Consider the following 144,179-nt stretch of genomic DNA (forward strand, 5'->3'; position numbering starts at 1 on the left):
ATGTTTTCCGGAAGTGACTTTTCCAAAGAGTGCGGAGACGAAATGGACTGTTCCCCAAGCTCCACGGGCTCAGAGAAATTCTCCGACACACTCACAGTGCTGTTTGCTACTCCAGGATCAGAGATTGTAGCATCAGCGAGGGGTTCTGCTTCTTCTGTAACGTGCGGCGTCGGGTGAGGAAGTTTCTTGACATGCGTCGCGTGGATCCAATGTTTTTTTCCAGCCACCCGCACTGCTGTCTGAGTGACCAACAGCACCTGGTAGGGTCCCCTCCAGCGAGGAGCGAGACAGGAAGACCTTTCGTAGGCCTTCACTAGGACCCAACTTCCAGGCTGAATATCGTGTCCTGGGCCCGTAAACCATACAGGTAAAGCTGATTGGACCTGATGATAAATGAGATACAGATTTTTAGTCAACTGGTTACAGTAGTCTACAAGCAATACATGTTCTACCTCCCTCAATGCTTTAGGCTTCGGAAGACCCCAAATGTTAGCAGGTCTCCCCATCACTACCTCAAATGGAGAAAGCCCAGTCTTAGTTTGAGGTTTGGTACGCATAGCTAACAAAACAATAGGTAAGGCATCTGGCCATTTCAATTTGGCACCAACCCAGCACTTTGAGGATGTCTAGCTGAGTGAAATCGTTTTTCAATGTGTAACGCTGTGCATATCTGCAAGATTACTGCTGCAACAAAATGGGGACCATTGTCCGACCAAATAACCCTTGGAAGCCCAAATCGTGGAAAGAATTATTTTACCATAGTCTTTGCAGTGGTCATGGCAGTAGCATCCTTAACGGGGAAAGCCTCGACCCATTTACTAAAAGCACAAATAATCACAAGAACATATTTTAGATTGTTACACCGTTCCATCTCAATAAAATCAAAGTGAATGACCTTGAAGGGGACAGAAGGGGGCCCAAAACTACCCCTTGGAGTTACCGTCCCCTTCCCCACATTGTGCTGTAAGCAAATCATACAATTCTGAACATGTTGCTGTGCAATCTTCGAAATTTTATCATTCACCCAGACTTGTTCTAGCATTTTCGTGATCTGTTGAGCCATGTGCCATCGTAACCATTGCCGGCACATATGAATCAGGGAGCAACCATTTTCCTTCAGATGTATCCACCCAACACCCATCATCATCCAGACCCGATACCTTCATCCATTACATAGGCATCTTTTGTTTCCCTTAGAGCAAACATGTCTGCGCTAAGGTCTGTGGCCGTTTGCCTGGCTATCTGGTCAGCAAAGGCGTTCCCTTTTCCCACATCATCTATAACCTTACGATGTGCTGCACATTTCATGATCGCTAACTGCCTAGGGAGTGAGAGTGCCGAGAGCAATTGCACTATCAGGGGACCGTGCTGAATCTTGGTCCCATGTGAGGTTAGGAACCCTCTTTCCGACCAGAGCCTCCCAAAGTTGTGAGCCACCCCAAAGGCATACTGGCTATCAGTATATATGTTTACTGTATGCTCTTCGGAGAGTTCACAAGCTCGGGGCAACGCTATAATCTCTGCGGCCTGCGCAGAGTTATGTGGAATTCTCTTAGTTTCAACAACCGTACTCAACGTAGTAACTGCGTAAGCAGCTGTAGATGTACCATCTGGAAGTTTGAAGCAGGAGCCATCACAAAACTGCTCCCCTTCTGCATTGTCCAAAGGAGTATCTATAAGGTCTATCCTGCCCTTCGTTTCCTGTTCAGTGGTATACAGGCAGTCATGTAATTCTTCGTCACCGCAAACAGTATTTTGCGGGAAAGGTAGAAGTTCAGCCGGATTAAGAACACAACACCTCTTAATTTGAATGTGAGGGGCAAACAGAATTAATTCATACCTTGTCAGCCGGGCAGAGGTGAGGTGTTGCGTTTGAGTCTTATTCAATAGGACATCTACAGAGTGAGGTACCATCAAAATTAAATCATGGCCTAGGACCATTCCCTCACTCTGTTTTACAGACGCGGCAGCAGCAGCGACAGCTCGCAAACATCTTGGCAAAGCGCATGCGACAGGATCAAGGGCGGAGGAGTAGTAGCCGCACGGCCTATTCTTCCCTCCGTGTTCCTGTGTTAACACAGCCAAAGCACATCCATCACATTCATGCACAAACAACACAAAGGCCTTGTCATAATTTGGAGTACCCAGAACCGGTGCAGAGCATAACGCGGTTTTGAGAAGCTCAAATGATCGTTGATGTTCCGATTTCCATGGCAGCGGCAAAGAAATGCCCTTCTTCGTCAAAGCCAAATTTGGTTTTATCACTAGTGAAAAGTTCGGGATCCACAACCTACAGTAAGAAGCCATACCTATTAAGGCTCTGACTTCCTTCTGTGTATTTGGAACAGACATGCCAGAAATGTGTTTTATTTTTTCAGGTGTCAATCTTCTCCCCTCTTTTGACAGGAGGTAGCCTAAATAGGCGACCTCCTGACAACAATATTGAAATTTTTTGAGCAAGCTTTATGACCGTTTTTAGCTAGATGAACAAGCAACAGTACAGTGCCTTCTTTACAAGCACTTTCAGAATCTGCGGCCAAAAGCAAGTCATCGACATACTGGAGCAGTGTACAAGTAGGCGGCAATTCAAGGGTATCAAGCTGCTCTTTCAAAGCTCTACTATAAATGCTTGCACTTTCAGTATACCCTTGAGGTCCACGAGTAAATGTGAATGAACGTCCCCCCAAGGTGAACGCGAACAAATATCTACTCTCCTTGTGTATCGGAATACTAAAGAAAGCATTCTTTAGATCCACAACATTAAAGTGCGTAGCTGTAGCAGGGATCTTTGTTAGTATCGTTGTTACATCAGGCACAATTGGAAATTGTGGGGCGACAACTTTGTTAATAGCACGAAGATCAATTATGAAACGGTATGGGATTGCATTGTCGCCTTTCTTGTATACAGGCAAAATCGGGCTGTTACATAAACTACCTGCAATCTCTTCAATCACCCCTCGATGCACAAAATCGGAGACAATGCACTTCAAAGCACGCTCGCCCTCCAATGATATTTTATATTGCGGAATGCGTGGTAGTTCAACTCCATGCTTCAAAACTATTTTAACGGGATCAATCTGTAGCACCCCGACATCATTGTCGTCAATCGCCCACAAACATTCTGGAACAACGCTAAACTCAGGAGGCAATGGTCGAATCAGAAACTGAGAATTGGGAAGTTGCTGTGGTGAAACCGTCAGTCGTACTCCATCGGAGGAACAATGAATTACTGCATTCAGTTTCTTCAACAAATTTAACCCCAGGAAATTCTCTCCACAGTTCGAAGTCAGGAGGAAGGGACAATGGTCCGTGAAGGGACCCAACGAAACAGGCACCGGCGAAGAAACCGGGCAAGCAATCGGTATGCCAGAAAACCCTACAGAAACATTTGTTTGCCCTGACAGTGGAATGTTTGGAACCCGGGAATGATCAATGGAGCACTTCTGTGCTCCAGTGTCTATCAAAAACTGATGTTTCCTATTCCCCACTAACAATTCAACGTAGGGACCTTTCTGATTAACGGGAATAGGTGAAGGTTCCAAACCCTGCTTCGGGCAGTCCTAACGAAATAAAATGTCGTCGGAAGGAAGCTCTTCAGAAAGGTAGGCAGCAGAAGGGTGATCAAATATGTTTCTTGTATCCACACTTGAAGTCTGATTTTCCCGTGTAAAAGGTTGCTGAGGATCTTGCAAGAACTGACCTCTATCAGGGCCCCCTGCTCCAGGGCGACCTCTAGGTCGTCTACCCATACTCCCAAATGCATTGTTTGACCTTTGTCGAAGGACGGGGCACTGTGCTCGCCAATGACCTTCCTGGCGGCAATAGGCACATTGATTAATATTCACAGGACCCAAAGAAGCGTTTCCTTTTGGGACTTACTGACCTCTGATCTGTGAAGTACCTCCTCTGGGATTTCTAACAATTTGTTGTAACAATACTTTAGTCTTCAAATCTCCTTTCCTGTTTTCTATTTTCTCTTTTTCATTATTAACACGGTTCTCATAATACTGAGCCATATGCAAAACTTCAGATTGGGATTTCGCCTGCCAAGCGCTCTCAGAGGACATAATCTGTGACTGGATGTCGGGCAACAATCCACGTACAAATTTGTCCACAAACAATCTTTTCCCAGACTCTGTGCCCAAGTCCTGTCCACTGAAGTCAGAGAATACCTGTTCGAATCTATTAAAGAATTCAGTGGCACCTTCAGTTTTTCCTTGAACACAGGCCGTAAGCTTGTCCCAAATAATTCTTTTCTCTGGAATTATAGTTTTCAATTTTGCGACAATTCTATCAGGCAAAGTAAGTATTACCTGAGGTGGTTTCTCACCAGCTGGTCTTTCCCCATCAAACCTAGTCATGTTAGCCCACGTATCTCCCAACCCTGGCACATCGTCTATTGTCCGAACCTGCTTCCATAAATCTACGGGCAGGAGTACAGGGAATAGCAAGTCAATATCACTTAAGGTGAACACAGAGGACTGCAAAACGGACTCTATCTCTTTGTAAAACCCTGTCGGGTTTTTCCTGATATCGGGAATTGATTGTCTAATAGTGTTCACTTCCTGTCGTGAAAACGGGACGTGAACAAATTGTGATACATAATGTGCAGGGATATCCACAGTGGGTGCACCAGTCCCAGCCTTAGCGGGAATCTGAACCTTTGGGACAAATGTCGGAGGAACCTCTCTCATAGGCAACTGAGATATAGGTAACTCTGACCGCTCACTAAGCAACAGAGCCAGGTCGAGCGCTAAGGCAGTCGAAGAAGTGTCGGGCGAAAAAGCCCTTTTACAAATTCCCAATAACTCTATAGGACAACTAACCTTCTTCCTTACACATTCATCCTGCAGGTACTGTACCATTACCTGAATCACCTTCCTTTGCATTTCTACTGTATACTGACTATACGTGTCATATACTTCATCTGGCGGTATCGATGAATCCGAGATCCATCGAATCGCATCTTTGGTACAAATTCGTACTTCCTCAGGTGCCGATCTACGACACGGAAGGAACCGTTTCTGCACATACATACTGTCGTCTTCATCATCCTCATCCCGCAATTTCTCAAAGTCCCTCCTATACTCAAACAATCTCTCAACATGACCATGTACTTTCTCCTCTGTATCCCTCGAAAGTGCTAAAGTATTTAGATCCCTTACCCCTTGTGCAGTTATAAATGCCTCCATCATGATCTTGAGAAGTGATTTTATCTATAGTGTTGTGTGTTGACATTACTCTGTTCCGTCCTGTATTTTTGTGTTCCCTCCTGAGAGGTGTGCCTTTATTACTCAGCCAGCTCTACCAAATGATTTTCCAAGAGAAGTCTCTGGTGCCCCTATCCTGCCTACATCAGATACCTACACTTAGGGTCCAGGGAGAACCTTTCACTCTTCATCAGGGACAAGGCCATGAGATCTTTCTTACCCTCCCCCAATGCATTTTGATGAATTTACATCCCTGAATTGTTGTGTTTGTTTGCTTAGGATATGGACAAACGTCATGACATAAGTAATGTGATTGGGGCCAGGGGATGGTGGGGGTCGAAGGACTCAACATAATAGAATGTCTCTATAATTCATAATTTAAAATACATAGTTTAAGGATGGCATGTCCAATGATATGTTAAAACCATAGTTGTGTTTTGTTACTAAAGTAGTATTTATACTGAATGTCATCATGTTTGTGCAGTGTAATAGTTCTAAAACATAAGATTAAATATTACTACCACTACTACTACTAATATGTATTAAGAGCTATTATTACAGAAAGTAACACAATAAACATATTTCATTGATCCTCTCGGGCTCGCCTTGGAAGCAAGATGACAGGAATAACACAGGTTCGATCCCAGGGTCCGCGCTTAGAAACCTCTGGGTATTAAGCCATTATAAATAACCTATCATATTATATTATAGTGGCGTTCATGCGCTCTGCTTGTGTTCTGTATATTATTTGAAATATACTTCATTCTGTAATATGGTTATACTTTTTTGTAAAAACGAACATACAAAACAATAGTTATGACTATACTAGAGTGCACACTACTGTCTCCATAGGACAAAGGCTTCCCTCAATTGACTGCAGAGATTTCTTCACAGTCAGGACCTGTGTGCGTCACTGAAAAAGAAGAGGGACGGGCGTGTTTAGTTTAGCAGCAGATGGTTCTCATAACCGTACTGTCGGATAAGCTGTAAAAGGGAACTCATTCCCGGAAATATGCCTGTATTGTTTAGTTTCATTTCAAGTATCTTTGGAGTCGTCTCATAAGGTTTGCTAGACCCTGGCATCTGATGACAATTATATTTTCTGTTTTAAGAATGTTGGTCAAGAATATTTGCTTTAGGTGACTCAATATTTTCAGACTTCAGTGTGTTTCGTCATTCTAATTTGTACATAGCTGTAAAGTCGTGCCTTGTCATGTCTGACACAATGAGCTAGTTCAGACTCTTCAGCCAACAGCACTTAACATTCTGGGAGTTGTAGTTTTGTTTTTCCAACTATAAGGCTTGGCCTGCAATTAACGTCATAAAGAGCCCTGCTGGATAAAAATCCAGGACACGATGGAGGTGTGCCACATCGCATGGAGCTGTTCATTTATGTGTATTGATATTTACTGACCATTCAGGATGTCACACGCTCAGAAATGCTATACATAGAAGTCAATGCAGATAGGAGAGGCAGACTTTGCCTAGGGTGTCTTTACAAGAGGAGATTGATGTCTGATTGAGCGACCACCAGAAGTTGGCATAAGAGGCATGGGTCAGAGAGCCTTCTCGCGCATTATTACACCAATGAGGGGGGCATAATCTGGGATGGGGAGCTAGGATCAGACAAAAACATAGATTGATATTTAAAGGCATGGAGGGCTAAAGCAGGAGCAAATGAAATAAAGTTTATGGCACCCAACACAATCAAACATTCACAAACACCCAATACAGAACACAGGGGCCAACAAACAATGATATCCCAGCCAACATACACGAATGCCTACAAGCAGAAAACCTAACATGGAACACATGCACCCAATCAGATTAGCTAATGTAGAAATGGTCACTTTTTAAGGCCAAAATGAATTGTTATGTCTGGCCATCTACATTAGGTACAGAGGGAAAGAAAAGTTTATATTGCCCAACAAATGTAAACATCCACAAACAACACTCAAAATGGAATCGATGCTCAGTAGGACTGGCAAGACAAAACAAATTAAGTTTGTACCGCCCAACACACACAAACATTTGCAATCATCTCACCCAACATGGAAAGTGTGTGCTGTAAGGTCGGAGGAGAAAAATACATTCTGGAATACACTGCGAAAAGCCTCAAATCCTCTGTAGCATCCAACCCACAGCCACCCCCTCCGCCACACCCCCGCCCCCCCCACACACACACACACTTGGCACAAGCAAGTGACGGAATTGTGGCATAAACTTTAATACGCACAATAACACGTTAGCAGGGCACACACCAAAATGCTACTCGCTTCCCATGACATGAAAATACGATGGGCAATTACACATGCAGAATCTTGCTTAAACCCACCCCCGTGTACCCGTGCTACTTATGAAGTCACAAACAAATTGAACACTGGCCCCACTGTGAGGTTGTCGATCGTTCTGTCTATAGAAGACAAGACAAAATAATGGAAATGATCCACAACAGCCATAAGGCATATGTAGGTTTGCCGTCCGGAGCAACCTAACACTTATACATACACACTCCAGCCCACTCATACATGCAACATTCAGAAACTGACCATTTAAATGGACTGTTTTCATGGTAACATACAGAGCCTGATCCCCGATTAAAGCAGTGACTTCAGTTAGTTGAGCATGCTTGTCCAGGCGTACAACCAGAGGTAGACTGGGAAAGGGGGCAAGGAGGCAATTGCCCTCAGGCTGACTGGGCTGTTGCTCCCAGGGACAGAGCTGCAAAATGCAAAAGAAAATCATTGGAAAAAGTAAGATCCTTAGCCTGCCTGAAGGAACCAAGGGAAGAAAGGCCTGCTCAGCTTCTGTTAAGCTGGGGTGAGAAACCTTTTTGATTTCAGCACTGTTAAAGATGGGCATGGGATGCCTCCACAGTAGGCACAGGGGCATGTCCATAACGCCAAGCGGCAATGTACACATTTAAATGGCAGATTCCGTGATCCTGGCTTGTACTGCTGGCACCACTGCTGCCGCCCATACCAAATTGGTCTGTAACAACACTTAGCAGGTTATCATGACGCCTACTTCCCAAGGAAGTAAGGGTCATATCTTATCTGAGTTTGTCCTGGGTTTCATTCCTACGTTCTTGTGAGTTTCTTTATCTCTCGTTTGTTCATTACAAAAAGAGTTTAAAAGCACCTTGAATAGCACCCATGGATGCTAGTGCACAGTGCTTATAAAAAAGGCTGTTAGCGTGTTTGCGTCACTCACTTTTGGGCACAGTTGAAAAAATATACACCGAAAGATGTACGATTCGGGTGCTAATTATTAGTAGACTACAAACTAAGTGGATCATTCAGAGTTGGGCGGATTATACTGCTGGAGAAAGTTACTGCTTCCATCAGGGGGATTCCGGAATATTGCTCCATTGGAGTTTTGCACCAACAGAGGCGGTATTTTTGGAATACCTCCCGAGGTATTTTAGAAATACCACCTCAGCTGGTGGTAATGTAAAAAGGTGTGTTTAAAAACATTTCTTCAGCCATTTCCACCTTCAATATGAAGGTGGAAATAAATGATGTGCAATAGTGGCTCATAAGACTTTTTTTGCCAAATACCACTGATTTTTCCATTTCCATTCAACTCTGAAAGTTCCCTACGTTTTTTCATGTGTTGTCTTGTTAAAAACACTCTTATCTGATCAAGGGAAGATGATCGAGACAAATGTTAAGGGAAAGTGCAAAAGGGGAATGGAAGTCTAAAAGTTAATTGTAAGGAAGAGGACAGAAAGGACAGAAAGGTCTGGAGGATGTGAAGCGAGTAATGGGTAAGGAAAAACGGCTAAATGAGACAGAGGTAGAAATCTGGAAAGATAGGTCAGCTGTTTGGGTGCCCGTTGCTGAGATTTGTGATTAATCTTCATGCCACTGCACCTGATCGTGAGACTGGTTCAACTCTTTCCTTTTTTCGGACAAAGTGATGCATACTTGCTTAATGAGCATGTTTCAATTAAGACTTCGCTTATACTTTGTCACGTTAATTTATCATGAGACTTGATGCTTTGGAAGCCAGAATTATTGAACAGTGTGCTAGTTTAGCCCTTGAATAACAACTTTGTGGAAGGTGATTTGTTCTATTATAGCTTTATAGACCTGCAGCGAGGTGAGTATTGGGCATTATAGGCCCTGAAGACCAAGTTAACGGCCCGAGCGAAGCAAGGGCCTTTAACGAGGTATGAGGGACCATAACGTCTGGTAATGCCCGAGCTGCAGGTCTATAAAGCAATTAGAAAACCCTCAGTGTTTAATCAAAGTAGAATAAATGTGACATGTTTAATTGAAGTACAAAAATAGCAAAATGGTAAATATTGCAGACATTTACCATTTTGCAATTTTTTGTACTTCAATTAAGCATGTCTCATTTTCTTTTTATACGGTGGTGGGAGGAGCATGCTATTAAACAGAAATCGGGTGTGGGTATGCCTGCCCAGTGTTTCACTTAAGGTAATTTCAGTTTTTTTCCCCCTACACAAACTTACGCTTCCAATTACTGCACACTACACTACAGTAACCAAACTTTAGCTAGGTCACACTGCATATAACTTAACTTGTTGTGCTATCAACTTGCATACACGAGGCGGTGAGGGCAAGGTTCCTCTGCGGCGAAAAAAGAAACATGCCACGTTCCGTAATAAAGACAAATGTAGTTTTTCTTTCTCAACAGTTTCACTTTTAATTAAATGCTTTCCTTATGAAGGGAACGTGTTTCTTCCGGCTTCAAATGAGTGGGTGGGCCTGCGTTTCACACGTTGGTCTTGCAACGTGTAATTCGAGTGAAAAGTTAACTCTTTCCATTCTGACATTACACTGAGACCAACGCAGCAACTTTATAGGCTTACGTGGGCACCAGCAGCTGAAACAGGTAAGTAATTAAAACAGTACTTGCGGACTGTATTCAATCTGCAGGCTATACCAGTTTGTATAGCCTGCAGATTGACCAATCACAATTGTGTTCTAAGTTTTTAAATGTCTTTATTGGCATTTGTGAATAAACTTGTACAAGAGTAAGATTCTGAAAGCAGTTACATTTAGAATGCAATAACTGGCGTAAATGTGATATAATGATCAGCTTATAACCAACAACAAAACTATTAATAAGGAGCAAAACAAACTAAGGAAGAAAGGGAAAAGAAGAGAAAAGAAATAACAATAACAGTAACAGTGACTGTCCCAACTCTCGGTGTGGTTTCTTAATCAATGTCGCCAGGTTCGGGGTGTGGGTCCGGAGGCGGATATCAGCTTTGCTCCCTCAGTACAGTTGGTGGGTGGAGCCCTTGGGTGTGGTGGGCTAATCCGTAGTGTCTGTTGCTTTCTAGGATGCAAGGGGGATGGGTTCAAGGAGGTTTGTAGCTCGTTGCAAAGACCATGTCTCTAAGGAGGGCTTTCCAGGCATCCAGCACATTGCTCACATCGTCGCCGCCACATCTGTTTCCCTCCTCCCAGGCTACAGTCTCAGCCGTAGTCCATCTTTCCATTTCCCTGATCCAGGGGTCATACCTGGGGCCCGCTGGGGCCTTCCAGGCCATGGCAATTGTTCTCTTAACTAGAAGGCAGGCCATATCCATAAGCTTCGTCAAGTGTTTGATTTTACCAAGTCTCGGGTAGGTGCCCAGTAGGCACTCCTTGGGTGCCCACTCGTAAGTTTCTAGGCCAGCATTCCTGCAGGTCCGTTCAGCGGCCTGCCAGAGTTTCTGAGATTTGGAACAGGTCCAAAACATGTGAATCATGTCCGCCAGGTCTGAGGAGCACCAGGGGCACCTTGAGTCCGCTTTGTTGTTGAACGTGGATATCCGGTGAGGGGTCATATACGTTCTGTAGAGTACGTTCAGTTGGATCAGTCTGAACCTGGCGTTTCTGGATACCTCCTTTGGATATATTAGGGCTCTCGCCCATTTGGCCTCTGTGATTTCAGTCCGGAGGTCTGCCTCCCATTTTACCTTCAGCCGGGCGCTCTTTGGATTGGGTCGATTGTTCAATTGAGTGTACAACCTGGACGTCGGTCTCCATCCGTCACCAACGTCGTACATTTCTCTCAGGAGGGGGTGAGTTTCTGGTTCCTCAGGCCATGCGACCCAGTTCTTTCTGGCCACATGTCTCACCCTTTGGTACCAGAGGAAATGGCCCAGTGGCAGTCCCTCTCCTTCTCGAAGCGACTCAAAGTCCCTGAAGAGGCCATCATGAAACATGTCCCCCCATGTGTAGAGACCATGGTTCTCCCATCTCCTCATAGTTGCCAGGTCGGTGGAGGTTTTGCAGACATCCGTCATCATGGGGGTGTCGGGTGTGTAAGAGCGTTGCAGGCCCGCCATGGATCTCACCTTGTTCCATACCCGCCTTCCAACCTCTAGTATAGTGGGTGGGTTGGGGGGTCCAAGTCGAGGGTTCCAGAGTAGCTCCTTGGGATACAGCGGAGAAGAGGAGTGGGATAGAAGTTCTAGCTCAGCTGAAGGTTCATCTGAGAGCCATTTTGCCAGGTGTGTCGACTGAGCCGCCAGAAAGTATCTCTGGAAGTCGGGGAGCTGATGCCGCCCTCTGCGTAAGGGAGTGTGAGGGTATTCAGTGTGAGTCGGTGCCGGGCTCGTCCCCAGAGGAAGTCCCTGATCAGAGAGTCGAGTGTCCTGAAGAAGGGTGGGGGAATGTAATACACCACGTTGGTGAAATAGTAGAGGAACCTGGGGAGGATTATCATTTTAGCTATCGCCGCCCTCCCCATCATGGAGAGCGGGAGCTTTGACCAGAACTGTATGGATCTCCGCACTCCGCCCATTGCGGCCTCCGTGTTGACTTTGTGGGTGGATATTGGTGAATGTGTGATGTTGAGGCCTAGGTATCGAAAAGTGTCCACCTGCCAACGGATCCCGATCTCAGGAAGCTCCTCCTCAGGCTTATTTTTCAGTCTTGCTAGTGGGAACGCGCAAGACTTCTGCCTGCTAAATCTTATCCCCGAGTATCTTGCAAAGTTGTCCAGAACATCCAATACAATCGGGGCATTCTCCAAGGGGTCGCGCAGGTATAGGAGGACGTCGTCGGCATATAACGAGATGATGTTGTCTGATCCTCCAATGTTAATGCCAGCGTCAAAGAACTGCTTCCTAAAGTATATTGCCACCGGCTCCAGGCCTAGAATGTACAGCATTGGAGACAGTGGGCATCCCTGTCTGGTACCCCTCTGGATGGGCCAGGCCCTCGATATCATGACACCCGTTTTAACTCTTGCCACTGGGTCGCTGTACAGGACCTCTATCCAGCGGATGAAGTGTTCGCCAAGTCCGAACTCCCTCAGGGTTTCGATCAGCCACTCCCAGTAAATAGAGTCAAAGGCTTTTATGGCATCCAGTGAGAGTACTGCTAGATCTTCCTCGCTTTCGGACGTCTGTGAAATGATATGCTGGAGCCTCCTGAGGTTGGCGGAGGTGTTACGCCCCGGAACGAAGCCATTCTGGTCCTCATGTACCAGGGAACCGATCACCCTCGAGAGCCTTTTGGCCAATATGGTCGTCAATATCTTGCCGTCGTAGTTTAGGAGTGCCAGTGGGCGATATGAGTCACATCTATCGGCTGGTTTGCCTGGTTTGAGCATCGGGACGATGAGGGTTTCTCTCATAGTGTTAGGGAGAGTGCCCGACTCATATGCCTCCGTATATACTGCGTGTAGTATAGGAGAGATGATCCCCTCGTAGGCCTTGTAGAATTCTGGGATGAGGCCATCTGTGCCAGGAGCCTTGCCTGTGGAGAGGGATCTGATTGCATCTGTGATGTCCTCCACCGTGATAGGCTCCCCAAGTTTGTCCTGTTGTTCCTGGCTCAGCCTAGGCAATCCCACCTCAGCCAGCGTATCCTTTATATCTGCTATGGGGACCTTCGTCTCATGAGTGTATAGGTCATTGTAGAATTCCGTAAAGGTATCATTGATCTCTTGTCGTGTTCTGCAGGTCTTTTCATTCGTATCTTTGATCTCCTTGAGGGCCTGTCTCGGGTGCTCTTTCCTGCATAGCCATGCAAGTATTCTGCCCGGTTTGTCAGCTTCCCCGTGGGCCTTCGAGGTGCGCACAGAGAAGTCAAACTTCGAGAGTCTTTCCCATGCCTCCCTGCAATCCTCTCTGATCAGTTTCAGTTCAGCCTCCCTTTCGGTGGTTGGTGGGACGCCATTTTCAAGTCGCTTTATTCTCTCCTCCACAACCTCCAGTTCTCTCCTCAGTTGTCGCCTGATCCCGCCCGCCTCGGCGATTATCTCCCCCCTTGTCACTACTTTCAGCGCCTCCCAAAGCGTGCTCCACTTCTCGACCGAACCCTCGTTTATCGCTAAGTATTCTTCCAGCTTTTCTCTTAGGGTTTCCTTGAATGATGGGTCGGTCAAGGCATCTGATGGCATGCGCCACGTCGGGATGGGGTGGCGGGGGCCCTTGAGGGAGAGCTGCAACAACAAGGGGGAGTGATCAGATATTGTTCTGCCCATGTATTCTGCCAATTCAACTTGCGGGGTTAGTTCGTTGGCGATGAAAAAGTAGTCCAGTCTCGTGTGGAGGCTATGGGGAGCCGAGTAGAATGAATATGATCTATCCGAGGGGTGGAGGTCTCTCCAAATGTCCGTCAGGTGTAGGTCTGCCACCATCCTGGGGAGGGCCCCAGGAGAGGCGCTATGGGGCATGCGTGGAGCTGTCGATCTGTCCAGTTCCGGGTTCATAATAGAGTTGAAGTCCCCCCCCCATATGAACGTATACTCTCGGTAGTGCAGCAATTTAGCGCATAGGTACTTGATGTGTGAGGGTATGTTGTGCTGGGGAAAATACGAGTTTACTATACACAGGGGAGTGTTCTCAAGCATGCCCCACACTATGACATACCTGCCCTCTTTATCCAGCTCCGTTCCCATTTGTTGAAATGGTGTGTCCGGGCTCACCCATGTATAGACTCCTCTTGCGTACTTTGAGAAGGATGCGCCGCTGCCCTGGCCTCCCCAGTATTTCAGGATTTTGTCTGTGGCCTCCAAGGTGAGGTGTGTTTCTTGCAGGAGGGCCAATGATATTTTTTTCCTCTTTAGATAAGAAAAGATCCGGTTTCTTCTTATGTATGTTCCCATCCCTCTAACGTTCCATGTAATTAGCTTGAGTCTTGCTGCCATTGCATGAGTGGGATCCTCGATGAGGGGTGTACCACCCCTTCTCCCATTGTTGCATGAGCCGTATTGTAGGATGGGTGATGAGCCATTTGTGTGGGGTGGGTAGGCCCATCCAGGCCCAGGAAATCTTTATTCATCCGGGTTGGGACAGTCATAACAATAACAACTTGAAACAAGTAACTAAAACTAATGCACCCAGCTTCAGCCACCGGGGTGGAGTGCTCGGGGGCCCTCGCGCCGTCCGACCTGGTCCAGGTCTCTGGCGCGAGTGGTTGTGTGCAGGAAAGAGGTCTGCACTGGTCAATGGTGGGTCCGTGGTCCGTGTCCATGGGCGGGAGGTCGAGTGAGCCCGCAGTCATTTAGCGTTCTAATGTGGTAGTTTTGCTTCCGTATTGGTATAGCCTCGGTTCGGTTTGGAGTATAATAAAGAAATGGGTGCTCCAGCCGCGTTAGTATGCGGTCAGCTTTTTGGGCGTGCTAAGTGCGTTCCTCTAGCGTGGTTTCTTTGGGAGCCTCAGCAAGGTTATTATGTTCCATCCACATAGTGGCCGCTTCTGGTGATTCCAAGAATATTGCCCGCCCATTGTGGATTACTTTTAGTCGTGATGGATAGAGCAGCATGTATTTCATGTTCAGTGTCCTCAGCTGGGCCTTGATGGGGACGAAGGAATTCCTTGCTCTCTGCACCGATTGGGTATAGTCGGGGTAAATGGTAATCTTCGAGTCACCCCGCTCGATTATACCTCCTTCCCTCGAGAATTTCAGGATCACCTCTCGGTCGCGGAAATTGAGGACCTTGGCAATGATGGGGCGGGGGTAGGATCCAGGCGGGGGGCGCTTCTGGAGGGATCTATGAGCTCTTTCAATGGCGAATCCCTGCGAGAGTTTCGTCACCCCTACTTCCTGCTGTATCAGGGATTCCACATAAGCCGTCGGATCCATGGTCTCCGACCCCTCCGGTACGCCCAGGATCCTGATATTGTTCCATCTGGCCCGACCCTCTGCTTCTTCGGATCTCGCCTCCAAGAAGTGCACTTTCCGTTTGAGGTCCGCTACCTCTTTCTGTAGAGACGTCGTCTCATCTGAGATGTCCTTCTGGGAGGATTCGACTATGGTGACGCGCTCCGTTAAGTTGCGGGCATCTTGCCTGATGAGTTGTATGTCCGTCTTAACCTCCCCGATTTTCGTATCGATGAATGTCCTCAGGGCCGCGATCGCCTCAAGCACTTGGTTATGTCTGGTCTCATCCCCAGGGGCATCTTGTGCTGGTGAGGTCTTCGGTGTGGATTGAGCAGCAGGCTTGGATGTTACAAAGGGGTCCAGAGTGGCGTGCTTGGCTTTGTTCCTCGCGGCAGCCATCTTGCCTCCTTGATGCCGTCGCCACCCTCTCCCCCGTGTCTATCGGCCGCGTAGCGATCTTCCTTCTGGCCTTTCTTGGCTGCTGCACCGGGTCCTAACGGTGCCCTCGAGAGGCCCGAGCCGGGGTGCACTCGACTGCAGGGTGGGACTGCTCGTGTCAGCGAGTCGCTGGCTCCCGGATCCAGTGCGAGCCGCTGGGTTATCAGCGCTAGGCGGCCGCCATCTTGTGTGCCTCGCCCGGGAAGAAGGGGGAGCCAGCGCCGGGTCGCGGTAGAAGCTTCTCAGGTCCCGATTTTCGTCGGGGTTGGGTGGAAGACAAGGTCTCCCGCTTCGGCCGCCGGTGGATCTCCTCGGATGCGGTGTCTGAAGGCTGAATCACCTAGAAAAGGATCGGACTGCTGCGGCCCAGACGGAGCTCAGGGAACTCGCGTCCTCACTTCGTGGACATCAGGCCACGCCCCCCACAATTGTGTTCTAATATTGACTATGGCATTGGAGAATATGAAGTCTCATCTGCTGTCTACATTTGAAAACATGAAGGTAGGACTTAAATCCCCACCTCCCACAGTTGAAATCCTGAGCAAACAACGTTTCTTCACTGTGCCTTGTTTTCCTTAACTGTCTGTAGGAAAAGTCTTACTCATATGGCTTTATAATCTATAGTGTTACTCCATAAATATATATTAACCATTTATATATTGCATACTAGTTGGGTCCTAGGTTGTGGGGACCGGGTGGGTAGACAGGGTGCCGATTATGGCTTTTGTTGTGCAGTGGAGAGGCAGGAAACTGAATGTGGATCTTTTTCAATGTCAGCACGTGTATGGCTCTTAGTGCAAAACCAGACTCCCCCGACTCAACTCTACCAACTAATTCTCTAGCTTCCCCACCTCTTTCCATTGGTCCAAAACTAAGATGGGATGGGATAGAATGAGATGGGAGGAGATAGAGCCTGATGTTCAACTGCAAACTGGAACACAAGGAAACCTGCCTTCAAATCCTAGCGTTCGCATCTCACCAAATTATAATATCCTGGTGAAAACATTTAACTGTGTTTGCTATGTGGGGGAGGTTTCCTGGGACCCTGATCTGTGAGAAATGGCATAATTGAACAATATGTTGCATAAAAGGAAAGTATTATCAGTAATGTCTACTATGTGTGCTGTAGAATGTGCAGATGTGGGACAGGTTTGGATTAAGTTTGGTTGTTCTTGTCTTCGCTCATCTGCCTCCAACACCCTCAGGGTCAGCCACTTCTCCAAGCAACGAGTTGGGGGTAGATCTCTCTCCGCGGCAGGGGCCTCCCTCTGGAACAGCCTTCCTGCCTCCCTGAAACTTGAGGAGAACCATCTCCGGTTCCGGAACCACCTCAAAACCTTCCTCTTTGTTTCTGCTTTCTCTCCCCCTCTCCCCTGCTAAATTCCTGACTGAAACTGCACTGAATCTGCAACTGGGCCACTCTCACCCATCTCGGTCCTTGGCCCAGCCACTCTCCCCTTGCACTGCCTCCCTGGCAACCCCTGCACTGCGGGACTGTCTCTGAATCCCTACAGCCCCCCTTCCCAGCACTTGTCTGCACTTACCTTGCACTTGCCACCAGCTGGCCCTTATTATTTATCTTGTTATTCTACTACCCCTGTACTGCACTTTCCCCTCTCCCTTTCCCCTTGCACTTTTCCCTTCCCCTCTGCCCATGCACTTGCGCGATCTGAATGACACCTGGCCTAGTAGGATCGTTGTCTGTCTTCCTTTTGTTCCCCCCTTCCTGCCTTGTCGCGCCTTGAAACACTTGTGTATATGCGCGTTACAAATGCCATATCATATCATATCATATCATTCTTAAAGTTGGGGCTGCTTCATTGTAGGTTTGGGCCACTGCATAATGGGCCAGAAAATTGTACTTGCCCCCAGGCTCAAAGTTGTCCGTCCTCCCCTGCCTACAACTCCACTGTCAAAATATCATGCACACGCCTTATCATGAACAGATAGCAATTTAAAAAGTACTTGTGCCAAAGACCACGCCTATTATACTCCCACGAGATCACATTCACCCCAACCCACTCCTGATTACACACCATCAACAGAATACAGGATGACATCACAAATGCACCACCTTACCAATAAATGAAATAAACATACTTATTTTCACAGTGTTTTTGAAACAAGCTGATGCATCTTTAGAGGCACCCCACAAGCATCAACCCCCACCACGCCCAAACACAACCTACTATAACTAAATTGAATTTAAGCATGTGCCATTTTAAAGACCGCAGCATATTCCCACGGTGTATCAAAAACACATTCAAACAATTCACACACATTACCTATTGTGCAATTACAAAAGACACATGTCGCAGTCCCAGAGTGTAATAAAAAACACACAGAAGCATCAAGCACAACAATTACATTTCACAGTTGAACATCAATGCCAATACTACACAGCCTACGCAATTACAGATGCAGCTTCTAGGAATCATTTTACAACTCAAGAATGCTGAAAAATCAGACCCTCGTTGCTTAATGTAGATCAGTCCTAGTTTTATGACAGTCGGGATTCAATTCATGGCATGGAACAGAGTAGTATGCATCATCCTTCTTGAGAAAAGAAAAATGAAAACTACTACTTCCATAATTCCCTCCAAATATTGAGTATGTCCTCCTGGCCAATCCCTGCCCTTGAGTGCCTATAATAGTCTTTGTTTAGTCCATAGTCTTTTTCCACTGTGAACCTGTTCAATCAATCAGCGACTCATTTTGGTAGCAAGGGAAGGCATTCCAAAATGGACCAAAACCAATGAGAAAAACCGGAATAGCCATTCCAAATCTCAGAAGAACATTTGACCAGAGTTGAATCCATCCATTGTGGTAACAGAAATAAAATAATGAGGGAAGATTATGCTTGCCCCTGTGCCATTAAAAGAATACTGTTTCTGTGTCGCCAAGCTAGGACCTATCCACATTCTATGGCATGGAATAGAGGCTTCTGATTATGCATGTTCAAAGCCCATCCAGGACATACTGAGAAGAGTGCAAAATGGGCTTGCAACAAAACCTATGAAAAGAACTGTTTTTGGACAACCTAAGAATGTCCTCCAGCCTGGTGCTCGAAGAAAATTCTTGGACGCTATAGCCCTCCTAACAGAATGTGCACCAAAGAGGGAAACGCCAGCCCTCATCTGAACCATAACCATGATAACCCAATCAACCCCTTACAGAGTAGGATGGTAGACAGGAAGAAAAGGATTGTGAAAGGAAATGATTTTGTCTGTGGATTTGCGTAGATCAACCCTCTGTGCTGCACCTTCTGGGAAACAGTGACCTACACAAACCATAGGGAAATCTGCAAAGCAAGAAAACATAATAATGGTAGAGCCTGTGTTAGTCCTTTGATGAACATGAAACCTGCTACCCTTGTGAGAGAAGAATCTACCCAACATGTCCAAGTCCCTACCATCCACCACCTTCTGAAGGAAACCAAACACATCAATGTTCTGGCCAATTGAGGGCCACAGTTGACATCCTCAAGACGGGAGTACCTACGAGCAGGACGATGGTGAGGAATCGGTATGCCTCTGAGCAACCTGCTAAAAAGAGAATGTTCTCCCAGAAGAAACCAAAGCATGCCTGGAAGAAATCACTGAGCTGTATGTGTTGATATTTTGATAAGACGATCTTGTGACCCATTCTGCTAAACTGTGTACTACCTGTTACTCTGGCATTAAAGGCATCCAAAGTCCTCTGTATGCAGCAGCGAGCACACACTTTCCAGGCCACTACAAATACTTTAACAGTACTGAGCGACCAGGTCTGCTTGTTGAGAGGCAAAGTCCTGTGGGGCCAGCATTACCCAAAACCAAACATGCTATTAAACATATGGACCCATCAAGGACCAAGGGGTGAGGCTGATGAACGGCAAATCTAACTACAAATCGAAACACAAACCTCTGAGTACTGGGAGCAGATTTGGGGTTTCTATGGTAATTTCCAAAACCAACAGGCACCATGGTTGAGCCGCCCAATAAAGGCATCATGAGTGCCAGCGTTGTGCTCCGCAACTGAGACTGAAGGAGTGTGCTCTCTATGATGAAGAAAGGGGGAATCTCAGAGTGTCTCACCGGCCCCTACATCTGAAAGAAGGCAGCTGGTGCCCTGATGAAGGGTCTGATTTCCAGCTGAAAAATGCTGGAAGTTGAGTGTTTAAGTGGAATGTGAAGGGATCGAACTGAAAAACACCCAACTGCCCTTGTTGTCTGGAGAATATCAACAGAATCAGTCTCCAGTTACTAGATCCAAGTGGCTGTCAGATTCAAGGAGCCCAGCAAATACTCTGCCTGGATCTTGATGCGAAGGAGAAGATAACATTCACAAATTTGTCTTGCCAGGTCCACCAGGGACAGCTTGTACTTGTCTCCATGAAAAGGCCCACCATACAGTGAGGGACCAGTCCGAGAAACATTTAAAGACAAAAGAGCTTCAAATAATGTATCTGCCAACACAAGTCCTAAGAAGAACATAGCCTTTGAGTCAAGGTTGTAAAAAAATATGGCCCCCATCCCCTCAGACCTGTGTCTGATTTTAATTGAAGATTGGGTGAGGAAGCGTGTGTGGCTCTTTCATTCCACACCTCTACGTGAGATGCCCACCAGAGAAACCTGTCTCTTGCTTCTGTGCAAAGCAGGCCCAGTTTGAATAACTGAAATCCTGATGAGGAGCCTCCAAAATCCTGGATCTCCTAGCCTTATTGTGTCCTTTCACTAGGCCAGATGGCCCTCTGAGTGCCCATAGCAGTTTTGTCATGAACGTCCCAAATACCATCGTAGGCCTAGGGCTTCCCGAATGTGGAAGACCACCACAGGGGTCCTCAGCCTCTTCCTGGTGTTCCTCTTTCAATGAACTTTCTTGTTTGTGGACCTTAACCCCATATCACCTCTTCCTGCCTCAGGGTCCTGACTAGTGCTGATACTATAGTTCCGATTCCCTGAGGCCAACTCATGCTTGATCTGTCTCGTGTCACAAAATGAGAAGGGCATCTACCAGTCCGTCCAGGGCCTCATCTACAGCTTGGTAGATAAGGAAGAGACACTCCCAGGCTTCCTTCTCTGGCTGTGATGCATCTACCTCTGCACCGTTATCATCCAACAGTTTCCCTTCAGGAAAGCCCTCATCGTACCTGGTGTAAGAAAAAGAGGGACCAAAGTAACCCCCTGCCTGTGGTCATGAACCTCTGACTGCTTTTCAATGAAATGAGAGCATCCCTCGTGCTAACGGGAAGCGAGAACAAGGCACAAAGGCATGTGCTCTTACCCTGCCCAGGGTGTCCCACATCGCCCATATTAAAAGGAAAAGAGAGCTGTGTAACATGAGCAAATCCATACGCTTTGCTAATGGGTGGCATCCTGGGCAGTGTTGTCTGCAAGAACACTTAGCAAGCGGCAGTACACACCCCCCAGAAGATATCTGCTGTATATGCAGATCTAGGAGAGAGATGGCGGGCAGTGCACACAGTGAAAGAGAACAACGCCATGCTCCTCTCCGAGCAGCTTGTGGCGCGCTGCAGCACAGGAATGAACAGCACGCTCCCCTTGAAATAAACCCCACAATGCCACTGTCAAAGCCCCCGAGTAGCGAAAACCTGCAAAGTTGTCTACTCATTAGCAATCCCCACTGGGATCTCGGAATTCTATGGGATAAACCGGAGCAGTAAGAAAAGAGGAACACAGAGTATTATAGGCACTCATGGGCAAGAATTGGCGAAGAGGGTATTCACAATATACAGAGGACCATGGTAGCAATCATTTGCATTTCTTTTCTTACTGCTATAAAGAAAAGAAGATGCCTAATAGCAAGCCTCTGCGCCAGCCATGCCCCAGAATATTTATTTAAAAAGATATTGAAAATATACTGTACCCTCAAAGCCGTTAGCCAAATTACTCATCAAAAACAACTCCATCTGTAAACTAATGACAGGGAATGCTCTGTGCCACCTTCCCAGTTCTTACTAACATACCAGCCAAACAGAACATTGCATATCCGACAATGCATCAACAAATGTGCAGTTTCCATGGCTTGAACGTATTAAGAAATTCACTGAACCATCAACACTAACGAAATTTAAATTTCGACTGCGCCTTTTTTTTTAAAGGACTCATGAACTCATGTTAGCTAATGTCACATTTTCACATATGGTTATAGCAGTTTCAAAGTAAGAGGTGTGATATGATATGATATGGGATTTATAACGCCAACTTTAAAGTTAAATAATGTATTAAAACCACACTGCAACATCCCACACCTTCAACCTAATGCAAATAGAGCTTATATGTAGACACTGAAAATGAAGAAACCCTAACTACTTAACACGTTTGAATGCCTACAATTTCACAGGTTTTACCAAACTACGATGGTAAAAGAAAATTAGAATATTGCTATTTCAAGTCAATCAGGTTTATCTACAAAACATTAACAATATGACCATGCAAATAACAAGATGCAAATATCTCCTTCAAGGCCCACCATCATAAGCGCCCGATAGTGCTTGCAGCAGAGAAAAGGTCCATGCCCTCTCTGTGCCAAGCATCCAGAGGGCTGCAGTTAAGGCCACATCCTCAGTAGCTAGTGTGTCTGATTAGCAACATGTATGATTCCAATACAGGCATAGAAATAAAAGCAAATAATACAACCTGAAAATCAACACATACCTACAGCTTACGTCTTCCAGGTATACCGGTACCTGGAACTGCTGGAGGGCCAGGTCACCAACACACCCCTCCATTCCACATCCATAAAAACATAAACTTCAAGCCACCAGCAGCAGACACACATACAATTCCATCAACAATGACATTAATATGACACCAAACACACTTCAACCACTAAAATAGGCATGTCCCTACACTGCCCTATAGGCCCACAAAACACGCTGAGACAACCTGTACATGTAAAGTGCAACTAAAGAAAGATTCAAAATCTCACAATGGAAACTCCAATACATACATCAATTAGAAAGACATGCACACAATTGTCCCAACTTGTATGGGCAAGCCATTACCCCTACTAAAGGCGCAGTACAGAATACAACGAAAATGCAGGAGTAGGCATATATTGCCTGAGCTGTGGTTGAGATGAAAGCAAGTCACAGTTAAAATGAATAGGACGACTATTAAGGAGTAAGACTCGCAGGGAATGGCCTATGGACTACCCAATTATGTAAAGCATGCGCGTCCTTGGATACATTAATATATACCTAGAAACCTCTTACCTTGGTATCAATCTTTTCTTGAATCATTTTGATTTTGTTCATGGAGAACATATCAAAAGCATTAGCTTGCTCTTTTGATGATTCACTGGTTAAAGATAGGCAGCTTGGAAGAAGAAAATTGGAGATAACTGAAAAAAGTTCCCTCAGTGTATTGTTCACTGACTGAATTATGTTTTGAAGAAATTCGGTTTTAAGTTTCAAAATTCCAATCTTGTAATCATTTAAAGTTATTTTTGCATGTTCTGTGCTTCCTCCAGATTCTTTCTGTCTGCCGGTATTTATTTCTTAATAGGAGTAAGGTTGCAGAGTACCATGGATTGGAGTTTTTTTTTTAACAGTCTGAGATAGAAGTGCTGCATATTCTGAACAAATGGAGCTCATGGTTGAAGCTCCCTGTGTAAAGAGCGCATCACAGTCCAGCGGCTGGTCCATAGAATCCAAGGCGCACTGCAATTTAGGGCCAGCGATTCCCAGTAGATCTTTAAACTTACAGCACTCAACCTTTGTTTTGTTATTGGATGTTTGTTGTGTCTCCATATTCTGGTAAAGGGTAAGTAAGTATTCTAACCAAATGATGTTACCAGGAAACTGGTACAGTTTTAATCATGGCTGACTTAAAACGGGATCATACCAATAAAAAGATGAAAAAAACAATATCTTAGACTGGTAAGGCCAAAATACAGAATTTCGATAGCTCCATTTTACCCTACATATATGTGGGGCGTGGGTTAAGGTAATAAAAAACGTGGAGCGGTATTGGTGGGTCTCAGGGGAGTCTGCAAAATAGGGTAAAAAACACCCACAAAAAAATCAGTATTTTGGGATTCGAAATATTATTTTCGAAATAATCACATAGATCTGTTAGAACAACAGGTAATAATGGGGTCTAAACAATGGACCTGTTGATGAGGGGGTGTTACATCTAGCAGCCTTAAATCATGACTATTCATTATATCCCATAACTGCGTCGAATCTGGCTCGGATAATTCATCCTGCCAAATGTTAAAATCCCCCATACATACCATTTCTTGCTCCTTAATTCCTGTATCAGAAACGAATGCGTCAACATTTTCCAGAAAAGATTTTGCTGATCTAGGTGGTCTGTAGCCCATGATTATTTTGATTGAGGTGATAGGTGAAAACCATAGCGTCGTAAAGCCTATCTCCAACAAGTCATCCCAATTTAGGGGTTCAAGATGCAACACTTTCAGGTTGGATTTGTAAATAGCAGCAACCCCTCCTCGTGTTTCGATTGATGGCCTGGATAAGGTAACCTGTGGGGAAAAATGCATGATACATTGCATGAGATGAATCATTAAACCATGTTTCAGAAATAAAACAAATGTTTAACCTGTATTATACAATGAAATCATGTGATTAACATATGTGAAGTACCGCTGAACTGGCATTTACCGATGCCACCTTAAGTGTAGCACGGGTAAGACAGCCTGCTCACTAGTAGTATTACTATTAAGATTCTCTATTCCCTGAATCTAAATTTTGTTTAAAGTCTACAGAGACAACCAACATGGTTCATTTCTCAATTCTAGCAGTGAAGCTTGATCATAGCTGATTCTACCCATGTGCACAAAATGTGCAATGTGCCTCCCAAAAAATAAGACACCTACTTACCTAGTTCTCATGTAAGGAACTCATGGTGGCAACAGTAAAGACAGACACAAGTGATCATAGATCAAGGGTGTTTAATAAACTGTTAATGCAGGGTGAAAGAAATCCTAAGCTAAACCTAAATCTAAGATGGGAGCAAGTGTCGACCATCAAATGAAAAATAAGGCAGTCCTTGTGACATTGTGTCAAAATAAAAAAGCCCATACTAAAAAACCTATTGCCAATTCCTTAAAGCTAATTACAGAAAGAGTGTGGGATAGGGTTTCAATAAAGAAAGAAGTGTTCACAAATAATAAGTCAGGATTTGTTTGGCGGGGTTCTCCCTTCCGCATGTTTTCAGCACAAGACAAGGTGGATCTCCTGAACACAGCACACACTCCAGCTTTCCCAGAACGAGCCGACATTTCTGCATCAGCTATCAGGTTCTTCGATGGTTACGTTTCTTTTAACAAAAGTCTCTTGCCTTCAAGGGCCTGATGTTTTCAACAAACTAACATAAAGTTCTGTTCCATGTATACTTTAGGTGATGGATTCACCGCTGGGTCCCCCTCTTCCGGGCGTAGACTTCTCACAAGTCGTATTCAACAAATCAACTAAACAGTTCCTTTCTCAATGAACTTTGGGTGATGACTTTTCACCCCTGATTGCCCCTCGGTCGGGCTCGGTCCTCAAATGACAAGGGGGACAGTTCACTTCTCCTTGTCATGCAATACTCCTTTTTTCACTCATCTTAATGTCTTTTCAAACAATTCTGTGTGGACATCCTTCGATTGGGTTCACTCTTCCCAACCTTTGCAACACACTGTTCATACGCTCACTTCACCAAGCGGGATTCATTTCCCTTAGCTTCCCAATCATCTGTTCGTCAAAGACTTTCGATGGTACAGAGGATTTCACAAGACCCTTGTATGACCACTTTGACCTCTTCTGCCTTTTCCCAAGGCCTTCTGGTTTTGGTAGTCTCTACCATCGGGTAATCACCCAGAGTTTCCTGCATGAGCACCCACATGGTGCCGGACTTCTCTGTTGTTGGTTTTCCCCCTCTTTCCTCAATAATGTATTTATGCTTTTAAAAGTTCAATTTAGCCATTGGCTACTGTTCATTTAACACAGTTCTGTTTCTTATCGATACTCCCCTCAACTAACTCACTGGCTGTGATGAACCGCTTTGCTTTCTTTCTTCTTGGAGTCACGATTGGTACTGCAGAGACAAGCTTCTCTCCCCGGCTTAGTAATCAGCGGCAGAGGGTCTTGTGTCCCGTTGACATCTTTTGCAGCACACGCTGACTATTGTTTGCAGATTTATGATTCCTTTTGCAGAGGTTTCACAGGCCTTAGTCGGAAAGGGCAAGGTCGCTTCTTTCCTTGTCACCCTCTCGGTCTGCACCGTCTTTCTCTACCTCTTGAATTGCCGTGCTGAGATAGCTCTCATGTCGTGCGGTCTGCCTTGCTCATCCTGTGCTCTTGTGCTCCACCTTTTATCCTTGTGGGGAAGGGAAAGGGCAGTCAGGTGTGTGCGATTCGGGTCAATTGCCTGACTTTGCCCGACCCTTGTATTGGGGCATGTCAGGTAAACGGCTCTGGTGTTAGTCCGTTGTCTTTTGTGTTGTGCAAAAGTGTTCATGTGGGAAAAGGGGGGCAGTGTTTTGGAATATGCTACATTGTAGAATGTGGAAAAGGTGTTGAAAGAAGGGGGATACTGCGTCTCTCCCATCGGTTTCCCACTTCCACTCTCACTCCCCAAGGACTCCCCATCCAGGTGATCCTCCCTTACTGGTCCACCCCCAGGAACTGGATCCAATAGCAATGGCCGTGTCCAGGCCACCTGGATGAGAGATCCCCAGAGACTAGCTACGGAGACAACTTCAGGTTTCTCACACTCACCTATCAACAGTGAGACAAAAGAACATGCACAGCGTCCTTCACCGCCAAGCAGAGTACCCAGCTGAATGCAGGCATGGCCGAAACAGGCCTAACCAGGCTTCGCATCAGCACTTTGCATTGACGCAGGCCAAATAAAGCCTATGAACCTTATTACTGATGCCGCCATATTGCGCATCACCAGTAACAATGGGACTTGGAGTACAAAGCTCTGTTCAATAATAGCTTCCTTCAGCCTAATCTCACTTCACGGGCACGTTGTTGTTCAAATCACAGCAAATTGCACATGCAGTAAAACCATTCAAACAGTAAGATTTCCTGAACAAAAATACACCTAAAAGCAACCCTTATTAAAATATCTAAGGAGTGTTAAAAAGATGTTTAAAATGCTTTAAAATTCAGACAGTGCTAGTGAAATATATCAAAACAAGTCAATGCAGTTCCTAATGTAATTAGAGCAAAACAATATGAGGCTAAGCCCAGCAAGGAATCACCATATGGGTCAACCCTGCAGACTTGTTCTCCACTTACAAGTCCACCAAAATGAGCTGAACCCAATATGTAGCTCACATTTAGATCCATTTCCTTAAAATAAGGTATTTTCCCTGGCTCATATCAGTGTCTATTTAATTATTTTAATGGCTTAATCAATGAGTTATGTTATATAGAAAGCCGACACTTGCATTCCTTGTCCAAAGAGAGCTGAGCCCTGCATAAACACACATTTGAAGGCTAACCAGACTTCAAACTAAGTTGAACATTTTGAGGTTGCATGTAAAAAGAAAACATTTTCTTTGTGTAATGTTTACTGGCAATGATAATTTAATAAAGTGTAGGCCTAGCAACAAATGTATCTCAATATATCAAATAACTTGTAAAACACATTTTGTCTATCATCTTCTTGCAGAATACTAATATATAATTTGTACACATGTGCATGTTCTTTATGAAACATGGTTGCATAAACACATAAACTCATTTGCTTTAGCTAATTTTGTTTTGAAAGACAACACTTACACTTGTTGCAAGTAATATTAGCTAACATTATATAAAGAGATAAAGTCATTCAAAATGCCCATTATTTAATTAAAGAGTTACATTTTGGTAAAAAACATTTGGCAAGTGCACTAATCGTCTCACAGTCTTCAATTTAAGATATTCAATAAAAGAATATTTGCGGACAGTCTGACAAACTCTGACTCTACTCTTCATCCGCTCTGAGAAAAGAGTCTTTATTCAAGCCTGCATCTCTGTGGCATCAAACAACACAGCCAAACTTTTCGAAGTCTACAAGGAACTGCCCAATCCTGGAGCAGCCTCCTCTTCTGTCACACCCACCCAGGACATATGCTCGGCACTGGCTGCACGCTTCATCACAAAAACCCAAGACATCCTTTCCTTGCTCTATTCACTCCACAGCTTACACCAACACCAGAGCCTCCCTTGGCCCACCCTCCTCTTACCCTCTCCCCTCTCTCACCCGTCACACCTGATGAGGTCACCAGAAAAGTCCGGTCTATGAAAGCTTCATCCAAACAGATGAACACCTACTCCTCTAAAACCTTTAAGGACAATATTGACTACCTCCCCCCAGCCTTGGCAGATCTCTGCAATCTCTCCTTTCCCACTGGAGTTTTCCCAACTGCCCTTAAGCACTCCCTTGTGTACCCTGAGCTCAAGAAACCCTCTGCCGTCCCCTCCATTCTGGCAAACTACCATCCTATCTCCATCACTCCTTTTCTGGGCAAACTCCTGGAGAAGTTGTCTATCACTCAGCTGACCCTCCACACTGAATCTATTGGTTGCTTTCATGACCATCAGACTGGCTTTAGAGCATTCAGAGGCACAGAAACTGTTCTTCTGAACACCTGTGAAAACCTGCTCTCAAATTTTGACACTAACACACCCTCTGTCCCCATTCTCCTTGACCTCTCCTCTGCCTTTGACAGGTTTAACAACAACATCCTGATCGCACATCTTCGTAACACCCTGGGATTCACAGGTCAGGCTCTGGCATGGTTAATCTCCTTTCTGTCCGACCGCCCATCCCAGGTGGAACTCAGATCCTTTCTCTCAACCTGTGGTGTTCCCCAAGGATCTAACCTCTCCCCCTGGTTTTTCAGCATCTTTATGGCTGCCTTGGCACATGTGATTACCACTTTCACCCCTAACTTCCAGCGTTACGCGGATGAGACTCAACTATCTATCAGGCTACCCTCAGCCTCCTCCTCGCTCATATCTGACTGTCTGTCCGCTATTCAGTCATGGTGTGCTGCAAACTACCTCAATGCCAGTAATACTGAGATTGTTCACATTGGGACCCCTTCTCCCGCTTTCCCACTTTCACTCTGGCTGGCCTCCCTTGGCCCTGCGCCTGCACCTGCCTGTGAGGCAAAAAAACTCCGGATCATCTTCGACTCCACTCTCTACTTATCCTCTCACATCTCTGACATCTCTAAAAAGTCTAACTATCAGCTACACCTCCTCAGAGGTACTCTACATTTCCTCACTTTCCCTCAGTGGCTCAATGTCTTCAGAGCCTTGGTTCTCTCTAGGCTGGACTATTGCAACATTCTCTTTCTAAACCTCCTCTCCTCTGCCCTGCGCCCTCTGAAACTCCTTCAGAACAGAACTGCAAGACTTATCCTTGGCCTCAAGCCAAGGGACCGCATCTCTCCGGCGCTGAAATCCCTTCACTGGCTCCCCATGGCTGCAAGGATCAGGTTTAAGACACTCTACATTGTCCACAAGGCTTTCTGAGTTCTGGAACTTACCTACCTACAATGCTTCCTACCTAAATACTGTCGCTCTCTACCTCCAACCTTCTGCGAGTGAGCCGGTTCTCCAAGCATAGATTTGGAGGGAGATCCTTATCCTCAGCAGGTGTTTCCTTCTGAAATAGCCTCCCTGCCACCCTCCATCTTGAGCCTGACCTTCTTAAATTCCAGAAACTCCTCAAGACCTTCCTCTTCTCCTCTTCCTTCTCTCTCTGTCTACCCTGCTAACCTAGCGCTCTGCTCTCTCCATCTCTCCCTTCTCTTCCTTACAGCTTGCCGACTGGCCACCTGGTGTACCTCAGAGTTTCACCGTTTCTGGGTATCTCCGTCAGTCCTCTCTCGCACTTGACTCAGGGCCCTGCACCAACCCACCCTCACTGCATTTGAAATAACCCCTGAGAGTGGCTCTCTCTGCACTTTACCCCTGTCTCTGCCGACTGGGTGCACTTGGGCCGCTCCCTCCCTGTGACCGTCTTTGTACTTGCTCGATCCAAATGCAACGTGCATGAAGATCTTCTGTCTGTTCTCCCTTGTCTTCTCCCCTTAATCGCACTGGTACAACAGCAGAATCGCTGTCAGGCCTCTTTGCTGTGTCTCAACTGATAAATGTATTTCACGCACTTACTCTGCCTGTGCAGACAATTATCATCTCAGAATGTAAAGGGCTCTGAGCGACTGTGGTTTTTTCCCCATGTTCCCACCCTCCTTGAGCGCTTTGAAACACTTTCCTGTGTGTAGGCGCTATATAAATAAACAATACAAACAAACAATACAAGATTCAATGATACAGTCTCACTAATATAACATCCAGCACAATCTAGGCTCCAAGCACCATCTCAGGGTTTTAAAACCAACTTGCTCTTCTCAACACTTTATTCTACACAGGCCTCATTTTAGGGAAATAGCCAGAATGTAGACAACTATGCCCTCACTACACTTGCCAAAATTAAAAGTGTGGCATTCCAAGGGTAAAAAGTGGTTAAAGTGTTAAGAAAATTCCAATAGTAGCTCTTAACTCATGAAATATAGCCACTGCGGTCTGTTTCTATTATCACATAAGGGCCCTGCTCTTCACCTCTGGTAAGCATTTCTCAGTTAAGAGAGACATTTCCCTTGATGGTCTCCAATTCAAGTAAATGCTTAGTCCTGGGTGATTCCAATATATGTTCCAACTCCCAACAAATCTATAAAACCATGCAGCATATCTTGGCGTCCACTATTTAAAAGCCAGCCTAACACATGTGACTGGCCACTTTCTTTATTCAATACTAGCCAAAGACTCCAATAGCCATTTCTCCAACAATATAGACTGGTCAGATCATTTAATAGTTCATTATTATTTAACCCATCTCTCTCTTCCCAGTCCAAACAGAACATCGTCAGTAACCAAAATTATCTGGACTCTAAAGAAAATTAAGGCAGAACCTTTCTGCTCACTAATAAGAAAGGCATTTTATAATTGTAATATTTCAACTGGCCCTTCCTCTAAAAATTACCTACACAACCGGCAACCTTTGGGCATTACAGGCACTCTAGCTCCCTCCAAATCTATTGTAGTTCAGACTAAACCTCTATGCCAACCAAACTATACCTCTGAGTTGCGCTCCAACCTTTTACTGCTCAGAAGAGCACACCAAAAAGCGCTGAAACAGCAGTTGGAAAAGTATAACTCCATCAACTGTACAATGCAAAGGATTATAAACTAGCATTTATTAATGCTAAAAAACCTTACTTTGCACAGATTTGAGACCAATAATAATGATATTAAACACATTGTCAAAACCTTAAACATACTTGAAAATAAAAGAGCACCATTACCTTCCATACCCATCCCTCTTGAGTGGGGACAAAATATTCATAACTACTTTGATGAAAACATTTCTATTTTTAGTAATGATATTAAGACATCCGTATAAGAACCAGAGACTTCTGCTAAATTTTCCAATCCCTCATCCAACCTCTCAACTGTTGTTTTTGATCTTCTCTACATAACCATATCTGCGATCATCGACATCGTTAACCCGATGAACCCTATGTCTATCCTCGCAATCCATATCAAACCAACATTGTTAAATACTGTATTCCTAAGCATTATCCTTTTATTGCTGCACTTATCAATGAGCCCCTAGAGCGAAGTATTGTGTCTCTTAGTCTTAAACAGGCCTGGATCACTCCAGTAACTGACCAATTGCCAACATACCTTTCTTTGCCAAAATCTCAGAGAAGGTTGTGAACATATATCTAAGAGTATTTGTGAATTCCCATCACCTGCTGGGCAATCAGCATTATGGCTTTAGACTGGGTCCTGGAACTAAAACAGCACTATAAGATATACGGGTGCAGCTTCTATGGAATATGGATACTCACTCAGACTCTTGTTGGCCTTGCTTGACTTATCAGCCACCTTTGATAACATTGATCATGACCTAAGTCTTCACCGACTTAAGTCTGTGGCAAGGGTGTCTGATAAATCCATTGATTGATTTGCCTCTTTTCACTTATAGTACTTGCTGTACCACCTACACCATTTACAACAACTCTCAGATGGTAGTTAATACTGGGGTACCCCAGGGCTCTGCTCTTTCCCCAATACCATCTAATATATCTTAAACCTGCTCATGGGCTGCAGAAGTCATCATTGTGGGTTTTCATTCTTGCACACACGATTCATAATATCACTTTAATTGACAAAACCACCCACTTGCGACAACGTATATCTTGACTCTATCTTTTCAAAGATCCAGCCCTGGATTTCAAAGAACTGCCTTAGTGTAAAAGTCAACAGAGCTATTGCACATCTCTGCTCATAAAAATAAAAAAGTTACCAGCTCTTCCTTCTGCTCTGACTCTAGTTTCTCACTTGCTGCCAATTGCTTCTAAACACAAGAGCCCCGAGAAGTCTTTCACTCTCCCCTTCATTGAATCGCTATGTTATCTTAGACTTTTTCACCAAATTTCTCTGCATTTATCAGGAAACCATTTGGCCACTATCTATGCCAATGCCATTTACCTGGGAGAACCCCCTACTTGATCCAGAGACTCCAGATAGTACAGAATTGTGCTGCAGAAATTACTACCAAGACAACAGAAAGAGACTATGTTAAGCCAATTCTTCACTGTCTACACTTGCTGCCCATTGAGGCCAGTATTAATTGTAAAGTAGCCACTCTGGTGTTTAAATGCCTCCACAATATTTCCTCTACATTTCTATGTACTGCAAATCATTTCTACAAAGTCGGACCATACTGTGAGGGGACAGTAATGCAAGACGGACAACTTCTTGTGTTTTTCTCAGAATTGAACATTTTATTAAAAGTAGAAGATGCAAATAAATCCTTGCTAAACCTACCCTGTAAGGGAGTTCCCTACCTAGTCTAAGAGCAAAAGGGCTCATCCCAAACACAAACAAAACTGGCCCTCACACTAAACAACAACTCATTCAAAGTAAATCATAAACAACATAAATAAACAAATAACAAACAACCAGTAATTTGGATGACCTTCATCTGTCGTGGCTAAACCCCTTCGCCAGGATTGTTCAAAGTCAACTTCTTTTTTTAAACATGTTTTTACTTTTTTATTTAATGCTTTTGGCTGAACATCTTTAGCCTTTTGCATACAGTACAAAAAATGAAAAGTCACATGCTTCTTAAAACAGCATACTATTAAAAATCAACAACATATATGAATTAGTAAAAGAAAAGAAAATATTATGTACAATACTGAATAGTAGCATGTACTAACTATCATCAATATCTAAACATCTAGTCAGTTCATTTACTACCATCGAGGGTCAGCATACATTCAATCTTATATAACCGGTTCACTTAAAAAGGGAAGTCCAATTCATTAATAAACATTGAACATTTCAGCGGGTGTCAATTTCTATTCAGTTAAAATCCTGTTAGGTAAAAAGATACTTTGGATAGTCTCCCAGAAATGCATAGCTGCAGCAGAGATCACAAGACAATTTGCAGCTACAATCGTGAACCAAAACTGATCTGTTTCAATGCTACTTGGCTGGATACAAAAACGCTTGTAACCTTTGGCATAGAATTTTGTTAACTTTTCACATGCAGTCAGTATATGTCTACTGGATTCTATGGAATTGGCACACAATCAACATCATCTTTTATCTCGTGGGAGTTTCTGCCAGGCACCGATATAATCCATAACCAGCAAGTTGGTTAGGTGTAAATACATGATAAAACACCTTAAATGGCTAGTACAGGCCCTGGTCCACTAGCTACATGGCTTATGATATGGAAAACTGTGCTTTACATATTCTTCGTAGCATCGCATTTTCACAAGAATTTCAGTGCTTCTTACTCTATGCCATTCCTGTGTTTTATTCTTTAATTTATGCAGGAAATAACCAATGTTGGTCCGAGGTAATCCGATGTTATCCAAATGATCTTGTACTGAGGTTGCCAATTCAAAATGTCCTGTGTTATCCCTCTGGAAAGAGGCATGTGCCTTGCACATCAAATATGTATCTGGTATGGCCATAGTGATGTTGGCTCTTTCAATTCTTAGGACTAATTTACAACAGGTCAGTTTTTAGCTAGTACATAAAGATGTAATACCAAGTTCCATTCTCATGGCGGCCCCTGGAACTGACGACTGACAGTATTATACATAACCATGGGTCTGGTATTTCTGCTTCAACTTTATATATTAGAATGTTTAGGCATTTTAAAGACAATGCACTGTAACATCTACAGGTAGGCAATGCACTCTTCTTTCCTATGCTCCAAGAAAAAAGTAGCCTCTTTGCCTCTTCTGTCCGCCTTACTGCCATAATCATAACCTGCCTCTGCTTCCAGACTGACTTTCTTTCAACTTCAACAGTCTCCGCAATACAGCTTATTTGCTCAATTTTCTTACAAGCACCAAATTCCCCTGCACAGCTTTCTTTACACCTTCTTGGTTCCAGTAGCTACCTTGAAGCTGTATTGCCACACTTCCAACTTTGGATATTAATGTTACACTTGTATCAGGGGACACTGGACCTTTAACAACTTCAACAGTTAAGTGGACTGATTTAAACAATGTTTCTTCACTGTAGAAAGGAATATCCTCTTGACTTGGGTAATGCTTTTTCTTATTAATACGACAACTTCTGCTTTTATAAAATACTTGTTCTCAGTGTTACAAGCTTCAACCTTCAAAGGGAAAACAGTTTTAGGCATGCACGACCATTCTTTAGGATAGATCTTTAACCTTAAGTCTCTGTAAGGGTTTGTTTTCCCACTTATTAAAGCAGAGATACATTCCACTCCATTCAGGAAACAGAATTGGTCACATGTGACCTCCTTTCGATGCTGTAAAAATCTTGCAAAAAGTGCAAAAGTCACCGCCAGCGTTTTACGAGTACTTCAGATAGCGTTCCCCTTTTTATTGGAGACACGCGACCACTCCGGCAACATGGTGCTGTTTTCTTTTCGCGCCTTGAAACACTTGTGTATAGGCGCGTTACAAATGCCATATCATATCATATTTAACAGTTTGGCAATGGAGAATTAAATGCTTTTCTTCACACGCGATCACTATAACTTGTATGAGAAGTGTGCATGATACATTTCCATTATAAAGAATGCCTTTTTCAATGATGAACAGTTTATACTGGCTCCTGTTTAACGCAAGACACTTTAGAGCTGGTAAAAGTCACTCACCGGCTTCAGGAACAATGCGGTTACGGGCTGCTACAACTTCCTGACTTCTTCTTCTACTACGGCTTTAGGCACACTTGGGACCCACACCCATCTACAGCATGGGTGTCTCTGGTGTGGCCACACCAACTGGGAGTCTCCTTCACTCCTCTGTCCCTCGGCTCACTTCTTGCTGCAGGACTCAGGCTTCAGCGAGGTCAGGGCTCTGCAATTACAACCTCTAGGCACACTTGGGAAGACCTTTACTTTCAGCACTGAAGGGGGAGACCTAAACATGACCCTCTTTGCACATATCCCACTCATCTCTGCGGCAGAGAAATGAGAGGTGTGCATCGTTCTTGGTCCCCGCATCTCCACCGTTGATGTACCGCAGGTGTGAGAAACTAAATTCATTCAGACAGCCCTTTAGACCATGTCCTAATGACACTAATGAAGATATCAGTTTGCAGTCAATGGAGCAGGTAGACTGACTGGGACTATGCAGAAGCTGATGGCATCACAATGAAGACTGTGACATAGATGCATTATACATGAAGCACATTTTGATCCCTAGATTAAGCTGTGAAGACACTTAGATTAAATTGCTTGCCGATAAAAAGAACATGCTTATGACCCACTTAGAGGATAGACACACTCTTGCTATGCAGTAACTGCAAGATGCACAAGAATACATACGAACTGTTTGCTGATGCTAAATGCAACTAACATGGGTGGCCATGTAAATTAAGATGCAAGCCACGATTGCATTGAAGTGAATGGAAGGTGCTAAAAGGACCCCCGAATACAGAGAGAGGTTGACATGCTGATTTCGAATAGAGATGTGCAGACCAGGCTTCCAGTGCAGCTACTGTGCATATTCTTGCCAAGGACACCGAGGGAGAATGTTTCATATTAGCAGGTGAGATAGACACCTGCATGTGTAAAAGCTGGAAATCCTGTTAAATGCAAGCAGGAGAAATCAAGTGTGTAGTCCCTGCACACGTGATCTGAACCTGGGAGACAATGCCGATTCATTTGAGCCAGACTGAGGTAGTTGTTCCCATCCGGCCGTAGGCAGGATGATGCAAAATGAATACCAGGTTCAAAGATTAATGTTCTGTCTCAAAGCCTAGACGATCGGAGATGGTAACTTGTTCAGGACATGCAGCACCTTTGGGGCTGTTCTCACCACCTTGAATAGTTGCACTTGGGATGGTAACTTTCCGAAGCTCCAAGGCTAAGAAGACGCTCTTTGACCAATCCCTATTCACATTCCATGCTAAGCTCACAGGTTGTTGCATAACCCAATCGCAGTACACTAACCTGAAATATTTATAGTTGCACCATTTAGGAGTTGGTCCCAGGAAGAGTATCATTATATTGTATAACTAGTGGACCTCACTAACCAATCTCATTCCACCTTAGGTTTTGTATAATGTATCAATGTGTTGTGACATCACGTGCCTTAAAATACCTGGACCAGCCAGTGATCAACGAGAGAGTATTGGAGAATGCTGTGTTGTCCATTGCTTAATCCCTGTGTCAAAGCTTTCAAACAAAACAGTAAACATTTGTTACATTGGGAACTCTTCAGTTTTTGAGTGGAGGGGATTTCCTCGGCCCAGTTCCTCTTGTTTGTAATCAGGAATATGAACAAATCCCTCACCTTAATTCAAGTGGTAGCAGAGGACGGTCGCTAAAGCCCTCCGTGAATAATACCGTTTTTTCCCACCATGTGCCCAAAGGGATGCATTGCGACCCGTGAGGACCGGACTAAAGACCACGCATGGAAACTGAGAAGGTCATCAGGAGCCCACTTGGTGAAATTCTTGCCCACTACCTGTGGGACGCCAAGCAGACTGGAAGGCAAAGTGACAGATTGTGGGAGTGACGGTGTCCAGGGGATTCAGCAGATCCACGCAGTGTAAGTATATGTTCAACAATTTAAGAAATATTGGGGAGGGAAAGTGTTGTTTTGTGATTTGCTTTTGTGTTATTTTATAAATTATACTACATTACGGATGATTTATTTATCTATACCTGTTTCTAGGCGGTTAGCTTGGATTACAGATTAATTATTTGTATATGCCTGTTTCTAGGCGGTTAGCTTAGTTTACATGTGACGAGAGGGATCCCTGTGTCTAGGCGCTAGCTTAGGTCGCAGAAGGTGGTGTCTTATTGAATCTTTATAGATGTATTCCTATGCTGCAGTATTTGTATTGTTGTGTCTTGGTGTATTGTGGGGTTTGAGAGGGCACTCGAAGTTTTGATTTTACATAAGGGCTGGTGATATCACAAAAAGGTTGATTAATAGGACATAACGCATTGACACGAGAGTGAAGGCCTGCAGCTGAGCATAGAACCTTTGGAAAAATGAAAAAAAACACGAAAAAGGTTGTGGTTTACAACTAGACGAGGTGCTGTTGAAGTTTCAGAAACTGGGAGGATTGTCGTAACATTTGGGTTGGGCATGAGGAGCACATGGAAGAATGGTGGCTTGGCCCTTGAGGGTGGAGAGTAGAGTGAGGGCGGTGTGCGGAACACGCCCCTGCTGGTAGTCAGTGAGCTACTGAGGCTGGTGAAATACATTGAAGGCTGTGTTTTGGAGAAGTGGATAATAGTTGACAATAATTGTGATATTGAATTTGGGATTGTTGAATTGTACAAAATCCCAGTTTGAGGTCAAGTAAGTACCGGTAGTCCGAGAGGGACGTGCCACCATGGGGATACACCCCAGATACACTTGTGCAAGTCCGTCCCATGGTATCAGAACAACATATGCGAGTATAGCATGGAATTGACTTGCAATACTGAGGGTAAAATGGCAAAGCCTTGGCCTAGGGAGGGCTCACTTTGGAAATCTGTGCTAAAACACATGTACACATATCTACATGCTGCGTATAAAGGAAAGAAATTGAGCAACAGGTTAGAAATATTGGAGCTATGGAAGATGTTTGAGGACAAGGAAGAGGACCCACCCAAAAAGGAGTGGCTGCTCAGCCAGCATGACACAGGGTGAAGCGCCCACGGCTCCTACCTCCTTCTCAAACCGCAGACCTTCTGATAGAAGGACAGGGATTTTATCCCTTGAAGGACCTAAAGGCAGCACGCTAACGCCATGTATGTACCTCCTGCACATAGTAGCGAAGACGCCTTTAGTGGCGCCAGTCGGTGAATAAGAAAATAGGGACTATGATTGATGAATGCAAGGAGCGCAGCGATTTGCAAGCGAAGTTGACTGGGGGTGATGAGATAATTAAGGGCCACAAAGGGGGTGAAGAAGAGGCATTTTCACCAAATGAGTGGGTGGGAGGACAGATATTGCTTGAACTGGATGGAAGGAGTGTAATATGCCCAGAAACTTTGATGAGGAAGCTAAGAAACAAAGGGAAACAGAGGAAGAGGACAGAGACTGGGCAGAGATCATGGAGGAAGTGAGCAGTAGAGAAAGGAAGGAGAGGAAGGAACAGGAACAGTTGAGAAAGGAGGCAGAAAAAGTAGAAGTGAAAGAGAGAGAGGAGAGAGAGCAGGAGAAGATAGAAATAGAGCAGAAGGTGAAGAGAAATAAGAAAGAGGAGAAGGAAAGGCAGGTGCAATTAAAAAGGGGAAAAGGGAAAATGGAAATTGAAAGACTTGTTAAGGATCTTCGACGCAGGGGGGAATTGAAGAGAGACAGATGACAGAAGCAGGAGAGAGAGAAGTAGAGAGAGACTCCTCAAGGGGGTAAAGGACATAATGACAGAACCTAAACATTTAAATGACGATGAGGAAGAGGGAATACGGAGGAGGATTGGGATATTGTATACGAGTAGAAGAGATAGTGCTTCTGCCCCTAAGGCAAGCAGTAGCATAGCGGGGCCCCACAGAGGGGGGAAAGCGACTCACTGGAGAGTGTAGTGGGGAGACGACAAGGGAATAACATATTGAGGAGGCTCAACTTTGACAACAATGGGGTGAAGACAGCAGTGAGAGCTTAGGGACAATGGGGTCAGATGAAGATCTAGGGGAGAGCGATGGTGATGAAGGGTGGGGGCCACACCGCAACTCCACGGAAACACGCCCAGAGCGGGAGAGACTGTGGGACGAAGGGCAAGACCATGAAAGGGGAAAGCTGGAACTTGAGGAGCACCTTGAGCGCTCAAAAGGCAGATTGCATAGAGCAGACAAGGCTATGCCATATGCGCAGAGGTAGATGGCATTACCTGGACAAAGGAGAACTAGCATGATATGATATGATATGATATGATATGATATGGCATTTATAACGCGCCTACACACAAGTGTTTCAAGTCGCGACGAGGCAAGGGAGGGAAAACAAAGGGAGGACAGATAACGATCCTACTAGGCCAGGTATCATTCAGATCGCGCAAGTGCAAGGGAAGGGGGGAAGGGACAGTGCAATACATGAGAATAGATAGTAACAATAAGTACAATAAGTAACAGTAACAATAAGTATAATAAGTAACAGTAACGGCCAGCAGGTGGCAAGTGCAAGGGTACGTGCTGACATCAGTTGTCAAGTGCTGGTAGGGGGACTTGTCATGGGTTTTGACCCATGTTGAATCAATAGACTGGGTAGATGTGGGGATGAGCTGTCGCCGCCCATTATTCTATCCCAGAACAAACTAAATCAATAGACTGGGTGGATGTGGGGATGAGCTATCGCCGCCCACATTCACGCCAGAATAGGAGAACTGCGCAGTTGGCACGAGACCACTCCAAAGATACAACCTTCTTGTGGGGAATTCATTTTCTTAATCCCAAAAATGGTTGCATTACCAGTACTCACCACTATCAGAAAGCCAGCGTTTTAAAACCACCAGACTTTTGTGTAAAACTGAACAAATGAAACAAAACCAGACCAAGGAAAGACTTGCTAAGAGGTGGATACAATGTAAAACTATATTCTGAAATGACTTGAAGGAAGTAATTATTTAATGTATATGTAAAAATTGTCAGTTTGATTTGAATGTAGAAAACTGGGAACAAAAAGTGACATTTAGCTGAAACCTGGCTTAATGAAACTGAATTCTGCCTGACAACTACCCCCGACAGGAGTTGATACTGGATCAACAGCTGTGTTCCCAGGCCTGGCTGCCAGGCCTGGCTGCATCCTGAGGTCACATGGCCCTGTTGATTAGATTAGGGGTGGAGCAGCTGGGGACTACAGGGAGTTGAACAAAGGCCTGTCCTGGACTCAGGCAAATGTTATATTGGGGGGCCGTAAAGTGGCTTCCTCTTAGGGGAAACTGGGAGGGGCAGTGCCTCTGCTAGCAGCTGAGCTTGAGGGAAGTGGATAAACCAGTTATTTCACCCTGTGATGTGGGAAGCCACACCCCTTTTTGACCAGGGCATAATTTTAAAAAGATAGATAACTCAAAGTGCGGACTTGTCAGAATTATATAAGTAATATCATTATTTTTGTGATTTTTCTGTGAACATTTTGAGATGCGTTAGGACCCTGTGGTGTATTCTGGGGGGTTGCTAGCGGAAAATAGGGTCTCACTCCAAATGTCTGCATGTTAAAAATCTGACACTTCATCAATTAATGTCCATACTCCGTGCGCACATGTGTGTAAATTTGGGTAAATGTCCGATATTGCAAAACCAGTTAAAAAGCGCAAAATGTTGTCATTTTTGAATGCAAGCCCCCAGGAAGATCAGAGGCGGACAAGCATGGACCATAAGGAATATATAATGTGCACATGTAATTTCAACAAATTGTATATCTGGGAAGGATGTATTTGAATCAAATATAGATTTGTGGGCAAACTGACCAGGGGAGGATCCTCTGACCCATAAAACCTACAGCATCACTCTGACTCACATTTCCTTCCCCCAATCATGGGAGAGGGGAGAATTGGGCCAATGACAAGTAGAGAGGGGCAGGCTTAGCTAGGCCCAGGCACACACCCACTTTCAAAAGACATAAAAAAGAGCCACTGGAAGCTAGAGAGGACATTCAAATCCAGTTGCTGCAGAGCGTTTTGCCGGACCACACAACATCCAGAAGATACCAGTTCCAGACTGACTCCAGCTACATACTCCAGAACCTAGAACTTAAACCACAAGCTGAGTACTCTGCAGCAGGCCTCAAATCATTGCAAGCTACTCACAGCCGGGCGAGCTACTTGAATCCCGTGCCAAGAACTTTTGCCAGGACCAGTGCAGAGATCCAGGAGCCGTGCAGAGACCGCTGTATCCGGACAGACCAGACCAGTGCCAGACCAGACCAGACCGTGCAGAACCGCAGACCCAGAGACCAGATCGCTGTGAAGTGCCGCTAGCCTGATTGATCAGATCCGTGACGAGGTCCAGTCCTTCCAAAATATATTGTGAGTACTTAGGTCAGATTGTGACAGAAATAAGCTCTTGGTTTAAAATAATCTAATCCAAACTATTTTAATCTAACCAGAACTGCCTCCTAGAAGTTGTCACTTGTCATTTTGTAAAGCTGCACCACTGTCACTAGAATCTCAGCTTTCCAACGAACCTAGAATCGACTTGCTACTCCTTATACATTTGCCGTAATCACGATTCACACACTCGTGAATTTTACCGCGATTTGCGATTTGGTTAAAAATCCAGCCACGTGTAACCATCAGCAGTCATTTCTTTCCTTGCTAAAAATTCGTTTGCCTCTTAATCACCATCTCTGAATCATTGCTAAAGTGAGCCTGAACTCATGCCAAGTATCTCTCACTCACCCTGAACCTCCTAAAGGGAATTAAAAGCATTTTCAGCATATTTCTCACTTTATTGCCACCACATTCAAAGCACTTGGGCCTGTGTTTTAAAACTCATACCGGTTTTCTCAAAGCTTGCTGGGGGGGAACTGAATTTCGTATTGTATTTGATTGCATTCCTGAGAACTGTGCGCTCCTCTTTCCATCTACTTCCATGTCTTACATTGCATAGGGGAGGGGGTGAATTGCCAGAGAAAGAGTGATTATATTATCTTTTGCTAAAATCATCTCAAGTATTTCTGTACTGCATTTTATTCCTCATTGCTTTTCCCTTGAAATCATAAAAGTATTTTTGCTACTTGATCCATCCTATACTAACTCCTCATTGATTATAAAGAAGTGTGCTAGTGTCAGATTACCCATTGTTGATTAACATTATATTTATAAGGGCGATATCGATTATTAATTTATTATAAAAGCGTGGTATCTATATTTTGTCTTATTTCTCAAATAGACCTTTTAAACTTGCAAAACAGAACTACTTCTTGGCTCAGTGGGGTCAGGGGGATTCTAAGAGAGGGGTGTTATATAGGGGTAGTCATCCAGAACTCATGAACTGGACATAAAGATATATCAATAAGGGTTTCCATTCAGTATCCCAGTCTAGGCATTGACTTAGCTGTAGTGTAGAATTGAATCTTCTTACAAATTGGGGGCTCGTAGCTGGGGATTCCGGATTAGATTTATCACTTGTGCAGATTAATACAGTGTGCTAACTGACAAGATACATACATCCGGGCGGATCACCACGCTGTGTTACGCTGTAAAGCACTCCTCAAAAGGACGCTCTAAGGGAAAGATCTGTTTTGCAAAAATAAAATACAAACTTCTGTAAGTCAGGAAGGAACTCAAATTCCAGAATGACGACCTTGGTAGATATGAAAATAGCCAGAGAGCACTTCTTACATAAGCTATTTGTGAGAGGTGAGTAGACTCATCAGGACCAGACTGTCTGTTTGCAGGCAATCGCACCCCAGATCACTGAAACAGGGTCAGATATATTGAGAGACCAGGGTCCCTTACATGTGGCCCTGAGTGAACTATATATGGCCCCTAAGGCCAAGGATGAGCACAACAAGATTGCCAGGGTAGCGGCATATTTATATTTACATATGGGAGCCATGCAGGACAAATGTGCTGAAGGCCAAGATCTGGCGAGTAGGCAACTGCTGGCATTACAGAAGGCCCAATCTGATCTAGACTCTTCTGAGCAGAGGCTGCACAGAAGCCAGGAGTCTGAAAATGAGAGTAGACAGTACATCATTAAAATAAAGAAGGATATGGATATCCTGCAACAGGAAAAGACGGACCAGGATACCAGAATTCTGGCTTTGCAGAAGGAGCACCAAGACAGTCTGGACTCCTTACTGCAGAGCCATAAAAAGCTGGAGCAACAGATCAATTTCAACAGGGCATGCACAGAGCAGGTAGCCACCCTGCAAATCCAACTAGACAGAGAGAAAGAGGAAAGCAATACATTGATTTTGAAAGACCTGGATACCCAGGCAGAGTTTGATGAAGAACACCAGAAAGCTGGTGCCTTCCAAAGGCAAAGGGACGACCTGGCGGCACAGATGCAGACTCTTAGTCAGGAAAGGGATACCTTAGGCCAGGAAGTCTGCCACTTAAAAAGGAAAATGGAAGAAAATCACCTGGCCCTCCAGGGACTGGGTGACCTCCAAAAAGAACACCAGAACTTGTTAGAGCACACCAGGAGGGTGGAGGATGCTCTGGCAAGAAAGGAGCAGGCCAATAGGGACACAGCTCAGGAGGTAACCCTCCTGCAGCAGAGACTGGCCCAGTACTCCAGGACCAATCAGGAGGCACAGAGAGAAAATGAGGCTCTCTGTCAGCACAATGATAGGCTCCAGCAACAGGTAGCGATGCAGGAGAGACTGATAGAGTCTAGTAAGGCCTTAACTGAGGAACTGAAAGCGCAGGCTCTTGCATTGCAACAGGGAGAAGGGGCGGATAGAGACCAGGTTCGCTGGGAGAGGGAGACTCCTGAGTATAACCTCAGGAGCCCTAGTACCAGAAGCCTTCATATCTCTCAGTCCCTGGACTCTGCCAACCCCATGTCCCCTGGCGCACATGAGCACCGGGCCACATGGATGGCAGATTACTATCCAACCAGAAGTATGGGGCTCATAGGCCAGTACCTCCCAGGAATGGAGGGGCGGGCATCCGGGTATGGGCACCCAAGCACAGTGCAATTTAGTGGGGAACCCCAGGAGAGTAGGCCCGTTAAGGGCATCCTGAAAACTTCTGCCCAGTTAGGTCAGTGGGGGGGGGTACCCATCAAATCCTGGCAGCAATGAGGAATCTGAAGACTCCTCTGAACGGCGCAGGACACAGGAGACCAGGTCCCCACATTCTGCGAGCCATTCCCAGGCTCGCAGAATCCAGGAAAACCTGGAAGATCAGACAGGAACCTCTGGGAGCAAAGGTTGCCCCTGTTTTAGATTTGGAGATGGGGGGGCCTAAAAACCTGCCTGCACCAAATAATTCACAGCCCAGAAGGCCCTCGGGCCAGTCACAGACAGGGAGTCGAGGAGGTAGTCCCACAAATGGGGTCCCCCGCTCCCCTGACTATGTAAGTCCCCGCTATAAGGGAAACCGACCAATCCTGGGTTATGTGTGGACTCCTCCAGCCCAAGGGGGGGATCCAGCCAAGCACCTAACCCAGGGAACTTCCCTCCCAACTTCCCACAGGAGGGCAGAAATTCTCCAAATCCTGGGCAGAACTTTTTCCCCAGGTATCCACCCAATTTCCAACCCCAAAACCATCCATCCTTCTTTCCCCAATTCCCTGAGCCCAGACAACCTAATCCGGGAGAGGGGAGGCTAAGGGTGGAGGGGTACCAAAATCTTCCCAACCAGGGGTACTACCAGAGAAGGGATAGCTACCCTTCCCTGGATCAGCCCAGGGGAGAAAATAGAGCCCTGTATCAGCCTGAGCGGGTTTCACAACTTGAGCGCCAGGTCCAAAATATGGCACGGGATCTGGGTCACATACTGAGGGCTCAACAGATCCCTCAGATGGGCATGCCACCGCAGAATGCCCCAAACTCGGGACCTGGTGCTCCAGAACAATGACGGGGGCAGCACCCCGATAACCCACCGGTTCCCAGGGAGGAGGCACAAGGGGAAGGGGGGTGTAAATCCTTGGAGGAAGCTTCCTTCCCAACTTGTAAACAGCCCCTGGAAAACCAGGAACCGGAAACAAAATCTCCTGCCCCTGAAAGCCTGCCTCCCAAGGAGCAGAGAGGGGGTAGGAGAAACAAAGGACCCAAACAGACCCACTTTGTGGAGGAGGTACAGGTCTTCCAATTTGAGGGAGAGGGATCCTCAGAAGATCCTGGGAAAAGGATCTTCTCCTTCAGAGATGGGGGAACTCCTCCCAAAGAAAAATGGGTCCCAAGGGATTCCAGTCCAGACTGGGGAGATGTGGAGACTGAGCTACCGCCGCCCATCATCTCATCCCAGAACCGACAATACCAAAATCCCCTGGTTCAAACCCATCCTGGTGACTGCCTCCAAAAAGGGGGGGTGGCCCAGAACCGGAACCAGGGGAACCCACAATGGCTCTGATCTCCAGTTGCCAACTTTGTCGTTCAGATTCCCAAGACTCTCCGCAGAATTCTGCCCAAATCTCTTCTCTCGCCATGTCCAAAACCAGAAAATTAGCCCACCAGTTGTCCAAAAATGTGCATTATCTGTGCCCCCTTGAGGAGAAGGAGGGAAGATATTATGCCCCGGTACAAGTACAGGGGCAGGGTACAATTTTAGCACTGGTGGACACTGGATCCCAAGCTACCCTTCTGTCCAAAAGGGCCTTTGAGGAACTAAATGCAGGAAGGGGGGAGAATTACCGTATTCCTCTCACCTCTCTTCCTGGACAACTGCAGAACTTTGACGGGAAGGAGATTCCTGTCGAGGGGACTGTAGATTTGGACATCAAAATTGAGCGACACAAGGTGAAACACCCGGTCATAGTAGTGACTCCAGAGGGCACCCCTTGTTTACTAGGGAATGACCTCCTGAGAAGGTTGTCACCCCTAATAGATTGCGTAAACAAGGTCCTCTGGACCCAGACTAGCCGACCAATAAAATTAAAACAGAGTGTCAACCATGTTAGTTTAAACGGCACCTGCCACATGGTTGAACAAAAATCTGACCAAGTAGAATTTCACTTCCAGACGTGACAGTAATAGCAGTAGGACAACAGACTGGTGATGGGGGGTCCTCTCTATTTCTGAAAATCAACCTTCCTTCCAGTTTAAGGTGGTATTCCACACTGGAAGGAAACACCCTGAAATTCTTTACTAATCCACAATCAGACACTCCCACTCCTATAGTCCAGAAAGATGTGAAATCAGCTCAGAGCATGGCTGATATTCAGCAAATTGGAGAGCAGTTGTTCATCCCTGTTCAGTTAAATAAGGGGAAGGACTCTGTTCTCGCTCGAGTGTGTGTGAACAACGGTAAGAGCTTCATCAGCGAAGCCATGTTCTGCCAACTCCCAAAAGATCCAGCCATTCCCACATTCAAACTGATAGACAAATGGGATATGGACCTGGAAGCACCTAATTCTTAACATCTCCTGCCAAGCAGGTGTATGCTCAAAATCTCCATTGGCAACAAGAGCATAGTCCATAATTGTTGGGTCGTGCGAGACGTCACTGCCGCCTTTTACTTAGGCAGCCACATTCTCAATCGCTTTGCCATTAGTTTGGACCTAATAAACTTCAAAGCTTGGTCCCGATTAGCGGATAATCCCATGGGCTTTGATGATCCAGAAAAAGCATTTAGGTCAGCTCAATTGCTGCCTTATGCAGTTGAAATTCAGATCAAAGAGGAAGTCACCATCCCAGAAAGGACCCGACAATTCTTCCTGGAAGTGAAAGTTAAAAGAGGACAAAAATTGCAAAACCCTGATGCTTATATACATCTAAATGCTTCTCTCCAACAGCAAGGGTTGGGGGTAAACCCAACACCATTAGTCAACATAGAACATGACACCATTCCAACAGAGGTGGATAACAGCGACTTAAAGAGTATTACTCTAGCCGCAGGCACCATTATTGGAATGGCGATTGATGACCGACATTTTTCCATTGATTTAGGAAATGAACTGTTAGGACCAATCCCCAAGGACTGTTTTGACAGTGACAGTGATGACAATACAACACCAGACAGGATTTTTACCCGGCATGGGGGGAACTTCCTGGTGTCCACTTCCTGCCCTTATGGTAAGGAAGATGTGACTTGTGACTTCAGGAGGGATGAGGTGATTTTCCAGGTCCATGAGGGTTGCCTTTCCCACCTGAGGCCTCGAGTCCAAATCAGCACTCTGACCAGGGACTTCTCCACCCAGCTGGAGGAGGCCGCTGAGATAGCCAAACCAGAAGTCTTTCCAGGCTTCAGGCAGATGGTGGAAGAGAGAGTCAACCTAGCTGATGCCTGTGTGACTCTGGAACAAAAGCAAAAGTTGAAACAAGTTTTCTTGGATTTCCAAGATCTCTTTGCGGTAGACTCATATGACTTTGGCCGCACCGACATCCACACAACAACAATCCCCACGGACCCTGGCATGACTCCAGTGCTTGTGAAGCAATATCGCTTGCCTCTCGCATCAATGGAGTCCCTTACTGAAATAATTAAGAACCTGGAGTCCCGGGGAATAATCTGTCCAGTTCACAGCACCTTCAATAACCCGGTGCTGGGAATATTGAAGCCAAACGGCCAGTGGAGTCTCTGCGCCGACCTCAGGGAGCTCAACAAACGGGTCCATACTTCCCGATGGCCTCTGCCCTACATTGACCAAGGGCTGGCCCTGATCCAGGGGTCACAGGTATTCACTGCAATAGACCTGACCAATGGATACTGGACTGTGCCTGTCAGTAGGGAGGACCAATTCAAGCTGGCTTTTACCTTTGGGGGTCAGCAGTACACATGGACCCGGACTCCCTTCAGATACCTCAACTCCGGCAATGAATTCAACATTTTCCTACACAAGGCCATGCCTGACCTGGGTGCAAGGGGTAACATGGCTTATGTAGATGATGTCCTCATCAAAAGTTCATCTGTGGAGGAACACATAGCGGAGATCCGTTATGTTCTGACCCAGTTGAGGGCCGCCGGAGCAAAACTTTCCTTTCAGAAAGCACAGTGGTGTAGAACCCGTGTTAATTTCTTGGGGCATGAGATTACTCCTCAGGGTCTCTGTCCCCAGGAAAAGAAGGTGGAAGCACTCCAGAAACTGAAAGACCCCACAACTCTGCGGGAACTAAGGAGCCTCCTTGGACTGACTAATTACAGCAGAAAGTTCATTGAGGGCTACGCAGAGATCACCAGACCCCTGATTCATCTCTTGAAGGGGGGTTCAAGTGGGAATGGGGTCCAGAACAAGCCGAGGCAGTAAGACAACTCAAAAGAAGCCTCTCACAAGCCCCCTGCCTAGCTTACCCTGTCAGAAACAAGGAGTTCTTCCTGGAGACAGGGTTCTCTAATACGTGCTTGACGGCAGTATTATACCAAAAGCATGACAAGGTCAATAAAGTAATCTCCTATGCGAGCAAAACATTATCCTCTGTGGAGGAAAAATTAAACGATTGTGAGAAGGCACTCCTGGCAACGGTGTGGGCATTGAAGAATTACCGCCCTTTTATCCATCGGGAACACATCATAGTGGAGACTCCACACCAGCCTCTGCAATATCTCCAAAGTGACAGAATCCGGCCGGAAATGTGAGTAATTCCCGAATTACTTCCTGGATTCTGTCAATGCAACGCTTTCCTGTGGAGGTCAGATATGGCCAAAACAAGAAGAGTCCCCTCGCGCAAGGTCTGGCTGACTTGCATGATTGTGCCAGAGAAAACTGTCTCGAGGACGAAAGTCTAAAAATCAAGGACAACACGGAGGCATACCTTAATTCCCCACACAAAGTCTTTGAAGAAGACAAGTGTGAGGGAATGCCCACTGTCTATGTGGATGGATGCTCGTACCATGTTGACAAAAACGGGGAGAAAGAACTGGTGGCCGGCGTAGGGAATGCCTGGGTGAAGGAGTTTCCAGAACCCTCCGCTGGATACAAAATTGGTCCCCGAAGTAGTCAGGTGGCAGAGTTGATGGCTGTGCATCAGGCCATCCTCGCTGCTGTCCAACATCAACTCCACGAACTGGTCATAATCACCGATTCAGATTATGTACGGAACGGGTTCGTGGAGCACCTGGTTAATTGGAAAACCAGAGGCATGTTATGTGCTAATAACAAACCCTTGAAACATGGGAAGTTAATCCAAAACATTGATGATCTGGTCACATCGAATGGGATGACCATCTACTGGAAAAAGATCAAGGGTCATTCCAAAGTAGAGGGACCAGACAAAACTGGAAATGACTTAGCTGATCAGCTGGCCAAAACCGGGGCCATCCAAGGGGATCTAATCGAAATAGAGTCCCTGTTGGGGGAAATCCAGGTCACTGCTATCACTAGGTCCCAGACAAATGCTCACAATGATCTTTCAACTGCCCAATGGAGCAAGGAGACCCCTGATGCTGATTTGATTACAGCTCAGAAGGGGGATCCAATTATTGGTAAGTTTTACCAACACCTTGAGGACCCTGAGAACTTTCCCCTGACGGATACCGATTACATTGGGAAAGAGGACCTAAGAGTGTTGATGAAATGTCCAAAAATGTTCCGGATCCAAGACGGTTTGTTGGTAAGGAAATCCCAAGCTGGCCATGATCAGTGGGTGGTTCCTACCTCATTCCGAAGCCTGATGTTAAGTCACGCCCATGATGCGGCCACCGCCGGTCATAGGGGGTTTCACACAACACTGGAAATCTTAAGAGAGGTTGCATACTGGCCACACATGGGCCAGGACCTCAACCAATATTTGAAGGGTTGTCTTGTGTGTGCACAATTTCAGCCAACATCCCTCACACACCGGGCACCTCTCCAAAAGAGGGGAATGACACTCCCATGGTCAGATTTGCAAATTGACTTTGTAGGCCCCGTGATTCGCTCGTCTAGAGGAAACAAGTACATGTTGACCGTTACATGCTTGTTTATCAAATGGGTGGAATGTCTCCCAGCCCCAAACTGCAAGGCAGAAACAGCAGCTGCCCTGATGATTAACCACATCTTTTCCCGTTTTAGTCTACCTCAAAGGATTGAGTCAGACAGAGGTAGCCACTTCACCAGTGAAGTAATGACAAAGATGTGGGAGATACTGGGGGTCAAAAGAAAGCTACATATTGCTTACAGGCCAGCTTCTTCTGGAGCAGTGGAGAGATATAACCGAACCATTGTGAGCATCTTAAAAAAGTTTGTGGCAGATTCTGGGCCAAGTTGGAATATCCGATTACCTCTGGTCCTAATGGCCATCAGATCTACCCCTTCATCTGCAACCAAAATGTCACCATTTGAGTTGATGACTGGACGCACGATGGTGCTTCCCCAGCATTTGCACTACAGAACCCAAGAGCAAACGTTGATAAATGCCTCCACAACTCATGAGTATGTGGAGAATTTAAGGAAACACCTTCAGCATGCTTTTGCCTATGCTCAGCGGAATCTAGAAAGATCAGCCGAGAGCATGAAGACCCACTATGATTTAAAAACTACCCGAAAGGAATATAAGGTGGGTGATCGGGTCTATCTATACAATTTCCAAAGAAACCAGGCCAAACAGAGAAAATGTTTGCCTACATGGAAGGGACCGTTTGAAATTATAGACAAGATCTCCCCTGTGGCCTACAAGATCCGCAACCCCAAAGGCGGTTTGGCAGAGGGGGAAGACAAGTGGGTACATATAAATCAGCTAAAGTGTTGCCATCCCAGGCACACTCTGCAGCAACTGGAGGAGTCCTCTGCAATGCCAGAGGGGACCGCTCCAGATTAATTCAGTTCCAACCCTAAAATATCCCACATATAGTCTCTAAAATATTATACTCTTGTAAGCCACTGTCTTTGAATGATAACTTGTATCTCAAAAGTAAAATGTTAGGTATGTTAAAGTATAAAATGTATATGTCTGCCACACCATTAATAGTGGTGGAAAAATGTCTACGAATAGGTATTGCCGCTTTTCCTTTGTCGTCCTAGGAGAAAGAAAACCTGGAGACTGACCAAGGAGGACGACCGGGAGCCGAGACCCGAGGGGCCCAGGGTACCGCCCAATCCTCCCATCAGGACCAGCCAGGAGAACTGATTGATCGACTGGAGGGAGGAAAAGATGCTGAACTGTGCCACCTACAGGATTGGAAGAAGATAATGGGGACATACCAGCGCAAGGGCTCAAAACCTCCTTTGCACCCGACTTCCCCTCGACTTGAATCAAAGCGCAGTCGGGCGGGGGGATTTGTCATGGGTGTTGACCCATGTTGAATCAATAGACTGGGTAGATGTGGGGATGAGCTGTGGCCGCCCATTATTCTATCCCAGAACAAACTAAATCAATAGACTGGGTGGATGTGGGGATGAGCTATCGCCGCCCACATTCACGCCAGAATAGGAGAACTGCGCAGTTGACACGAGACCACTCCAAAGATACAACCTTCTTGTGAGGAATTCATTTTCTTAATCCCAAAAATGGTTGCATTACCAGTACTCACCACTATCAGAAAGCCGGCGTTTTAAAATCACCAGACTTTTGTGTAAAACTGAACAAATGAAACAAAACCAGACCAGGGAAAGACTTGCTAAGAGGTGGATACAATGTAAAACTATATTCTGAAATGACTTGAAGGAAGTAATTATTTAATGTATATGTAAAAATTGTCAGTTTGATTTGAATGTAGAAAACTGGGAACAAAAAGTGACATTTAGCTGAAACCTGGCTTAATGAAACTGAATTCTGCCTGACAACTACCCCCGACAGGAGTTGATACTGGATCAACAGCTGTGTTCCCAGGCCTGGCTGCATCCTGAGGTCACATGGCCCTGTTGATTAGATTAGGGGTGGAGCAGCTGGGGACTACAGGGAGTTGAACAAAGGCCTGTCCTGGACTCAGGCAAATGTTATATTGGGGGGCCGTAAAGTGGCTTCCTCTTAGGGGAAACTGGGAGGGGCAGTGCCTCTGCTAGCAGCTGAGCTTGGGGGAAGTGGATAAACCAGTTATTTCACCCTGTGATGTGGGAAGCCACACCCCTTTTTGACCAGGGCATAATTTTAAAAAGATAGATAACTCAAAGTGCGGACTTGTCAGAATTATATAAGTAATATCATTATTTTTGTGATTTTTCTGTGAACATTTTGAGATGCGTTAGGACCCTGTGGTGTATTCTGGGGGGTTGCTGGCGGAAAATAGGGTCTCACTCCAAATGTCTGCATGTTAAAAATCTGACACTTCATCAATTAATGTCCATACTCCTTGCGCACATGTGTGTAAATTTGGGTAATTGTCCGATATTGCAAAACCAGTTAAAAAGCGCAAAATGTTGTCATTTTTGAATGCAAGCCCCCAGGAAGATCAGAGGCGGACAAGCATGCACCATAAGGAATATATAATGTGCACATGTAATTTCAACAAATTGTATATCTGGGAAGGATGTATTTGAATCAAATATAGATTTGTGGGCAAACTGACCAGGGGAGGATCCTTTGACCCATAAAACCTACAGCATCACTCCGACTCACATTTCCTTCCCCCAATCATGGGAGAGGGGAGAATTGGGCCAATAACAAGTAGAGAGGGTCAGGTTAGCTAGGCCCAGGCACACACCCACTTTCAAAAGACATAAAAAGAGCCACTGGAAGCTAGAGAGGACATTCAAATCCAGTTGCTGCGGAGCGTTTTGCCGGACCACACAACATCCACAAGATACCAGTTCCAGACTGACTCCAGCTACATACTCCAGAACCTAGAACTTATACTTTAGAACCTCAATCAGAGGCCTAAAACCACAAGCTGAGTTCTCTGCAGCAGGCCTCAAATCATTGCAAGCTACTCACAGCCGGGCGAGCTGCTTGAATCCCGTGCCAAGAACCTTTGCCAGGACCAGTGCAGAGATCCAGGAGCCGTGCAGAGACCACTGTATCCGGACAGACCAGACCAGTGCCAGACCAGACCAGACCGTGCAGAACCGCAGACCCAGAGACCAGATCGCTGTGAAGTGCCGCTAGCCTGATTGATCAGATCCGTGACGAGCTCCAGTCCTTGCAAAATATATTGTGAGTATGTAGGTCAGATTGTGACAGAAATATGCTCTTAGTTTAAAATAATCTAATCCAAACTATTTTAATCTAACCAGAACTGCCTCCTAGAAGTTGTCACTTGTCATTTTGTAAAGTTGCACCACTGTCACTTGTCAATTCTGCAGCTGCATAGCTGTCACTTGTCAATTTGAGTTACTTTAAATCCGAAAAATGACTCTTACAAAATCGTTCATATCTCTGGGAACGTTCGTCCTAGGAACTTGGTTTAACTTTCCTCTGAAAGCTTAGAATCTCAGCCCAAGTATCTCTCACTCACCCTGAACCTCCTAAAGGGAATTAAAAGCATTTGCAGCATATTTCTCACTTCATTGCCACCACATTCAAAGCACTTGGGCCTGTGTTTTAAAACTCATACCGGTTTTCTCTAAGCTTGCTGGGGGGGAACTGAATTTCGTATTGTATTTTATTGCATTCCTGAGAACTGTGTGCTCCTCTTTCCATCTACTTCCATGTCTTACATTGCATAGGGGAGGGGGGTGAATTGCCAGAGAAATAGTGATTATATTATCTTTTGCTAAAATCATCTCAAGTATTTCTGTACTGCATTTTATTCCTCATTGCTTTTCCCTTGAAATCATAAAAGTATTTTTGCTACTTGATCCATCCTATACTAACTCCTCATTGATTATAAAGAAGTGTGCTAGTGTCAGATTACCCATTGTTGATTAACATTATATTTATAAGGGCGATATCGATTATTAATTTATTATAAAAGCGTGGTATCTATATTTTGTCTTATTTCTCAAATAAACCTTTTAAACTTGCAAAACAGAACTACTTCTTGGCTCAGTGGGGTCAAGGGGATTCTAAGAGAGGGGTGTTATATAGGGGTAGTCATCCAGAACTCATGAACTGGACATAAAGATATATCAATAAGGGTTTCCATTCAGTATCCCAGACTAGGCATTGACTTAGCTGTAGTGTTGAATTGAATCTTCTTACAGACTGAAGGGATACAGAGACAGTCCCCAGTGCAAGTGTGTGTGACTGGCGGGGGGATCTGGGCCCAAGTTCAGAGGGTGTCCAGGTAAACAGCGCAGGTCTGGTTACAGCCAGATGGTCAGAAGGGGAGAGGAGGAGAAAAAGCTGAAGCAAAGAGAAAGGTTTTGAGGTGCTTCCAGAACTAGAGATGGTTCTCTTCAAGTTCAAGGGAGGCAGGGAGGCTGTTCCACAGGGAGGCCCCAGCTGAGGAGAGAGATCTACCACCAACTTGTTGCTTGGAGAAGCGACTGACCCTGAGGGAGTTGGAGGCGGATGAGTGAAGGGCTCGAGAAGCGAGATATTTAGGAAGAGAGAGTTGAAGGTATTGAGGCCCTGTGCCCCAGAATGCCTCGTGGACAATGCATAGGGTTTTGAACTTAATCCTCGCAGCCACTGGGAGCCAGTGCAGGGATTTCAGTCCTGGAGAAATACGATCCCTGGGCTTGAGGCCAAGGACAAGTCTTGCAGTCCTGTTCTGGATGAGTTGCAGAGGGCGGAGAGTAGAGGCAGGAAGATTTAGAAAGAGGCTGTTGCAGTAATCCAGCTTAGTGGGAACCAGAGCTTCTGGGGGGAGGAGAGGAAAGGAAGAATACCTCAGGTGGTGCAGCTGGTAGTGTGACTTTTTAGAGATGTCAGAGATGTGAGGAGAGAAGGAGGGTGTGGAGTCGAAGATGACCCCAAGGGTTTTAGCCTTGCAGGTGGGAGTAGGAAGAGGGCCAAGAGAGACTGACCAGAGAGTAACAGGGAAGGAGGGAGTAGGTGTGCCAAAGAGAAGAATCTCAGTATTACTGGTGTTAAGGCAGAGGTCATTGGAGACACACCACTCCTGGATAGCAGACAGACAGTCAGAGATGAGGGACAGAGAGGAGGTGGCCGAAGGTAGCCTGAAAAGGAGCTGAGTGTCATCCACATAGCACTGACAGTTGGGGCAGAGAACAGCAATGCGGTGGGCAAGGAGTGCCAGGTATTGGTTGAACAGCCAGGGAGAGAGGTTAGAACCCTGGGGGACACCACAGGTAGAGAAAAAGATAGCGGAGAAGAAGGACCCAAGTTGGACCTGGGAGGATCGGTCAGAGAGGAAAGATGTAAGCCACGCCAAGGCCTGACCGGTGATACCCAGGTTGACACAGAGACAATTGAGCAGGATGGCATGGTTGACAGTGTCAAATGCAGAAGAGAGATCAAGGAAGATGAGGACACAGGGGGTGTTAGAGTCAAGGTTGGAGAGCAGGTCTTCACGGATGTTCAGGAGAGCAGTTTCGGTGCTTCTTGCCGCTCTGAAGCCGGGCTGATGGTCATGAAGACAACCAACAGATTCAGAGTGGAGATTAAGCTGGGAGATGGCCAGTTTCTGCAGGAGCTTGCCCAGCAATGGAGTGATGAGATTGGGCGATAGTTAGCCGGGCAGGAGGGATTGGCAGAGGGTTTCTTAAGAAGAGGGTGCACAAGAGAGTGCTTCAGGGGGGATGGAAAGACTCCAGCGGTGAAGGAGTGGTTGCAGGGCAGGAGTCAGGGAGTCAATGTGGTCCTTGATGGTTTTGGAGGAACAGGGGTGAACCTGTTTTGATGAGACTTTAATAGATCAGACTTGTCTAGAAACCTCATCTGCGGAGAAAAGGGGAAAGGCAGAGAAGGAGGGAGGAGAGGTGGCTACAGAAGGGCCAGAGGAAGAGCAGGGAGTAGAAGGAGGGCGGGAAGAGGAGGAGAGTGAGGACAGGATGTCCTGAGTTTTAGAGATGAAGTGAGAAGCCAGAGCCGTGCAGAGGGCCTGGGAAGGGACAGGAGAGGTAGAGACTGCAGCAGGATTGGCCAGTTCCTTGCAGATTTTAAAGAGTTCAGCTGAATTGTTTGATGCCGCAGAGATGCGGGCTTGGATATGCGCTCTCTTCTTGGTGAGGACAGAGAGACGATATTGCCTCTAGAGCAGGCAGCATGCCAGTTTGTCGGAGGATGTACATGAAGCACGCCATTTCCTCTCGGCCACCCTGCACTGACGGGAGGATTTACTATCACTAACGGCTTAGGGAGACATGACAGAGGTGTAAGACTGACACAGTTTCCGTTGCTAGAAAAGGGTGGGGGACAACCACAATATATACTGTGGCAACAGATGGACAAGGATAATTTGAGGTATAAGCTACCCTTATTGACTGCGGGAGCAAGGAAATGGATTCATGAGCCAGAAAGATTGATGGCAGGGACGACATTGGCAGCGGGTGACATGAAGAGTTTACTTTCAGCCATTCTTGGGGAAGTAGCTGACAATGTTTGGAAACAAGCAGGGTATCCCATAGGGACAGTGCAGAACAAAGCACACAATGGAGCACCATTCATTAACTGCAGAGCCACTGTATGGCAGATTCTCAGGGTACAGTACCCAGACATATCTGATATAAGTGCAATCATGGCATGCAAAATGCGTGAGGATGAAGACCCACTTCAATATGTTCAGTAGATACAGGAACGTTGGTGTCTTGAGATGCGTGGACTGTGGGACAAAACAGTGGGTTTATTCTACAAAGCCAGGGATTACCAGAACAGGTAAAGAAGCAATTAAAAAAAAACTGTGGGGATGAAGGCAAAGCCAGGGTCAGAAATTCAGCCTACTATAGTGCATTGTTGTTGACTAAATCAGGAGAACGCGAGATACCCAACTATTATGCCCAAGATTACACACAGATGCAGACATATGCACTGCAAATGGCACCAGCACAGCATACACCAGTCCAGTCACAACAGCCTATGATGTATACATCATAGGCTGACCCGGATGTACCCACAGCCATCGCAAGCAGAGGTGCAGCAGAACACTGTAGACATGAGACACGCAGACACCACAATGCAGACTCCTACACAGAGACTAGGGGGCGCAACCATAGTAGGAGGGAATCCTTTCACATGGACAGGGATGACTTTATATCCTCAATAGGACAGCCCACAGACTGACTTGATGTGTTCAATCCTATTTGTTGCACCCAAACCGAACAAGGAACTACGTGTAGGGGTACCCATATGTGACAAAACTTTTCCTTTTCTCGTAGATACGTGGGCGACCAGGTCCTGCATTAAGGACGGTAGGAACCCGATGTCAGGCGTTGCCATGAATGCTCAAGGGTTCTCTGTGGCTACGAATTTGGTTCCGTTTACTGACGAATTGGTAATTTCCATTGGGGAACATGACCTCACTATGCCACTGTTATATTCCCGCCAGATGCCAGTTATCATAATAGTGAGCTTATGGCCCTTGGAACGTGAATTTATGGCTGGATGGCATTACACCAGAATAATTCTGAGTCCAAATAACCGGACAAACTCAAGAAGATGGCAAGTTGCTTTTTTATTAGCAATTATCTAGGGAGGTTACAACAAACATCAACAGACGTACACTCAGTCTCTCAGCGATTTCCACAAAAAATACAATGATATACTGTTTTTTACATCAGAATGATGTCATAATATGTGGCAATAGTGAAAACCCTATCAAGGGTTGGGATTGATTAAGGGACACATCTAGATATACAAACATATAGGGGCTAGGTTTGTTATTGGCTGTCCGATATCAGGTTGACAATTTATGCCTACCAGTGTTTCATTGGTTTCTTAAACTATAAGGTTCCACGTTATAAGACTAATACAATTGGTCTGGCATGCTTGTGCCATGTCTGGAACATTCGGTTCAATTAGCAGCACGTAAGTCAAGACCCAGGTGCAAATATATAGGACATGAGGCTGCCCTACCACCCAATTAGCCCAGCATCTCTCGTCACCCATGCCTTCTGACATGAAATTCTCTTTGTACTTGGCCTTGCAGAGTATTCTTGTCCTGGGAATGCATGGGAGTGAGGGCACTCGCTATTGTATCTGGAACTCCAAGTTCAAACCCTATTCCATCCTTGACTCACGTAACAAGAGACCACATTTGTTCATTCTGCAAGCTTTTAAATGCTTAAATGAATTAAACTTTGGCATCCTTTGTTCTCTTTCTTGCACCTTAACATGAGAGGATTCATCCTCTGCACACTTGTTTTTCTTCAGAGTAGAAATCTGACCTCGACTTCTCAACTTCGCAGTTCTTGATTCAAAGGCTTCACACCCCTTCCTCTAGAAAGATCAGGCACATATACTGATTGTACTATGGACCAATAGCCCATATGATGTTTGTCTACTTAAAGGAATAGGAGCTGTTAAAATCAAGCTCAAGCCAGGGGCAATATTGCCGAGAGCAAAGCAATACCCTCTATCTAGGGAGGCAGACAAAGGTATTTTTGAGACAATCTCCACACTAGTGCAGCAGAGAATTTTGGTACCATCCGAATCTCAATGTAACACAGCTCTTACCCGGTGAAGAAAGCAGCAGGGGGATCATAAAGTTTTATTCAGAATTTGCACCCTTTAAACAATATTGTCAAAGCAAAAGTTCCCAATCCAGTGACACTATTATGTAGCATTCTGCCGGAAGCCACTCCCTTCTTGGTGATAGATTTGAAGAATGCATTCTTCTCTATCCCACTCCACGAAGAATCACATGATTTCTATATAGAAATAAATGATGGAAACATACCAGACTTCCACTAGGGTACTGTGAATTGCCTTCTATATTTAACAGTGTCCTGCAAATAGACCTGGGGAACGGACATCTAGACAGCACGGTCATCAGATATGTGGACAAAATCTTAATATGCAGCAGGACAGAAGAACAGTGCCAAAATGACTTGGTACAGTTGTTGACAGTTTTGGCAGACAAGGGCTACAAGGTGGACAAAGCAAAATTACAGCATTGCCAGACGGAGGTCCTATACATTTGACAGCTGATATCCCAGGAGAGTAAAAAAGTGACCCATGAAAGAGCAGAGGCCATTTTCAGGACACCACCACCAGACGGTGAAGGAGATGCAACAATTCTTGGGTCTTTACAATTATTGCAGGACCTGGGTATTCGATTACAGCACGTACACTAGACCTCTTTTAAATGGGTTTAAGGAGACCCACAGGTGGGATGGCAAACTAATGTGGACAGGGGAGATAACAGAAGCATTCGATGAATTGAAAGGGGCAATTTGCATGGCTCCAGTCTTAGGGAGTCCTGATTATAATGCAGAATTGTATTTGTTTTCACACATGAATGGAACAGTAATGACAGCAGTGCTCACACAGAAGACTACCATTGGGCACAAATCTATAGCTTATTACAGTGGACATTTAGACCCAGTGGTGAGAGGCCACTATCCTTGTGAACAAGCACTGGCTGCTGCTACATTTGCAGTAAGAAGTCAGGAATTGTCACAATGGGTTGTAGCACACCTCTGTATGTGGAGCATGCCCTTTTTGCCATTCCAGAGAAGCCCAAGAGCATGTTGACCAAAGAGAGAGCATCCGGATATGCAGTAATTATCTCAAATCCGGCAATAAAAGTAGTGAGGTGTAGAGTTCTAAATCCGGAGACATATATAGTAGAGCCAATAGAGGAGGGAGACTATGCACATGGCTGTGCTACATTTACCTAATATTATGACATTTCTCAAGCGTGGGAGAAAGCTCTTCGGTGGGATGTACTTCTTAATTGACAGGTCCTCAACAATTGACCAGACAACGGGGAGAACGACATACTGGGACAACAGTTGTGAAGTTAGAGCAGAGAGGGACATTTGAAGTGGTGAAGAGCACAAGATTACCCTGTCATTTTTCAGTGCAGGCAGCAAAATTAGAAGCACTTCTTATAGCACTAGAGATACATAAGGAGAAAGAGATCACATTGTACTCCAACTCAACCTACTTGACATTAACCGTACATGGAGCACTGTCACATTGGAAAAGGAGGGGCTTCTGACATGCTGATGGCACACCAGCACAGCACATGCCCCTGTTGGATAGGCTCACAAGAGCACTAGAGACAGGGGGTTGTTGCCTGCTATCTGCGCACAAAGACACAATTCAGCTAAAATTGGCGTAAAGTTTAATTGAAGAAATCTTGAACAGCCTTAGGAAAATTCATAAAGCAGCCTGACACGTGTTTCGAGCTGAAATGCTCGTCATCAGAGGCTGGTAATTCTGTGCATGATTATATAAAGATCCAAAACATCAAACCAAAACAGAGATAAACAGAAAATAAAACATAGAGGGTTGGCATTGTTATACCAACAGTTACGGTTCCAAGTAAGGGATACATGTGTGGCCGCACCCGCAATGTTAAATGAAAGGGTCAACATAGACAACGGATAAAAGTAATATACCAGCATATGATTGCATGAATAGAAATTATGAACAATTAATCAGATTGCATAATTTTGTTTAAAATAAAGGATGGAGTAATTGCATCCATAGTTACCAGAGTCATTGCATGATCAATAGTTTGGAAGAGAAACAAAAATAAATACGAATTAAACGCATCGGAAGCATTTAATTTAGGTACGCTTTGCTTTACCTATTCTTTATATGTTTGCATCATTAACTTCATAGTGCTTAGTTGTATATAATGACGAATAGTCAGAGTGAAGAGGATCTATTTATATCTCCCCAACAGTTGAGCCCACGTTATTTATATATCTGGAAGACTAATCAATTACCGGTAAGCACTTTTAACCTCAGTAACACCTTTTTAAACAGCACCATTTTATGAGTGACTTACCTTGACCTTCTCTAACTATATGTTATATTCTCCAATAAATTTCACAGTCCGGGCTGATTTACAAGGATAATAAGGTAACTCCTTCCCCTTTTTCAGTTAATTGATCCTTTGGGTTTGCCCATTGAGTGGGAGAGACATTACCTCTCATGCTTTTGTTAAAACATGTTTTTGGACTACTAATTGATGTCAATTCGTATTTATTTGTGTTTCTCTTCCAAACTATTGATCATGCAACGACTCTGGTAACTATGGATGCAATTACTATATCCTTTATTTTAAACAAAAATATGCAATCTGATTAATTGTTCATAATTTCTATTCATGCAATCGTATGCTGGTATATTACTTTTATCCGTTGTCTATGTTGACCCTTTCATTTAACATTGCGGGTGCGGCCACACATGTATCCCTTACTTGGAACCGTAACTGTTGGTATAACAATGCCAACCCTCTATGTTTTATTTTCTGTTTATCTCTGTTTTGGTTTGATGTTTTGGATCTTTATATAATCATGCACAGAATTACCAGCCTCTGATGACGAGCATTTCAGCTCGAAACACGTGTCAGGCTGCTTTATGAATTTTCCTAAGGCTGTTCAAGATTTCTTCAATTAAACTTTACGCCAATTTTAGCTGAAATGTGTCTTTGTGCGCAGATAGCAGGCAACAACCCCCTGTCTCACTTACATACCGTTGGCAATGTTGGCAGGTTGCCCTCAACCCTTGCCTCATTCTGCAGCCCTTGCTCAACACATCTAACAGTCAGGGCGCCTGTTTCCCACAACAATCCTTTTCTGCCAAATACAAAGTTGTCACAAGAGCACTACACTACACTACCATTGCAGTAGTGAAATGCCAAGCCCACACAAGGGGGAGGACGTGGTTTCCCATGGCAACAAGCCACAGATGCAGAAGCAAAGGGAGCAGTCTATTTTTTTAATTAAGAAATAGTTGAATTTGACGTGATGGTACCCGGTACAAATACCTTTAACATTAACATTAACTTCACCTAACAAATGCATGCAGGTGCTCAACATGATATTGCGAGAAGGGTATAGTTCATTGCCATTACCCAAACAATAGAATTGCGGGGCTGGGCACCAGTAGAGGAAAAGAAGCTATGAATAAGGAGGGGGTGTTCAATATCCCCCACAGATGCTATGTGGCAAAAGGACTGCACTGGAAAGCCAGTCATTCCCTGTAGATTATTGCAAGTAGCGCTTAGGCAGCTACACTACCCGACCCATCTGAGAAAAGAAGTTCTTGCAGCGCAGATAGCAGAAGACTGGTTCTGCCCCAACCTAGCAGAGCACGTTGCCGCATTTATGAATAATTTCCTTGTGTGTCAACAATTTACAGCAGGACATAAATTGCATGTAGTGAGAGAAGCAATACCCTGCCCTAATGGGCCCCTCCAACACTTCCATACAGATTATGTAGATATGATTCAAGTATGTAATGGTGTAACGCTTACCTGTGGACCTGATACCTTGGAGCCTTTGGAACTTAATTCTGTTTGAACAAACAATTGACAACAATAGAAAAATTGCTATAGCAGCTATTAACTAAGAAAAAACTACATGAGATGTGTATTCCCTTAAAACACTCTCTCCTCACCTGTGTTTTATTAATGTAGAGCTCTCCATCCTGCTTTTCTACAGGGGCACGTTGAGATGGCGAATCAGTGGAAACTTTGGTTGCTGTTGAACTCTTAGATCTCTTGCTTTGAAATGTCTATTCTTTGGAGAATGAGTTTTTAGGTAAGAAAACAGATGAATATACTGTAATCCTTTAGGGCTTGAATTGATTCCTATGTTGGAGAGATCTCTCTTTCTAATTATATTTATCTTCTTTCTCTTTTTTGCAGGTTCTATGAATTCGGGAAAGAATTTGGGCTGCGGGTGGCTGCGGAGTTACTTTACAGAACGTAAGTTCGCCAATACGGAGTAACTGCAGCCTTCTAGGTGAAGTGCAGTAACAATTGTGAGGTGAAAACTTGAAAATCTTTCAGGTACGTAAATGTTTATAAAATGTTTTTTCTGTTAAACTGTTAAGTTCATTATTTAACTTAAATACCTCTTGTGTTGTCTGCAGGCTTTCGGAAAGCTGAGGAAAAACCCTTTCGGAAGAAGAGTGGCTGCAGAAGAAACTTCTGACTGAGATGCTGCGGCTGCGAGCGAAGAAACTGCTGACTGAAGATGCTGTGGCTGTGACTGAAACTTCTGACAGAAGATGCTGACTGAACTAATAAATGTTCTTACCTAAGATAACCGCACCAGAGATAACTTCAGTTAGGTAAGTCTATTCTATGAACTAAGGTATTCTGTAACTATTCGTAAAACAAATGTCTCTAATATCTTCTTTCTTTGACAGGTTCTATGAGGAGAGACGCCGGTAGCGTTACCGGCTGTCAGCGGAAAAGACGTGAAGTGCACGTTCCAGCGAAGGCGGGGCTTATGTAGCTCCCTCTAAAAATATGAATAGAGCAGTGCTGCTACATGTAAATGGATCTTGCAGTGGCCATGTTGAGTGTAGGAAATTACTGCTGAACCTCATTAGGAGTCTATGGAAGTGGATACTGTGAATGGTGTAAATGCCATCTGTGCCAGGCTAACATCCACCTCTGACCCGCTGACTGACCCAATGTTCTCTGCCTAGCCTGAATGTCCAAATGGGGACCATGCTCACTGACTGGTGTCATGACAAATGGCTACAGGTCTATGCTTGTAGTAGTGTGTCAATTTTTTCACTTGATCGAAACCGGTCCATGCTCACACCCCGATGCCATCTGTGCAGCAAAATTCCTCGTCAGAGAGGTTTTCCCACAGTGTGTGGTGTGCAAGGTCCTCCGATCCAATAATGGACCTCACTTTGTAAATTAAGTGTTTGAGCACATCACAACCCTGCTGGGAATTAAGCACACGTTTTCTTGTGCTTATCACTTGTAAGCAAATGGAATTCGTGAATGTCTTAATGGCTTGCTCAAAGAAAAAATTGCAAAGATAAAAGCAACACTGAAAAAGGGATGGCTCCATTGCCTACCCATTGCATTACTTGCATTGCACAATCAGCCTGCACCTGACCACCATTTAACTCCTCTTGAGGTGGTGACTGGGCAACGCATGCGTTTACCACTTGCTCCTCCCACTAGAGCATTGACGGATGCCCAAATTGTTGCTGCTGTTCTTGGTACGAGGCTGGGGAGGTCGAAGAAGAATGATGAACATGACACACCAGTAGAACCACATGAACTGCTCAAAGCACTTCTTCTCTACCCTAGGGACCGAGTATTACTGAAGAACTTTACTAGGAGTGGCACAAGCCTCACTTTCAATGTCCCTAAACTGTAAAGCAAGCAACAGACAAGGCAGTATAAGTGTAGGGAAGAAGGCATGGAATTACCTTGGAGACATCAAGCCCTGCAGACGTGAGACCTCCCAGGCCCAACTTGTAGGTGGCACACCACAAGAAGAAGAAGAAAAAACACATCAGCAAATCCAGACACGGTCAAGAACCAGAGCTAGACAGGAGCATATGGAAAGCTAGATTAGGCACACCGTTTTTCTCACATTAGGTAATCATCGCAAATGCTTGAACTGATTTTAAATGAGTAATTTCACATGTGCAAAAACACTGAAAAGCACTTTATGAACTCATAGAAGCCTCAGAGCAAATGATAACAGCAAAAGGTTTTGTCTATGCTTTTCTTCTTTACGTTACACACACCTATCCAATATTAACAATAAGTAGCGTGCCTATTATTAATTCACCCAAAGGTCCACTTTATTTTCGAGCTACTGTTTATCGCTGCATGGGCACAGTATTATCACAGAAGAGCCTGATTAACCCAACAATGATAATGATGAACATTAGGAGTTTTGGTAAGCGTTTGTGTTGAGTTTACAGAAAAAGTCAGAAGCGCACAGCTGTACAAGACATGGAAGCTGCCGTCAGAGCCATTGTTTTGAAATGTTTCACATTCTGCTGTCTCTGGGCCTCATCAGGAGTCTGCCAGTATCCCAGGGGTAATACTGCCAGGATACCACCAGCACAAACAGCATTACTGCTACACGATCCGGCGCTATGAGCGCCGGATCATGAATAGCTGTTGGGCGGTTATTGCCCATTCACCATTGGGTTCACATGACTCAATGGAATTGGGGGTGCTAGTACCCACTGTGGTAATTGTGCCAGCGGTAATAGCACCAAAAATGGCCGAAAACAGGCAGTAAGTGGACATTATTATGTCCAGCTTTTTGCTGAAGGCAAAACTCCAATTTACCGCCCAAATTGAGATTGTGCCAGCCCTTAAATGTGGCGGCAATAGCTTTACTGCTGCATTTAAGGGCTGCCGCCCAACTCATGAGGCCCTCCATCTCTTTATCCTCTTTACGTTGCAAAAGTTTACATTATCTCACACACGCACTGAAGTATATGTTAACACAACCCCAAATCCTGTTATTACCAAAGCTATATCTGAAACGGTCACCAGTGCTGCAAGAGAAGTAAAAAGACTCGGATGAAGCACAGGCATGGATTTTGAGCATCTAAATGCTTATATAGCAGATTCGGCCAACATGTCTACTAACGTTTGGTATCAGCATATGATCAAGGTCGGGACAGAAGCCACAATAGAGAACTGCTATGTGTGCTCTCTCATCCCCTATGAGTGCTTCCAGAACATTCATAGCCACAGAAATTCCAGCAGCCTGAGCACAATGCCTTATGCATTTAGCTCTCTGCACCACAAGGGGCTGATTTCAAAGAAGATGGGTCACACTGCAATCTATGTCACAGAAGACGTTCCCATATGACGACAGCTATATCAAGTGTCAGGCAATGATAGATGACTACTGGAGTTCAGACAAGACAATTGAATACATTTTTAATGGCCCAAACAAAGGAGAAGCAAGAGTAGTGACACAAAAAGAGTTGCAATGTCCGAACACAGGGAAAAAAGAGACAGGAGGGCTGCCAGGATGCTGGGAGAGACCTCAACTGCTGGCGTACAGACAAGTGTTCACAGGAGAAGGATGGATCGAAGGGATGATGGGGTGCAAGGCACAGGCACTCTAAATGGTTCCAGTAGAAGTGGTACAGGAGAAAAACAATGACTGTCTCAAGGAATGGGCAGCAAGTGCAAAGCTGCTCATGTTGGTAGAGAATGAAGCAGGCCTTATGTTGATTACACTACTCGAGAATGCTTCCCTGTGTTTCTAGAATGACGGTCCAGTAAAAGTTGGGATGAACAAAGGATGCAAACGAACATCGAAGATATAGGGTATGAAGCTTGGTACTGCAGTGATAATGGACCACTACTGGGCCTGTGGTTCCAAGGCATACATGCAACTACCACCAAACCGGGGAGGGATATGCTCCCTACTACAGCTGAACACACCAGCATTAGGGGTGTCTCAAAAGGACATACAAGTAGATGGGTTCCCCAAAATGGATGCACACCAGAGGAAGAAGAGATCCATGGATCTGACAAGAGTAAGGAGAGAAAACAACATATCAGCAAAGATGGAAGAAGCACCAGAGCACAGACTGTTCGGTAGAACTGAAATGTTCTTTGAGCCAGTTGTTCCAGGAGTTTCAGGCCAACTCGACCCACAAGTGGTTCCGGATCACGAGATGGGAACTGTTGCAGACAATACATTCGACAGTCAAGGGGTTGAACGCTATCAAGGAAGAACTGAGAGCTGTCACACAAATGACCCTACAGAACACATATATTCTGGATCTCCTCACAGCCATGGAAGGGGGCGTGTGCACAAAGATTGGGCTGTCTGGCTGCACATATGTACCCTGTCATGATGGAGAAAATAGGACACTCACAGAAGCAATAATGCAGTTATCAGATTTACATGCCAAGACAGAGGCAGTAACTAACCCAGTAGGAGAAGATGAAGATTGGCTGACATACATTTTTTCCTGGATACCACCATGGATAGCTAATGGACTGAAGGTACTCAAAGTTGCCTTAGTGCTCGTAGTGTTAGCATTCTGTGTCATTAGATTAGCTATAGCCCAATGCAAGAAGACCACCGAGAAGACAATACAGATGAAAATATTATTGGACATAGAAACAAAAGCAGACGGAGAGACACAGACTTTCAACGTGTTACAGTCACACCTGAAGCAATGTCCTCTCGTCACACAAAGTTAACTTTTCCACCGGATCCACGCAATGATATGGGTATGGTGCAAGCTTGATGGAGACTGCTGTTATAGGACCTGGAGTTTAGACTGACAAGTTAAGTATCATGGTCACTTGAGAGGAGTGACGAAAGTATAGATCCCAAAGCCGAACATGAACAGGGAGAACGGTCAAGGAAGTGTGGGTGATTTATTGGCCATAGGGCAGATTGAAGAGGAGACCTAAACGTGTCCCTCATTGCACCTATCCCACTCTCATCTTGTCAGCAGAGAAATGAGAGGAGTACATCATTCCTGGTTCCATAATCTCCATCGTCGATGTACCACAGGGGTGAGAAACGCTATTCACTCAGACAGCCTTTTAGACCATGTCCTAATGACACCACTGAAGATATCAGTTTGGAGTCAGTGGAGCAGGTAGACTGACTGCGATGGTGTCCAGTCAAATGATCGAATACAAAGGGTCGAATGGTCAAAGGATCGACACCAAAGGATCACATTTTTTTTTTAATTATATATTTTTTGGGGGTTTTTCGTTTAGTGAAAAAAGTGGTTTTTACCACAAAAACGGGATGGGGAGGCCCCCCAAAAAAAAAAAATGTTAAAAAAAATGTTAAAAAAAATTAGATCCTTTGGTTTTCGGTCCTTTGGTGTCGATCCTTTGACCATTTGACCCTTTGGTTGTCGATCCTTTGACCTACAACCACTGCGACCATGCAGAAGCTGATGGCATCACAAAAAGACTGTGACATAGACGAATTAGAAATGAAGCACATATGGAACCCTAGAGGACGCTTTACAGACACTTAGGTTACATTACTTGCAGACACAAACAACATCCTTATGACCCACTTAGATAGAGGACAGACACACTCTTGCTATGCATTAACTGCAAGTTACACAAGAAAACATATGAACTGCTTGCAGATGCTAAATGCAATGAACATGGGCAGCCACGTAAATCAAGATGGAAGCCACGATTTCATTGAAGTTATGAAAGGTGCTAAAAGGACCCGAATATACAGAGAGAGGTTGACATGCTGATTTGACAGGGACACGCAGACCAGGATCCCAGTCCAGCCACTGTGCATAGTCTTGCTAAGGAAACCAAAGGAGAAAGTTTCATATTAGCAGATGTGATAGGACACCTGTGTGTGTTAAAGCTGAAAATCCTCATAAATTCAAGCAGGGGAAATCAAGTGTGTGGTCCTTGCACACGTGATCTGAACTTGGGAGACAAAGCCTATTCATTCGAGCCAGACTGAGGCAGGATGATACAAATGTAATGCAAAGTTCAAAGCCTAATGTTCTGTCTCAAGGCCTAGAGGATCGCAGATGGCAACTTGTTGAGCACATGCTGCACCTTTGGGGCCATCCATAGTTGCACTTGGGCTGGTAACTTTCCAAAGCTCCAAGACTGTGAAGACCCTCTTTGACCAATTCCTGTTCACCTTCCACACTAAGCTCAAACTTTGTTGCATAACCCAATCACAGTTGTAAGGGAGGCATGGTATCACAAGTATGACACTGACACAAGAGTTACACATTTCAAAACCCTCAATAAATTCTTGGGGTTTGGAAAAACTCCTACTTTGTGCTATAGCTATGATGGGAGTAGTCTCTACCATCGAATAATAAAGAAAACACAGTCCTAGTCAGTCCTTGTCAAATCAAAATGGCATATACTAACAAAACCTACCTCCTACCCTATCTCTTATACAAAAAGTGTGTAAAGGAGAATGTGTATGCAAAGGAAAGTAAGTTTTATAGCATAAAGGATCAAGGTGGCTGAGTCAACTTTCCTCCCCACGTTGGACAGCAGAGAGTAAGGCAATACACATAAACAGGATGACACTCTGGCTTAGGTTATCAAAAAAAAGGTCAGTGCAAAACGTGAGTCGAGGCCCGCTTGGCCTTCAATGTTAAAGTCACTTATTCCAGTTTTTTAAAAGATCTTTCACAGTTCGACAAAGGTTCACGTAGGTCTCCCTCTGTCGGGCTCAGACATTTCAGCACAAAGTTCCTGATTCAACATAGATCTCCCTCAGCCGGGCTCGGACCTTGCAGGGATTCCCTTCCCCAAGCTTTATTCACATTAGTTAGGGTTCCCTTCTCATAACTTATTTCATGTTTCCGGTCTCCCTCAGTCGGGCTTGGACCTTTCACTGATGTCGAAGACTTTCGAATGTGCAAGGCTTTTACCATAGACCTCCGCAGGACCACTTTGACTTTTGCTTCAGCTCTCCCTCATGTTATTTGCCCCAGTGTCTCTTGGTTTTGGTAGTTCCATACCACAATCAAAAAAGTTCAAAAGAAATCTTCCTCTTAAACCCATCACCTTTTAACTTCCCATTTTGTCGTGGTTAATCTTGACCATTGCACATTTCAGAGTTTGTTCACTTTGCAGCTTTATAACAACACATCAAACATTTTGCGGAGACTTTCGAGTGGGCTATTTCCTTTTGCTGGACCACTCTGCTACGCTGTATTACTGGCTTCACAGTTATCAGTAACTTAACAGTTCATTACTGGTTTGCTTTATTTCACGTCTCATCAGCCTGCACCCAACTTTCAATTGTGAGATACATTGTTGTGGCTTCAATCTTTCCTTGACACAAACTGGCCTTTCATGTCTTTCGCTAACTCACTGGTTGTGTGCATTCCTTTCTTGTCTCTGTGGCTTTGATTCACGCGATCAAGGTGGATACCACAGGGTTGGCCTTGCCTCCCCAACTCTGTCATTCACCCGGTAGGGTCGCTGGCTTCCTTGAAACACAATGCAGGTTTATTCTTGTCTGGGATTTGACTTTCTCCACATATCCTTTGCTGTTTCCCAGAGGAAACAACCTCCTACAGGGATCTTCAGGGTTTCCCTACCAGTCACTGTGGTCTCTCGATCGGTCATCCTGCTACAGTAGATCTGCTCCTTCTCGTGTCCCACCTTGCTCAGAGTGTGTCCCTATGTTCTGACTTTTAGCCATGTGGGAGCAGCTAATGGGTATCAGATGTATGCAATTAAGGTCAAGTGTCTGACTTTGCTTGACCTGATTAACGGGACATGTCCAATGACATATGTAAGTGTTAGCTTCTTTACTCTCCGTCGTCCTCTTCCTCAGCCAATTGTTTGTGTAGAAGGGGGGAGTTCAAACATTGGAGAATCCTAGAAAATAGGATGGGGTATGGGTATGGTACAGGGGGGATACCGTGTCTCACCATCAGTTGCCTCTCCCTCACTCCCCCCACCCAGGTGATCTCCCACAGTAATCCCCACCAGGGATTGGATCTAAGGGTGATGGCAGTGCCCTGGCCACCTGAGAGAAAGATCTCCGGGGACTAGTAAGTACATTAACTGATATATTTCCACCCAAACGGCAAAAACTGCAGCTGCACTAGGTGCAGCATCCTTACAGAGCCTTCAGCAAAAAATGCTGAACATGCAGCTCTTTCAAACTCTCCTGAGCTATATCCCACTGACGCTCCAGAGGATATAATTTCATCTGGCGACTCGGAGTCGTCCCTGGTAGCCTAATTTTCCAAACCACTTCCAAGTCCATCATTTGGTTTTCCTTCAGTTTCAAATCCTGCTCTTGAAGCAGCTTTGATGGCTATAAACACAAGCATCTTTACTTTAACCAAATTATTCGAGGTACTAGACCTTAGATCAGCTACTCAAAATGAGTCGATGGCTCTCTTCACAACAAATTTGACTGGCTTGCTACAAACAGACCAAACTGCACTAATCCTTAGTTGATTACTCCTAATGTTTTTCATTCGACGATTGAACAAATTGTAATACCTTTGGAGATGCCACAGATCGAAAAGGAAGGTGACAAAATTCCACCTCAATCTCAATCCTCCATGCCGCCTCATATTGATGATAATGAATGCGACTCTACAGACATTCAAATTATAGAAAAACCGCTATATGATGTTTTTTCTAGACCCTCACAGAACAAAAGGCGGATGAGAAAATGAAACAGAAAACACACACCCCAATGTTTCAATGATTCTACCCCAAATCAGTAAATTGAACAAAGAAAAAATAAAAAATCCAAAAATGTACCTTTGCCAATAAAAAATAAAAACTCCAAATCAAAAACAAAAAAATGTGTGGAAAATATTTCATCACCTCAGCATTTGTCAAACGATGCTGCCTAGCAATTGAATATTCACTTGCCTGTGGTGTCTGCAGATTCAACCAAGCCTTTCGATCTGGTGATCGGCATCTCCAAAGATAAGAGCTCTGACACTACAAATCCTGTATGTAATGCACCTCTGACCGATTGTGGGTTTCCTAATCAAAGAAATTTGAATACCACGCATGAACAACTTATGAATTTATCAGTGTATTCGCATAATAACAATTCTATTCTTGAGGATGTTCATCATGGATTACATGATTTCTCTCGTGACAAACGTTGTTTGCCACTGACATTTCATGTAAATTTCGACATGGATCTGAGCTCCTTTAAAACGATGGACCAAAGGCGTAACGAAACGGCTTTGAGCGTAATTAGGCCACCCGAGAAAACAGCCGTATCAATCTCATCATCTTCAAGTTTGCTTGGTCTTCCTTTAAAGACCACTCAAAACCATTTGGAACATCTTGTGATGACAAATGATGGCACAGATTCCATTTCTTCCTCAAAGCCAGGCCCTTCTTCTAGGTTTCCTCCTCAAACAACCTTAGATACAATTCATGAAGAATCTAGACCAGCTACTTATTATCCGAACCCCTTGGTCCTTAAAGATGAGAGCATTCGTATTACAATGCTCGACAGATTATACTCCGATCCTTTCCCATATTGCACAACAACCCTTATGGTGTTGAACTCCATCACCTCATTGAAACAGATAAATTCCAGTGACATTGAATCAGTGAGATACCCAATTCCTGCCCAGCAAGACATCACTGTGATTACTATTCCTTCACAAATCGTAAAAAATGTAGTGTGGGGTGAAAGACAACAACTATTTTCTAAAGGGATGCGACTTGAAGCCTTCATTCCTCCTTCTCTAAGTAATGAAACTTTGCTCTTGGGTTTGATGCAATTAACTCCAAATCCAAAAGCTATAGGTCCCTATGGTAACAATGAAATTGCTTGCTGTAGATGCATGACCGACACTCAACCAAGTATGAAACCCCCTCCATCCAAATGGGATTGGATTAGAAGTGAGAAGAAAGATGATTTACATCCAATAGCCCATTAGGATAACCTCTTAGATTCTAGCCACATTTGTTCCTTGGCATCGTGGAACACCAGGGGTTTTTCTCATCTACTCTTCACTCAATCCTCTGCGCTAAATAGATTCGACATAAAAGCCTTGCAAGAAACTTGGATGCTGACAGCTCCAATATGGGAAAACCACCAAATCAAAATCGTACAAGCGCCTGCCTTGTCACCAATTCTTAAACATTGTTCCAGGAGTCCCAGGCTCAAAAGGCAGCAGCAGCAGGGCCACCATGCCTTACAATGGAGAGCCACAACCATGGCTTTCCCCCACCCACCATCAAGGGGAAGATTTGTGCTATGGAGGGAGTTGTTTCCAGCCACCTGCAAGAAAAACTAAGTGCGAAAAATATAAATATCAGAATCCTAAGAGTCAACTTAACTTGCCACACCTGAAAAAGAAATGAAGACACGCCTGAAAAAGCAAAGAAACACAGCCTCCCTGAAGATTGATGGAGTCATGAAAACGTGCATTTGGAGGAGAAGCTAATGCAGGAAAACTTGACTGGCAACAGAGCGCCTGCCTTGTCACCAATTCTTAAACAAAAATCATACAGGCCACAAAACCTGGTAGAGGACGTCCAGCAGCAGGGCTTCTAGTCGCAATTCGCAATGACTCCCATCTTTCTCTTGTGGCATGGTCATCCCCTGATCCAGGCATCCAAGTTGTGAAATTGACCACCACTAATATAAACCACCCCTTGTTTCCCAGTTGTGTTCTAATAAATATTTATTGGAATCCCGCTTCCCCTACTGAACCAGAGTTTATTGATAAAATTGAAAATATTTTGAATACAATTTTATTTGAACCTGACATCAAAACTACAATAATTGCAGGTGATTTTAATCTTAATTGTGTTCTTACCCCCAATACTCATCCTGATTCAAGAGGCTCAAAATGGTTGAACTAAATAAACGCAAGAAAGTTTACCATGCTGAATGGCTCTACTCCTGAAGACTCTCCTCCAAAACCCTACTGGACCAGAAATCTGAGTAAATCTATTCTAGACTACATTTATATCTCTGCTGACTCGAACAAATTAATAGCCTCATTTCAGATTTTATCCACCACATCCAGTGACCATAATATCATAATATTCTCAAGGTTTGCTGGATCCCTCACACCCTCTCAAACTCCTCTTACTTTACTCCTCAAGTTGCTATAAACAATGCGAGAAATCGGCTCAAATGGTTTCCTGGTCAAATTTTAAAAATTGCACAAGAGGCTTATACAAACTGATTCAAAATGACCTTTTTCTATGTAAATCTTCTACAACGATTGCAGTATGATACTAAAACAAGAGACTCATGGTTCAACTCGGCCAGTATTTGTTCACAAATACCCACAAATAGCAGCTATTTCCATTCTTAAACAAGAACTGAAGCGTGCATTAAGATCACCCGCCGCTAAATCTTCTAAGAGTCTAAGAACTCAATTGAAGACAAGGTATAAAAACAGAACAAAACAATTACTATTGCTCCACAAGCAAGAAAAGGCGTAATTAATGCTAAAAGCTCTTATCTCCAAATCATCTAGAGAAATATGGAAAGTAATTAATAACATGTCCTCCAACGCACATAGATCTGTCCTTCTGAACACAATTTCAGAGTCAACATGGATCTCTCATTTCCAGACACTTTTGTTAAAATCCTGCACGTAACAAAGTGTACATTTTATAACTCATCCTGACCTAGCTGAACTCAAATTTGATACTCTAGATATTCTCATTATAATTAAAAAATTTAGCACATCAAGAGTACCGGGTTCTGATAATTTAACGAATGCAATATTAAAATCTAATTCAGAGACATTGGTTTCGCTCCTTGAAACTGTTTTTACAAGAGTGATAGAAACAACTCAAATTTCGCCAACCTGGCAACAGGCTATTATCATTCCTATTTTTAAAAAAGGAGACAGGTATAATCCTGATAATTACAGACCTATAGCCCTATTAGATGCTCCTGGCAAAATCTTTGCGAGACTTGTTTTATGTGATTTCACAAAATGGCTCATAGAAAACCAACTTATGGACAAAAAACAATCTGGCCTTGTATCATGCATTGGCACAGTGTTACATCTTTTAATTCTGTCTACTGTACAGTACCAAGCCATTCAAGCCAAGCAAGCCGTTTTTGTGGCATTTATAGATTTTAAGCAAGCTTTTGACTCGGTTCCGAGACAGATATCATGGTCCAAACTTTTAAATTCAAATTGTCCTTTGTACATTAGGTTTTAAATTCATCAATTTTACTCGAATACTTCAATTAGAGTCAAATTGACAACCAATGGTCTTTTATCCCAGCCAATTGAGACAAATACCGGCTTAAATCAAGGTTGCCCATTTGCCTCAATTCTTTTTAACTTTTACATTAATGACATGCACATTGCTTTTAATTCTGTACGTTCATTTCCGCCTAAATTGGGTGAGTGCGAAATATCCTATTTGTTATATGCTGACGATCTCATGCTGCTGGACAAGACCCCAATTGGTCTACAGAGGAAGCTTACTGCCTTGTTTGACCATGCCCAAAAGAATGACCTGGTAATTAACACATCGAAATCTAACATCCTTATTTTCCAGCACCAGCGGCACATGTCAAACTATAAGTGTAATTGGAAATTAGGCAAGTCTTCACTATCCCAGATACATGAATTCAAATATCTTGGTGTAAACATAAATTCGCATCCATCTGATCAACCTTATAAGGGGGAACTTGCTTCCAGAATGAGACTACTAGCAATACAAGGGAAAGCGCTGCAATCAACCTATGGAAAATGTTCTATTTTACCGGCCAGAATATTCTATACTCAAAAAGTTATACCCATAATCACATATGGAACTCAAACCAAGGTAACTCCTAAATCTGTGAGGTGAGACATCTTAGAGGGCATCTACTGAAAGCATATTCTTCCCGTTCCCATAAGTACCCCAATAGCACTCATTAGATATGAGCTTGGTCTTGTCTCTCTAAATGCATCTGTTTCTTGGTTAATGTTAGCAACCTACAGAAAATGTCTAATTTCCTCCGACTCGTCACCAAACCTGTTTCCCATTTTGAAAAAGATCATACAGACACCAAATTCTAGGCCGCTGCATGAATGGAAACAGGCGTGCTGTTCAATACTCCAAGAGGCTGATATCTCTGAATCCTTTTTACTTGAGGCTCCAGATAAAGCAAAGATCAAATTGTGGAGACAAGATTGGATCACAACATATGATAAAATTAACACATATCAAGCTGCCAAGAATGGCTCATTTCAATTGCGAGCTGTTAATGTACTACCGCAATACCTAGTAAAATTTCCAGATCGAAAATGTGCTGACTCCTTCCTACGTTTTCGATTCAATTTACTTCCCACAAAGGACAAGCTTGCAACTTATAATAATCTTCCCAATTCATCTAGGATATGTGGTTATTGCAAGCTTGTTGATTCCATTGAAACTACAAGACATCTCATGATAGATTGCTCATACCTAGCTGACATGAGGACCCGATACCTCTATAAACACTTTCGTCATCTTACTTTACGAACCAAAGACGAATTATGGTCACCAATATTTAATGCTTCCAAGAACTCACTCATAATTGATATTGTACAATTTCTAAGAGAATTGAATTTATTTCCATTGCAGTATATCTTTCTTGTAATAGAGATCAAGTAATGTCTTGATAATTTTTCCTCTGTACTAGCTTGCATTTTTTGATCGTTCTATCTCATATAACAATTAAGTTGCTTGTGATACTCACTACAGTCATTCTGAATATGGAATTGACTCAAATTGACAATAAGTGTATTTGTTGAACTTAGAATGATGTCATCTTTGAACAACTAACAAAAGCTAAATTGTTGACTGTGCTAGTTATACCAATTGCGTTGATGTTCAATTACATAAAATGTGCAATGATCTGAAAATTGCGGGGAAAGAAAAAAAAGAGAAATGAATTGGAAATGATAATGTAAATAGTAATTGAAAAAGTTGCTAACTCAATTAAATCAATTTTTCAATAAAAAAAAATAAGAATAAATGTGTAGTTGCAACATTTAGGAGATGGTCACCCAATCCATGTACTAATCCCCTACATATTGTATATGTAGTCTGCCTCACTAACCAATCCCATTCCACCTTAGGTTTTGTGCAATCTATCAATGTTTTGTGACATCACTGTGCCTTAAAACGCCTGGACCAGCCTGTGATCAATGAGAGAGTATTGAAGAATGCTGCATTGTCCATTGCTTACTCTGTGGGTGAAAGCTTTCAAACAAAACAGTAAACTGGTGTTACATTTCAGGCGCTTCTGTTTTTGAGTGGGTAGGGTTTGTGAACACAGGACCCTCTCAAAACATGCAGGTGAAATTTGCTCTCTCCTTGACCATGCGTCCCATCGGTGGTTAAACTTCCTCATGAATTGCCAGCCTTGTGCTTTTCTCCTTCTGCCGCTACTACCAGCCTTCCAGCTCATGCTCCGGCTCCTTCCCTCTTCTTTCTCCTGCCGCAGCCTTTTATGCCTCTTAGGTGGGGAAATTGATTTCAGGTTCAGGCTATAATTGTTAATTGTCTTACCCTGGCAAAGGCTGTTAAGTCTAATTGCATGTCCTCTAATTCTGCATGCCTCTTCAGCCCTCTTCTTCATCTCAGTCTCTATGGGGGAGTGTAGTTCACTTTAGTGAAGTTAGATTTCTCCACTTCTGGTATACTTTTAAGGGTAGATTTAATTCCCTTTGTATTTTTAAAAGACGGATTGTAGATTTCAAACTTATTAGAGGAAGGTGGTTTAGAGAAGGCAGTACCTTTGCCATTCCCTGTATTCTACCCTTATTATAGAGGAAGGTATTTGTTTTTAGGGATCAAATGAATTCTCTTTTAATATTATAGGTTTAGATGTTACAAACTTAGGTTTCACCGCTTTACTTTTAACAGGAGGTTGAGAGATATTAAAATGGCAGTAAGCCATAACCTCCTCTGACATAGTGGTAAGAATATCTGTGTCACATCCCACGAAATATCCACAATACCCTGGGCCCTGTCTCCATGCAGGTGATCCTCCCGCAGTACACCACCTTTAAGGTTGGGATCAGGAAGCTTCTGCCCTCCCCATGCCACCTGGGAGGAGACTTTATGCAGGGTTTTAGTGAGGGATCCGCAGCTAGTGAGATCTTCACCTATCCAGGCAGCTCATCCAAAATTCAATCTAAAATCCGCTGGAGGCAAGTGCCTCAATTTGCAACTCACTACCTGAATCTATCAGATCCCAACCTATTTTGTGAAACTTCAAAAACATCTGAAAATGTTCTATTTTGTAAAATATGTTCCCATTGAACTCATCCTATCATTTGTATTCCTTCTTGTTCAATGTGTTTTCATGCCCTAGGGTTTTAGCGCTAAGCAAATAACGAATAACATAACACAACATGAACATCACTTCATTAGACCACTTTCATGCCCGCCCCATTGTATTAGCACCATGATAAACATACAGTCACTGCCAAACCCAAATCTCTGCAGATTAAAATCAAGAAAGGCCCAATTGACATGACCTTTTACACATCTAAAAAATAAGCATGGTGTCTCTTTTGTCTTTTCTATACCTATCATGTCAAGAAGAGATCTGATATATCTGCTATCATCAAAGGTCAGGTACACCCCTTCGAAACAAATCAATTCTGTGCATGGTGGATCATTATTTTATTTATATTTCTATTTTTATTGTTTAAAGCATAGACCTAGCTCGAGAGAAGCAGAGTTCTGTACAGAGTGTTGGTAGCCAGCATTTGGGATTTTAACAGTAGCACAGTACTGACAGTTCAGGTCGGTGTGTCAGTATGTGTGTGCATTGGAATTAGCTCTTGGTCAGGTGTTGTTGATCATTTTGTGTAAAATTTTGTTCAGTCCATTGGCATAGGTGCTTGCCAGAATTGTAACATCTATGTGTAAAAGCGGGATGTGACAGTCATTCTTAAATCTTGTATGATCACGGCCATGCTTGGAAATAAGGGTGGCCAGTGATTAATTCATTAAGTCACAGATTTCCTCTCCAGCTATTATGTAGGATGAGAGCTAAATCATCAGAAAAAGGTTTGATAGAATTCAGTAGGCAGCCCATCCAACCCTGACACCTTTGCAATCTTGAGTTGTCCCAAGATTGTATTAAACTCCTCTAGGATCACTGTTTCGTCAAAGTATATACTGTCTTGGGCATCAATTGGTGGCAAGTTGAATTCATCAAAAAGGGATCCAGTTCTGCTTTCGATGGGCATATATTTTCTGTGCATAGGAGCTCATAGTAACCTTTGGATAGTCCACAGATCTTCTCACTTACAGCCACAAAGGTCACTATGTCATGAAGGAGTGTATTAGGAAGGTTGAGCAAAAATTCTACGGATGTCAAACAGTGGTCTTAGCAGGATTTTATTAACCATACATGGTTTTAAGGTGGGTTGGTCAAATGCATACATGAACTAGGGAAATGATCTAGAAATAATAACGATTTAATCTGTGGAACAGTGTCAAGGATGGGAGAACACAAAGTGGCATCCTCCGGGTGCTTTCTGCATCTCAGTATGGTGACGACTTACAACATAAACTCTTAACCTAAGCTTGCACATCTCTGTCCCTCCAAGGACACACCACTCTACTAACTGAAGTAAAAAAGGGATGGCCAACATAAAAGTTCAAACCTATTCTTTACAAGTGATTTAGCCTCCTGACTCACCCTATGCTATAAAAGGAATGTTCTCCAAGATTTGGCCAACCAAAGTGTTCACAAACCAAAGCTTTCAATGTCCAACCCTGTGCTATAAACAAATAAATGCACACAGCTTTCCAGGGCATTCCTCTCCATGTGAGCACACATGATTCTGACATCCCCACGGTCTCTTCTCCTTCTTTTCAGCATCTTCTTCCCTCAGGCCCCTGGACAGCCTATTCTTCACAGTACACAAATCTATTAGGACTCTCCACTGCTTCGTATTCACAGACATATTCTCTTCAGCCTCTCTATGACCGCTGGTTCTCAATCAACAATTATTTTACTTCCCGTAGGCCTCTTGGCGGCCTCCTGTTTCGCAGGAATAAAATAGTGCAGGCCTCTCTATGGCCTCTGCTACACAACTCACATATGCCTCTCTATGGACACCTGTTGTCTTAGTTGCAATGAGTAATTCTCCCCCATCACTAATGGCCGATTAAGGCAGATGATATTCTCTCTCTTCTTCTTGTCCGTACGCTTCTTGTGGAAGCACCCAGGCCTTTCTATCTTCTGCAGTCCTCTATAAGTATAATCTTGCTCTCGGTTCCACCATTACAACAATACCCCTAATGGCGTGGTCTCTGTCATGCATCTGGCAGAGCTGCACCTGTGCATTATCTTGTACCAGGTAGCAATCTCACTGGGTATGGAGGGAGTGTTGAGTAGCACGTTTGCTACCGCCCAGTTGTTGCTCTGTAGCCTATACATCTGGGCCTGTGGGTGTCTTTGTAAGCCGGCCTGGGATTAGTTTTATTATCAGGCTACTCATTTCAGGGATTTAGATTGGCTTCCTTTCCAGTGGGGCTTTAATTGATGTATTATCTCACTATTGTTTAGTTTCTGGTATTAGGCAGGATTTTAATAGCCAGAATGAAGTTGACTTGCACTCACTTAGGCTTTATTTGTATTTTTATTTTATTTTATTATTTAAAGTGCAGACCAAGCCCGAGAGTAGGAGAGCGCTGTACAGATTGTGGGAGGCCAGCATTTAGGCTGGCATCTTTTAACAGTAGTGCAGTACTGTGAGGTCTGTGCGTTGGTATGTGTGTCCTTTGGAATTAGTCCTTGGTCAAGTGTTGTTGAAAGTACAATGTTTTGAAAGATTTTCGAAATTGGAGAATTGTGGGGGAATTCCGAGCTGACACCGCGATCGAGTTTCGGAGGGTGGATGCATGAAAAGAGAAGGATTGTTTGTGTGCCCTCTGTTTGCAGACAAGTTGTGATTCAACCCAGTTGGGCGAAGCGTGCATCACCAGATGTGTGGATCTTACCCACGAGGTACGCTGATGTGCTACTCATGACAGCTTTGTAGATGACACATGCAGTCTTGAACAATATCCTAGCCTGGAGAAGAAGCTAATGTTGTTCAGGTAGGATGTGGGTGATTAGGTCAAATTTCTGTGCTCCCTTCATAAGACGTGCAGCATGGTGGACTGCTTTTAGGGGAACCATGTCAGCAGCTTTGAGACATGTTAGGAGAGTATTTCCCCCATCGATGTGCAAGACCACAACGGCCTGCACTATGGTCCGAAAGTCCGGGTTTTATTTTTCAAAGGGTAGAGATTCAGGCCAGGCCTTCTTGGCTATGTGTTTCTGGAAGGACAGGCTGATGTCAATGGTTAAACCCTAAGGATTCTGCTTTGTGTGGGAGTTGTGGATCAAATCCTTCTAGGTGCATACCATTGAGTCATTGTTGGACAAGCTGTTTTTTAGCAGGTGGACCGAAGAGAACCAATTCGGTCTTGGATGAGTTTAGTTTGAAGTAGGCAGTCGACATCCAGGAATGGATGATGGCTAGGTAATCGCAGAGACCAATGATGTCCTGCAAAGTTTACTCTCATATAAAACCGAGTATCACCTGTGTATCGATGGATGGCTATATTGGGATCTTTGAGGAGAGTGAGAGGAGAGTGCCCAGAGGATCCATGTAAAGGTTAAAAAGGATTGGTGATTTAAATATGTGCCGGCCCCTCAGCACCGTCTTGGAACTACCTGTGAGCAAGTCTGCGGCTCTGCAGTGCTCTACAGCTGTCTATGTTCCACGAGCAAGCGGTTGTGGGTGACCACATGGTTCACAAACATTCCAAAATGTGCCTTCATTTCCGAGATGCAGGTACTGAAATTTCAATGAACGTCTGCTGTTAACTTCTCTACCACCGTTTGCATTTGTTGAATATTCATGGCTAAATTCTCCTCTCTGGTCTCTTTCTGCCAGACCCAGGTTTTGCTCTGACCTGGAGTCCCTGGGTTCTATTTGAGGCGACTGTATCATTGCAGATTACATTTGTATACCCCATTTTAGAAGGGAGGGTAAGCCCAGGAAATCCCTCTCTGTCCATCCACTGGGAGGCACATCGGATAGTGGTCGGACAAACCCAGTTCCCTCTAGCTCAGCCACCTCATAGTAAAGGATGAGGAGTTCCTCTTACTCACTACAGTGAGCAGACATCCTGGTTTCCTGCTTTCCCTTTAGTATACAAGAAAAAAGCCTCTTTCCCCCATCACCGTGCTGCAGGTATTTTTGCTTATAGCAAAAGGCCCCTCTCTCTGCCAACCTTTCAACCACAAATCTGATTTTAATGTTTCAATGTAGTGATTTCCTCCAAACCCTTCTTTCTACAAATCTCAAACCCACCTTCAAGCTCCCTCTCTAAGACCTCCTCTCAGGTACATTTTAAGATGACCATGTGGATGATCTGACGATACCAATCTCTTGAGTTTCTGCCATCCAGGTATCATGCACCAGAGTATCTGAAGCAAGCAACAGATCAATCCTCGAGTAAGAATCCTATAAAGGAATAATCTCTCCCCTGGATGAAAGACCCTCCAGAAATCTGCACGGTCATGTGAGGTCATTTTCTCTTTTTTCACTGCTTTCGGTTCTACAAGACAATCTACAGTCTGCAGGCATGTCCAATCGCCCATCTACTACTATGTTAAAGTGGCAACCAAAAATAACCATGTCACCATTCGACCAACACCACTCGTATGACATGTTTTTAAAGAACACCCCACCGGTGCCATATACAGAGCCCAGCAACACAATGAAGATAGGTTTGTGGTATTTGCAATCCTCACTTCTGCTAACACAAACCTACCTTCATCACCACGTATAATTCTCCCCAAAGTGTGCCTCAGCCTTCTCCACAGGAATATCGATACACCCCTCAACTCATGATCATAGCTGCTGGAAATCTCAGTAACATATCTATTGCCTAATATATAGGCACCGTCTTTTTCTACAAAGTGAGTTTCTAGAAGGGAAACTATATTTTCTTTATGAGTATATTTTCTTTGTGAGTATTTTCCATCTGTTTACCCCTTTTACATGTCATGCTCTGATTATCAATGTGTCAGACATTGACCATTAGGGAACCATTTTTTCAATCCTCAAGTCCACTAACATGTTCCATTATTGTTCCAACACACAGATGTACCTCATTACGACTATGGTGGTGCAAGAAAATTCTGTGGTAACATGGAGTAAAGTTCTGTTACCGCCATGGTACCACTGTATTCCCGCACTGTCATACTTTGAGTTTGGCGTAGAGGTGGAGAATTTACCTCTGGCTAAAAGTTGGACGAAAATTCACCATCTTTCTGCCAAAAATTCACCATCTTTTCAGCCACATCGGTGGAATTTCCACTGGCGGAATTACCGCTATTGGTAATTCTGCCGAAATCCCCTTGGTGTCCAATGGACTCCAATTAATGGGGATTGACACCGCCTACCACCACTTGTAATCTGCCGATAATTCCGCCAGAACAAGTGGTGACAACAGAAATTCAGTTTGGTGGTATCTCGGCAGATTTAACGCTGAGATACCACCAAACTCGCAATAAGGCCCAGAATCGTATCCACGAGCATACATAGACGCATAGAAAGCCTTGATAACCGAACAGCTGGGTGAAAACCGAGTTTAATATGAGGCACTCCACCTCTGCCACGTAGAGGTCCATGATAAACTGACAAATAGATAGAGAAGCAAAAACATAACAAGCAAGACGTTAGCGTAGTACTAGAAGAGCTAAAACCAGTAATCATAATGCTGAACACCATTATATACCAGGACATAGTAATTCTGACATAGTAATTCTAGACTGCTTCTTAGCAGTAGCACCTCGCGCACTCCCTCCAACCCATCCCCCCTTCGGTGTAGCCAGTTAACCCCAGACTGACTGCAACAGGGAGGAAGGATAGGCATTCAATTCACCTAAGACAATCCAAACCTTTCATTAGTGGTAAGCCTCCCAAACATCAAACATGTCCAATTAGTTCTCCATCCATCCCTCAGCAACCCTCATCATCAGTTTCCAAACAACTTAATTACATCATATCTTCAGGCCCCAACCACCAACTTCCTCTGCTTAACTTTTTTTTATTTTACTATCTTAAAACCGGTTGATACTGGGGGGGGGAAATGAAATCAATGGAACTTACGATCATAGGCAGTGCGGATCCAATATGATAAGGATAATAATCGTGGCATGGACCATGGCGCAGCCACCCCCGCGGTTGCAGCCACCGCCTTCCCTGCCAGTGGCACATGCAAGCAAAGGCTAGGGAGCACCAACAAAGACAAATCAATTGCCAGCAGTAGGCTCACAAGTTGGGCAGGGTGCGTATGGGTCCGCCATGACTAAGGTGACTTTCCTCACAGCACAGAATGGATCCAGCTTTTCCAAAGTGTCAACAGAGTTTGCTGGGGCGATGCGAGTGGCAACATGCCTCGGTTACCCATCCATCCACAGAGATCTCCACAAATGTGCACTGCACAGGGGCTATCATTCCCTGAGGGGCTTCTGCAGGGTACGTGCTGTATCATCTCTGTGCAGCTAAAGAGAAGTTTCTTTCCTCTTCTGCATCAAGCAGAGTCCTTACAACAGGCCCCACCTCACAATGCACTGAGCTAGGTGGTCGACTGCCATCACACACTGGTGAGAAGATATATAGGCAAAACTACAACAAGAGACCTTGCCATTCACAAGTCTCGTTAAAGCTTGACCACAGTCCCCACACACAAATGCGCACACACCCGATCCACGGGAACACAACATCAGGGTGACCACCCTCTATCCAAGCTACAATTAAGCAGAGACTATCAAAGCAGAATACCAGATCATCAGAATCAAGTAATATTTTTTTTAATTCATTTTTATTTCAGTTAAAACTTATACAAAGCACTGTACAGTGAATAAATACATAATATACAATTCATAACAAATATATCCGAATCCATTTTTACCCCCTCCAACAACCCATAGTCCACAAATGCAATCAAACTTGTTCAGAATAACAAAAGGAATTTCCCCCAAATTTTCTCAAATAACACATTTTTCTTCTCTCTGCGGTAAAGTACCTTCTCAATCTGCGCTAGATCATGCATTTCACTAAGCCATACTGCAATAGACACAGGTTCCGCTGTTTTCCAACCTCTGAGAATTAATCTTTTCCTATCATTGCGCTCCGGAAGATCCATTTTTTCTGGCAAGTAGACAGGTCATCCAACATCAAATCACTTCACAATATCAGTGTTTTGAAATCAAATTTGAGTCTCTCACCTATTACTTTTTCGCAGACATTGTCAAACTCCAACCAGAAACCTCTTACCCTTATGCAGTCCCATAACATATGTTCTAATGTTCCACATTCTTGTACACAGGGCCAACACTCTGAATTGTCTTTCATTCCTCTCTTCTCCATCCGCTCTGGTGTCCAGTAAACACGATTCAAGATCTTAATTTGGCGTGACCTCTCTACCAATCCCAACTAGCATAATCTAACATTCTCACACATGCGGGACCACTCATTGATATCAATCACCGAACCGATTCTCCTGGTCCATTCTTCTCTCTGCAAATCATTTCCCTTGTAAGCATTAACAATCATTCCATAGACTCTAATGGCAAGTCCTTTACCCCCTGGACCCTGTGATTTATTGAACACATCCAAGTCCAACCCTTCATTCAATTCAATTTTACCAATCGCATTCCCAATCTTCCTGTAATCAGTATCCACAAAAATTTGGAATATTGTAGGTGCCCATCATCTTCCACCCCTACGAAGGTCTCCAAGCCATCTAATACCACAAAAGAACCATTCATGCCAGAAAATTACCTTCCCTTTGTGTGGGAGTGAGGGGCCATCAGGCCCCTCGCATCCTTTTCTTCTCAGTACAAAACTCGGACCAAGTGCCTCCAGTAGTGGGTTCGCCCCTTGCCCTTATGCGATGTTAACTCTGGTTGACTTTCGCGTAGATGGGACCACTGAGCAGGACAAGGGGCATCCATTTTTGTACCCCCTTTCGACTCCATCTTGGTGACAAGGCCTCACTGCGATAGTACAAAAACGCTTCTCCTCCCTTTCCCGTAGCAGCCAGGCGCGCAGGGTACAGGGCCCCCACCCTCGTTCTCACTCTGACTGGAAAACTCTGCGGTTCCATTCTCACACTGAAGCTGGAGATGCTTGCAACAAATAATAAATGTAACACATTACTCTTCCTCTGAGATCACTGTCGTGCATGTGAACCAGCATGAGCTAAGCACATAGCTCGTCCATCTCCACAAACGTGTCCTTGCCCCCGCACCCTCGCTAGTGGAAACTTACTGCTATTGTGACCCTGTGTCCCTGCAAGATATTCCTTTCATGTGCCAGACCACTGACCACGCCATGATGCCCACCTAGCAGATCCCCAACTAACATTAGACCCCTGCTGCAGTATATCGTTTTCTACCACTAACAAATGCCACATACCAGAGATTCTTATGAGTGCAGACCTTAACTTCAACCAGTGTATTATAGTGGTCAAGACCCTTAACCTAAGACCTGTATAATCCAATGTTATTGATAGTATAGATATATGTGTGACTTTTATAGAGACATGATAAACTACTGAAAGACTTTGAACAAGTCTAGTGCATGCATTTTTGAGAATATATTATGTTAGCTTAGATAGTGACCACCCTGCCTCCCAGAGACCTGACCTTCACCCGTTCGGAGCACAGATGTCTGACGTCAATCCTCCCGCCAACCAAGCAACCAACCCGGAGGAAGAGATGCCACCCACACCTGAGGCATCGTGTGGACTGACCAATCCGGGACCAACGTAGTATCCTATGTTAGTTACATCATTTACCCTATAAAATGTAATGTAATGATAACTTGTGTCAGAGCACTCTCAGAGATCTTTTGAATGCCATTCATTAGATAAACCTTGCCTTGAACTCTCGCAGCCTGCTCTCTTTGCCTTATTCCCCGTCCGGGGTGTGTCTGCTTCATTCTTTTGCACGTGTAAGACGGGGAGGGCACAAACATTTGGGGACCCCCTGCGACTTGTTTTGGAAAGGTGCCTCGAGGCCTGCACTGTGCAGCGAGATCCGGGAAGCCCCCCAGCAAAACCATCACCTTCGCAGCTGGCCAGCCTGTGCGCACTACAAGAAAGGGTCAAGGGTTCCCGGTTGACGAATACCTGACTGAAAAGTTGCTCGCCGAGGCGGGCCACGGCTTGGTTGGGGTGCAGACCTGACTGGGGTCAGACCGTGAATGGTGACCATCGGATTACCTGACTGAACGCGTGAGTACTGGTTGCGAAGGTTCCCAAGGAAAGATAAGGGGGAAGATAAGGGAACAAGGGAATAGGTGATAGTGGGTTAAAGCCAAGAGCAGGGGCTGTGTGAGTGATGCTGAGGCTTTTTCTGATCTGTCCTTTATATGGCCATTAGGTTTTGTGAAAAGTGAGAAGAAGAAGAAAAGAGGTATCCTAGCCCGAACAGGGTAGAAGGCGACGCCGTGTAGCATTGTCTCATCCAGTGCAGATAAATAAGTGAAGATAAAGAGAAAATAGTAGGGGTCTCATATACTGAGTAGACTCGGAGTAGTTATTTAGAATATTCTTTTTCCGTGCAAGCAAGAATTCTTGGGAAAGAGTAAGAGGGTGTAAGAGGTGGGGGGTGAATGAGAAGAGTAGGTAAAACGGGGAAAGGGAAAAAGTGTTCAGTAACAGGAACATAGGGGAAATAAAAGAGCGCAGGTAGTGCATGTGCATGTTATGTGTTATATGTTTTTCGCTTCTTGTCCATTTTTTGTCGCATATGTCAAAGTATTGTAAGTAATTAGTTCGTAAGAGGTACACATGCAAAAGTGAACTGTTGAAATTAGAAATGCAATAATTACAAAGGTAACATTGAATATTGATAAACAATAACTGCCAATAATTGAGAAACGCTTGACATATTGTTGATCTATACAAGGGGACAGGTGGTTGGAGGGTGTGATTAGAAGGGAAGCTCAGGTGCAAGCGCACATACAAGTGAGGAGGAATATCGTCATGGGGGAATAACACTGTTAGCTCATATTTGCCAGCACCTCCCACTACATAGTGATATGATACAAAAATACCACGATCATTGGGTGACAGAGATAAAAGGGGACAGCGTGACACCAATTTAGCCAGAGGGAGGGTCGTTCGACAAACTGGTGTTAGATTTAGTGTCCACGCACTTATTGGCGAGGTATAAGGGAAAACAGTTGCAGAACAGAAGGGAAGTGCTAGACCTGTGGCGAATGTTCGAGGAAGTTGCCCCCACAACAGAGGTAAGTACAGAAAGAACAATTGAAAAACCGAAAACGCAGGAAGAGGTAAGCGGAACGCCAAAGGGCGAGTGCACAACGACGACAGCTGAGAATGACACAACCAAAATATACCCCTTAATGACAAGACCAGCAGTGGGATACAGCGAGCCTCTGTACATACCGGCATGCCCCACGCCCACTCCCTCAAAGGGAGCAATAGCCACAGCACCGCCCCCATATGACAAAGGAGGCCCGTATGGCCCAACGAGCACGCCCCCTGTAAATTTAGCTTGATTAACCGTAGATTTAGCCAGCCAGCTAGCGCATGCACAAATGGAAATAACACGGCTGAGAGCACTGTGTGATAAGGGCCAAATGCTGCTGGGGGGAGGGGAAGTACCACCGTTATCCGTGGCAGATCTCACACCCCCGCTAAGTGCAACAGGGTAATTAGCTCCAGCGACGCCAGAGACAGCGCAGTCAGTACGTTCTCAGGGAACACCTACATCACAAGGGCGAGAAAAAGAATGGCGATTAGGAGAGTTCCTATTCCATCTGAATGATAAACTAGTGAGAATTATACACCCAGCCACCGCAGAAAGTTAGCGAGGATAGGACACGGTGAGAATAGTGAGCAAGAAGAGGAAGTAGAAGAGGTGTGGAGTGACCTAGATGAATATGAAGAGGAAGCAGGAGCTATGGGATCCCCGCTACCATCTCAGCTCGATGACTTTGACGAACCATCGCACCCACGGCCCCCATGGCTGGGGAGATTAAGGCAGCGGGTAGGGAACATGTTGGTGAGTAAAGTAAAGAAAGGGACGGTAAGTAAGACAGGAAAGAAACACAAGTTGCAGATACCGCTGATACATAAGGGAGCAGGTAGACCACATTATATTCCGTGGGCCCAAATGGACAAAAACAACCTGTGTGAGGGGCTGGGAAATGGATACATGCGTTCGAGAAAAACACAGCATGAGTACCATTAGTGATAGGTGATGTAAAGAGTTTGCTAGTGTCCACCGTCGGTGATCAAGCAGACTCTGTGTGGGAAAATACAGGGTTCCCAGGAGTGACAATGAGTTGTGACCGCCACGATGGGTCACCCTTCAACAATGTTCGAGCACAAGTATGGGACGCATTGCGGCGCACATTTCCAGATATCTCAGATTTACATTTAGTGATGCAATGTACAATGGAGGAGAACGAGGATCCTACGCAATTAATACTGCGAGTGCAAGACTTGTGGAGAAGCGAACCTGGCACGGCGTGGAATCAATCCACTGCCCTGTTCTACTTTATTATCAAAAAAGGGATCCCGAAGGAGGTACAGAAGGCCTTGGACAAAATAGCTGGGATAGAAGCCAAGGGTTGGCCTGAAATTCAGAGCATAATTGTGAACCACTGTAAGAGGATCAAAGAGAGAGAAAAGGAGATAGCACAAAAAAGGTTGGCAGACAAAGCGAAACTGTTGGAGAACAAATTAGTGAAGGTTGCCGCCATAAACGCCAGCGTAACTGCTGATAGAGAGAACGAGGGGGATGAAAGTGCGGGAAACAGACCAGTAGGAATAGCAGTGCTATGGGTCGCAGGAGAACAAGGACCGTGGAACGGAGAGGAGCCACAGAGAGGACCGCAGTGGCAAGAAAGACCAGCAAGAGGAAGAGGTGGGTACCATGGCCAGAGAGGGAGGTTCGGAGGTATGGGGAATAGAGGATTCGGTGGGCAAGGGATGAGAGGGGGACAGCAAGGGTCATGTTGGAATTGTCGAAGATGGGTACACTATTCAAGAGATTGCAGAATGCAGCATTCAGGGTACTTTCAGGGACACCCACCCATGGACAATGAACAGGTATGGGGTTGGCCACACCCAGGTAGCCCCTATGGATTACCAATGGCAGGTGGAAGACCACAGGACCAGTGTTATAACGAACCCCAAATGCAACAAAGACAGCCACCCCCACAACCACATCACAGTGCATCACAGCCCATGGCAAGACAAAACACTGTAGGGAACGCAAGCAGCAACAGTTTTGCAACAGCCGCGAATGGTGCACCTGCGTGGTGCACCTCCGTGGCGTAACAGTAGTTGGAGATGATGTCTTTTCAGTGCCAGAACAAGAAAGGTACGCAGATTAGGACTGCCCACAGAGAGCACTTGCGTATCCAGTCCTATCCACCACCCTACGTGCAGAAGAGGAACCACTAGTGGGGGCAGAGATAGGAAATAAGCAGTTTATCTTTATGGTAGACTCAGGAGCAGAAAAATCATGTCTTATGGAAGGGCGGTTTCCGCTCTCAGGCAGGAATTTGGAGACGCAGGGGTTCTCTGGGGCTATTTTAAAAGTTCCTTACACCAAAGATCTTGATATAACGGTGGGGGGAAAAACAGTGCGCGCACCCTTACTGTACCACGAAGACGCGCCAATCAATTTGCTGGGTAGAGATTTGCTAAGTAAATTGTACATGACCATTTCATTTACAGAGTGGGGGATAGTGTGTTCCACCCCAGGAGTATGCCCAGTACGAGCAATGTTGATGATCAGTACAATGATGAATGAAGTTGTAGTGCGAGGGATACCCATTGACATAGACATGTTTATGTATGGCATCAAGGTGTTAGCCCGTGTAGTGCCTGAAATAACGAGAAAAGAATGGAGGACACCATCAGACTTTATATTCCGCCCAATTGCAATTACAGATGTCGTGCCAGGCACGAAAATGTCCATAGACATTGAGGTAGTTCAGGTATCGAGTAAACGTATTGTGGTCATAGGCTTGGACACGCATGGGTGCGAGTGGAGAACTGTGTTATGCATAGATCCAAACATAATGCTAAGAGACATAACTGATGAACAATTATTCACTGATAACGAAGATGATGGAGAAATAATAATGGAAATAAGCATACTGTGTGACATTATGATCCAGTACAGAGAGGTACACAACCCATTTATGGCTAGTGTTAATGCCCCACCGACAATATTTGAGGAAGACATGGCAAAGGTGGCACCAGAAATTTGGACTACAGGCCCCCATGATGTAGGGTTACTACACGAAGTGACACCAATAAAGATAAAACTCAAACCAGGTGCCATACCGCCAACGGTGAAACAATACCCAATATCCAGAGAAGCAGAGTAAGGAATTAGGTAAACAATAAATGCACTCCTGAGCCAGGGTATCATAGTACCATCAAGCTCCCCGTGTAATATGGCTATCTTCCCGATCAAAAAAGCAAAAGGAGGGGCGTGGAGAATGATCCAAGATCTCTGCCCACTCAATGACGTCATCCAAAAAGAATTCCCGTTAGTGCCTAACCCGACATCAATACTGTGCATTATACACAAAGACGCTACATGTTTTACTGTGTTTGACTTGAAGAATGCTTTCTTCTCTATACCACTTGACCCAGGATCGCAGTACCTCACAGCATTCACATTGGGGAACAACAGATATGAGCATCGCAGACTCCCGCAGGGATATTGCGAAAGCCTGAATATTTTTAACAGGGTACTGCATGAAGACATTGGAAATATAGATGTAGAGAGTATCATTATACAATACACAGACGATTTACTCGTCTGCATCAAAACAGAAGAAAAGTGCAGAGAAGACTCCATAACACTATTAAATGTGTTAGCCACCAAGGGGTACAACGTGGATAAAGGGAAACTACAATACTGCCTTGCCGAAGTTGTATACCTTGGGCAATTAATATCAAAAGATGGAAAACGAATACTCCCAGATAGGGCAGCTGCCATATGTAACATAATCATATCAAAAACAGTAAAAGACATGCAAACATTTCTTGGTATATGTTACTATTGCCGAGCATGGATCCTTGATTACGCAGCATACACACGTCCATTACTGCAAGCATTAAAAGAAGCACAGAAGAACAGAGCCCCAATAAAATGGACACATGACATGATGACCCAGCATTTCAGACTAAAAGAACTTATTGCAGATGCCCCAGTCCTTGTGAACCCAGATTATGAGAGGGAATTTTTCTTGTTCTCACACTGCAATGGAACACTGATGACAGCAGTGCTGACACAAAAAACATCATTAGGCCTATTATAGTCGAACACTAGATGCAGTGATGCAAGGTCACTTCTTTTGCAAACAGGCCCTCGCAGCTGCGGCCTTCGCCATTGAAAAGAGTGCCACAATTGTGATGGGATGTTCGCTAACGTTATATGCAGAGCATTCACTATTTGCGATTCTTGAGCGGTCAAAATCAACATTAACAACACAGAGAGAAACCGCATATGAGATAATAATTTCAAGCCCCAATGTGCATGTGGTCAGGTGTAAAACAATATACCCAGCAACATTCATTACAGAACCATGTACAATGGAGGACGTGCAAGAACACGACTGTGCAACCTATGAGGGGGAGGGGGACGATATTCCCAAAGCGAGTGAAAATGCCTTGAGGAAGGAGAAATATATTTCATCGATGGGTCAGCATCAATAAATCTGGAAACAGAGGAAAAACATGTAGGGATGGCAGTAGTACGTATGGAAGAAGATAGCTATGAAACAATCGTCCAGAAGCGCCTCCCGTCCCATTACTCAGCACAAGCGGCTGAACTAACTGCATTAATTGAAGCATTACGCACAGCCAAAGGATGCACAGTGACTATATATTCAGATTCGGCATATGGAACTACCACTGTTCATTCAGGACTATCGCGCTGGCATAGGAGGGGGTTCAGACGAGCAGATGGCTCGCCAGTACAGCACGCTGCACTATTGAATGAATTGATAGATGCATTAGCGGAACCATCGGTAGTGGCAGTAGTGAAATGCCAGGCCCATAACAACAATACAGATGCAATCTCATTGGGAAACGCGGCAGCCGATGCAGCAGCAAAGGAAGCCTTGTATTTCAATATAACACCAGTAACAGAATGCATTGTAAAGGTAACCACTGCAGAGCCACTAGAAGAAGCATATAGTAACACACCTATAGCACAGCTAATAGAGCTACAGAGGAGAGCACCACCGGAGGAGCAAGAGTTGTGGGGCAAGCGGGGGTGCAAACAGTCAGCTACAGACCTCATTTGGAGACAGGAGACAACGGGAAAGGTAGTGATGCCTGTAGAATTACTAGAAGTAGCATTCCAACAGCTGCACTTCCCAGCCCATGTAGCGAAACAACAAATCGCCGCAGACATCCAGGAACATTGGTTTGTCCCCAACCTACGGGAAGATTTGTCAAAATTTGTCATAGAGTGTACAACATGTCAAACATAGAATTCAGGGATGACATTGAGGACATTGCGAGGCACTTTGCCACGACCAGCAGGGCCATTCAGGGAACTCCACATAGACTACGCCGACATGGGAGAGAGATGTAACGGAGCAAGATATCTAATTGTGGTGGTATGTCCCTTTTCAAGGTGGGTGGAGGCGGGTCCATGTCCCCACCCAGACGCGAAGTGTGCGGCAAAATTTATAGTGCGAGAAGTGTTCTCCCAGTGGGGAATATGTGATGTGATACAGTCAGACAACGGCACACACTTTGTGAATGATCTCTTCAAGGAAGTGACAACACTCTTGGGGGTAAAGCACAAACTGTGTTCCATTTATTATCTGATGGCCAATGGAGTGGTAGAAAAGATCAACGGCCTGCTCAAGAGTAAATTATCGAAGTTGTGTAACACATTAAAGAAAAACTGAGTATATTGCTTGCCCCTAGCACTGTTCCAACTCAGAACGCAACCATGCAAAGACCACCATCTGAGCCCCCATGAAATTGTGACTGGGAGGCGAATACACACACCACTCGCCTCGATTAGGAGAGCATCAGACGCACACAGGGCTGCCACAGTGCTGGGGGAGGAATTCAAGGAATATTTGACTCAATTGATGCACACAGTCAGAAGCATAGCACGACAAATAGCACCACTCTTTACTGAGAATGTGGCAATTGATACTACCACACCAGCTGCAGACAGCCCAAGTGGGCCGCTGATGCCAGGGGCACAGGTGTACGTGAGAAGTTTTGTGAGGAGATGGAATTCTCCTAGATTTCATGGCCCCTACGAGGTCATATATAGTACACCCACTGCAGTTAAGGTTAAGGGACTGAAATATGGGTGCACCTCTCAGGTGTGAGGAGGGCACGCGATAGTACACTCCCTCAGATCGAACAGGAATGTGCAACTGGTACTACAAACGAGGTTGAGAAACAATGACATTGGGCCTCATTACAACCCAGGCGTTAAGGGGTTAACGGCACGGTAAAAGGTGTCGGCGTTGTTAAACCCTTAATGCCTGATTACGAGGTCCCTTTGCGGGTTGCACTTTAATGCCTGCTTTTAGCAGGCGTTAAAAAACCAACCCGCAAAGGGACCTAGGAGCTAATTAAGGCACCATAAATTACGGTGCAGTAATTAGCGCCTTCCCCATTCCCATTGAGCCCTGTGGGGCAAAAATGGGAATGGGGAAGGGCCATGGTGGCATGGGGAATTACCGCCCCGCCAACCTCGGAATGGGGTGGTAATTCCCCATTCCGCCATGGCGGAGTCGGTAAGTTACTGGCATGGACCATGGTGCTACTAGCACCATGGTCCAACGCCTGGGTCGTAATGAGGCCCAATGTGATTTAATGAAAAAGGAACATGAAAGAAAAAAGAAGCAAAAGTGATGTTGTGCCCTCTGATTTGCTCTGCCCTATGTCCGTATCCCTTTTCCTTTCACTCTCTTTTCATCACTATCTCTCTCTCTCCAACTATAAAAATGCCTAAAACAGAGGACATAATTGAAACAAATGCCGAGAAATGTATATAAAAAGCAGTAGTAAACGGAATTAATGGGTAAACATGAAATGTAAATATATAAATAAATGTACACATTCTGGTGACTTAACAAATTTGTATCGCCCCTCCAGGTGACAAATGGCCCAACGAAGCACAATCATAGAGAATACATTAATGGTAGATAGTGACAGGGACGCCATTAGGGCAAAAAGGTTTAGCAATGTTGAATACGTTTTGAAATGTGCTGCAGTTTTGTTTTCAGTGATGTTGTTTTTCATGGCCTGGTACTATACTCTCTTATCTTTGGTTAATGATTTGCACAAAGGGGGGAGCGGGGCTAATATGATACGAGAAGGTTCCAACCTAATATGGACTGGGGTAAAGACAATGTGGGGAGAAACTTATAACATTGGTATTAACGGTACAAATGTAACGCAACCTTCAGAACACGCTGCTGCAGGCCCAACAATTGTCTCCTTGTCACATCCTGGCAAAAATATGAGTAATGATTATGAATCGAATGAATATGATGGTGACTATTCTTGGCCAAGCACCCTAGCCAACACAAGTACGCATGTACAGATAGCCATAGAACCTACCTCATATTATGCTGCTACTAATGAGTATACACATGCCATATTCAACAGCAATGACACGGCCTGGGCTGGAATGTTCCCAATACATTATCAAAAAGTGAGAAGCCACAAGGAGGGAGGGAGAAGGAGAAGGAAAAGGGGGGTGGGAGGGAAACGATATGACATTTATCATGACCTGGGGTTAGATGAAATAGAAGACCCCCGCCACCCAACAAATGGTATTCAGACATGAGTGCCACGGCAAAGCAAGCAACAAATGAAAGCTGCTATGTCTGTTCACTCATACCACATGCATCAGGGACACCGAAAATGTTGGTACCACAGGAAGTGCCCTTGTCGGAAGCCCAATGTTTAATTCATTTAGTTCTATGTAGGATAAAAAGCACCTTCCAGGCGCACACCATCAGCCTAGAAAGACTGGAGAGTGAGAGAACATGCACGAGTCGGCGTCAAGAAGTAAGATGCCTCAGAGAGCGATTTCTTGTCATAAAAAGGACAAGGTATGCAGAAAACAAATGGCACGATGAAACTATTGAATGCAAAGCAGAAGCGCTACGGGGACTGGCTGAGGTCGCGTTCAAATGGATAAAGAGAGTGTGCACCCCCATCTGGTCACAGCATGTCACTAAGCTAACATGGATTACAGCACTGGAAAAGCCTATAAAAACACAAAAAGAAATACCGCACGAACTGTGCTTCCATGGGGAAGGAAAAATGAACATGGGGGAAGCAAGGAGATGCAACAAGACAGTAATAATACCTGACATGACATGAAGAAAGGCACCGCAGCCCTCATGGACATGTACTGGGTTTGTGGCAAACAAGCCTACCTGCATATACCTGCATCCTGGAAAGGTACTTGTGCCTTAGCCACTCTCCATACAGCCCTGTTGGTAATACCAGAAAGCATTATCCAAGGAGCGGCAGGAGAATCGGCTGGCAGATCGGCAGCAGGAGATTCGGCTGGCAAATCGGCAGCAGGGCAATCGGCTGATCCATCGACAGCGCCCAAACAAGTAAACACAGACTACCAGCTTATGAACTGTTGTCAGAATACGAGTTGAAAACAAAGTTGTCACGAAGCAAAATATCATCCAGCTATATTTTGCCTGAATCGTCAAAACTCCTTGCTGAGATCCCACAAAAATACAAGCTGTTCTCATCTGCAGAGACATTTTTCGCATCGCTCCTAGCACCAGGGCTCCAAGCACGAGCAAATGCCAAATGGTTACAAATAGTGCGCTGGGAGCTCATCCAACTGGCCAACGACACTGAAGAAGGATTCAACGTTATAAAAAAAGAGCTCCGCCCCTTGTGCCTAATGACAATGCAAAACAGATATGTTCTAGATCTCCTCACGGCGATGGACGGTGGTGTTTGCCAAAAAATCGGGGGGGGGGGCCTGTTGCACATTCGTATCATCCGAAGATGCAGATAACGGGACACTATCACATGTGATAACAGCAGTCCACAATCTAGGAGAGAAGATGAGAACAGAGGGTGGAGCAGAAGAAAGTACATGGTTTGACAACTTGTTCAGCTGGATACCATCATTGGTAAATGTGATGATGAAAATACTCATCCCCATCATCGTCTTTGTGTTACTATTCTTCTGCGTGTGCCAGCTGGGATTCCGGTGTCGTGCAAAAAGCATGCCTACCTCAACTATGATGATGGTAACAATGGGCCGACCAACAACGGTAGCAACTATTATAGATGCACAAATACAAACAGGGGAACATAACCCTCCAAAGTACAGGATGACTGCCATCTACAGGCAATATGGGGACAGGGTCGATAATTTATACCACACCACAATCAAGGAACCAACAGAATTGCAATGGTATAACGAGGTATGGGTAGACTTGGACGGGGATGGTGGGATATACTTAACATGCACTCCAGATGAATATGCAAGAAGAGGCAATAGCTTGAGAAGTGTATGCAGAGCATGGATGCCAATAAAGGGTACCCCAGCCTGGGAAGAAGCAGTTGCTGAAGCTGAGTACTACCGAAGGGAGAACGAAAAGAATAAAGTGTCATAATTTGTTACTTTAAATGTAACGAAAGGGGGGAATGTGTGGGAGCGAGGGGTCATCAGGCCCATCGCATCCTTTACTTCTCAGTACAAAACTCAGCCCAAGTGCCTTCAGTAGTGGGTTCGCCCGTTGCCCTTATGCGATGTTAACTCTGGTTGACTTTCGCATAGATGGGACCACTGAGCAGGACACGGGGCATCCATTTTTGTACCCCCTTTCGACTCCATCTTGGTGACAAGGCCTCACTCCGATAGTACAAAAACGCTTCTCCTCCCTTTCCCGCAGCAGCCAGGCGCGCAGGGCACAGGGCCCCCACCCTCGTTCTCACTCTTACTGGAAAACTCTGCGGTTCGATTCTCACACTGAAGCTGGAGATGCTTGCAACAAATAATAAATGTAACACATTACTCTTCCTCTGAGATCACTGTCCTGCATGTGAACCAGCATGAGCTAAGCACATAGCTCGTCCATCTCCACAAACGTGTCCTTGCCCCTGCACCCTTGCTAGTGGAAACTTACTGCTATTGTGACCCTGTGTCCCTGCAAGATATTCCTTTCATGTGCCAGACCACTGACCACGCCATGATGCCCACCTAGCAGATCCCCAACTAACATTAGACCCCTGCTGCAGTATATCGTTGTCTACCACTAACAAATGCCACATACCAGAGATTCTTATGAGTGCAGACCTTAACTTCAACCAGTGTATTATAGTGGTCAAGACCCTTAACCTAAGACCTGTATAATCCAATGTTATTGATAGTATAGATATATGTGTGACTTTTATAGAGACATGATAAACTACTGAAAGACTTTGAACAATTGTTATCTAGTGCATGCATTTTTGAGAATATATTATGTTAGCTTAGATAGTGACCACCCTGCCTCCCAGCGACCTGACCTTCACCCGTTCGGAGCACAGATGTCTGACGTCAATCCTCCCGCCAACCAAGCAACCAACCCGGAGGAAGAGATGCCACCCACACCTGAGACATCGTGTGGACTGACCAATCCGAGACCAACGTATTATCCTATGTTAGTTGCGTCATTTACCCTTTAAAATGTAATGTAATGATAACTTGTGTCAGAGCGCTCTCAGAGATCTTTTGAATGCCATTCATTAGATAAACCTTGCCTTGAACTCTCACAGCCTGCTCTCTTTGCTTTATTCCCCGTCCGGGGTGTGTCTGCTTTATTCTTTTGCACGTGTAAGGTGGGGAGGGCACAAACACCTTCTATTTTGATTGACTGATTCATCCAAATAGAAGCCCCTGGATCAAATAAAGCATCAATACCAAGGAATGTATTAACTTTCCTCCACGCTATTCTCAAGAACCTAGTAAATGGATCTTTCATATCTCTACAGGACCCAGAAGATATAGATGTCAACATTGCTCTTGGTGTGAGCGGACCATGAAAACTACTTTCAGCAAGAACCCAGTTATCTGGTTCTGGTACCAAAAATTCAGAATCAAGTAATATGACAAACTGAGTTGGAAGACAACCAGCTATAACACAGTCATTTTGAACACTGATCAGTTAATAATAATTATAATGGGCAAGGATGGATTGTCCTCTTATTCTTACTTCAGTAGATGAGTGTACAGCTGTGGTCGAATTGCCTGAATTGCCTGAAACGCCAGAGTAGAGTGAAGTTTACTCCATCGGCTCAGAATTAAGGTCAGTCAGAAAGGCTCCACCCTCTCAGGGTCTGTAGAAGAGAGAGTTAGACCATCTATAATCACGTTGCAGGGTAGACAATGTAGTATTGCAAATGTGTTGCTCTGTCCTTGTGACGCTCTTTTCCACCCCTTCTCTCCTTAGGTCACCAGAAAATCCAACCTTGTGACCAGTCCATGGCCGCTCCAGTTTAGGTCTTTCAGCTCAGTGGCTTTCCTAAAAAACATTTTCTTGGCAAGGAGTCTAAGGCATGTAATCACCTCGCTACCTCCAGTGTTTGTCCAGGGTCTAGGTGAAGCAGTATCATCAATTTCAAGGCATTCTCCCTTTTTTCTGTATTTTCTGACATACCTGCCATACAGATATTATCCCGTCGAGAAAAGGTTTCCTCTTCTGAGAGTTAGGGGGCCATTTTCTCATTCTGCGCCTGCAATTCCTTTTACCTGTCCTGACATCATCACAATCCGCAGAGGTACCCTTCCCTCTAAAATGTCAATTTTTACCTGACTTGTTTGAGCTTGATGTCTGCTGTATCAGAGGTTATCCTCCTGCGCAGATCCAGGATCCTATTTTCCCGGGAAAAGGTTCCCCTACCCCTTCATCCCGCTCCTCTCTCTTCCATGGGTAGGATGACTGGGGGCATAATAAAAAGGAGAGGACTCACCCACATGCAGGTGTGGGCGAGGCAGGCGCACAGCCTTCAAGTTGCCATTCCTGCTGCTGGCATTCTTGCTTGGTATGTTTGAAAATGGGCTGTCAGTGATCTTTGACCTTAGGGCTGCAGATCATTGTGGAGAATACCACTTATTAGAGTGACCAAATGGGTTTGCGGTTTAATAAATCAGATATGATTGTCACAAACTATAAAGAGCAATTTGTCCTATGTTATACTTGTATTTAATGTCACACAATAAAGCGCCTAGGATGCAAGTATCGTGGTATACAGGATATAGCGTTTGCTTGTCCAGTGTTTTTAAATGGCAGCAATGGCAACTAACTCACAGACTGCAGTTCAGTTTTTATAACTCACAAGTGTTCCTAATTCGTATATCCTGCGTTTTCTGCCTATATGTTGACGTGCTTGCATCATGCTGCTCTCCATAAAAGAGCACCCCTTCAGCTGTCTGCCAGTGACGCATGTATCTTTTAAATGTTCAGTCTGCTTTCACACACTGGCGCAACGAATTGGATGACAAGTTGCGTTTACATTGAAATGCATATTTAACACTCGATATTCATTTTTTTTTTAAAATCCTTATTTTAAAACCATATCCCAGCTGTGAAATCTACCTGGCAGATATTTTACCGGATTGGCAAGGAGTTACAGTTACCTGCGAGAGGAACCTACCACGGTCCATAGCGCAGCAATAACAAAATATAGGTTTTGAACAACCTGCTTGAACCAAGAGATCTCTAATCTGTTATTTCACGATGGAAATGAAATGCAAATATGTTCACGTGCCACCATACAGCGAAAGCAAAGTTCACAATGCACCAAGTTCAAGAGATCGCAAAAGTGACAATGTGTTCATCCCTTACCAGTGCTTTTCCTCATTACAGTCCTGACATTAATCACTAGTTCTTCTCCCTGTGAAACAAACTATTACAGACTCAGACAGTGACTCAGGTAAGTTCTTTGTTGACATGGTCAAGTCCAGAAAAGGTCAAAAACCTTCCAAAAACAGGGGGGGGAGTAAGTCACGACTTCCAAAGATAAAAATCGTCTTACACCTGTGGCTAATGATGTTTTCATTATCTGGTCCTCTGTTCGCTGTGGCCAGACTGGGACTCCTACAAATCAAATTGCTACTGTATCTTCCATTTTGTTCTCAAAATTGAAAAACAGAAAGCAGGAGAAATCTTCTAAATTAACTATTGACTTCCTATTTGCTAGTTCGGGATCTCGTTTTCTCCCAGAATTTTATTCAGGGAAGTATTTTGACTTCCAAATAAACTGAATGACTTCCAAACGTATAGACTTCGAATTGTATGACTTCCTCTCTAAGAAAGTGAACTGAAGAACCAAACCAAGGAAAGGATCAATGGGCGTCAATACAAGTTTTCCGGTCCGAAAACAACGGTACCGGTAAGCTTGCCGGTACGGTTTATTCCGGACCGGCAAACTTCGAGTTCTGCGAGTGGGTGCCTTTCAGCCCGCGAGGTCTGACCTGGCGGGTGGAACGGCACCCGCTCGCAGACCTTAAAGAATGAACGGTGCCGGTGCATCCGTCCTCCCCATTCCCATTGGGTCCAATGGGACTCAAATGGGAATGGGGAGGAATATTTTCTGGCACCCGGGAATGGGATGTAATGCCTCGGTAATTGCCCATTCCCGGGCACCGGAAAATTCATTACTCCGGCACGGCTACCGGCAACCTCGTAATGACCCCTAATGTGTCTACTTGTAATGGAGGTAGACTTGGTGTCTCACCCTCATGGCTGCCCCAAAAGCTAAAGATATAGTTTATGGCGCATCCAAGTCAACACCAGAAAACAAATGAACTGTTTCTCAATAACATCCTGAAAGGCGAAGACTTCTCTCTTCTGAACTGCCAAAATGTAAGCCTGAATGTCTGCCAATAACGAGTGCAATGATTTGCCACTAGGACCCTGCATCAAACAGAGTCATAACTATATACTGTACGCTTAATGAATTATCAATGTTCTTTTCCAATTGAACGGATTGGAATACCTCATTAACTGTCAGAAAACAATCAAATAAAAGTTAGGTAACAGTAACTCGAGTCTATGTTAAAGATTAAGGTTAAACGTCCCAAGAAATGCATCTGCAAAGTATAATAAATAATACTAATTTCTAAATAATGAACTAATCTTTCATTGCACAATTAATACCAGGGACCAGTCTCTTGGCACTGGACTGGGATTTGAACCTATGTTGTTCTGTGTTGTCTTGCTAGAAGCTTTACCCCTGAACGCCTCCCCACCCCCAGCCCCTAAACACCTTGGGAAGCTAACTGACTGTCCATTAAGCCCTAATTCATCACCACATGGACATTTTATTGCAAAGCAATAGTTGCTACAGTGATTGCTTGTCATGCCAAAGCATATCCTTTCCCCTGACTCCATCTATGACAAGGAAGCGGGCTAGACGTTCAGAATACTTAACATGTGATCTGAAACTTCTGGCTGGATCCTTTCTGGGTAAGCTTCTCCTAGGATTGCACACCAATTTCTGCTCCTGATGATACCCTTCAAGTTCATGTGCTCTCAATCACTCAAATCCACCAAGTATAAGAGCAAGAGGCTACTAACCATGCTCCTCCTTCCTGGAGTGAGGATACAGTCCTATGAACTAGAGAAAATCAATCGTACTGTGACATAAAGGTGGGCCCTGAAACCCTCCCTTGAATCTGTGGTGAGGCACTGAGAAAGGGTTAGCTGTGGCCCGTGTGACGGGAGTAAGGGTGGTGAATCTTGCATTACAGCTTTCCACATGGTTTATTATTAGCACCCGTGGTGGTGGATTGCTTGGATCGCGAGCTGAATCCCATGATTCAGGCCAACGTTTCAAGAAACCTGAAGGCTGCTTCTTCCGCCCCACCATCTTCCTTCCACACTCTTTTCATGGCAAATTTCCCATCCCACCCTTTCCCACTTAAATTTTTACTTGAGCGGTGGCAGCACTCGCCGCTGCCACTACTGCGGCGGGTCTGTCTCTCACCTGTCCGCCATGGAAATGAAAGAGGGGCTGCATTTGGGACCCCGCCTTCCTTATCCAATGGAGGCCATCTTTAGTGAGTATTTTGTTTCAATGAACGGGATGCTGTGGCATCCCGTTCATTGATACAAAATACTTTGCTTTTAGAACCCCCGGCTTTATGGATTGGAAACCCAGGGTGCTAATAGCCACAATCACAGTAATAATACGGCACCAGGACCTTCGTTAAAGGCCCTCGCTATGCTCAGGTCGATTAACTCGGGCCCCGGGCTTAATGGAACAGGTCATTATGACTAAATTAGTCATCTCTTATAACTGGTACATGAGATGAGTGACATATTTTGATCCCCAGTATGACACATATTTCTGAGAAAGGGCATGTACCCCCTATGAAATCTCATCCCATAGGTCAGCCAATAAGGAGCCAGAATGCTGCATCTACCTTCCCGGCCGCCATGATAGGGTCTGCAAGGCCATCTGCCCCTTATTGACCTCTGCAAGAGCGACCCAGCTGATGAACCACAAAGGTGATTAGACCCTAAGCTACACATGGTCCATGAAGGAGCTATCATATGAACGTGCACAATATGTATATGACTAGCCGTGAGCCACAGTTCCCAATGCACATTTCCCAGTGGGTACTTCATCGTCTGTCCAATGTGCACACAATTTTACTGAGCTGTGGTCGCAGAACCGCATGTGTTGCTGTCATATTATGCGCAACCTACTGCATCACGCCCTTCCTCTTCCAATAACCATGATCAGGAACATGATGCTCCAAGTCCTGTCGGGGCAACAGAAACCATAGAACTGGTTTCAACGTGGTATAGGGTAAGGGAGATGCCGGGGGTGGAGCATTAAAGGCCAGCCACCCATAAAACCTCTGCTGGGGCCTATGAGCGCCCGAATAAGCCAAGCTTCCCCCCTGTTTCAAAAGATCAAAATGTAGGAGGCTTTCTACGTATCACTCAGTGATTCTGATGGGACCCACAAGCACAAGGTTTTTCAACAATACAATAATCAATCATGAAAGGAGTAATAAGCAAATATCCTAAAAGGGATCAATATAAGAAATAGCTCATGTCAGAATGAATTTCGCAAGGCCTGTTACTGCGAGGTGCATGAGAAAGTAGACCAGGGTTCTGCAACCTTAGGGCCTCCAGATGTTTTGCATTTGTATTTTGTATTTATTGGATTTTATATAACGCTTTAAGCCAAAACGCTTGGACTACAGCTCCCATCATCCGTTATTAGTAGTCAATGGTGAGTGATCATTGGAGTTGTAGTCCAAAACAACTGGAACACAACAGGCTGCAGACCTCTGAGGGACGAGGGTTCAGGTATATGAAGACCGTTTATGGGGTATAGCAAAAAATGGGGCAAGCCAGGGATCCTGTATTTGAGAGCGAATTATATAAGGACTGTGAGAAGGAGCAATATAGAGTTGCTAGTACCTCGTACCTGGTGGTAGAGGCCTTCTGGCAGACGATTGTGAACTTGCACCATGACTTGTTATCAGTACTGGCTGAGCTTTGCTAACAACCTGGTTTCTCAATCTCTCGGCCCGATGATCTCATTGGTTTGAAATCTACTAAGCTTATCTGTACTGTTCCAAAGGTGTCGTCCCCTGCTGTGATGATGAAATGGAATGTTGGCCGGACCGCGCATTCTGGGAGAAGTATTGCGCACCAGGGCCGTGCCATATCAGTGCGAGAAAATAAATAAATAAGACCTCACCACGTGCTTAGTATGTTATTAGGAATCGCCGAGCGAATACATGTGAATTAATAACGCGTTACACAACCAAAATTGACATTTACGATGGCATCTCTCTTGTTTATCGTTTTGTGAGCAGTGTGATTTGCTATGACTAATTGCCGTTGCTTTTACATTTGATTTTTTAATATTGAAAATATGCACGTTAGTGGCAGGTTTGCAGCACCGTGACAGAAAATCTCGCATTTAGAATGCAAATGTCATTGTTCATTTTTCTATTTGTTCTTTGGTAAATGGATGTTGGGCCAGGACACGCTCTGGTGATGGATGTGTTGTTAGCATTGTGAGCGTGCTTTGCCTTTTCAAGAGAAATTAAGTGTGTGTTGATGTTGGCTTGTTGATAGAGTGCTCGAACGTACTAACTTTTGGGCCAATGGCTGTTTCCCAAAACCTGTGGTATTAAAAAATAGAAAAGCACAAAGAGAACGAAACCTCAGATCCTCATAAAACATATTCATTTGGACTAGACTGCACAAAAACAACCAGACTCTCTTTTAGTGGAAAAGGTTGCTTTTATGTGACAGGACAGAGCTTACAAACCAGGTTAACCTGGCTCCTTGGCCTTTCAGACTACAAACCATTATCAAATAACAATTCATTATCAACTCTCCTTAAACGCCCCGTCATCCCTCCCTGCCCCCTACAACTCCCCTCAGCATCTTTCCCACCTTTCTCCCCTATCCTCTCCCCGAGCCTATGCCCGTCCTCCTGCCACACCTCTTCCCCATTCTTGTGCCCCTGGCTAGCCTGTCTGTCCAAACTGCGCTAACCCCCTCAATAAGCGATGCTTGTTCCCAAACCTTCCCAAGCCCTTCTTATAGTGTGAGGGGCACTCTGGCCCTGGGAGACAGCTCGCTGCCTCTTGTGCAGCCCCCAAATCGCAGGGGATGGGGGGGGGGGCGATGCGTACGCATGCCCCCCGGGACTCACTTTTGCTGTCACAATTTTGACGTAAGTATGGTAAGTATGGTGACATAAGCAAAAAAGGTGCAATTCATTAAAAAGAACAACTCAATGTGAAATTTCTGTTTTTGTAGTTTTGGCTATTAGGTACCTTCTTAGGTACCTATAAACCGAAACTATTTCTTTAGAGTTCAGCTCAGGAGAAATAGCACATTAGAAATGACACACAGCTTGTAGGTGTTGCTTGGTTATTTTCCCACCCATTAACTGCCCATGGCCATGCTAATTCCAATGGACATTCTCATCCACTTCATGCACCTACCCGCCCAAAACTCATGCTCATGGGATTTATTTGAGCTGACTTTATTAAGCCTTACCATCAAGCTCTGCGCTGGAAGGACCTGCAAGTATTTTTGCAAAGCAGTCTTCTGAGAGTCAAAGAACCTCATTATAACTTGGCCAGTGTGGTAATAACGTGCTAGTACCACACCAACTACGAGTTTGCCGGTGATGTGGCCAGAATGTCCTAATTCAGCCACCTTACTGTCAAAAATCGCCAGTATTATAGGCGCCGGTAATACCAGCAAACGCCAGCATGGAGTCCAAGTGGTCTCCATGAAATGGGGAGTTACACCATCTACCAGCACTAGCAATCCGGTGGACATTCCCCTGAACCGAGTACTGGTAACGGTAATACAGTTTGCCAGTATTCTGGTGGATTTACCAAGCTTATATGAGCACCAATTACTTAATTGGAGCTATAAACGCACTACTATTGTAATAAAAATGTCAACCAGTTTCACCTTGCATGTCCTTCACTGCAGTCCTGTTAAAAATAAGCATTGTTAATGTGACAGATTGACATTTGACAAGGGTGTGTAAGCCCTGGCTTTTTAAATTTTTATTAAGGTGTATTTGGGTCCTGTTGCAGCAGTATCCTGATTTTCACCACCTGCTCTACCCGTGGCACAGAGCAGGTGCAGAGGTCATAATTGCCCATTTGAAAGCTGCAGTCACAGCCTAGTCTTTGCAATGCAAGGGGCTGCATTTAAGTTTAAAATATGCCCTCCGAAAACTATGATGATCATAAATAGCCCATGATGGTGGCAAGTTAAACTCAAAATAAAATAAAGCTATGCATGAGTTAAGGCATGGTGCACTGCCCTACTTATAATCATTACAGCCACATTCAATACAATATGACACGTGTCACCTCCTGTGAGCCAGCTGAAGGTGTGTGTGTGGGTAGGTAATACACTCTGCCAGAGCCAGCCAGCCAACAGGCAGCTGTCCTGCGCCCAGGCATCAAAGTAGCACACCCATTCAAAGGGAGAAGACTCACACTAGGGGGCTGCATTTCTAAAGGCCATTGATCCTAGTGAGAAGAAGGGGCGGGACTAGAGTAGCCAGGAGGGATCTGTACAGTGGAGGAAGTCTTCTACCATTTTGTTTCTCCCTACTTCTGTCTCCTCCCTGCCCTGTCCACTTCCCCTGGAGAAAAAACACTTTAATGTGATGCCAGAAGGGCAAAGTCAAGAACAGGGATTGCAGCACTGAGGCAGGCCAGCTTTATTCCAATCACCTGTGGACATTTAATTTTAAAAGAAGTGATCTCCCACCACTTCTATGATTCACTCTGGAACAATACCTAAGATGGATTCACTGGACCCCTTTTGGGAGAGTTGTACTTTCCAAAGCCCTCAACCACTGAGGTGACGAAGGAGCACTCCAAGGTAAAGGGTAGTGCAGTTCCTTCTCCCGGTGCTACTTTGCCCTCAGTATTAGGTGCCTACGGGGGCAAGCAGATCACTTCCATTTGGTGAACAGGCCATCTACATCACAACACCCTACCATCGACCAAGATAGTCAACCCGGTGTCATGGTCCCTACACCCAACCCTCATAGGCAAGTTAGTCTTCCCCTGGGAGCCAAGTTAGGGTCTCCTATTATGGCCTCAAAGGCTTTGCAACCTTGCCAACGACTCTCCTGGAGTCAGTCCTGGCGCCTCTGGCTCATGCTTAATGTGAAGGTAATATGGGGGCCTGGACTTCGTAATGGGCTGGTCCAACATGGAGACTCCCACATAGCTCAGTTCCCAGAACTGAGCCATTCGGTCTAGTGTTTTTTGGTGTGGTCGGACCTTGGAGTTCCTGGGGCTATATAAGCCACGCACATACAGAGGAACACTGCTCGTGTTACTCTGCAGTTAGCAGTGTGACACTCACCATGTCCAGCTCTGCCTCCTGAATTCCTTACCTGCTGAATCCTGCAATCGCGCACCCTGAAAGAACAAGAACATCATTACTACAGCACTTACCTGTGAGTAGCATCCTGTCTTCGGTCCATCTATCACCCGGTCCAGAGAACTCCAGCATCTAGGCACTGCATCCTTCTCCAGAACCCCAGCATCTAGGTGCTGCATCCTCCTCCGGAGCACCGCAACCTGGGAAGGACAGAGAGAAATAACAGCATTAGTGAGCACTGAATAATTCCTGTTAAGGAAGCACAAGACGCCTACCTGATTTGAACGTCTCGTGGTCGGCATCAATTCTGGAACATCACAGCGACCTACAAGCAAGATAGTATAGATAAGAACCACCAATCAAATAGAGAGCTAGGAGACCAAACCAAGACATGAACAGTCTTGATTTAGAGAAATACTCTCCTCCTTTCGCATCCAGAGACAGCCCATCCAGAAGCTATATTTTTGAATCGGCACAGTCTTAAAGATGACAGCACTCTTTTGATACCACTATAAGCAAACAGACAACTGATTGGCATTTATTTATTTCTTTTTGCATTTGCGTAATGCCCAGACCCAAGAGTATCATGGCAGTTGTACAGGTGGATAGAGTAGTAAAGATGTGGAACACAAGAATACATATGTAGAGAGGCAGTCGGTAAACTAGAATGGGGCAGGTACATAATAGTTGTTTAATACCCACGTTTTCAAAGGTTTCTTGAATGCATATGTGATGGGTGAAGAAACCTACTTGGTACTTTTATACCAAACCCGTTCAGGCTGTAATTATAATATGCATAGCCTTTGGTTTTCTTTTATTGACTATAACAGAGTGTATCATGATTCAGAATACCACCGGCTGTACAGGCTATGCCTATATTGGATTTTCTAGCTTTTCAGCTAGAATACAAAGAATTAAGAAAGGACGATTTGGGTGCCCGGGTGCAGACACACGTGACACCCACATTTTGTGTGGAAAAGGCTGCTTTAATGTGACAGAACTAAACTCACATCAAATGTTAAACAGGCTCAATACCTGACAGACTAATCAAACAACATGTTAACAATCAATTACCTGTTAAATCCCCCAAATGTCTAAGTAGGGATGTACCGAATTTCTGCTTCAAGTGAGTCCACCGAAATCCGGCCAAGACCCGGCTATTCAGCTTTGGCCAAATACCTACTACAATACCCATTAGAAGCTGAATTCCACGTTCTAAAATTAGATATCCTCTATGTGTGATAACCAAACATAGAAATCGAGGAACAGCCTGTGGAGGCCAAAATATGTCTTTCCTAATTGGCTGCTGCAGCCTGCCCAATGGACCATGCTGCCATGTGCTGGGCTTGGCTAGCAATAAGAACTGGACGGAACCATGTTCCCTCACTTCTTTTTTGCCAGCGGTGCCCAGCACATGACCAGGAAAAGAAGAATCCCAGAGCCCAGCGCAAGGTAGCCCCGTCCCCGTTGCTGGGGGGTTACCGGGCCTGACGCAAAGGGCAACAACATTAATTGTTTTTTAAATGCAGGGTCAGGGGACACCAGGACAAGGCACAGTGGCACCGGCAATTGTTGCTGAGGAGTCACCAGGTCTTGCCTCAGTAATCCCTGATACTTTTTTTTTATTGATGGTTCAGGACAACTGGGGCTAGGCTCCATGACCCGTGAAATTGTTGCTTGACGGTCACCGGGCCTCACCCTGGCTGCACCAGAGTGCCTGTGGCCATAATTACCCATAGCACGAGCATCATATTCATACAGCACCCCGTCCTGAAGAAGGCCGTGTAAGAGATGAGGCATAGCAAGCTCACATAGACGGCTGAAACACCCCGGTGTAGACGCATTTTTCAAACTGCAGTGTATCATCGCTGTCCCCCGAAAGAAGAATTTCTGTTACTCATTGTGTTGTTCTTTGTCACAAATGTTCACTTGTTCCCCGTACAATACTGTCTTTTTAGGTATTGACAGTAAAGGACTCATACCCTTTCCTTCACACAAGCAACTGTATTCCTTAATTTGTATACCTTTGTGTTTTTTTCCTTGTATGACCGGCTGAAAACCGATTGATGTTATATTTCTCGTACCTTATTTTATGTTGATCTATGCAACTTTATATAAAATCAAGAGTTTTCCATAACTGGGTACGAAGGATTGATTTCTTTACGCAAACACATAGGGTGACATGGTAAAGGAGAGTGCTCGAGCAAATATCCCGACCTATTCAAGTGTATCCTTTTTCCATAATTAGCCCTCCTGGGCACATTTCTTAAGCAGGCTGCACCCATGTCATTTACTCTTAAATGCAGAATCGGGGCCACCGGAGCAAGGGCCGGCAACCTTAGCAATTGTTACATCCGGGGCCACCAGGGAAAGGCCCTATTGCCCCGCAATTGTCGCTTGTGGAGTTGCCCTGGTATTTTATTTAAAAACGTAATTGGGGGCCTCCAGGATAAGGCCTGGTCACCCTCACAATTGTTGGAGGATACATACTATACTAGTGCATCTGTATCAAAATGTATATGTCCTAGATTCATAAAAATGACTATAGCATTTCTAGTGAAACTGGCTCCTGCATATTAATGTGCTTGGGCAGGATTAAACAGTGTAAGGCAGGACGCATCCCTGTACAAAGGGACATAAATGGCAAGTTCTCACGAATTTGCAAGAATTGCAATATTTAGTTGACGCCTTTTCAATGGGTAAAATGGAATACAATGGTCAAGCAATGCATGAGCAGCTGTATAATCCAGAAGCAGGCCATATTGGGTCACGGTTGGCCTCGTGTGATGGGCACTCCAACAAGAGAATCCCCCTCACTACATATTCATTCAATATAGTACAATACAAATTCAATATTAAAATACAGCAATGGTCTTGAAATGTAAAACACGAGTAAACATAGGTGAAACAAAGTTAAAATAGACCAATATGAACATAGTACATGAATAATATTAAAATTCAGAGAAACGGTTGGTAAGAATGCATCCTCATCGCAGGGAAACAATGCAAACATTAGCCAGGATTTGAAAAGCATATGGTATAATCCAAACAAATCTCAATTAAAATACTTATTGATGATACTAATCTTGCTTGGGGACACACATTACTGCATAAGTATATCATATCAAAGATGGAATTACTCCAGTGACCATCTCGTCAACATTAACAGGCCATTGTTTGCATTAGTAGAATTGTTGGACCTTATTACTACTGTTTGGCTCCGGCTGAATACTTGGACCAACTGTTCGTTATTCTGCCAAATAATAAATTCAAAACACTCCGAAGTCCCACCTTAACGATGCCCCCCTCCCCCCCCCGTGTTCCCACTTTGGCCCTTAGTTCTAGGCCTAATTCTAAAATCCTAGCTTCTGCCACGGATTTTATATGTATTTTTAAAATCATGCATTACACTTCTGCCTATGAGAAATGTCTTGATATAATGTATTACTCAAAAGCATTCGTGTTGTCTTAGGAGTGTAATGAGTTGTTGCTGGGAGCCTAACAGGCCAATTCATAGAATTCGGCGCACAAGTGGCGCACGCGGCTGGCGCACAGTGTGCGCGTGCGGTAGTCTGCGCCAGCCGCGTGCGCCGAAACACATTTCCGCGCACAGCGTATTCATGGATTCCAGCCACCAAAACCAGCTGTGGCGCACAATGGCGCAGCGACCTTGCAGCAGCGCCAGTTACGCCCCCAAGAACGCCTTCCGCGCAGGGAAAAGCCATCAAAATCCCCAATCCAGCGCAAAGGGCTGCGCTAACCCTGTACCAGCACGGCAAGCGGGCTACGTGTATTCCAGGGGTTCGCGGGAAGTTTCACACGCGATTTCAGCAGGGTACGTGTATTTCAGGGGTGCGCGGGAAGTTCCACACGCGATTGGCCGGGGTACGTGTGTTTCGGGGTGCGCGGGTAGTTCCACACGCGATTGGCCGGGGTACGTGTGTTTCGGGGTGCGCGGGTAGTTCCACACACGATTGGCCGGGGTACGTGTGTTCCGGGGTCCCGTGAACTTTCACACGCGATTGGTTGGGGTCCACGTGTGTACTGTCATCACGTGCAATGAGGGATACTCCCTCGCACGTCACGTCACAGACGCGCTCACGCGCTGAGGGCCTTTGGTCCAATGAAAATGCGTATGCGTGCAGACGCGCTTACGCGCTAAGGGCCTTTCCTCGAATTACACGCTGACGTGCAGAATTTTCACGTGCCAAATCACTCCGTATCAAGCTGGCCACGCGTAAGCACACGGAAGACCACGCTCCTGCCCAGAAGGCCGAACTACTGCCCCCCAGAGCCCCGAGCACGCTCCCACCTGCCATCTGCTGCTGCCGGACTGCCTGCTGCCCACGTGCCCTGCCATTTGCTGCCTGCACATCAGCCAGGGGTGCTGTTGGTGTGACCACCCCTGCTGGAACCAAAGACTCCCGACTGGGATTCCATCGCTCCACAGCCCAGCCCCAGGACCCAGTTGCCCACCCACTCCTGCCTCTGGGGTTGTCATGTCGGGGCAAACTCCATCTGTGACCACTGACAACCCCCGGCCAGAGAGGCAGAGGGGCACCAGCTTCAGTGCCACCGAAGTTGGTGTCCTGGTGGAGCAAGTCCTGGGGCAGTATGATGCCCTCTTCGGAAGTTGCCGCGCCGACAAGGAAGGACGGACTCGGATCTGGACTGACATCGTGACTGCCATCAACGCGGAGGGGGTGGCAGTCCGCGACTTCCAACATGTCAAGAAGCGCTGGGAGGACTTCAGGTCCAGGACCCTGACCAAGGCCCGGCGCCGCTTGAAGGCAGCGGATGCCAAGGGGCGCCGGGGCCACTTGTCGGAAGAACAGATGAGGGTCCTGGAACACATATCCCCAGCGCTCCACGTCCAGGTCCTTGAGAGGCAGACCCGTCTGGAGTCGAGCGGTGAGTGTACATGCATCCTGATTGTGAGCAGTGCGTGTGGTGATTGTTCAGTAGTGTGCAGGTTGCACATCTGTTTGTATGGGGTCGAGTATGGGTGCGGGTGTACAGGGCCGTGGGGCTGACACATGCGAGGGCTGTAATGTGTGAGACATGGATGGTGCCTGTGTGTGTGGGCTTGCATGCCAAATGCAGTTGTGTGGGCACACAAGTTTGTATGAATGTGTATGTGAGTAGACATGTCCGTGATGTCACGCATGTATGTTGTTTTCAGCTGATTGTATCAGCGCTGTGTACATGTGCATGTGTGTGTATTTGACAAGGGTGCAACAGTGATGCAACATGGATGCATGTGACAGCGGTATGTGGAAGCCTGATGGGCAGATGTGACATGGATGCCCGTCTGAACACTGCGACACTTAGCAGAGGTGTACACATGCATGCAAGTGTGGTGGTGTGTGTACATGTGTGGTGCACTTCCTGTGTTGCATGTGATGTCTGGCTCACCTTTGGCTGCTGATGCTGTTGTATGTGTATGGATGGTGTTGGCAGTTGCAACATGGCTGTGGTATGGCTCGTGTGTGCAAGTTGTAATGACATGTGTGTTGGGGATTGTGATGACATGTCAGAGGTTTGCCAATGCCACTCATGTACAACTGTCATGTGTGTATGTGTACATTGTACAGTGCCCTGATGCCTGTGTTTTGTTTCTCCCTGTCTGCAGCGTCAACTGATGAAGAGGGCGGAGAAGGTGCTGTGGAGCACAGCGGCGGGGATCCCACCGCCAGCCGGAGACGCAAGGCCCGGCTCCCCTCCCAGGTTGTCATCTCGTCGGGGAGTGAGGAGTCCGGTGCCGCGTCCCAGGCCGCAGCTGCCGGGGGGAGGTCCAAGAGGCGGAGGTTGCAGTTGGACTCCTCGGCAGCAGAAGGGGCAGCTGGGACCCCACAGGGCCCAACGGGGGAAGATGGCACAGAGTCATCCAGGTTGGTGGGGGGTTTGGTGGAGGAGGAGGCCGTGCAAGCACCGGAGACGGGGTCTGGGGGTGGGGATCCCACTGGTGCTAGTGGTGCAGTGCAGGACCAGGGACAGGAGGCAGCACAGGCCGCCGCGGAGGTGCCTGTGTGCAATCCTGTCCCTGATCCTGTCCCTGCATCATCTTGCACCAGCAGGGATGCCCATGTCCAGACCAGTTTTCAGGCAGGGGATGAGCTGACGTCAACTGGCCTTCATCTGCCTGCGGACGTGGCTATCCAGGCCCGGGTTGAGCCTGTCCTGGCTGGAGTGGCGTTGCGTCAACGGGCCATGCGAGGTGACCTGCAGTCTTTTCATGAAGAGACTGCAGGTCATCTCGAATGGCTCGTTGACCACGTCAGCCTGCTGGGACAGGTCACCCAGGCCGGATTCCTCCGTCTGATGGGGCTTGCCACGACCCCCTCCTCAGCTGGACCCCCTACGCGCCAGTCGTCCTCTGTGCCATCTTCCCACCCATCAGTCACCTGGGTGCCCTGTGGAGCTGCCTCTGACGGTGCGGCCAGGCTGGTGGAGGAGGCATCCCTGCCACAGTCGGGAGTCGGACGTCCAGCAGGGGTGGCCACGTCAACGACTGCACCCCAGCCGGCGGAGGATGTGCAGGCAGCAGGAGGCAGTGCAGGGGCAGAGGCACAGCAGCAGCAGCACCATGGTGGGAGCCATGAAGGCTCGGGGCCTTCGACATCGGAGGGGCAGGCATCGGCCGGAGGGCAGGAGGACCCAGGACAAAAAGTGTCTTCCGTGTGGCAGCGGTTGGGCCACGCCATAGATGCGGAGCGGCAGCGGGCGGAAGAGGCACGGCTCTCAATGGTCAGGGCGGAGAACTCCATGCAGAGGGCCCTGAGGCGGGTCGAGTGCCTCGAGGCAATCCGCAGGGCTTTGGAGGTGGACACGTCGACGGCCCTGCGGACCCTCGGGGCCATGGAGGAGGACCGCCTCCGGGACATTGAGGAGGAGTTCGATGATGCCCTGGCCCGGCACATCCAGAAGTGAGCCGTGGAACTAGCCCGCTGCCCTTGTACATAGTTATGTAGGTAGTGTTAAGTTTCATTTTTGTTTTTATTTCATTTGGACCTTTTGGACATTGGCCACATTTTTGTATATAGTTTTTTTTATTAGTTAGTGTAGTTAGTTAGGTTTCCTTTATTTTGTTGGGATGATGGACCCTGGCTTCTTGCATTGTACATAGTTGTGGACTTGTACATACTTTCTTTTTTGACATTATCCATGGATCAATGGCTTATAATTTTTTTTTCACATTGGATTTTGTTTGGTGGACATTGACTTTGTACTACATTACTTTTGATTTCTATATTCTTTAATTTTTTTCTTTTTTTGAACGGACATGCTTCTTTTCATTTTTTTCCATTCACATTTCTGTTTCTTCATTTTTGTTTCTATTCATCTTTCCTTTAATACATTATTTATTTGTTGCACTTCAATGTGTGGTGTCTCATTGTTTTCATGCATTTCATGTTATGTGTTTAGAGAATCACTGACACCCATTGGGTGTATGTGAGGGACATGTGTTTGTTTTGGAACTTGCAATTGGTGTTCTGTGATGTAATTGCAGAATATGAGTGGGTGGATGCAATACTCGGGTGGGTGTTTTGCATTTGGGGGCTGACCATAGAGACCAGGGATCTGGACTGTGATGACATGTTGGGTGGGGAACATGAGTTGGACATGGGTGGGGGCCTGCTGGAGGCTGCCCCTGGTGGCTGGGGGTTGGGGGTGGTGGGAGACATGGGTGGGGGCCTGGTGGAGGGTTCCCCTGGATGCTGGGGGGTGGGGGTGCAGGGGGACATGTGTGGGGGCCTGGTGGAGGGTGCCCCTGCACTGCTGGTGGGTGGGGGTGATGGGAGACATGTGTGGGGGCCTGGTGGAGGGTGCCCTGCACTGCTGGTGGGTGGGGGTGATGGGTGACATGAGTGGGGGTCTGGTGGAGGGTGCCCCTGGATGCTGGGGGGTGAGGGTGCAGGGGGACATGTGTGGGGGCCTGGTGGAGGGTGCCCCTGCACTGCTGGGGGGTGGGGGTGGTGGGAGACATGTGTGGGGGCCTGGTGGAGGGTGCCCCTGGATGCTGGGGGGTGGGGGTGGTGGGAGACATGTGTGGGGGCCTGGTGGAGGGTGCCCCTGGATGCTGGGGGGTGGGGGTGGTGGGAGACATGTGTGGGGGCCTGGTGGAGGGTGCCCCTGGATGCTGGGGGGTGGGGGTGGTGGGAGACATGAGTGGGGGCCTGGTGGAGGGTGCCCCTGGATGCTAGGGGGTGGGGGTGCAGGGGGACATGAGTGGGGGCCTGTTTGAGGCTGCCCCTGCACTGGTGGGGGGTGGGGGTGGGGGGAGACATGGGTGGGGGCCTGCTGGAGGCTGCCCCTGGTGGCTGGGGGTGCAGGGGGACATGCGTTGGTGGGCAGTAGTGCTAGTTGATATGTGGGTTGGCTGGTGGGCATGGCCATGGTGGATGGGGTGCCTGCAGGACATGTGCTGGGTAGGCCCCTGTGGTGTGAGCCACCTGCAGGGGCCGTGGAGGGTGTAGAGGGTACACCTGGGAGGACCCACACGTGCAATTCACGTGTGCTACTCCCCGCGCACCCCCGGAATCCACGTACCCCGCTCAATCGCGTGTGGAACTTCCCGCGCACCCACGAAATACACGTACCACGCTCAATCGCGTGTGGAACTTCCCACGCACCCCCGAAATACACGTACCCCGCTCAATCGCATGTGGAACTTCCCGCGCACCCCTGAAATCCACGTACCCGGCCAACTCGCGTGTGGAACTTCCCGCGCACCCCTGGAATCCACGTACCCGGCCAAATCGCGTGTGGAACTTCCCGCGCACCCCCGAAATACACGTACCCGCCCAAATCGCGTGTGGAACTTCCCGCGCACCCCTGAAATCCACGTACCCGGCCATATCGCGTGTGGGACTTCCCGCGCACCCCTGCAATCCACGTACACGGCCATATCGCGTGTGGAACTTCCCGCGCACCCCTGCAATCCACGTACCCGGCCATATCGCGTGTGCAACTTCCCGCGCACCCCGGTATGCACGCACACGTTTATTTTTTCTCTCAGCGCGTGTCTGTGTTTGTGGGTACCCCTTTGTACGTCATTTGTTCTGGAGGGCCACAGTATTGGACATTGATCATGTCTGTATATAGGTGCTATTTGTTGGCGCACCTTTTAGCGCACATTTCTTGCAGGCGCAGAGACGCTACCGCCTGCTTTCTTGTGGCGGTCGTGTTTGTGCCTGTTTGTGCCTGTGCGCTGCTTTGAGCGTGCGCTTTTTTGCCCTATTCTATTCCATGAATACGTGTTGTATGCGAGCGTGTGGGCGTTCCGCGCACTTGCCTCCTATACTTTCCCGTGCCGCCCACATTCTTCCCCATTCCGAGTGTTGTGCCCCATTTTATTCCCCATTCCGAGTGTCCCGCCCTGTGTTCCGCCTACTTTAGAGCTGTGCGCTGCGCTCGGAGTGATAGCGCAGTGGCCGTGGCGCACGACGTTGGTTGACCTGTGCGCCGGCCTGCGCCGCGCGATTTTTCCGCGCACGTCCTCTGCTTTTCTTGCGCACGGACTTCCATGAATCGACGTGCGCTGGTTTCCCTGCGCTTTTCGCTAATTTTCGGCGCAGCGCACGTATTGGCCCCTCTGCGCCGGGATTTTCGGCGCACATTTATTCCATGAATCGGCCTGAGAGTGTGCTCCACTCCCTCCTTTCTGGGACCTATATTAACTGTAAGGTACATATCTCTATTACTTCAAATGCTATGTCCTAGATGGTTATGGAACAGTGACTGTGTTCAGTTTTTCATCAGGGCACTTGTCTGTGTGCTTTCTGGGCGTGTTCTTTATCTTGCTGACAGTTTTGATCTGTCAGTGGTGTTGTTGGATTTGGAGGCCAAGCCTCATTACTCCACATTCTCTGGATGAAATTGTAGTCACGGTTTGAATTTCTTCTTGATCTGTTTTATCTAGCCACAGTTTCTGATCTGTAGTTTGCCTTTTCTTCCCATCCCTGGCTTGACTAGATGTACTGCGCCTATCCCCAAACAGTGGGCTTGCATGTTAGTAGAGTTGTGTCTTAATTGTACTTATTTAAGGGGTGTGTGCATGCGTGTGCGTTCACATGAGTTTCAAGAGTGTGTTGGAGGGTGTGGGAGTGTGCGAGACGTGCATTATCGTGCTGTTTCTGCTTTCTTCAATATCAATCAATGTATTTTCCTGAGTGCTTTTAAATAAATGAGAGTTAGGACGAGACCCCCTTCGCCTCTGCACCTATAAGAGCGGTAATACCACAGCTCTGAGAAACAAACTAAGTATGCACTGCCTCCCTCCGTTATAATTTTTTATGGGAGGTTTAATGAGTCCATATGCATGGTGTGTGGGCAAGACAAAATATGCTAATAATGAGAGAGGGAAGGTGCCCAAGAAAAGAGGAAAGAACCACATGTGATTAGGGAAGCCATTAGAGAGCCAGAAAGGAGTCCATCAGATTACAGAGGACACTCAATGACATTGGTCGAAGTGGGCGGGAGCGGTGCTCCTCTACTTCTTTTAATACATGTTTACCGTTCCTATACTTTAATGTTAAAAAGAAACCATTCCGGAAAGGTTTTGTTTTAAAATAACAGTGTAGGAAGAAGTTGAAACTTGCACTTTCAGTGCACTGCACTGGATGTTCCCTTAAACAGCAGGCACATGTGTTTTGGGGTTTGTATTTTACATAGTAAGGGGCGCGGCGATGGGGTTTGTGGGGAGCAGTGCAAACAAGTAGGGAACATAGTTCCACTACTTCTTTTCGTACACTTCGACCACTGCTCAGCGAGCCCTTGTTAAAGAGGATGTAGGGTACTTACAAAGAGTGGCTTCAAAGCATACCTAGTAAATCAAGAAATGAGTGGGGTTAGACAAATGAGGATTGTGGCCCGAGAGATGCTTCCTTAAGAATCTTATGCAAACAAAATGTTTCTTCAGGCTAATTGCTCATGTCTATTCTGATGCTTTTAAAAGGCAAGGACTGTCAACCTGTGCAGTTTTGAAAACCGGGGGAATTCAGTCTCAGTAGGATACTTTATATATCTTTATATATAAAGCTGAATGTGTGTGTGTGTGTATGTTTGTCCGGCTATACAAATCCACACCGCTGAACCCATGTCTACAAAATTTTGCATGGATTCCACATTTGTCTGGGGCAAGATCGTAGTCTATGTTTGGATGCAAAAAAATCACTCCTAGACACCCTCATTTACTGATGCTCAACCCCGATTCACTAAAGTAGGAACTAGAAGGAGGCAACATTTGGAAAAGTGTCTCAAGCAAAATGTTTGATGTGTTGGTTATTCCTTTAAAACCAGGGTAAATGAGATGCCAGAGCAAACTGAAGCAAGACTTTCTTACACGAGGACAAGAGCAACAACCTCCAGGGCACATGAGATACCAGAGCAAATAGAAGCAAGACTTGCCGACAAGGGGACAAGAGCAACATCCTCCAGGGTACATGAGACACCACTTTATCAAGACACAGGCAAGGCCGGGTACCCCAGCTAATATATTAAATATTGTAACCGTCCTGCCCGAGCACGTTACACTATCTCTCTCATTGAACTCTGTTTCTGTTACGGAAATCTACTTTTATTTTAATATAGTGCTTATTGCTGGTGTTCATTTGTTTCAAAGTGTTCCTACTTGTAGGTAGATGATAGTAGAGAGTTATGGGAAGGTAAAGTGGTTTTCCTTGGATCACAAGTTTGAAAACCTTCGCAAAAGCCCATGTTCTACTTGTATAAATGGCACCCTCATTGTTAGACTATGCTATATTTTGCTATGTTATGCTAGATGTGATCCTCTACTATAATCCTTTTTGCTGTGTTTTGATGTCTTTCTGTACGACATTCTATGTTTTATTGTACTTCATGTTATGCTATGTTGTATATTATTCTGTTAGTTTATGCTATATTATGTTATGCTCTTTGAATGTTAAGCTATGCTGGGTTTTATGCTACACAGTACTGCATTATATTGGATACTTAAGCCTTATATCACTGTAAGCTGCCCAACAGTGCGCTTCTGTACAAGTCTGGGTTTCTGGTGGGCCGACATTGCATAGTTAGGAGACAATTGGTGTATTTCAGGATATAAGTGAATTGGCTGCGGGATCTAGCACTATCTTTACAGCATCTTCTCTGTACGGGTTGGATGTGTTGCGCGTTTGTCCATAGGTGTTAATGTTCAAAGTCTGCGCTGTCGAAATGACGCATAACCCTGTGTTGCAGCTTCACCCCGCATTGCCCCACTCTAGCCAGCTGCACCCTAACCTACCCCCACCTCATCCAACTCTGTCCTACGCTGCCATGCCCATCTCACTCCACTCTATCCCACACGTGTAACATGACCCATTCCATTTGGGAGCTATTTGTCAAGAACTGTTAATCCTGGACATGTTGTCATGGGTTTATAATAGGGAAGGAAATCCACGACTAAAAGTTCCAGAATGCAAGGTTAAAACCAGGACTGGACTAGCATCTCCCAAATGGCATGGAGTATCTATGGTACCCCACCCAACCACTCTACCCACCTTCTTCACCCCTTAACCACCTCATACAACTCTATGCTGGTCACTTTACCCCATGCCACCTTCCCCGCTGCACTATACCCTTACCCTATCCTACAAACGCACCATTTTACCCTCCATCTAGACTCACAACACTCAGCCACCCACTCTGAACCCTCTCTATGCCACCCCACTCACCCTCACCTATCGCTTCCCATGCCCATCCTCATCCATTCTACTGCACCCATCCTCAGCGTTCTCTATCCCACCCCATTCACCTGTCCTCTCAATCATCACCTTGATCTTTCCCAGCCCATCACACCCACCCGACCTCACCTCTGCCTACCCCACCCAACCCACACCCCATCAGCCATGTCTAGTCCCCCACCCGTCCTTGCCCCTTTGTACCCCACCCTTCTCTGCTCCCGACCCTCACTAATCTATACCCCACCAACCCATCTTCACCTCCCTCTAAACAACCCTAACCAACCAACCTCACTCCTCACTACGCCACCCGCCCATCATCAACCCTCCTTTCTCCTGTTGGACTGTACCCCCACACACAATCTAAACCTCAACCATACCTCACACTTTTCTACTCACAGACCTGTCCTGAGCCCTTTATGACTCACCCCACTATGGTCAACCTCTAACGCCACCCACTTCAACCTCACCCGAGTCTACAGCCAACACCCCTGCTGTCCTCACCCTACAGCCACCATACCTCGTTCATGGATATACCCAGCAGCCCACCCACCCTAGCTTAACCCTCCCTATCCCTACTCATCCTACCTTACCCATGACTATCATGCTACCCCATGACTACTGTCTCCCATTTAGTGAAACTCTTACCCCTTCCACATTTGCTCAGCCCGTCTGCACCCCTAAAATCAGCATGCTTAGTTTAAAAGTGTTAAACATACCGTGACAAGGTCCCCTTCATGGATTCAGTCATGCATATCGAAATTACCCTAAAACACGCTGGGCCTCATTATAACATAGGCGCTCCCGTAATGAAGGGTGCCGGTACGAAACCGGCACCCTTCATTACGGGAGCGCCTATTACGAGGTTCCCTTTGCGGGACCCGGTAAGGATGCCTGGTAAAACCAGGCGTCCTTAGCGGGTTCCATGAGGGGAAAAGGGAGCTAATAACGAGCCGTTATTAACGTGCCCGTTATTAGCTCCCTCCCCATTCCCATTGGGCCTATGGGGGCTCAAATGGGAATGGGGATGGGTTCCTTCAAGGAGGAATTACCAGGTCCTCCAAAGTCAGAATGACCTGGTTATTCCTCATTGAAGGAACCCAGTACTGGGACCCGGTAAGGAGGCAGCCATGCCCAATCAAGGGCATGGCTGCCTCCATACTCCTAATGAGGCCCTCTGAGTCTTCACCACAGCATACCCTCCTCAATGCAGAGGATTGTCACATGGCTCACTGTATAGTTAACACTACATTTGTGGGAACCCCATCCTCAGATAGACAGGCAACCATGGGGACGATAGGAAGATACCACTACAGCTACCATAATTCGGCACTTTGTCAGGCATGGACTGAAATCAGAAAGGGCAACTTGGATTTGAGAGGAAGACCTGTATGGAGAATGCTCAACCCTGTCTCAGAGAGTTTATAGAATGCCTGGGAATACTTCCCCAAAACAGGTCAGGTAGGTTAGAACTTCATCTTCATAATCCCTCAGGCCTAGCAAAGGAAAAACCAGACGTGACTCAGAAACTAAAATGTCCACGAAAGGGAGAAGAAAACTGAAAAGGAGATTTAGCCAGCCAACCAAGGTGCTGTTCATCCATGAGGAAGGATGGCTTAGGGGAACCCAAAACCCTAGCTCATGAGAGTGGAGAGAGTGTATCCCCTCCCCTTCTCAAAAACCAAGGAGAAAAAACGATTTTAGAGCATCTCTCTTCTTTCAAAAGTGCAAACACAGCCCCGACCCCTCAGCACTCAAGAGGAGGATTAGAGGAGGAGGGAAACACTACAACTGTTAATATATGCCAGCACATACCTGTTAGGCTGGCAGGGGAAGATGACTTCAGACAGCAAACAGGCAAGCAGAAGAAGGGCATCCCAGTGAGACCCAAAATGTTTGTATTTGTATTTATTTAGATTTATATAGCGCTTTAAGCCAAAGCGCTTTACATGAGGAACAAGCAATTACAACAAGCACTCACCGCTTGTGGCCTCTGCTACATTTAACCCATCCCCAGGAGAGTCACAGCAATGAAATGGCCTTGGCCAATCAGGACTAGCCCACCCAACGGGAGACAGGTGCAAACCATCAGACTGGAATCCGAACTAGGGAAGGAGCAAACACAGCATGAGAATAAAGATTTTCCATAATAACTTACTAGAAAGTCTTAATTCTATTAAAGACTCGGAGGCAAGCATTATGTTTCTCTTTCTTTTATTCAAAAATAAAGAAAAAGCTCAGCAGCAAGATATTTGTGCACCAAAAGTGAATGTGCCATGAGTAATGTGCAGAAAACAGGTGCACCAAATATCTATATAATAAGCATAGCAATATAACAGTGATATAACAGTAACTTCGTAACATAAAAGGAAAGAGTCTCTGAAGAAACTACATTTCCCAGGGAGCTTAGCTCCAGTTCATTTGAGTTCTTCAACACGTGACCTAGTCCATCAATAGTAGTTCAGATCCCCTGCATAAACAGTCCTAAACATGATGACACTTCCTCTTTCTGGGCTGAGAACTTGGCTGTCCATAGTAGAAGATAACTGTAGCTAACTTGAAGAAGAAGAACTTGTGTCGGGCCCTGATCAGGCAGACTTGTCTGTAGGCGCTGTCAAAGAAAAGGAAAAATTAGTCTTTTGTATATGACAACCCTAGATCCCTTATCAGGGTGGGAGAAAATCGTGGAGTTATTCCGATAGGGTACATGTAAATTTCAGAACATTCATCTTTTCATTACATATTTAATTAACATCAGGTAACATGCTGTTATTTTCTCACCGGGTGGGATAATGCTCGCCTCCGAGTCTTTAATAGAATTAAGACTTTCTAGTAAGTTATTATGGAAAATCTTTATTCTATGTCAAGACTGGAGGCTCCCATTATGTTCGTTTAAAGCTTACTTACCACAATAGATGCCGGCTGATCTACCGGTTTTAGGTAGAATTGTTTGAATACTGGTTCACTTGCCCAGTCTGCCATCCTCATGATATCTTCTAGGCAAACTCCTGCCTGAAAGGCTTTGGAGGCCATGGCTCCTCTAACGGAGTGGGCTCCGAAGTGCTTGGTGTCTATCCCTGCTTGAGCCAGCGTCCACCGGACCCAGCGTGCTAAGGTCGGTGCTGATACTGCTTTGTGCGGTTTACGCAGAGCGATCAGTAGCTGCCCGTTAGGGGAGGTTCTGAGTGGAGCCATCTTTTCTTCATAGACTTTCAAGCATTTAACCAAGCAGAGCTTCGGTTGATCTCTAAAGGCGGGATAGGAAATCACCCTGGAATTGCACTTTGTTCTTCTATGAATATGGAATACAATGCCATCAGGAGAAAAGGTTCTGCCTGCTAGATCTAGAGCTCGGATGTCTGAGACTCTCCTGCAGGAGACCAAGCAGAGTAGAGTAGTGAATTTGCCAGATAGGGCTGTACGTGATAGTTCTTCGTTATTAGGCCAAGACAGAAACAGGTTCAGTACTTTATTAACGTCCCAAAGCTTGTCATAGCGAGCTGGAGGTGGGACGGTAAGCCTTACACCCTTGAGCAACCTGCAGACGAGGTGGTGTTCTCCTGCTGGTACTCCCTGGATAAGGTCATGATCTGCAGAAATTGCTGAACGGTAGGTGTTCACAGACCTGTAGGCGAGCCCTTTTTCCACTAGGGATGCTAGAAAATTCAAAATCTCTTCTACAGGTGCTGAAATTGGATGTAATCCTTTCTCGCGACACCAGGAGCTCCAGATGCTCCAAGAGTTGGAGTATCTCTTCCGGGTACTAGGAGCCCAGCTCTCTTCGATAAGGTTGATTGCTTTGTGAGACATGCCTGGGATTCTCCATCTTGACCTGAATCCTCCAGGCCGCTAAGGTCCAAGATCTGCTGAGGAGGAGAGGATGACGCTGACCTGATGGATCTAATAGGAGATCCGGAAACTGGGGTAGTAGGATTGGAGAATCCGAAGAAAGTTCCAGAAGAACTGGATACCAGGTCTGAGATGTCCAGACCGGCGCTATAAGGATCAGATTTGCATGCTCCTGACGGGCATTCGCCAGGGTCCTCGCTATCATAGTGAAAGGAGGAAAGGCATACAGTATTCCCTGGGACCATGACTGTAGAAATGTGTCTGTTGCAGCTGCTGCTGGGTCCGGCCTCCAGCTGTAGAAAGTTGGTAGCTGGGTAGTTGAGTCTGGAAGCAAACAGGTCTATGGACATTGGACCCCAGATCTCCTGAAGGTGGAGGAAAACCTCTCTGTTGATTCTCCAATCGCTGTAATCCGTCGAGTGGCGAGAGTACCAGTCCACTTGTAACGCTCACCTGATTCTCGCAGAGGCGCCGGTCTTGACTGGGCGACTACCGTATCTTCAAAGGTGATGTGTAGCACCCGGTTGGCTCTTTGGGCTGGACCTCTGTGCACTGTATGCCTGACTTCAAGAGTAAGATGTCTTAGGTAAGTGAATGCCGAGCTCTCCATCTGCCTCGGGGCAGGGTGCTGTAACCAGTTTCTTCACTGGATAGGTAGCGCAGGCCTCTTGACTTCAGAGGACTGCTGTCCGTCGTTTACTGCACGAACGGTAAGTTTCGAGTAATTCTATTGTCTTTAAAGTCTTTAGTAATGATGTCTCTTGTTTTGCAGGGTTCCGGCGATGGCGGATGACGGGCTGAAGTGAGTTGAAGATGGGGTCCGTGTGATGAATAGAAGCGCCTGGAAGCACGTAAGTAAGCGCTTGTTGCCTGCTTCACGATACGCTCTAACTGTCTTTTATTTTGCAGGTACGAGCTCGGAGCGGCTGCAGGGTGCCGGAATACCCACTGGGTTAGATGTGGAAAGGAGTAATGGCATGTGAGTATTAAAGTTCCCCAATGTCTTTAAACGCACCTTGTTTTGTCTTTCAGATGCAGGATGCAGCGCCGAAGGCCTCCGGAGCGTGCGAAGAGTTGGTAAGCTTTTGTCTTTCAGATGCCGGAATGCAGTGTGAAGACCTCCGGAGCGCACGAAGAGTAGGTAAGCCTTTGTCTTTCAGATGCCGGAATGCTAACCTGTTCTTTCTTGTCTTTATAGGTGTTGCTGAAGAGTGGATTCAGGATGGTAAGCCTTTTTCCTTAGGCCCAGGATCCGATGCAGAAGACACGATGAGCGTTCTGCTGCAGAGGATGCAGAATAACGCAAAGCAAGATTCATCCACCGGGTGTGGTTTAAATAGCCTCCTGTAGTGCTTAGATGTCTCCTTCCACAGCCACGCCTAGGCAAGAAAAGAGTTCCTGCTTTCCAGAAGAGTTCCAGTGTTCTGAATCTAGGGAGTGGCTCCTGCCCCACCCAACAGGAAAAGTAGTTCCAAACAGAAGAGGATCAGAGGCTCAACTGGCAGGCAAGTAAGCAGCATGGTCTGCTGCAGGTAAGTCCACCCAAGCATTATGAGCCCGGCGCTTCCAGCGCTGGGACTGGGCATATTTATGAGCCTGGTGCCACTGGCGCCAGGACTGGGTCCAAAAGGTCCCAATTGGGACTGGTTGGCCCTCGGAACCTGGGTTATGGATCTGCTTCCAAGGGAGTTGGGAAAACCCTGACCCTTTTGAAGCAGAGATCATGACAGTACCCCCCCTCAGGGCCCCTCCCAAACCGGGCTTCTCCGGGGGTTTTGGCTTGTCAGGAAATGTTCGGTGAAATCTTTTGATTAGGCGAGGAGCGTGGACATATTCAGCAGGTTCCCAGGATCTCTCTTGGGGGCCGTAGCCTTTCCAGTCAATTAGGTAAAATAGTTTAGATTTGGAGATCTTGGAGTCCAGAATGCTTTTGACTTCAAACTCGAGTTCTCCATCAACTAGGATGGGTTTTGGAGATTTAGTTAGTCGGGTTTGAGGTTGCACGGGTTTTAATAGAGAGACGTGGAAGACCGGATGTATCTTCATGTGCAGGGGCAAGTCCAACTTGACCGCTACTGGGTTTACTATGGTAGTGATGGAATAGGAACCAAGGTATCTTGGGTTGAATGTGCGTGGCCCTTTTAGAGGTAGATATTTGGTGGATAACCAGACTTGGTCCCCTACTTGATATTGAGGGGCTTCCTTCCGATGTTGATCTGCTCCTTTCTTGTATTGTTCTTTAGCCCTTTGAAGGTGAGAAACAGCTTCCTTAAGGGCTTGGGTGATTGTAGAATGCAGGTAGTCTACTGCTGGTGTTTCAAGATCTTGGAGGGGATCCAACTCCGAGGTTCGAGGGTGACTGCCGTACAAAAGAAAAAATGGTGTTTTCCCAGTTCCCGAATGGACAGAGTTATTGTAGGCATATTCGGCTATCCAAAGGATGTCTTTCCAAGTTTTTTCAGTTTGTTGCAGCATGCAGCGTAAATACTGTTCCAGAGTTTGATTGGTCCTCTCGGTTTGTCCGTCGGTCTGAGGGTGGTGACTGGTCGATAGTCTCACATCAATTTGAGCCGACCGACAGCAACTTCGCCAAAAATGAGAAATAAATTGACTACCTCGATCCGAAATTAGAACCGAAGGAAAACCGTGTAGCCGGACGATGTTTTCGAGAAATTCTCGGGCCAGAGTTGCTGCTGTTGGCAAGCCTTTGAGCGGAATGAAATGCGCCATCTTGGAGAATAAGTCCACGATTACTAGAATCGTATTGTATCTGGAGCATGGAGGTAGATCGGTGATGAAGTCCATAGAAAGCGTATGCCAAGGGCGAGGTGGGATGTCAATAGGGCGTAAGAGGCCAGCTGGTCTTTCCTTTTGACTCTTGTTTTGGGCGCATACTCCACAGGACATTATAAAGTCTCTGATATCTTTTTTCCAAGACGGCCACCAGAAGTAGCGCTTGATCTTTTCTGAGGTCTTGGCCATACCGGGATGACCTTCCATTAAAGAATCGTGATAACAAGAGATTACTTTTTTCTGTAAATCTGTGCTGGGTAGGTATAATCGTTCTTGGAAATACAATAAGTTGTCCTTTACTGCAAAGTCCTTTCCCTGCAGATGCCAATTCTGTATGTCTGCTGGAGTTACAAGTTGCCTGGCTTTATCCTTAACTTCCTCTATGGATTCTGTGGCGATTACACCCAGAATTCTTTGTTCAGGAATGATTGGTACAGGTTTAGGGTTGATCAAGTGTTCTTCCACTCCCATCCGAGAAAGGGCATCAGCTTTACCGTTCTTTGTACCAGGTCGATAGGTAATTATGAAGTCAAACTCGGCAAAGAATAATGCCCAACGGAGTTGTCTAGAGGATTGGGCTTTTGCGGTTTTCAAATATTGCAGGTTTCGGTGATCCGTAATCACAGTAACGGTGTGTCGGGCCCCTGCAGATAATGCCGCCAAGCCTTAAAGGCAGACTTGATAGCCAGAAGTTCCTTGTCAGTAATCGTGTAATTGATTTCAGGAGGCGAGAATTTGCGTGACCAAAATGCCACGGGATGCAACTGATTGGTTACCGGGTCCTTTTGTGATAGAACTGCCCCCATGGCAAGGCTTGAAGCATCAGTTTCCACGATGTAGGGGAGTTCGGGGCGAGGATGTTTTAAGATTGGTGCAGAGATAAATCTAGTCTTCAAATCCTGGAAAGCTTGTTCCGCCTCGGTAGACCATTCAAAACGTTTGTTTTTCTTTAACAAGGCAGTGATGGGCTGGACTATTCGAGAGAATTCGGGGATAAACCTGCGGTAAAAGTTAGCGAAGCCTAACATGCTTTGCACACCTTTTACGGAGGATGGTGATGGCCATTTGAGAACTGCATCGACCTTCTTTGAATCCATACGTACTCCGCCAGGTGATAATATGAATCCCAAGAATTCAACTTCAGTCACGTTGAAAACACATTTTTCCAACTTAGCGAAAAGTTTGTGTTGACGCAATCTTTCGAGGACCATTTTCACGTGTTTCCGATGTTCAGATTCCGATGAAGAATAAACGAGGATGTCGTCAATGTAAACAACAACACACACATCTATGAGCTCTCTGAGGACATCGTTCATAAAATATTGAAAGGCGGCCGGGGCATTGCAAAGTCCGAAGGGCATGACCTGATATTCAAATAGCCCATACTTGGTGCGGAAGGCCGTCTTCCATTCATCGCCCTCTTTTACTCGTACCAAGTGGTAAGCTCCTCTAAGATCCAGCTTTGTATATATGCATGCTTTTCTGACTTGGTCCAGGAGTTCAGGGATCAAAGGTAACGGATATCTATTCTTAACGGTGATCTGGTTTAGGGAGCGATAATCGATACAAGTTCTAAGGTCTCCTTCCTTTTTTGGAACGAAGAACAAAGCTGAAGAAGCAGGGGACTTGGAAGGACGAATAAACCCATTCGCCAGGTATTGATCCAGGTATTGTCGAAGGTGAAGGTTCTCAGGCTCGGTGAGGGCATACATTCTACTACAAGGAGGAGTAGATCCAGGTATCAGGTCTATCTGGCAGTCATAAGACCTATGAGGAGGTAGAGAGTTAGCCTGATCCTTCCGGAAAACATCTTGGTATTCTAGGTATTCGAGAGGTAACTGGGGAGTCTCTGAAGAAATTGCTGCCAGTGCAACACCAGGTGGAGGGTGACAAGTAGAGACACATTCTGGAAACTGGACCGTTCTTGCTCGCCAATCGATCAGAGGATTGTGTTTCTCTAACCAAGGTATTCCTAGAATAATCTGAAACTGAGGGGCCTTGATCACATCGAACACGATCTTCTCATGGTGTCCATCTTGACTTAGTAGCGTCACCTCTTGAGTGGTATGCGTTACTGGCCCGGAGGCTATCTCCGTACCATCCACTGTAGTAATGACGTCCTTTACAGCCTTGGGACAAAGAGTTAGATTCATCCTCAAAACCATTTCATGATCCACATAATTGCCGATGGCACCGCTGTCGACGTAAGCTTCAATTGCATGTAATCGATCCGGATTATCAGGGCTAATGAGGACCATAGGTATCACGAAATGCGAGGTCACGGAACTGGTTTTCACGCTCGGCAAGAGGACCTCTATTCTTGTCGGGCGAGGTCGTTTCCCTGCTCAGAGTTTGTAACTTTGGTAACTGCAGCTCCTACTGCCTTCTTGACAGGTTTCACCGGACAGTCTCGAAGAAAGTGCCCTGAGTTTCCGCAATATAGGCATAATTGCAACTGTTTTCTCCTTTCCCGCTCCTTTTGTGTTAGAGGACCTTTCAGACCCCCTATTTGCATGGGTTCCCCGGAGTCTACTCCTTTGGAAGGAGTTGGCGGTTTGGAAAATACTCGAGCATCAAACTTGGAACGGTCGGCCTTCCTGTTCTGCAGTCTATGATCTATTTGAACGACCAAGTCTATATAATCCGAACAGTCTTGTGGGGGATTCACTACTTGGGCTAAAACGTCTTTGAGCTCTCCACGTAGACCTCTATAAAACAGCGTAATCTTTTTGTCCTCAGGCCATTGAGTTTCCACTATTAGTCTATTGAAAGATGCAATATAAGCCAAAAGGTCTTGATTACCCTGTCGCAACGAAAGAAGCTCATTGTCCAAGGCCTGCCCCTGTGAATGTCTTGCGAACAGTTTTTCCATACTAAGCTGAAAGGCTTGAAAATCATGGAGAACCGGATCATCTTGATTAACTAGAGGGATCGACCAGTCTGCCGCATTGCCACTAAGGTACGAAAGTACAAAAGCTACTTTAGCTTGATCAGTTGGAAAGGCTGCTGGCCGGCATAAGAAGTACAACCGGCACTGATTGATAAATACTGCAAACCTCTTTGGGTCACCAGAAAATCGTTCGGGCGGAGCCAGAGGTACATTCCCAGGTAGGTTGATCTGCACTGGATTCATAGAGGATGTTGAAGGAAGATTTGCCCCTGATGCGGGTAACGGGGTTTGTCCGGCTTGTGACTGTAGCAATTGTCTAGCAAGACCGTCTGTTCTCTCCTTGGAAATAATTAGTTCCCTTCTTAGAGCATTTGTTTCCTGACGAGCTGCATGCACTTCTGCCCTTAGTTCCCCAAGTAACCGGGCTAGGTGGTCAGTATCCGAGGTTTCCATAGTGCCTGGGCGAGAGTTTTGCGGTAGGCTTTGCGTTCTGTAACGCTCACCTAATTCTCGCAGAGGCGCCGGTCTTGACTGGGCGACTACCGTATCTTCAAAGGTGATGTGTAGCACCCGGTTGGCTCTTTGGGCTGGACCTCTGTGCACTGTATGCCTGATTTCAAGAGTAAGATGTCTTAGGTAAGTGAATGCCGAGCTCTCCATCTGCCTCGGGGCAGGGTGCTGTAACCAGTTTCTTCACTGGATAGGTAGCGCAGGCCTCTTGACTTCAGAGGACTGCTGTCCGTCGTTTACTGCACGATCGGTAAGTTTCGAGTAATTCTATTGTCTTTAAAGTCTTTAGTAATGATGTCTCTTGTTTTGCAGGGTTCCGGCGATGGCGGATGACGGGCTGAAGTGAGTTGAAGATGGGGTCTGTGTGATGAATAGAAGCGCCTGGAAGCACGTAAGTAAGCGCTTGTTGCCTGCTTCACGATGCGCTCTAACTGTCTTTTATTTTGCAGGTACGAGCTCGGAGCGGCTGCAGGGTGCCGGAATACCCACTGGGTTGGATGTGGAAAGGAGTAATGGCACGTGAGTATTAAAGTTCCCCAATGTCTTTAAACGCACCTTGTTTTGTCTTTCAGATGCAGGATGCAGCGCCGAAGGCCTCCGGAGCGTGCAAAGAGTTGGTAAGCTTTTGTCTTTCAGATGCCGGAATGCAGTGTGAAGACCTCCGGAGCGCACGAAGAGTAGGTAAGCCTTTGTCTTTCAGATGCCGGAATGCTAACCTGTTCTTTCTTGTCTTTATAGGTGTTGCTGAAGACTGGATTCAGGATGGTAAGCCTTTTTCCTTAGGCCCAGGATCCGATGCAGAAGACACGATGAGCGTTCTGCTGCAGAGGATGCAGAATAACGCAAAGCAAGATTCATCCACTGGGTGTGGTTTAAATAGCCTCCTGTAGTGCTTAGGTGTCTCCTTCCACAGCCACGCCTAGGCAAGAAAAGAGTTCCTGCTTTCCAGAAGAGTTCCAGTGTTCTGAATCTAGGGAGTGGCTCCTGCCCCACCCAACAGGAAAAGTAGTTCCAAACAGAAGAGGATCAGAGGCTCAACTGGCAGGCAAGTAAGCAGCATGGTCTGCTGCAGTTAAGTCCACCCAAGCATTATGAGCCCGGCGCTTCCAGCGCTGGGACTGGGCATATTTATGAGCCTGGTGCCACTGGCGCCAGGACTGGGTCCAAAAGGTCCCAATTGGGACTGGTTGGCCCTCGGAACCTGGGTTATGGATCTGCTTCCAAGGGAGTTGGGAAAACCCTGACCTTTTGGAAGCAGAGATCATGACACCGCTACTGCATTTGAGAGTCCGGGAAGGTACTCCGCTGTAACTGAAATCTGGTGATCCAGACAGAAATGCCAGAAGTCTTTGGCTAGTTCTGCTAGGGGTCTCGACTTGGTGCCGCCCAGATGGTTGATGTATCTTACCACTGAGATGTTGTCCATCTTTAGTAAAATAAAGCAACTCGCTTGTCTTTGGCAAAAGAGCGCACTGCAAAGGAACCTGCAAGAAGCTCTAGACAATTGATATGAAGGTCCAGCTCCTGAGGGGACCAAGTCCCTCCCGTGGCTATGGGACCACATCTCGCTCCCCAACCGGAGCGACTGGCATCCGACTCGATAATAATATCTGGAGCGGAGCCGAAGATGGCTCTGCCGTTCCAGGCTTCCATGTGAGTGAGCCACCAGTTGAGCTCTGTCCTCGCTTGAGGAGACAGTGTCAGGAGTTGAGAATAAGAAAGGCTTCTCCTTAAGTGCTGACCTTTTAGTCTTTGCAGCTCTCGATAGTGGAGAGGGCTGGGAAATATTGCTTGAATGGAAGATGAAAGTAGCCCTATCACTCTTGCTAGTTCTCGAAGAGAACATGTTCTTCTGTAAAGGTCTGCGTATCTCTCTTTTGGTAGAGTGAATCTTGGCTGATGGGAGTCGAAGCTGCGAATTCTGTGCATCCACTATGAATCCCAGAAATTCCATATTTCTGGATGGAAGTAGAACTGACTTCTCCCAGTTTATAAGAAAACCGAGGCTGTGTAGCAAGTTTATTGCCAGTTCGGTTTGTTTCTGAACTAACTCCTGTGAGTGGGCCATGAAAATAATGTCGTCTAGATAAATTATGAGACAGACACCTTGCTCTCTTAGTTGAGCTACTACAGGTCTTAAGAGTTTGGTGAAGACCCAAGGCGCCGAAGAGAGCCCGAAGGGTAGACTTGTGAATTCCCAATCTCGATTTCTGCAGGAGAATCTGAGGTAACTGATGTGTGCTTGATGAATCGGCACTGCGGGGTAAGCGTCTTTTAAGTCCAAGCGCATAAGCCAGTCGTTCGGTCTGAGAAGATCTCTGAGCATGTGTATACCTTCCATTTTGAAATGGTGGTAAAGGATGAATTCGTTGAGCGCTCTGAGGTTTATGACTGGGCGCACTTTTTGCTTCCTGCGTACCAGAAATATGGGATTGAAGAAGCCTCCCTGACTTTAGCAGGGGCGAATCTCTTGCTTCTGATGGAGACTGAGTATTTCGCTGTCTAAGGCGGTTTGGTCTGATAGAGACATTACTATGGGAGTGGAGCGACATGTGTGAATGGGCTGCGTAAAAAACTCTAGGTGGAGACCCCGAGCTGTGTCCCCTACCCAGGCATCTCCCGATAAGGTATCCCAAGCATTTGCAGACATCCTTAACCTCCCTCCTATAGGTGTTAGTGGCGCTGGTGCAGTCCTCAGTACACCGACCTGTGGGTTGTTGCTGGGCTGGGTATCTAGCCGCTCTCCTCCAGGGACGCCCTCTTCCACGACCTCTCGAGGGGAAGAAAGTTTCGGGGCGTTGTTGCCAGGAATTATGCTGACCTCTGGATTGTTGAGGTCTCTTGTCAAAGAAGTAACGGATGGAAGAGCGACCTCTTCCTCGTCCGGCCCTGGAGAAAACCTTGGTTGCAAATACTCTTTTTATTGAAGCCTGTGCTTTGTCCAACACTGTGAAAGTCCAGACGAATTTTGTCATCTCCTTCATAAAAGGGTCTCCGAAAAGCTGGCCTTGCGCAGTTGGGCCGGATTCTGTGTTTGCCAGTTCGGTTCATTTGGCATCTATTTTGTATAGGATGCCTTTCCGTCGCTCTGTTGAGATGGCGCAACTGGCGTTGCCCAAGAGGCAAATAGCCCTCTCGACCCAACCGGCCAGTATCACTGGGTCGATGGGGTCCGATGAGGTGATGGCTGCATTTGCAAGATCGGAGATTTTTGCTAGTGGACCTGCTATGTCCAGTACTTTATCCTGGCAGGCCTTCCAGGCGCAATCAATACCCATCCTGGGGTCTTTAACGTTTTTACCCAGAAAGGTAATCATTCTGGAATCAAGCTCTGGAGTCAGAGCTACTTTATCCGCAATGTCTAGTCATGGACATTCAGCATGTAGTCTGGCCGAACTTATTCATCAAGTGGCTTGCGCAGCCTAAGGTGGATGTAACTCGATGTCTTGGAAGATGGTTCCCAGTCGGTGGACCTGGGGTGTATTAAGTCTTCCAGGGTAAATGTACCTTCAGTAGAAGGTTTGGTCCCGGTTGTGTCTTTAGGGATGGGGTCTGCCGCAATCCCTGACGCAGAGGGTTTTGAATCCTCAAAATGAAATTCCTCATCTGAAGAGGAGTGAGAAAGATCAGTGTCGTAGACGTACTTATTATGATCTTCTTCTTCCGAGCCCTGTCCATATCCCTCCGGGCTTGAGGGTCTATTTCCCCTGATTTCCTCCTCGGGGTAAGAGGGTTGATGGGAAGGGGTTACCTTCCTATTCATGAAGGCTTGTTTCAGCCTTGAGAAGGCGTCCGTTACCGCAGCTGTGGCATTAGATGGCTGGCTCGGGAGGGTCGTAGAGCTTTTACTCTAGCAAGCAGGTGTACATCCCCCTTCTGTAAGGTGCTTCCTTTTCTGTGTTCTCTTCCTCCCAGGAGGGGCGGTCCCTCTGAAATGCTCCTCCATAGTTTCTAGACGATTTTGTATGGGAATGAGCACATCTGTTACAGCTTTCTTAACACTGGTCTCCACAGAGGATCCCAGAACCTTCTGTAAACTATTAGCCATTGCCACTTCGTCTATGTAACAGTGATCTCCCTCAGCCTCAGACCAGGCCTGATCTGACTGCGGCGAGTACTATTCTGCCATTATAAAATAAATGCACCTTACTCACTTTTTCTTTTTTTTTTCTGGGCTTCTGAACGCCTTCTCTCACTGCCCAGTAATCTTATTTCAGTTCAGCTTTGTAATTGTTCTTAATATGCTGAATAGGAGATTTCTTTGATATATTCGCAGTGAAAAAACCAGCGAGAAGAAGCGCTCTTGTCTGAGGAAGATTCCGGCGCTCGAGCTGCAAGAACCGTTATATTATAACGGGCATGCGCGCTTGAGCGCCGGAATGTAGAGTAAAGGACCTGGAGAGCAGGAGCTCCCCTGGCGGCCTGCAGGCGGTGCAGCGTGCTCCGACTAGGCCGCGCCGGACTCCCAGTGCCTCAGGAGAGCAAAGAAGCTGCGGGGAAGCCGGCGCGAGCACGTCGAGGGATTCGCTCGACGAGTGGATTAAAGAACGGCTGATCTGCTGTGACCATGTGAAGCGGAGCTTCACATTAAGCGGTCTCCGAGGTCAGAGGACTGACGTCGGAGCTCAACGTAAAAGTACAAATTATTATATATATTTTTTTTTTTAAATAAATATTGAAAGTAAAATTCGTATAAGTCTATACCATGCAGTAAACATATATTAAGACATTTTGTAACGTTATCTTTAAATTATAAAATCATGACGTAAGCAGTGCTAAACATGAAGTACTTACCTCTTGCTGTGAGCAGCAAAGAAAGAGGGAGTGTCATCATGTTTAGGACGGTTTATGCAGGGGATCTGAACTACTATTGGTGGACTAGGTCACGTGTTGAAGGCCTCAAATGAACTGGAGCTAAGCTCTCTGGGAAATGTAGTTTATTCAGAGACACTTAACTTTTATGTTACGATGTTACTGTTAAATTACTGTTATATTGCTATGCTTATTATATAGATATTTGGTGCACCTGTTTTCTGCACATTACTCATGGCACATTCACTTTTGGTGCACAAATATCTTGCTGCTGAGCTTTTTCTTTATTGTCGAATAAAAGAAAGAGAAGCATAATGGGAGCCTCCGGTCTTGACACAGAATCCAAACAACATAGTTCAGTCTGTGGGCTGTTAGAGTGGAGGAAAGACCGAGTTTGCAGAGAAAGACAAATTAGTTTTGAGCAGGAACAAGGACGCCTTAGATACGTTTTTAAATGTAGATACTTCACAAATAACAATAGATAGATGGCTGCGTACAGTATAATTTCATGGTGAATGTACCTCAATCAAAGAGATGTTTCTTGGTGCACTGTGGCTCGCATCTGCTAGATTACTATTGAGAGCACTATTTTCAAAACTTGCCATGTGCTTTCCAGGCTCTTGAGTTCCTGGGGTACTGTACTTTTCATGGTCCAGACTTAGGAAACCCCACCTCACAGGTCATAGTGATCCCATATCTGGGTTGGAAATATCCATGCCTTGTGAAAGTAGAAGTCCTACAAACATTTCGAACAGCAACCTTTGGAACTGGTTGTACCCCAGCTGTGGGAATAGTTTGGCTGCAATACTCAAAATTGGAACCTCTCTCGCAGGCACGGGTCATGTTCCTGTTCAAACCCCTGCCAAGCGGGGCATGGATAGGCCTGGGTATTCTTGAGGTATTGCCCGCAGACCCAATCCAGCATAGCACGTGGCAGCATGCTACCCACTTATCCACCTCCACCAGCGGCCCCAAGAATGTTTCATATACTAAAAGCTTTTCTGATCACTGTGGGGCTGAGGGCTGCTCTATGAACATATTTCATGTGACATGCGGCTTGAACACAAAATCCCTGGACTCTCAGTGCAAGGCTACACTAAGAGGGTCATTATGAAGCCAGCGGTAACCCTTAAAAGTGTCTGTAATGGATTGACTCCCACATTTACAGTTCCACCGAATTATGCGTCAGTGCTAATTCCACCGACAGTGATACAGCTGGTGGAATTACAGCCAGCGTAAATACAGCCGAAACACAAAAGCAGTATTCCCATCATATCATAAGTTGAGAAAAAAAAACAGCGCAGTTTCTTCCAGGTGGAGGTTAATGCATAAAGGTGCCACAAATTAAGCACAGGTGAACCCAATCCACTCAAAAGGGCTACATAAGACATCCGCCTTCCCCAAACACACTTTCCAACACCATGCTGCCACTAGCCATAGCGAGATGGGCAATTCAGCTGCTCATGCTGCGCCTGGAACTCCATAGGCAGGGAAATCAGCCCAGGGAAAAGGGTGCAGAGAGGAGGCGGAGACACCATGTAAGGCAAGCACACATACCCAGGATCAGGCCATACCCTGGACCCTCACAGACTGCTCACCATAATCCAGGGGGACATTGAGAGCAGGATAAACATCCAGACAGATTTGCCCCCACTGCTAAAGCTTGTGTCCATCCTGTAATTCCTAGGAACTGGCACCTTCCAGCACTCTGTGGCCATGCTGCATGGCATGTAACAGCCAACATTTTGTGTTGTGCTTGGCCAGGTGCTGGAAGCCCTCCTGCCCCATGTTACATGGTATATCTATATGCCCACACCACCAGCACAGGGGTATGTCATGGAGGCACGGTTCCATGCTGTAGCACACATGCAGTCCAGGGCTGAAGTGACATTTGGCAACTATGTGGCATTGGTGGGCCCCACAGGCACACGAAGCAGTGTACGACAACAGGAATTACTATCACTCCCTGAACGTCCAAGTGACCTGCGATCTGGACCTGTACATCACACACTGATGTGCCCACTTCCCTGGTTCCTCCCATGATGCCATAGTCCTACCCAATAGTACACTGCCTGGATACATGGAGAGGCACAGCGGACCACGTGTTGTGGATAGTTGGTGAGTACAAGTGCCATCACATAATGTCAAGGTGCTGCAATGCAGTCTAGCATTTTGGGGGGAGGGGTGTTGCATGGGATGAACAGCAAAATGCAAGCCCTGAGGGGGCCATTAACATATAGTGCCTGCCCTCTTACCGCACAAATGACAGTGTACACCCCATAGATCAAGAACATGCCGGGCAAACCTGTATGAATAGGCTAATGCACATTGACACAATGGACTACCAACACACATATGAAAACAGGTAGCGCAATGCAACATGATAGATCCATAATCATTGCATCACAACATGCAACATGCTAACCTAGTCCAGTGACCCTGGCGGTTCCACAGCCAAGTACCCAGGTACATGACGCCATCAATTAATAGCAGCTGACACAAGAAACCCACAGAGATACAAGTAACCAACCATAAGGGCACATGCACAAGAGCAATATACAGACCCGAAACAGGCACCATGTCATCTTGCCATGACAGCCATACACCCTGGAAATGGCAACTGCTGCAAGAGACCGGGGTGCATGTGGGAACTCAACAATGAAGATACTGCTTAATACAACATGCACATACAGTGATAGCAAGACATGTGTCGCAATTAAGCCCCAAATGCCTAGACAGCATGCCCATCGACTTGATGAAGTGAAGGGCAACACCTACACAAAGCACTGTGCTGATGCTTTTGACCTTTCTGCTTGCAGGAGACTCTGGATACCCGCAGCTTCCGTGGCTCATGACACCTGTGCAGGATCCACAGATGCGACAGAAGTTGGCTTAAAACTACACACAGAGCAGAACTAGGGTCTGTATAGAGTGGACCTTTGGCCTCCTGAAGGCCAGTTCTCGCTTCCTGGACCGTACTAGAGGGGCACTAATGTATAGGCCTGAAAAGGTAGGAAAAATTGTGCGGGTCTATGCAAGCACAATATATGCCTCCAGAGGAATGTCCCTCTACCTCAGTGGTCTTCAAACTTTTTTGTTTTGGCCTGGGCCCCCCTGAGCTAAGTTTGGGCAGGCCGGGCCCCCCCAAAAGTGCCAGATGGACAGTATGTAGAAATCGCTATGATCTTTTGCGTTCTGTCACTGCACCCTACTCCCAGTACAGACACTGGGCTATCTCCACCCTACTCCCACCACTATCCCAATGCTGCCGCCCATCCTGCTCCCACCACAGTCCCATAACACAAGCATACAGACATCCATAAACATTTAAATAAAAAATAAATCGCCACAAACGTACCTTCTGAAGGGGCCTGCATGTGGTTGCTAAAATGACCCACTCCAGGTTGCTCTGCCCATATGTGCGAGGAGGCGCAGGAGCACCCCCTCGCACTTATGTAAATGCAGTGCCCCAGCCAGCATTTCCAATGAGCTATGCAAGGCTGGCTCAGTGATCATGTGAGGCTGGGGAAATTAACTGTCAAAGGCAAACAGTGTTTCCCTTTGACAGTTCAACCAGCCGAGGAGCACTCCCTCAGCTGGAAAAAGCATCTGAGGGAGTGCTCAGTGTTTCACTGGGCTGGCTCCTCGGCGCCTCCATAATGGGTGAGGTGGCCAGAGGGTGGACGCACCCTCACCCATTATGGATGAGCCGGCAGGCTTAGAGTGGCCTATAGGGCAATAGGGCGATGACCGTACCAAAAATGCAAAATGCTAGTGTAGGCCAGTCAAAATGGGCCACTTTTTTGGCCAATGTGGGCCAGTTTGAGGAGTTACTTCACCATGCAGCTAGTAGTTTTGACCATTGTTGCTGAATAAATATTCTTTAAATATCACAATTTGTTTACATTTGAACAAAAAACAACCCCTTGGGTACTAATCAAACAGTCTGTGACTAAAGGACTGAATATCCATTTGAAACTGCTGGCCCTTTTCTCATTGGTGCCTAAAACCGTTTTATGGTCCAGCCTGACCATGTGAGCCTCCCCTTCCCATTTCCTCCAATCTAAAAAAAAAAAAAAAAAAAAAAACTTTTTTTTGTTTTTTTTTACACATTTCATGCTGGGCTCTGGCACCCTCCTCCCCCCCCTGGGATGCACCCCACAGTTTGAAGAGCTCTGCTCTACCTCCTGATGTGGACATGCCACCCACTGAGAATGAGGATACACTGCCTGCGGCAGAGGCTATTGGACGCAGTGCCCGGGATGATGTCAGAGCAGGACGAGTGGCTCGCCAGGTACTAATGGACAATTTATTTTGAGAACATTACTATTCACATGCCATGCACCACTGAAAATGTGTTGTCACAGTAATAATTAAACACATGGACACAATGAGGAATGTCCTGGCATTGCTTCAGATGAACAAAGGTTTAATGTGTACATGGTACCACATCCCCTCACCCACCCCTGAAGACCACCACCCAACAGACTATCCCTAACTCCCAACACCACCCCAACACACTTAACCCCACCACCAACACCACCCCAACATAATATCCCTCCAACCCCCCAACACACCCTAGTGCCTAACAACAAGTTCAAATTCACTTGCATGGCCTCTTTCCCGTCATGGCTTCCCCCAGCAACTTCAGGCCTTGAATGCGTTCAGAACGGTGCCTTGGGGTACTTGGCAAAGAACCCTCCATTGGGGTTGCCGAACTTGATGGAACCGACCCTGGCCCATGTATGTGTTGCACTGTGAGCACCATGTTATGCTGCATGGCCTTGCACAAAGGCAGAGATGCCCTCAGTAAGCTCACATACACGCTGCCTGTAGACTGTTAGTGCAGCAGATGTAGCAGCCGCCTGGGCCCAGTCGCACTCCATGCTCCACATAATCTGGAGTGTTGCACCTTGGATGCAGTCCTGGATGGCCTGGAGGTGGAGGGACTGTGTATTTGCAATTGCCTCCATTTGCACCTTAATTTGATCATGTGGTCGGTGTGGCCTTGGGGATGGGTTGGGGTCTATGGGGAGAGCTCGGGCTGAAACATGGTGACCCATAGGAGGGGGCTGTCCAAGTCTTCCTCTGATGACTGGCCCTGCTGCCCAGGTTGAATGCCGTCATGCCCAGGTGATGTGTGTGCGTCATGGGGCTGTCGGGTGGGTTCTTCCACAGTGGCTTCAGCATGCCTGCCAGCAACTATGTCACCCATCACACCCACTTTGGCTAGCTGTTGGGGTGCAGATTGGGGTAGTCACATCTGCAGCATGTGGAGTGGGCACAGGGCCTGCGCTAGCACCAGCAGGTCTCGTCTTTCAGGTACCTTCCACCGGCCCATCCTGTCGGTTGGTCCTTCAGGGGTTGTGGCTGAGGTTGACACCCTGGAGACCCCGGTCGTTGTTGGGCATTCACCCTCCACCTCCTCTGCCCCATCCTGAGATGGCTGAGAGCCTGCAGGTGGACAAATAAGATGGTGTCAGGCATTGTGCTTTCCTGTGTGTTGGCTTGCAAGTCACACCTGCTATATGTTGAAGGGGCACACCACACATGTGGGCAGAAGGGTGTGGTTGTACATTGGCCTTTGCATGTGACCACAGAAGGGTGGGTATGGTCCCTGCTGAGTATGTCTGACCCATGGGCAGGTGCTGTGTTCCCCTTGTGCTGACAAGGCAACCTGTCTAGATGGGTGAGACTGACAGGGTCACCCATGCCTGCAACTGGTTCGGCAAGGATCTGCATTGTGTGGCGTGTTCTAATGGACATGTGCTGGCATCCAGGGCCTGTCTTTGCTTTGGCAACGCCTGGGGCAATTGAATATTTCAAAGGCCACCCCATGCTAGTTTGCCAGCCACACTGTATCGTTATTACTTGCACCCCAAACTCCTGTTGGCACGCCCAGTGCTAACAGGTGAGCGTGGCACATGTCATTTCAATGGGGCACATGCCACATCTTCACACTAGACACCAGCTCAGGGGTGCTCAGGGGTGCCCTTGGAGGTCTCCCCCCAGGATGGCATGGCGAGGGGCTAAAGTGGCACCCCAGCCGATCGCCCAGACTGCCACAGCCCGATGCTGACCGTGCTGGAATCTATCCCTGTCCATAGGGCCAACCTGAGCACAGGGACACACTCATTTGCACTGTGCACTGGGGGGGATGACTCACCTCCTGCCTCATGGCTGATGGCACCATCCTCTGCTCCACTGACTCCCTCCATGTCGAGGATGATACTCCTGTGGCCATTGCCTCATGTCTGTGTTGGGAGAGGAGGCTACGCACTCTGACCCAAAAGTCATTCCACCTTTTACTGCAGTCCTCCGCGTTCCGGGAGACCATGCCTATGGCCGTCTCTTTCCGGCTGATTGATGCCCAGATTGCTGCCTTCCGCTGCCCAGATGTTTTCTGCTGGCGAGTGCCATAGGGTTCCTCGCAATGGCCAACCACATCGTCTGTGAGGACTTGAAGCTCCCCCTCACTGAATTGTGGCTTGCGCAGACGATGTTTGGGTACCTTCCCCCTGGATCTCTCTTGGGACATATTTCCTGTTACTTGTGTGTCTGGATGGCTACAGAAAGTGGGGGATTTAGGGTGGATTGAGTTTTTCAAAATGGTGGCCGTAATGCTTCATATTTCGGTGATGGTGCTATTTCCGCCAGCGCTATTAGCGCAGTTTGGCTGGCAGTATCAGAGGATTTACAGCCGGGTTGCCCTGATTCAGTGCTAATTCCGCCGGGTGGAATTACTGTTACGGTCGAAGGTGTGTACATGCTCTAAAGGTGTGTGCACACTCCCGACAAGTTGTGATACAGCACTAATTCCACCACATGCCACAGTGGTAAAGGCCGTTTTACCGCTGGACTCGTAATGAGGCCCTAAGTGAGCAATCTTGGACCCCCTTTTCAAAACATAACTTTTTTTCCTGTGTAACTACTGCCACATTTACTATCACGTTAATAATTAGTTTAGCTGTTACTGTAAAGGATATTCCTATAGAGAACTGTTAAGGAGAATTCTCAATAGGTGCTAATTTCCCTTACCTTTTGAGACCCCCAACAACTTTGCTGGATTTCTACGATTTGATTTGTCTACCTGGGAAGAATGTGAGCCTTTTTTCCCACTCTTCCATGTATTTTGATGTGTGTTTTACTTTTGTGTTCTTTGGTTATGGAGTTTTGAAACAACTCCATAGGCATCATCTTTTAATGTGTGCCACATAGCACCTTCAGTGCAGTGGCACAGGGATGTCTTTCAGACTTCCCAAGGTTTAAATACCTTCTCTGGGACTGACTACTGTCTCCCAGAGCATGTAAAGTTAAATTGACTTTACTAGTCTCTCTTTAAACGTACTGACCCAGCACACACTATTTTACTATAGAGTGCTGGAGGGGTTGCCTAGCATCCCCTGAGTCAAAGCACTAATGTAATAGTAAAATGTTACCCTTTCCTACTTTAAATGGCTGGTGGCAGTGGTTTAGATCAAACTACCATGATTTTTCCTGACCGCGAACAACGGTAGCTAAAAATCGGGTCAGCCATGTTTTTCAATATGGCGGCCAAGACCTATCGGTAAAAACAGACTCTGGTCGACTTTTTTCGCCATTTCTTTTAGGAAAGGTCCTTCTTGTGTTTGACTCTGTGCGCCAAACTAGGTTTGGTCCCTTTGTTTGTTGGCCTTTGGCGGGCTTCAGTGCTGAAGACCTCCTCTGGCGCCAGGGTGTCTGGGGTGGACAGGATGTGAGGGAGGTGCCCGAAACTCCCTGTGCGTAATCTCCTAGGAGACTTCAATGCACTCTGGCTTGATTGGCCGGCTGGCTGTCCGGCAAGAACAGCCACCCTGCTGTGTGAGTGACAGCCAGGCTGGAATGAATGGGGAAAACTGTTTAAAAGCAGGTCTCTGGGACTTGGAAAGCAGAGTCGACCGCTGGAACTAAAGAACCGAAGATGAGCTTAAGGAAGAGGACTGCTGCAACTCCTGGACGACCGGTGAAGCCCTGCTGCAGGTCTGAATTGCCTGAAACTCCATCGACAGAGAAGCCCTTCAAGGTTAATTTCCTCCCTCGAGTTTGGTGGGACCAACCAATTCGCAAGCCACCTGGACACCGTCCCCATCTGGTCGAATTTTCATAAGAGTGCTGTTGAAAACCGTATAGCCAGAGGGAAGGAAACCAGCTTAGGGACTTTAAGGCACTCACACCTTAAACCGATGTTTGAGCCAAGCTTGTGGCCTCTTCCCTGGGCTGTGCAAGAACCTCCCAACGTCCTCCTTCTTGTCCCCACGACTGAAACTCAGGAACAGCAAGGTCTGCTCGAAGTGCAGGAACAACTGCCTAAGCTACAGCTCTTCTTCATTGAAAAGATACTGTGCAACCGCGGTCCGGAAATCTTTTCGGCCATCGAGAAAGTTTGTGAAACTTGTCTCTTCTTTGAAGGCTTGTCCTTCCCTAAACATTTGTCAAACTTTTCGCATAGCCACATTTTTTAAAAATCTGTGGCAAAGACTTAACCGTTATCCACCAGAACTGTGCTATCCTATACAAAGACTCGGAACCATTGACTTTGGCTCAGGCCTATTGAGAAGAATTGATGGTTGTAGTTAACTGAAACCCTTTGCCCTGCCTATGAATGTATTTGGGCTGCCTTTCTTAAAACCTAGTCTTTTTATCCCCTTTATAAGTAACTGAAGTGCCATTTTTCTCCCACTTCAGGGAAGCTGAACTTGTTCATTAACATATTGGTATTGTAGTTTAGTGTGTGATATTGAGCTGCTCTTGCTAGTGGAATTTTTTCTAACTGACTGTGTAAATAAATGTATATTCTTTTACCAAGAAACCTTGAATCTGTTTATATTTGAATCACTGTATTTGTTGGTCCTTTGTGTATCTTGTTCTACTGCTCACTAAACTCTTGAGATAAGTATGGCTGCTCAGCCACTACTACCACATTACTGTGTAGTAAAGGCTTGTACCAAAGGTGAAATTGTACTGACACTTGTAGTCTTAATTGCATGTAGTGTTCCCAAAGGGTACTGCATGTGATTCTGCCTAACAAGAACAGAATTGCTTCTTGCATCAAGCAGTTAATTGTAGTCAACATTAAAAAAGTGATTTTTTGAGCAGTGCAATGCAATATGACATATCAGTAGCCAGCTGGGGCATGGCTTTGTCCTCCCAGCCATGAGGAGGCTCAGAACGGGGGCATTACAGTGCAGTAATCCCTCAGGGCTTGAGGCCGCCATTTCCCTGCCAGGGATCAAGTTAAGTGTCCCTCCTCCCTACCTCCCCCAAACCCCTTTGCCTTAGAGTTCCCGCCCTCCCCATCGCGCCACACTTATCTTCTCCTTTTTGGTCCTTTTCAGTAGCGCATGCACCGGGAAAGCTTCTGTTGCTGGCACGTCCGTTCCCGAACTGCAACACGCTGCCATGGAAAGGGAGAAGGGCTTACGTGAAGTCCCTTCTCCCGTTCATTGGCAGCATTTATTATGTTTACCTTTTTACAATATTTTTAAAGGCCGTAATGGAAATGGAGAAGGGACTACATGTAGTCCCGTCTCCCATTCCATGGCAGCCATTTTCTTGGTTTACTATGGCCGCCATGGACAAGGAGAACAAACTATGTTTCCCAATTCATGGCAGCCATTTAAAAACAAAAACATTTTGGTTGCGAATCGCCAAAGCATCTTACAACCGAAAAAACACAGTATTAGTACCCCTGTCTAACGGGCTAGGTTACTAATAGCAATAAGCCCTGAGACGGGAGGC

This window comes from Ambystoma mexicanum, chromosome 8 (genome assembly GCF_040938575.1).
Source record: "Ambystoma mexicanum isolate Mex_15411 chromosome 8, UKY_AmexF1_1, whole genome shotgun sequence".
Lineage (NCBI taxonomy): Eukaryota > Metazoa > Chordata > Amphibia > Caudata > Ambystomatidae > Ambystoma > Ambystoma mexicanum.